At 52.5% G+C, this 139,837-nt stretch overlaps 6 protein-coding genes across 9 annotated transcripts in view; 2 read left to right on the plus strand and 4 right to left on the minus strand.

Moving 5' to 3' along the window:
* LOC102456182 (galectin-4-like) overlaps nucleotides 1-2,382 on the minus strand; it is a 51,918-nt gene extending 49,536 nt beyond the window's left edge. For both annotated transcript variants that reach the window (XM_075915400.1, XM_075915399.1), the window contains exon 1: nucleotides 2,362-2,382. In XM_075915400.1, coding sequence (XP_075771515.1) covers nucleotides 2,362-2,367 — 6 coding nt within the window. In that variant the 5' untranslated portion in view covers nucleotides 2,368-2,382. The remainder of the gene's footprint in view (nucleotides 1-2,361) is intronic.
* On the plus strand, nucleotides 1,404-7,271 carry NKPD1 (NTPase KAP family P-loop domain containing 1). Its single transcript, XM_075915393.1, has 3 exons — nucleotides 1,404-1,539; nucleotides 3,445-3,576; nucleotides 5,077-7,271. The coding sequence occupies exons 1-3, from the start codon at nucleotides 1,422-1,424 to the stop codon at nucleotides 6,783-6,785; spliced, it is 1,959 nt and encodes a 652-aa protein (XP_075771508.1). The 5' UTR covers nucleotides 1,404-1,421; the 3' UTR covers nucleotides 6,786-7,271.
* Nucleotides 7,272-12,143: 4,872 nt separating this feature from the next.
* LOC102454354 (uncharacterized) lies at nucleotides 12,144-21,090 on the plus strand. The gene is made up of 3 exons (XM_075915433.1): nucleotides 12,144-12,272; nucleotides 15,016-15,129; nucleotides 18,647-21,090. The coding sequence occupies exons 2-3, from the start codon at nucleotides 15,051-15,053 to the stop codon at nucleotides 19,513-19,515; spliced, it is 948 nt and encodes a 315-aa protein (XP_075771548.1). The 5' UTR covers nucleotides 12,144-12,272; nucleotides 15,016-15,050; the 3' UTR covers nucleotides 19,516-21,090.
* A 3,082-nt stretch (nucleotides 21,091-24,172) lies between these two features.
* On the minus strand, nucleotides 24,173-93,585 carry PPP1R37 (protein phosphatase 1 regulatory subunit 37). 2 transcript variants are annotated; one of them, XM_014569752.2, is made up of 13 exons: nucleotides 92,410-93,585; nucleotides 65,283-65,380; nucleotides 62,163-62,208; nucleotides 57,564-57,664; nucleotides 55,777-55,896; nucleotides 51,435-51,585; nucleotides 46,104-46,259; nucleotides 43,795-43,907; nucleotides 42,119-42,260; nucleotides 39,593-39,759; nucleotides 37,217-38,186; nucleotides 33,092-33,182; nucleotides 24,173-29,988 (listed from the first exon to the last, which is right to left on the minus strand). In XM_014569752.2, exons 1-12 carry the CDS (start codon nucleotides 92,969-92,971, stop codon nucleotides 33,100-33,102), a joined length of 2,709 nt encoding a protein of 902 aa, XP_014425238.2. In that variant the 5' UTR covers nucleotides 92,972-93,585; the 3' UTR covers nucleotides 24,173-29,988; nucleotides 33,092-33,099. The 2 variants fall into 2 exon arrangements, with proteins under 2 accessions (XP_014425238.2, XP_075771546.1); XM_075915431.1 differs by lacking the exon at nucleotides 24,173-29,988 and adding an exon at nucleotides 30,039-30,156.
* Nucleotides 93,586-99,021: 5,436 nt separating this feature from the next.
* Nucleotides 99,022-108,320, minus strand: LOC142823843 (peptidoglycan-recognition protein SC2-like). The gene is made up of 6 exons (XM_075915465.1): nucleotides 107,367-108,320; nucleotides 105,847-105,960; nucleotides 103,180-103,311; nucleotides 102,635-102,836; nucleotides 102,256-102,374; nucleotides 99,022-99,973 (listed from the first exon to the last, which is right to left on the minus strand). The coding sequence occupies exons 2-6, from the start codon at nucleotides 105,941-105,943 to the stop codon at nucleotides 99,795-99,797; spliced, it is 729 nt and encodes a 242-aa protein (XP_075771580.1). The 5' UTR covers nucleotides 105,944-105,960; nucleotides 107,367-108,320; the 3' UTR covers nucleotides 99,022-99,794.
* Nucleotides 108,321-121,208: 12,888 nt separating this feature from the next.
* Nucleotides 121,209-135,786, minus strand: EGLN2 (egl-9 family hypoxia inducible factor 2). Of its 2 annotated transcripts, none has more exons than XM_075915545.1 (6): nucleotides 135,749-135,786; nucleotides 134,403-135,142; nucleotides 128,990-129,109; nucleotides 122,228-122,368; nucleotides 121,895-121,958; nucleotides 121,209-121,778 (listed from the first exon to the last, which is right to left on the minus strand). In XM_075915545.1, exons 2-6 carry the CDS (start codon nucleotides 135,078-135,080, stop codon nucleotides 121,696-121,698), a joined length of 1,086 nt encoding a protein of 361 aa, XP_075771660.1. In that variant the 5' UTR covers nucleotides 135,081-135,142; nucleotides 135,749-135,786; the 3' UTR covers nucleotides 121,209-121,695. The 2 variants fall into 2 exon arrangements, with proteins under 2 accessions (XP_075771660.1, XP_075771659.1); XM_075915544.1 differs by lacking the exon at nucleotides 135,749-135,786 and adding an exon at nucleotides 135,574-135,731 and having other exon boundaries at nucleotides 121,211-121,778.
* Between the last annotated feature and the right edge of the window lie 4,051 nt (nucleotides 135,787-139,837).

Below are 139,837 nucleotides of genomic sequence, written 5' to 3' on the forward strand. Positions count from 1 at the left end.
ACTCCCAGCGCCGACGGAAGGAACAGGAAACGGAGGGCTGCAGGATGCTGATGCAATGGACACACCCCACAGGGCGTGGAGGCCTCCAGGAGCCATGTGTCATCACAGTCCCATGTGCGAAGCACCATAGGCCAGCTGCCCGGCTCTGGGATGGACAGGCCTGTCCCCGCACCGGCACTCAGAGCCGGGCGCGGTTATGACACACGCAGGAAGCCAGCGTGGGGAAGGCAGTGCTGCTCCCGCCGGCAGGGCCTTACGCCAATGGGGAGAGGAGATGGAGTCATGCCGGAGCAAGAGGCAGGCCACAGGGGATGCCCTGCAGTGTATGGATGCATCAGTGGACTCCCTCGATCCAGAGGGGTAACAACCCCGCACTGCCGGCCCTGTCTGTGTGTCCTCCAGCCCAGCTCCCCCCCCCCAGCACTGCCGGCCCTGTCCGTGTGTCCCCCAGCCCAGCTCCCCCCCCCCCAGCACTGCCGGCCCTGTCTGTGTGTCCCCCAGCCCAGCTCCCCCCCCCCCAGCACTGCCGGCCCTGTCCGTGTGTCCCCCAGCCCAGCTCCCCCCCCAGCACTGCTGGCCCTGTCTGTGTGTCCCCCAGCCTAGCTCCCTCCCCGCCCAGCACTGCCGGCCCTGTCCGTGTGTCCCCCAGCCCAGCTCCCCCCCCCAGCACTGCCAGCCCTGTCCGTGTGTCCCCCAGCCCAGCTCCCTCCCCCCCAGCACTGCCGGCCCTGTCCGTGTGTCCCCCAGCTCAGTTCCCACCCCTCCCCCCTGCCAGCACTGCCGGCCCTGTCCGTATGTCTGAACCTTTTCCAATGCCAACAGATCTTTTTTAAACGAGGTGACCACCTCTGTGCGCCGTATTCCAGCTGTGGGCGTCCCATGGATTTACACAGAGGTAGTAAGATGGTCCGTCTTGGGCTCTATCCCTTTTTTAATGATTCCCCACGTTCTGTTGGCTTTTGGGGGCTGTTTGCAGAGAACTCGCCACAGTGACTCCGAGATCTTTTCTCCAGGCTGCTGCCGAGGCAGCACCGAAAGCAGGTTGGCAAGTTCGGGATTCCCCCCCCCTCCCAATAACTCTGCCGTCCTCCCCCCCAGCTGCTACCATTCTGGGTCGTGACCCCCACGGTCACCACCCCGCTTTCAAATGCAAACCTCTGATCTGGTGAAACTGACCCATTTTAAAGCCCTGTGGATGTGAAATTGACCAGGAAGGAAGGTGAGTTTGGTAGGGCCCCGTCTCTCTCTTCCCTTGTAATGCTACTTACTGCTCCTCCAGCTCGCCGACGTCTCGTTCCCACACGTGCTCCCTTACGGATTAGGGATGGAGGCAGCTACTAAACTAACCCCCAGGATTGTTCTTTCCCCCAGTCCTCGGCCTCCTGGGAAGTCTGCTGGACAGGTCTCCTGCTCCAACTCCCATGTGCTCCAGTGACGAAGAAACGTCGTGCTTAGAAGATGTTGAGGGACCAGCTGGATTTGGGGGTAAAGGTTCAAAGGGGCAGAGTTACTCCCTGGACCAGGAAACCAGCCACAAAGGTAAATCGCCCGACGCAGAGACCCTGCCTCTTGGTGGTGGAGGGGTTATGCTGATGAGACGCACACGGGGTCTTTTTCACCTTGTGCGCCTACTGGAGGGCAGCAAAAATCTACTGCGGCCCCTGAGACTCAGTTCGAGATAAGCCACCAAGTCTATGTACGGCAACCTGGGCTCAGGGCAAAACATCACCCCCTTGCGTTCAGGGTCACATGGCGTAGCAGCTACAGGACTGATACACAGCACAGCACAGCACAACGGCCTCAGTCCATATGCACTCCTCCCGTATTCAGGGTAGTACGGCCCAGCGGCCTCAATCCATATACACTCCCCCTGTATTCAGGGTAGTACAGCCCAGCGGCCTCAGTCTGTATACACTCCCCCTTGTATTCAGGGCAGTACGGCCCAGTGACCTCAGTCTGTATACACTCCACCCTTATTCAGGGTAGTACGGCCCAGTGACCTCAGTCTATATATACACCCCCTGTATTCAGGGTAGTACGGCCCAGTGACCTCAGTCTGTATACACTCCCCCTGTATTCAGGGTAGTACGGCCCAGTGACCTCAGTCTGTATACACTCCCCCTGTATTCAGGGTAGTACGGCCCAGTGGCCTCAGTCCGTATGCACCCCCCACCCATATTCCAGGTAGTACAGCCCTGCGGCCACAGAGTCCATACACAATGAGCAAAGCTCCCGCACACGGGGGTATCCGTGGGGGGGATGGGGGCCCAAGGCCCTGTTGGCAGTGCTAGCTCAGGGGGGAATCCTACCACAACACGCCGAGCTCTCGGGGAGCAGTTCCCGCCCTGGGCGACTTCCTACCCGCATCCGATACGCAGCTCGCTCCGTCCCTCCGCTCCGCTCCGGGGGCTTCCCCTGCCGTCCCTCTCAGCCTGGCCATCGCTGTGTGGTCCATTGGTGCTCCCTCCCCAGGCGCTCCTGTGGCAGGTCCTTCCCCAGCGGCCGGGGGCCCTAACTGAGCAGCTCCAGAGGCTTTTATAGCCGGCCTCCAGCTGGAGCATGCCCAGTACGGCTGTGGGGGCGGGGCTTCCTCAGCCAGCTGAGCCAGGGTAACTCCATCAGGCCCAGTGCGGGGTTGATACACCCGGCGATACAGGGGGAGAGGCTCAGTGCCGTGGTTATTAAAAATACAGTCTGAAAAGGCAGCCGATGCATTTACACCCCCCCACACGCACACACACACCCCACCCCACCCCACCCCACACACACACAAAAGCCTGCAGATAATTTATAGTTACTGGTCTGTCGTGGCTCAAGTCAATCTTATTGGCCAAGTGCGACAGAGCAGGAGGGAGGAGCAATTCAAGGCTCCGGCGAGGCCTGCCTGGCAGGACCAAACCCAAAATGTCACGGCAAGATCTCCCCGTCTTGTACTTGTGGGAGCCCATTGGAGTCTGTGGGTTTCGAGGGTCGTGCTGCTGCCCGTGTGTGTTTGTTTGGGGGTCCCCCCCCCCAGTGATCCGTTGATGTTTATGATCAGGCTTCGTTATCTTTTGTTTGTGGTCTCCGTCTGTCTCCCGGGCTGGTCTACTCGCTAATTCATTCAGCCATTTATGCAGGACACCCCAACCTGGGGAGCTGCCAAGGAGACCCATTTTAGTGCCGCCCGATTGGCTGGGCCTCCTTAGGGGCCACGCCCCACGTAGGGATTGCCACGCCCCTTTGTGCTCCTGCCCCTCTCCCTGTCTGCCCCTCCGCTGCTGGCACGTCTCCAGCGCTGGAAGGGGGGAGGTTCCAGGGCGGGAGGGGTCGGAGCCAACTGTACCCGCTCTGCCACCTGGGGGTGTCGCCGGACATCTCTCCTCCCATTGCCCTACGTGCAGGCATTTTGGGGGGGCAGACGCGTTTATTCCTCTGTGCTCACGGATGTCTCCTCCTCCCCAGATTTTCTGACGGAAGATGACATTTACTGCAGCTGCCTCTCCAAGACCCTGCTGCACACCTCCACGCCCGTCACCATCGGCTTCTACTGCCCCTTCGGGAGCCGATTTCACTCGCTGCTGGACCGCATTACAGGTGGGCTCCCGGGGGAGGCTCTGGGGTGTCCCCTTGCAGGAGTACAGGTGCTGGCAGACAGGCCAGACCCCCCGGGGGGGACAGGCCACTGGGGCCTGCAGAGCGAGGGGGCTGGGCGAGTCACTGGAGGGACAGGATGGGGCGTGAGGAGGAGACTTAGGAAGAGAAGAGTTGAACTGAAGATCCTGACAGCCCCAGCAGCCCCACGAGGTCGGGAGTGATGGTCCCAGCAGTCCTGTGGGGCCGGGAGCCACTGGGAGCCCTGTGGGGCCGGGAGCCACTGGGAGCCCCACGGGTCCGGAAGCCACGGCAGCCATGGGAGCAGTTAACCGTGTAACCGATAAAAAGTTGCATTGGCTACACGGTTAATATTTGTTCCCCGTTTTTCCATCCCTAATGCACCTCCGTTAGATTTTGGCAGGGTGCCGGGGGGGCGGTGCACCTCCCGGGTGCTACCACGCGTTGCCTATGGGTGGAGCATGGCAGGCCGGCACCAGGCAGGCTGCCGGGGGAGTGAGAGGACCCCCTCACCTCCTACCAACCCAGCAGGGAGCCAGTCGCTGTGTGACTGGTACCCGAACCACTTCAGAGTCCAGCTCCGAGGCATCTGGTAGCGTGCTCAGAAGCAAGTGCCATGGGTATCCAAGCATGGAGCTTCGCAGGGTCCCGATCCTCAGCAAGTCTCCTGCTGGGAGTCGGAGGAGGAGTTCCCAAAGCGAAGGGCACTCACTTTATTTTCTTATTCTTATTACAAACGTCGGCACCGTAGAAACGAGAAACCCGAGACGTTTCTAATTCGCCTCCTGCACGTACGGCGGGGCGCTCGCTGTCCTGCGACGGCGCAATGTGCAAATGGCGAATTTAGTTTACATCGCCGCACGCAAAAAACCAAATCAGCACGACACTTTGCAGACAACGCTGCCTGCTTCTTATTTACAGTGCCTGCCGCCCAGTTCATTAGCAGAGCACCCACGGCCGGCAGCCTGTGTTTGGATAGGTGAGGTGTGGCCAACCCATTCTGGGCAAAGAGCCAAGATAGCAGTGGATCCAGCGCAAAGAGCGGGGGCAAAGTTGTCGAACAAAAACAAACAAACAAACAAAAACCCTTAAAAAAAAGGCTCTGCCCCTTTAAACTCGTTTTGAGGCTTTTTGGCCATAGCAGGTTCCTGCCTCCTGCCACCTGCCGTCATCCTTATTTCTGCAGCTTTCATGGCCGCGCAGGATGGCTCCCCTACCCAGGTCAGCACAGAGAGCCGGGAGGAGAGAGACGTTTTTGGGGACACGGGGACGGCTTTCGAGCCACGGGGAGGGCTTCGCGAGCTGCACCCAGGGGGGGTGGGGAGAGCCGCATGTGGCTTGCAAGCCTCGGATTGGCCACCCCTGCTATAGGTGGTGCACATCTGCACATGCTGTGGTGCACATAAAAATTATTCCGCACCGGGGTGGAAAAAAATTAGAGAGGACATTGGTAACCAGTTGGGGGTTTTTCTGTTTCTCTAGCCTACATGCTCGAAGAATCCCTTCGGCGGGAAGAAGAGGAGCGGAGAAAATCACACCAAAAGCCAAGGCGACCCAAAGGCTGGGGCTACGTCCTTCTCCTATGGTATCTGACCTTCTACCAGCCCGTCATCACCGAGGTCCACCTCCGGAGGGAGAACATTCAGTTCATCTTCATCCGCTTTAGCGCTTGGCAATACGCCGGCAGCGACAAACTGTGGGCAGGGCTGGTCACCACGCTCTGCCACAGCATCCGCACGCACTTCGGGGCCCTGCCGCTGAGCTTTTACCATGTGATGGGGAAAAGGCCCATATTCGCCTCCGGCTTTTGCCAGGAGGAATGGCTCCTCAACAAGCGGACCTGCCTGGTGTTAGGAGGCCTCATTTTCGTCCTGCTGGTCGGCCTCAGCCTGCTGTTAGTGGCGCTCCTCGTCCCGGGGGTCAAAGACAGCAGCGCGCTCACGGCCATCGGCAGCGCCACCACCACCCTGTCCGGCTCGGGAATCTTGATGACCGTTTTCTCGGTGGCGAAGAACATCGTGGTCAGCCAGAAGCAGAGGATCGAGAGGATGACGGACAGCCAGAAGTTCAGCAGCCACCTGGGCTTCATGAGCGAAGTGAAGAAGGAAATCGAGATGCTGACCAGCTTCGTGTATTACATGGAGATCTACCAGAGGCGGCGGCTACGCATCGTCCTGGAAATCACCAGCCTGGACATGTGCTACCCGGAGCGGGTGGTCGGGGTGCTGAACGCCATAAACACTTTGCTCTCCGACACGCACGCCCCCTTCATTTTCATCCTGGTGGTGGATCCCAGCATCATTGCCTCGTGCCTGGAGCAAACCAGCTGCATGAAAGGGATGGCCGACAACGGGTACCTCTTCCTGAACCGCACGGTCACCTTGCCTTTCTCCATCCCCGAGATGGGCACCAAGTCCAAGCTGCAGCAGCTGCAGGACGCCGTGCAGAGCCGGGAGGACCTGATGTATAAGATCATCACCCGAAACGTGGAACGGGGTGTCCGGAGCGTGAAGGGGAAAACGATACAGCTGGTCGAGATGGAGTCGCCTGGTGAGCTGGACCAAAGCCAAATCGACGCCCAAGCCGTGAGGTACATTCACGAAGCCTTTTATTCCCTCCACGACGCTGCCGATTGTCTCCACAAATACATCCCCGACAGCATTATCCAAATGAGGAGGATCGTCAACACAGTCCCCATCACCATCCGGCTCCTGCTGCAGCAGAACGTTATGAGACATACCATGTCTGCCAGGGCCGTGGCTGCATGGGTGGTCCTGGCGAACCAGTGGCCCTGCCGCTTGAGCTGGGTGTTGCAGTGTCTTGAGGACCGGCAGCAGATGCGGCCGTGGGAGGAGGAGTTCAGGAATCGACTCCTGTGGGGAATCTTTGTGGAAAACTGCAGAGAGCTATACTCCATGCACAAAGACCTCCAGAACATCCTTGCCTTGGACGGGGACTCGGAACTCTTCCAGATGTTCTTGGCTAAGGATTTCCCGTTCACGGTGCACGAGGCCAACGTCTTTCTAAAGGCCACCATCAACCTGGACCATTCCATCCGGCACAAGCTGGGACTGGTGCGAGGGCTGAATTCGCTGAACAAGGCCTACGAGACAGGCGGCGCTGCGTCACCCGCGCGGTCTGTCCCCGTGTGTAAGGGGGTGCAGTGTTCCCGCGTGGAGGAATGCAGTTAAACCGCAGGAAAAGACTTGGGTTATTGACCTTGGAACGGAGGAAAGGAAGACGTTACGGTCTATAAACCATGGGGTAGCTCGAGGAAAAGCCGCGTGGTGCTTCTGTGTCTACACCAGCTGGGGGTGAGGCACCGAGATCACTTCCCGAGAGAATAAGGAACCTGCTCTCCAGCCTTAATTAACAGCCAGCTGGCTTTTAGCTCATGACGGAGAGCAGGGCGGTTTGGGCGAGACCGTGGGTGGGATCCGTTGAACGTGGCCTCCCCTGAGAACACGCTCCATGCCGGCACGGCCTCTCCCAGGGAGCAGACGGGCTGGCTGGAACAGACGGGTCCAGGGGGTCAGCATTTCTAGCCCCCAGGGAGAAGGTGCCAGGAGCACCAAGGCATTGTGGGAAATGCATTGTATTTATGCCTGTCAGTGTGAAAGAAGCTATTTGCATATATTTGCACGAATATACAACCACATTTAAGTTGTGGCCCTCGGCATGTGCCTCGGTATCCTTGTGGCCCCCAGGGCTACATAGTTGAGCAACCCTCAGGTAGAGGCGCGTGCACTAAGCTCCAGAGGGCGCAGGTTCGAGTCCACCTGCATATTTGCGAATGTTACGTATTGACTACGTTTTCAGCCACGTAGTTAAGTCAAATCCTACTTAAATCAGGGGCGGGGAATCTTTTTTGGGCCGGGGGCTGCTAACCCACAGAAAAATCAGTCGGGGGCCGCACACAAGTGAAAAGAAAGAACCCCGCACTGACGTGGCCCGCGACTGAGGAGAAAGACGCTCCCCACATTCCCCACGCACCAGAGCTTGGGAGGGCCCAGGCTAGTAGATTTTGGGCACTTCAGCCCCACCGAGGGGCAACATGGGGACTGGAGCACCAGCACAGCCTCCCCAGTGCTGGGGGGCAGCCCTGAGCCTCAGGGGCCAGATCCAGGCAAGCCAGGAGCCGTTTCCCCAGCTCTGACGCAAGTGGTGCCAGCTCTTATGTTTGAGAGTACACAGTGCTCCTCTGAGCCCAAGTAGCAAACCAAGTCGCCATTTTTAAGCGAGATGGCCCAGATCATTGTGGGTTCAGCTTAGCCCCATAGTCCTACCCCCTGCTTGTCAGCCATAGCCACACAGCAAAAGCCGGCATTAATTCCGATGCTGTTTCAGGGGTTTTTAGCGGGGCACCCAAAACTTGAGGCAGCAAAAGTCAGGACCCGCTTTTGAAAACATCTCCCTCGCTATTTATGTGCGATAGTATTTTGCTCCCAATCCTTGTAGGGGATTGCACATGTGTGCTTGGAAGCAACTTTTCAAAATCAGGCTCTGGACAAACATCAAGTTCCTTATTGTATTGTAAACACTGGGCCAAAACCACTCCCTTGGCTGCCTCTCTACAGCCTGGCTCTCCTTGATCTTGAATTAAGTAGAACTTGACCGTGACCAGATGTGAGGTGTGCACATGGGCAGTAACTGATCCTAATTCTCATGTATACTCAGGCCAGTTTACAGGGCTCTGGCTGGTCAGGTCTTCACTAGACGGAAGATCGACAATGCCACGATCGATCTGCCAGAGTTTGATTTAGTGGGTCTAGTTAAGACCTGCTAAATCAAACTCAGAGGGCGGCCCCGCCGGCGGCCAATAGTCCTGCTTGTGTGAGGAGTAAGGGAAGCCGAAGGGTGCGATTGCTCCTGTCGGCCTCCCACAATGGGGACTGTGCCAAGCTCGGCTTAAGCCGACCTTCCAGGTCTAGTGTAGACCTGGCCGCAATGTACCAGGGCCTAAACTGGGAAACGCTGACCAGGCCCCCTTTATACTGCCAGAACTGTATGTCAATGAACAGGCAAGCCCCGCTCGCCAGCCACGCTGTCTGGCAATCTGCGCACGCGCAGATCGCCCGAACCCGGCTCTTCCAGGTTGCAATTTACTCGCCACGGGCGAGTAGATTGTATTATTTGTCGAGCCCTGTCAATGAAGACGCGTTGCATTGGCGACCATGTTGGGAGCCGGGAAGCAGTGATCCTGGTGTGCACAGGCAAGGAGAGCAGTGAGCCAGTCTGTGGCCACAAAGGCCGGTACGCTGGAAGAGATGCTGGTGTGCAGCGGCAGTATGAAGGCGCAAGGTGTTGTATTTCATAGTGTGTGTTGGCAGGGGAGACACACGCCACAATAAGGTACATAAGCAGACATCTGTGGTTTGCACAGCCTGTCGGCAGGAGGCGTTGTACTGACATTAGATGCACTCTACAGGTTTTCACATTACAGTCGTCTATTAGCTCCATCTCCACACCCCTCTCCCTTTGTGTTTAGACAAACGGAGGGGAACAAGTCCCAGGCAGGCACAAGAACACCTCCCACAGTGTCGCATTTCTTGCCATCACGTGGCCAGGTGATTCTGATTTCAAGCGACACAAAGCTTCATCCGCAAGTAAATGTCACGTTGGCAGCTATTTACATTGGAAATGGCACAGGTGTTGTAATTGGAGGGGTCCTGACCCAAAAGGGAGCTGTGGTGCGGCTGCAAGGGGAGTCTTGAATCTGTGCAGAAGGAAGGCTGACCTGGTAATGTATTGCCACCCTTATTTCTGTGCTGCTGCTTGCAAAGCTGGGTCCTCCGTCGGCAGCACCATTCTCGCCACCCAGCTCTGAAAGCAGCAGTATAGACGTAAGGACGATGTGGGTATGGCACTGCCACCGTTACTTCTGCCCTGCTGCTGGTGGGGAGCTGCCTTCAGAGCCGGGTGCCCGGCCAACATTCCAACCACCGCTCTCCGGATGCCCAGCTCTGAAGGCAGCAGCGCAGAAGTAAAGGTGGCAACACCGTGACTCTCGTAAAATAACCTTGTGATCAGTGTTCCCTGTAAGCTGAGTGCTTGGGCGGCTGCCCAGGAGAGATTCACATGCCACCCAGCTGATTAACAGAGTGCCCACCACTGCCCATTGCCAGCAGCATGTCATTCTACTGGTGGTGCACAGCTGCACACGCCTGGGATCCCCAATTTGAGAGATGCTGGTGTCCCTCCTGAAATCTGTACAGAAGAGAGTACAAGCACACACAAAAGGACAGATTTTATGGGAGGACACCAGATTTCACCGTCCGGAATGTGTTTTGCGTGGCTGTGAACTTGGTAGGGTCCTAGTTATCCAGGAGGCCAGAATAGATCACGGAACTGGGGAGGTGTCAGACTAGCATCGCAGCCGGGGAAAACGGACACTTTTTAAGATTTCCAAGTGTGCAGATTTGCGCACATGCCTTCCCGGCGCCATCCTGGGGCAAGAAAGCTCACACGCCTCTGGGCTGTGGTAGCAGGGTATTTGAAGCAGGAAGGGGGAGGTTTCTATGAAACCGGCGGGGAGAGCAGGCCTAGACGAGTTTGCCTAATTCTCACGCCCACGCTTGAGGCGAGGAGGGTGGAAAGGGAGGGAAGAGTCTCAATGGGATGCCAAAGGGATTCGCCCCGTGACCGCGGCCTGTGTGGGAGGAGAAGCTATGGAGCCCAGCAGGCAATCAGCACGTTGATAAATGCCTATGTGACTTAGGAGCCTGCAGGGGGTAGGAGGGGCTCCTAAGTCACCTGGGCGCTGCTGAAAATGTCCCTGTGATTTCATTGCAAGTGGGATGAGGGCTGCTAAGTGACACCCCCTATCGCACCCCCCCATCATGCCCCCTCCTTGGAACACCCTCCCCCTGGAATGTTCCCCCATCATGCCCCCCCTTGGAACGCCCCCCCCTTGGAACGCTCCCCCCGGAATGTCCCCCCATCAGGCCCCCCCCTTGGAACGCTCCCCCCTGGAATGTCCCCCCATCACACCCCCCCCCTTGGAACACTCCCCCCGGAATGTCCCCCCATCACGCCCCCCCCCTTGGAACACCCTCCCCCTGGAATGTCCCCCCATCACGCCCCCCCCCTTGGAACACCCTCCCCCCGGAATGTCCCCCCATCACGCCCCCCCCTTGGAACACCCTCCCCCCGGAATGTCCCCCCATCACGCCCCCCCCCTTGGAACACCCTCCCCCCGGAATGTCCCCCCATCACGCCCCCCCCCTTGGAACACCCTCCCCCCGGAATGTCCCCCCATCACGCCCCCCCCTTGGAACACCCTCCCCCCGGAATGTCCCCCCATCACGCCCCCCCCCTTGGAACACCCTCCCCCCGGAATGTCCCCCCATCACGCCCCCCCCCTTGGAACACCCTCCCCCTGGAATGTCCCCCCATCACGCCCCCCCCCCTTGGAACACCCTCCCCCCGGAATGTCCCCCCATCACGCCCCCCCCCTTGGAACACCCTCCCCCCGGAATGTCCCCCCATCACGCCCCCCCCCTTGGAACACCCTCCCCCCGGAATGTCCCCCCATCACGCCCCCCCCCTTGGAACACCCTCCCCCCGGAATGTCCCCCCATCACGCCCCCCCCCTTGGAACACCCTCCCCCCGGAATGTCCCCCCATCACGCCCCCCCCCTTGGAACACCCTCCCCCCGGAATGTCCCCCCATCACGCCCCCCCCTTGGAACACCCTCCCCCCGGAATGTCCCCCCATCACGCCCCCCCCCTTGGAACACCCTCCCCCCGGAATGTCCCCCCATCACGCCCCCCCCCTTGGAACACCCTCCCCCCGGAATGTCCCCCCATCACGCCCCCCCCCTTGGAACACCCTCCCCCTGGAATGTCCCCCCATCACGCCCCCCCCCTTGGAACACCCTCCCCCTGGAATGTCCCCCCATCACGCCCCCCCCTTGGAACACCCTCCCCCCGGAATGTCCCCCCATCACGCCCCCCCCCTTGGAACACCCTCCCCCTGGAATGTCCCCCCATCACGCCCCCCCCTTGGAACACCCTCCCCCTGGAATGTCCCCCCATCACGCCCCCCCCCTTGGAACACCCTCCCCCCGGAATGTCCCCCCATCACGCCCCCCCCCTTGGAACACCCTCCCCCCGGAATGTCCCCCCATCACGCCCCCCCCTTGGAACACCCTCCCCCCGGAATGTCCCCCCATCACGCCCCCCCCCTTGGAACACCCTCCCCCCGGAATGTCCCCCCATCACGCCCCCCCCCTTGGAACACCCTCCCCCTGGAATGTCCCCCCATCACGCCCCCCCCCTTGGAACACCCTCCCCCTGGAATGTCCCCCCATCACGCCCCCCCCCTTGGAACACCCTCCCCCCGGAATGTCCCCCCATCACGCCCCCCCCCTTGGAACACCCTCCCCCTGGAATGTCCCCCCATCACGCCCCCCCTTGGAACGCTCCCCCCTGGAATGTCCCCCCATCACGCCCCCCCTTGGAACGCTCCCCCTCCCGCCTAGCCCCGCCCCCTCCCAGCGCTGGGCGCGCGGCGCGGGAAGGGTTAACACCATCGAGCGCGGCCGGCGGCCACGTGCCAGAGCGGCCGTGGCGCGGGCCCCTGCCCCCTCCCCCGCTCGGGGCACTTCCGGCCTGCGCCGGAAGCCGCTGCGCCGGGCCGCTGCCGGGACCGTCCCCTCAGGCCGCCTGCCCGCGCGGTGAGTGGGGGCGGGGCTAGCGGCGCGGGGGGGGGGGCTGTGAGGGAGCGCGCGCTGGCGGCCTGCGGGGGGGGGGGAGAGAATGTCGCGGCCCTGCCCCTCCCCCCCCGCCACCCTCCCCCGCAGGGAGCCGTCCAGGGAGCGGGGGGGGGGGGGCCCGCGAGGGAAGAAACCCCCCGAGGCGGTGCTGGGGGGGGGCAGCCTCTAAGCCGCTTCCGGCCCCCCCATTGCAGCGGGGGGGGCTAGTCGGGTCCCCCCCCCCAGTGAGCGGGCCCAGTCGCTTACAGCCCGGGGGGATCCCGGGGGGGGGCTAGTCGGGTCCCGCCCCCCCCGCCCAGTGAGCGGGTCCAGCCTGGGGGGGTCCGGGGGGGGGGGGGCGAGGAGGCGGCGAACGCACTTGTATCCGGCCGGGAGGTGCGCGAGAACGAGCTGGACACATAAAAACGTGCGGGGGGGGCCAGAAGCCCCCCAAGGTCCAGCCAGCCCCGCGGGCACACGGAGAACAGCACCAGGTCCCGTCGCAGAGACGCCGCACTAACGAGATGCATCAAGAAGGCTGGGGGGGGGGGGGTTCGTTAAGGATGTTAAATAGCCAGTGACTAATCGACTAGTTGCTGCATTTCCTATCGACTATTCAATAGGGCAAAAGCACCACATGGAGCCCAGGACTCCAGCTGACACCGGGCTCCCTGCAGCGCTGCCGCTTTGAAACACCGCATGCAGCCTGACACCGGGCTCCCCGCGGCGCTTCAAAGGAGCAGCGCCACATGGAGCCGGCCTCCCAGCAATGCTTATCCAATAGTTGACTAGTCTGTCACATCCCTAACATTTGTTTTGCTTCATTCTTCACTCAGACCAGATTGTTAGTTTCAGGGTAAATGCACCTGGCTGCTCCCTCAAAGCACCCACTTAAAAGTTTCTGGTTCTGAAGACATCACTTCCCTTCCGTGGAGATGCATCTAATTCCATCTTGACCAGCACTTTAAGGCTGCACTGCTCCCCTGCAGACAAGTCTGCCTGTCTAGTTGTCCGTCTTGGAGAGCAAGACCTTGTGAACTTGAGACCTGGTCCTCCCTCTCCCAGGTGGGCTTTAGGAAGTAGGTGTGGTGTCCTTTATCCCTCCAGGTATCAGCTCAAGGAAGGGGTTGAAGTTCCTCATACCCACAGTTCTTTAGACAAGAGAGAAATAAAGCAAGAGCAGCTCTCAACCAGGCATTGCTGTATCAGCACAAGCAGCGGGCAAAATTGATTCTTAAACAGCCCCTGTAGGCGAATTCCTTTGGGCCATCTCCACAGCAGTTGGGGTGCAGGAATTCTGGTGGTTTTACCTAAAATTCAACGGGAAGAGCACTGAACCTCCACCACCACAGGGTAGCCCTTTTATCTCTGTATATTAAGTCAATGCGTGCAGTGTTTTTTTTCTCCACCAGGCTCAGGGTCCTTTACATTTTCCCAGTGCATCAAGCAATCCTTGGCTATGGGAAAAATTTCCCCTACTTTCCTGGCTGTAGTTACTGTTGTCCTCTCCGACACGTGGGCATTTTCCACTGTTGGGTGAGTGGCAGCTTGAGCAAGCGCACTGCAGGTCACTCAGCAGCCCTACTTTTGACTGGACTCTGTACCAGGCCTGTAAAATCCAGATTAAGTGGTTAAACGTAGTGCTTACACTTGCATAAGGAAATGGAGAATGTGCTTATAAAATTCAGGCAATACCAAGCTGGGAAAGGCTGCAAGCACATTGGAGGACAGGCTTAGAATTCAAAATGACCATGACAAATTGGAGTTGGAAATCAGTAAGATAGAATTCAATCAAGTGCAGAGTGTTACACTTAGGAAGGAGAATTCAAATGCACCAATACAAAAAGGGGAATATCTGGCTAGGTGGTAGTACTGCAGAAGAGGATCTGGAGATGGTAGCGGATCATAAACTGAACAAGAGCCACCCAGGTGATGCCGTGGCAAAAACCGCTAATCTCATTTTGGAGCGTAGTAGCAGGAGTGTTGTAAGACATTGGAGGTTGCTCTGCTCAGTTGAAATAGTGTGTCCCGTTCCGTGCACCATACTTGAATTGGAGATTATCTAAAGGAAAGCAACAGAATGTCTAAACCTTTAATCAGTCTGATCTATGAGGAAATGCTAACAAAGAGCTGGGCATTGTTTAGTCTTGGAAAACAGACAGTAGAAACACCAGAAATCAAATATAAAAGGGCTGATATAAAGAGGATGATGATCAATTGTTCTCCATGTCCTCTGAAAGTAGGATAAGACATAATTGGCTTAATCTGCATCAAGGAAGTTTTTGGTTGGCTATTAGGAAAAACTCTCCAACAACAAGGATGGTTAAGTATTGGTATTGGTTTTTAAGAAAAGGCTGGACAAACGCGCGTCAGGATGGTCTAGGTATACTTGGTCCTGCAGGGGAAAGGAGCTGGGCTGAACTAAATGAGCCCTTGAAATGCCTTCTAGCCCTACATTTCTAGGATTCTGTGAGGCCTGTTCAAAGGCTGGGGGCCTTTATCTGCTACTGTGGAGTTCTTACACTATCGTCTGAAATCTCTCCACTGGCTACTGTCATGGAAAGGGAACTGGTCTAGACACACCTTAGCTCTGATCCAGATTAGCAGTTCCTAGTTTCTGCATCCATTTCCCCATTCATGCAAATACATATCAACATCCACCTACATGGACCCCTGCAACTGAAATCTATTTGGGGAGCACTGAATGGGCCTCTTTGCTTTGCAGCGAGTGCAATTGCTGACTCTGCGGTGCGCATCCAAATGGCAAAATGGGAAGATCTGTGGGTCCCAAGTTTCAAGGACTTGAAGGAAAGGAAACTCTCAAGAGACAGCCACACAGGTGAGGAATAAGTTAAACCAACTGAAAAAGACATCTCCTTCTCAAGTATAGAGCTGGCATAGCATTCCAGCAGAGCCACTGCAGTCTCTCTCAGTTCTGTCTCATTTCACCGGATTCATAGACCCTAAGGTTAGAAGGGGTTAAAAATGAAATAAATAAATCCAGACAAAGAAGGGAAATGACACCAGCTGTAAAAAAGTAAAACAACAAAAGGAAAATGGGTAAATTGATGGCAACGAGTCAATTTCCAGATAGGAAATGCAGATAAGAGAAATTAAAGGGTTCAGTGGAAAAAATCTATAGCCAAGAGAATAGAAAAATGTGTCTGTAAAGGAACAAAATTCCACAAACAACATAGATCTGATAATAAAGAATCAGGATACAGAAAAGGCAGCCATATTCAATAAATATTTCTGTTCCGTATTTAGAAAGGAATACAAGGAGACATTCGCTTCTTACAGTGACAATGTTCTATCAGCTTCAGAGGGGTAGCAGAGTTAGTCTGTAACTGGAAAAACAAGTAGTCTTGCAGCACCTTAGAGACTTAACAAAACATGTCAATGGTAACACGGGCACAACCCACTTCTTCAAATGAATGGAGTCGTTAAAGGTCCGGTTTCTAAATAAAAAAGGGATGGGGGAAGGGGAGAGAGGAGACATAGTTAGTGTGTCCATGCCACATCAGCTTCATGTGGCATGGACACTAGCTATTTCTTCCCCCTTTTTCTGTTCGTGCCCCCTCTCCCTATCTCCTATTTATTTAGAAACTGGACCTTCGATAACTCCGTTCATCTGAGGAAGTGGGTTGTGCCCACGAAAGCTCACAGTACCATCAACATGTTTTGTTAATATTCTAGCAGTAACTAGGGAAGATATTGAACAGCAGCTGACAGACATGTTCACACCAGCAGGACCAACACTTTGTAATTCAGATAATTCAGTGACAAACTCGGTGATCTATTAATATTGACTGGAAAAAAGCGTATCTATTTTAGAGTACCTCTGTCTGAGTCCGTTTGTTCAAGAACTTAACAGTAAGAGAGAGGGGCACCAAATTTGGTATGCAGCTTTGAAGCAAGATCAGGCTTTGGTTGTGTCAGGACAATCAGAAGCCCCATGAAAGGGACTGTTTTCCGTAACATGCAAAGGGCGGGGCTGCTGTTCGGCAGGACACCCGACTGAGAGGGGCAATGGGAGCAGCAAGCCCACAGGGGAGAGCTATCCTGCAGTGTGTCCACTGGGGGAGTGTCCGCCATCTTGCCTGCCAGCACACTGGGTAAATAGCCACCCTGCCCGAAACCCTTTCCCCCCTCCTGGCCCTTGGCTGCAGTGCCAGGACAGGGGGAGAAAATAGAGGAGAAAATGCCCCAGCAGCCATGGATGGGGGCTGCGAGAGAAGAGAAAATGCCCCGGCAGCCACAGGGGGGTGACCAGAGGAGGGAAATGGCCCCTGGCAGCTGTGGAGGGAGAGGTGGGGGTAGAGATGCATGTTTCATATGGGACCCCCATCCAGAGTCCCTCCTCAACCCCCAACACCCACTCTTGCAACACTTCCCCCAGCATCCTGCACTGTCCCCCATCCCCGAGGCCCTGTCCTGACTCCTGCACCTCCCAGACCACCAGCCCCCTCCCCTGAAGGCTCCGGGGTAGGTCTGCTCATATAACAATATTTTCAAAGAACAGGATGACTTGGGTAAAATACGGTGGCTTTTAATATAGCTAAATGTAAGTGGACAGCTCGGAACGAAGACTGTAAAGCCACATTTACAGCATAGGGCACTCCCCCCCCAGGGAGCAGAGACTCCAGAGCAGATGATAATCAGCTGAACACACGCTCCCACTGCAATGCTGTGACTAAATGGGCCAACGTGATCTTGGGATGCACACACCAGGACATCTTGAGCAGCTGTCGGGAAGCTATTTTATCTGGGTATTTGGCGCAGGCGGGACCGAGGTTTGTTCCAGTGCCCACAGGTCAGGAAGCCTGTTAACTAGGAGAAAGTCTAGAGAAGAGCCAGAAGAATGAGCAAACCCGCCTCTCAGCGACACAATCGACCAAGAGCGCCTAGCACCGTGGCGTAGCCAAGAGGGTGAAGACAATCCTGGTATTGGGGGAATATCAGTGAGGGATAGGAAGGGTTTCCTGCCCGTGTGCGTGGCAGTGCTGAGACCATTCCTGGGTCTCCTGGAGCGGCAGCCACACTTCAGAGCGGATGTTGAAAAATTAGAAAAGGTTCAGTAACGAGCTACGTTCCCTCTGAGCTTTGCGGTGGCACAGCAGCCTATTAAGCACCACAAAGGCACTCCAGCCACAGTGGGGATTGGTGCCTCTCTCTGCTGGGCCCAGCACAGCCCCAGACCTGCCGTAGCTAGGGGAGAGGCGATCGTGGGTAAAACCACTTGGTTGCGTACATGCATCTGACCATGTCTTTCACTCATGAAAGCTTATGCCCAAATAAATCTGTTGGTCTTCAAGGCAGGGGTGGAAAATCTTTTGGGTCGGAGGCCACTGATCCACAAGGGGGGGGGGAGAACACACACACTGTCAGGGGTTATACAGAAGTGAGAAGCAAAACAAAAACCAGAAGAACCCTCATATGGATGTAGCCTCCCCTGAGAAGCAGAAAAAAAAACCCCTCTTCTCATTCCCTTCACACACCAGCTGCAGAGCCCTAGGGCGGCTGGGCTAGTAGATTTTGTGCACCCCAGGCTCTGAGGTAGGGCCCAAAATATGGGGTTCTGCTGGGAAGCGGGCATGGGATAGGGTCTGGGAGGGAAGATGCAGGAGTGAGCTGGGGACTAGGGGCATCGGGGCAGGAAGGGGGTGCCTGATCAGGCTGGGGGTGCCTGGCTAGTATGATCAGAGCTCCCACTTAATAGTTTGAAATAAGAGAGATTGACTAATTTTTAAGACTGTTGCTTGCTACTCTCAGGGACTAGTTGGGGGAAATGATTCAGCTCTGCGTTCTGGCAACAGCCTGGATGGGAGATGTGCAGGAGCGGGCTTGGGCATAGGGTCTAGGCAGGAGAGGGTGCAGGAGCAGGTTGGGAGGGGTCTGGCCAAGGGGGGAGCTTACCAGGTGCAGTTCCGCGGGGACACTCAGGGCCCCTTGTCCCCTGCTGCTCCCAGGCACAACCCCCCTGCTACTCTTATTGGCAGCAATTCCAGCCAATAGGGATCCAGGAATGCTGGGGGCCAGATCTGGTCTGCTGGCCTTATGTTGCCCACTCTTGCTTGAAGGTGCCACGGGGGACTCCTACTTCGTTACTATAATTAGCAGCTGTCATGCCCTCAGGGCAGACTGCTGCATTCCACCAACCTGCCCAATTCCTGCTAGGAGTCTGACTCCTCTCTCATCGCCTCCAGTCTCTGGGCTCTCAGACGAGCAGGCAGCTGAAGGCAGCCCCTCTCCCCTTCCCTCCACTGGGAAGGACCCTGATCAGCATGGGTTTATTTCCTTTTCCCTGGGTTGGTTTTTCCTGAGGGCAGTCGGTTACTCTCATTCTCTCCTAGCAGATGACGAGATTGCCAGCGAGAGTGAGGACGACGACCACAGTCCTCAGCCGGAAGAGCCCGAGAAAGTGGAGCCTCACGAGGCATCAAGAAAATCCAAATCAGCCATTTCCCAGAGTCAGCAGAGCTCGGAAAAGCAGCCGCCAAAGCCGGCGGGGAAGAGACGGGGCAAGTCGGCTCCCCCCGAGAGCGCTGCAGGGAAGCAGCAGAGAATCCGCAAAGGGGAGGTGCCCAACGCGTGTCTGGAGTGCGGGAAGGTCTTCGGCCGGAAGTCCCATCTCGTGAGACACCAGAGAACTCACCGGCGCGAGAAGCCAACCATTTGCAACGAGTGCGGGAAGAGCTTCAGCCGCAGCTCGACCCTCGTGGAGCACCAGCGAACCCACACGGGCGAGAAGCCCTACCGGTGCACCGAGTGCGGGAAGCACTTCAGCCAGAGTTCCCACCTCATCACGCACCAGCGGATCCACACGGGCGAGAAGCCCTACCAGTGCAGTGTGTGCGGGAAGCGCTTCCACCAGAACTCCCATCTCCTGACCCACCAGCGGACCCACACGGGGGAGAAGCCCTACCAGTGTACGCAGTGCTGGGAACGCTTCAGCCGCAGCTACACCCTGACCAGGCACCAGCGGAGCCACACGGGGGAGCGGCCCTACCCCTGCCCCGACTGTGGCAAATGCTTCAGCCTCAACTCCACCCTCCTCAGCCATCAGCGAACCCACACGGGCGAGAAGCCCTACAAATGCACCAAGTGCGGGAAGAGCTTCACGCGGAGCTCCACGCTCGTCCAGCACCAGAGAACGCACATCGGGGACAAGATCTATACCTGCCCCTGCTGCAACAAGGTGGCCTGCTCCAGCCTCCTCTTCTGAGCTGGGGGCCGGGCTCATTCCAGCTGGCCCTGAGCTCGGGCATGGGACCAATCCAGACAGCCGACAGATTCCCCTTTTCCTGTCTGAGTGGATCCTAAAGAGCAAGGACTGCCAAGGCCATTTGAGAGGCCTTTCCTATAGGAACTGCAGTGGGCTCAGCTTGTCAACAGGGGAAAACTCACTCGTCATTTTACCTTGGGTTCTAATTCAGACTCTCTTTTGTGCGCACACGCTGGGGAAACATCATGCCTCCCTTCCAACTCCTGCTGATTGGTGCTGCTCATTAAAGGACACACTACAGAATAGGTTTGAGAGGGGGAAGTGTAATCCTCCATTTTCAAAAAAAGGGAAAGGAAGTGAAATCAGACAAGCGGTGGTGTTCCCCAGCCAGAATCTCTCCCTTGCCCTGTAGTGCTGTCGTGTTTCCCATACCTGGTTCCCTGTGAGTGGATTAAAATCCCTGGGGATCTGCAAGCTCTGCCAAAAGGCATTCCTGGGGCTCTTCTGCCGATGAACCTCCCAGCTTTGAATGAGATGAATGTCCGTCTGTAGGACCTTTACACAGGGAAAGAGTTTCTCTTCCTTGGTGGAAGAGCAGTTACTCTGCCTTCACGAGCTATTGCCTGTGACTGGCTTAGAGGGCCCTCAACAAAGTAGACCAGACCAAAGCAGAACAGCCTTCCAGACTTGATACACGTGGGGTTTGTTCTAGGGATGCAGAAAACTTCTAAACCATTAACTGTGGCCACATTTTCACTTGCAGCGCTGGAGATTGATGTTCTGGCATTCGATTTAGCAGGTCTAGTTAAGACCCACCAAATTGAATGCTGAGGGCAGCTCCAGTCAGCACCGGTACTTCTCACAGGCGGAAGGGAAGCTCCCGTCGGCCTCTCTCTGTGAAGACGGTGCCGAGCTCGGTTTAAGATGTGTCGACTCCAGCTACATATTTTATGTAGCCAGAGTTGCATACTTTAAACAAAACCTTCCAGGTATAGTGTAGACAGCCTGAGTAACCGATTAAAATTTATAGTCGGTTACATGGTTAAATGAGCTCCGCCAACCACACCAGTCCCCACAGGTTGCTGACTTCTGACTGCGCCGGCCCCCATAGGCTGCCAAGTTCACTGGCTCCTGGCCCCACCAGCTCTGGTCCCTGAGGCCTACCAGCAGCCCACCAGTGTTTAACTGTTAACCAGAACCGATAAGCACCAGCTTATCAGTTAAACTTTTACATCCCTAGTTTGTTCCCTGTGGTCTTGGTAGCGGCGAGAAACCTTTTCCTTTTTGTACATTGTACCCCTTTCTATTGTTGATAAAGAAACCTGATAATTTTAGGAGAGATGCAGCTGTGTTCAGTTGTCTGAGAATGTCTTGTTTGACCTAATGTGCATCGAATAGGAATTGTCTGTTGTTTCTTTAAAGCCTAAATGAATTTTATGGCCCCATTATATCAGAGAAAAGGCCCAGAAAAGAACCCGCTTCACTCAGCCTGCAGGAATGAACCTGAGACTAAAAGTCTGAGCCAGTCTCCAACAAGGTCCTTGTAGAGCAAATAAATCCAATTCTTTCCTCTGATATGCAGCTTTTGGAGTCTTGTCTTTGCTGCAGAGGTAGCGCTTACCAGGTGTTACCCCTAGTCCTCCTCCCATCTCCCACACAGTCTTTTCACACAAGTTAATTGTGCTTTGTCCCAGCCAACAGCCTCTCACTTGGGCACACCCACTTTGCAATGAAGGTGCAGGCTCAATCACTCAAGTGCTAGCAGTCTTTCAGTGCCTTCCCATAATTCCACTGTGTGGCCAGGAGTTCTCCCACAATTCACCAGGAAAAAGTCAACATGGCTGAATTTACTGTAGCACAAGCCCATGAAGACATCCTAGTGACACATACAGGGGAGCAACCCACCAGTGAGGATACTCAACTTGAGCATGGATTTAGAGCATACACTGATGCCCAGCTACTGTTCACCCAAGCTAACTGCAGTGAAGACTTACTCTCAGGATTTATGAGCTGTGTGTTAATCCAGTGGCTCACAACCTTTCCCAGCTGTAGTACCCTTGAAGCAGAGACCTGCCACATGGGGCTGAAGCATGTAACTCAGCTTCTTGTGACTCAAGGCAATCGCCCTGCCTGCTGCCCCTTAGTGCTGGCTCTGCACTTGCAACGCTTTAAACCTATGCCATGGTCCCCCTAATTGAGGAACACTGATCTAGTTGAGTTGACGTTCACCCTGGAAGACTGCGTACTGCCCGACATGACTGACGAAGAGGGTCTTTGCCCACTGAAGCTTATGCTCCAATAACTGTTACGTTAGAAGGTGCCACTGGTCTTCTCGTTGAATCTGAAGATAGTTCATCAAGAAGATCAAGTCACTACAGAAACTAATGAAAAATGTAAGTATTTGTAGAAATGATTGTATAAAGGAGGTAAACACTTGCTTCAGAGTGAAGTGCGAGTTGCCTCATCTGCTTGGAGGAGATGAATATTAAACAGCTTTTCTGTGTATCTTCCATTGCAGTGTATATTGTATACAGTAAGACATTAAGGCTTTTTTTTTTTTAATAAAGGAAGAGATAGAAGACGACTCAGTGTTAACAAGCATAAGAATTTGGAGATGGTCCCTAAGAATTATTGATGAAAGGCAAAAATCTGCCCTGAATTCTACACCGTCCAATTCCTCTAACAGCACTGAACGGGGGTTGTCAGGACAGAAAATGATTGACTTGATGATGCAGCTACGGAATTCTAGCTGAATAATAAAGAGCTTATTCTCACTCACGACCTCAATATTTAGAGAATGAAATCTTGTCCCCCTCGTTTACAAACACTTCCACATCACAGCAGCCAGTCCAGAAATGACCTCTGCTTACACGCCCTCGTAGGCATGTGCCAGTCACCCTGCGATAACTGATCCTGTGTGTGCGTGCCTCCTCGCAATCTCACCTCTATCCCTGCAACAGCCTTCACCTCGAAACCTGCCCACTAGAACAGCCATTGTGTCTCCCTGAAAATCACGCCTGAAGAAACGTGTCTGATGTTATAGCTTGCTGCACAGGAATAACTATGAAGAAACCACACAGGCACAGCAGAGTTTCAAATCACTCGCTTTTCTCTATAGTGAAACACACTAAGTCTTGCTACGTACACAGAGTCAGATTTTCATAGATTCCAAGGCCAGATGGGACTATCGTGATCAGGTACAGCACAGGCCATTATGTACCACAAAAAAAAAAAAAATTCCTAGAGCAGATTTTAGAAAAGCATACCATCTTGATTGAAAAGTTGTCAGTGATGTAGAAATCCTTCATGACCCCTTGATAAATTGTCCCAATGATTAATTACATTCACCGTTTAAAACAGATGCCTTATTTTCAATGTGAATTTTAATAGCTTCACCTTCCAGGCATTGGATTGTATTACACCGGCCTCTGCTAGACTGAGGAACCCCAGGTATGTACTTCTAGACTGTCATCATTAATATTCACTAAGCTAAATTAGAAGAGGTCCCCTGAATCTCTCACTAGAAGGCAGGTTTCTAGTCCTTTCTCCAGTGGCTTTTCTCTGAATCCTTTCTAGCTTCTCAACACTCTCTGAATTGCGGGCACCAGAATTGGACACAGGATTCCAGCAGCGATCAGAGCAGGGACATATATAGAGGTGAAATAAATTCTCAAATAAGAGTCTTCTGTTCATGACTCCGAGGATCACATCAGCCTTTTTAGCCACAGTGTTGCACTAGCTGCTGTTCTGCTGATTATCTGCCTGAAGCCACAGTTCTTTATTCCGGGACGCAGTTACTCTGAAAGTCTCCCACCCAGCAAATATGGCCAGCAGTCTTTGTTCTTAGATGTGTACACTGACAAAGCATTTGGCCTCACCGTGCCCACACCACAAAGGTGGATGAGAGGCATACGTGTTTCCATTAAAGAACATATCCTACACACCTACCTTGCCAGCAGATCCAAACCGTGACCTGTCCTCTTGAACATCGACCAGTCGAGTCTGTGAATGATGATTGTGTTTTCTTCCAGAGCCAAGAGGAAAAAAAAAAAAACCTAAATAGCACAGGGCCAAGCACAAATCCCTGTGAAGTTGGAGAATGATTCCCTGGTTATACGTTACATTTTGAGACTGGTCCATTAGCCGATTTTAATCCATTAACGTGCGCACCAGGAAGGTGGGGGTGGAGCCACAGGGGAAGTGAACTGGTGGCTTTCTGGTTCTTGGCTTGAGTGGATGTGTGTCAGGGACGTTGTGGGTGCAGCAATGGTTTTTCAGAGTTCCTAGGGTCCCTCCCCAGGAGGCAGAAGGTGGGGCTGCCGGGGGATTTGTGCCTTTGGGAAGTGGTTGGAGCTCTGATGGGGACAGGCACAGCAGTTGTGCCAATGGCAGCATGTCAGTCCTCCCCCCGAAAGGGCCCTCGTCAGCCCATCTCCTGTGCTTTTAAAAGAATCAGCCTCTTTATAAATAACCTCAGAGTAGATGGATTTTCATCTCTATCTTTTTTCCCAGGGGCCGTGAGGCTCCCCCGCTGCCGCCACCATCGCTTTCGAGATGTGCGAAGAGGAAGGACGGAGAAAGTTAGTCTGGGCCAGGCAACCTGCAACGTCGTCCTTTTTTAACACGGGAAAGTAATTTACCATGGACAACCCCGGACTAAATTAGGAAACTCTTTATTTCAACCAAGAGTATTACAAGAAATCCATAAATGCGGTAAAACACACATCATAGTTCTCTAGGGTTGGATAACAAAGCAAGTACCGGCCTGATACCAGCCTAATAAAACAGAAATGAAATATATTAACTCTAATACCCAAGGGCTAGGTTACAGGAGATGTCAACATTCAGTTAAAGGCAGGATACATGGTCTTTCCGAGTCTTTTGGTACCTAAAAACCATCCACGAGGCAGTTGGTCAGTGAGAATGGAGGCTATCAAGAGCAAACCTCTTTGCTACCAGGCTCGGGGTAGAGGTGCACCACCGTTCAGCTGGCATTCTAAGCACAGAAGAAGCCTAACTGGTTAGTGGAAAGGATGCATCATGGATCCTCTCTATTTACTCAGTTATAAAAGATGAAAGAACCCCGAGTTCTTGCATTGGCAGGGCTGCTGCTACATGCTGTGTCCTCTCTCCCACGCTCTCTTTCTACCCTGGGCAGAAGATTCTACGTAACGATCTATTTGTCCACCACAGCCCCATGCAGTCTCAGACATGTCCCTTTACTTTCCTGATCTCACTGTCCAGGACTAAAGGTGGCAATCTAACAAATCTGAGTCACGGGCTCTGTTCCAACGGGACAGCTGTTGGTGCCTGCTTGCATTTGTTCTTTCGATGAAGTAGGCTCAGTTTAAAACCAAGGAGTCTTCAATCTCGACTTCCCACACTGCCAAGCAGCATGAGAGAAAGAATTTGATGAGGCATGGGAAGAGCCTGGATGGAGCTTGACTCACTCAACTCCAGAGGTCAAGGGGAGCTCTGGGATCCTGTGAACCTGGCAGGAGGCATTCCCTGCCTTCCAGACCTGCCCCATCCCCATTTGAAAATTGACTTTCTGAAGGAAGCATCACTAAGCTAGTGAGATCCCTGCTCACTCCTAAGTTTTAGTGAGGTGCAAAAGGAGGCGCGCAACAGCAGCTTAGACAATCAGGTTGCATCACACAAGGTCACATCTTCAGATCTAGGAAGGCATAAGGCAATTTTCCCACTGCCACAGACAGCTTTGCAATGCACGTCAGGGCTGGTTCAGAAATAGGACAACACACAGGAGGCTTTTGCCAGTTTAAGGCGGGGGGGGGGGGGGGGGAACGGGACGGGACACACTGAAAAACAGCAGCTGCACGCATCCCATAAGACACCTACCAAAGGTTTCTCCAGGATAGGACTGACACGTCCTGGCCTCATTTCAGTGCACATCAAGGGATGTTAACAGGAGAGGCACACGCTACTTCCACGAGCAGTTAGGCCTTCTTGAAAGCAATCTTGAGTGCCAGAGCGGGTTCTGCTCTGCTTCAAGAAACGTGGCAGGGACAAGCCCAGTTCAACTCAGACCCTTCCTCCAGGTGGAGGCTAGATTTCTGTGCTTGAGAATGTGCCGCCGATATTTCTGTGGAGTTACCACAGGTTAGTCGGCCAGAAAGTCTAGGCGAACATTTGACAGAAACCCAAGTGCAATCTTTCTAGTAGGTGTCTTGGAGAAGAGCATACAGGAGAGAAAGCAGGAAAAGGAACACGACAGCAAGTCTCAGGATTGGTCGGGGGGCGAGGGGGAGTTCCTAGTTTTAAGTCTCACAAATGATGCATATTATTCCTTTCAGAAGAACTAACAAAACAACTTCCGTCAGAGTTAGTAACAAGAGGAACTAGGCAAACGGGTCTCAGACTTGAGGGGTGCTGCACTTTTAGGGGCTGTCTTCCCCGTATGCAGACTGCTGAGCTAACTGGGTCAAACGCCAGAGGAGCATTTCTTTGGTAAAACAGCCTCATTCTTGTAGGTTTTCCAAGCACAGGGAAAATGCCCAGCAGCTGGTGGCTCTGTGAGCCCAGGAACAGCTTCAGAAATCTAAACCACGAAGGCTGCGGTGGGATACTCCCAATTAAGCACAGCTGGTTTGCATAGTCTTGTCTGCTGCTGCTTGTGTAACTCACCACCTACGGCTACAGCCAGCCACTGGGCTGCCCAGATCGGAATAACTCGCACTAACCTCCTCAAACCAGTCACCCGCGTCAGAAAGGCTCCGCTCCACATTCCTAACCGAGAACTCTGAAGGGTCCGTTGCTGCTTGTCAGCATGAAGCTTACCCACAGGGAAAAAGCCATGTCAGGGCAGCATACTGAGGAGGAAGAAATGAGGGATGTAAATATTTTAAAAGTTCACTGTAAACGATTAAAATGGTATGGTTTAACCCATTAACTGATGAAAGGAAGAGGAGAGGGAGCTATGCCAGCCAGTATGGCTGGGGCTATGCCAGCCAGTGTGGATTAAGAGTAAGGCTAACACTTACCACTTGGCCATGTCAATATTTTACTTCCCTAGAAGAAGTGGGGACCAGTGTTTTTGATATAGCTCAACTTCCTGTCACATGTACTTCTGGGAATTGCCTAGCACTTCACAGTGACCATCACCATGAGTTTAGGCTTCACTATCTGACAGTTGTTTCTGCTCATAAACAACAGATATTTATCAAGTCTCAGTTTTGTTACTTGTCCTATTTGAACATTTCTCCTCTCGCCCAAGTAATTCCTTAGCTCTGAGTAGCAAGAGAGCTCAGAAAGATCACAGACAACTTTCCCACAGACCACCATGGAATTCCCAAAGATGGGAAAGTTACCCAGAGCCTTCAGACCGTTTTCTTTATTCTGTTAGATATTTCCCACCCGGGCTGCTTGGAAGAGAAGTGAAACTAAGGACCTCAGCCCCAGTGAGACCTGTGCCCCTGAAAATCCTCCCATAGCACAGTAGGGGTTTGCCTGACAGGTACTTTGCACATCAAAGTGAAAAGCAAAAGGGCAAGAAGATTCTGAACAGAAATATCAGGGAGACACACACAAGCATTTCAGAGTTTGAGCCCCTGGGCAGAGCTGTCCCCATCATGCTCTCACACATTGGTCCCACCCAGAACTTCAAGCCACTGTCTGGTTTTCCTAACTGCTCTTCCTTGCTAGGGGGAGTGGATGGCAGAATTAGCTCTGCAAAGTTGCTTTGAGAGGGGTATTGCTTCAGTTCTATTGAAATCTCACATTCTCTTCCCTGCCATGGATAAAACCACTGACATTTATAGGTACCAAACAGACAGGAGGAGTCAGTGATGAATGCAGCTTTAATAGAAAACAGTGTTAACAAAAAAAAAAAAACGCAACAGAAAGAAATGACAAACATTAGCAAATAAATCACCATCTTTTGTATGTAGTGTTAATGCAGCAAATTCCTAATGTGATTCAGTTTCAGTGCATGAAGAGCTAAAATTTCTGCCTCTTCAGCCTTGATTCCCATGCAGCGAAGTGCCCTCACAGCTCCCTGATAGATTTATTGCACTTAAGAAAAAAATAAAATAAAAAGCTTGAATTCTACACAACAGCCTGCTCTCCAGGGCTGTTTCTCTGGTCAGTTTATAAGTTTTTGTTAAGTTACAGATTAGTACCATAGTTGCCTCCAAGATTTCTTTTCGCCACACAGCAGTAATCCTCATATACAGAAATCTCTCTTCCAACAGCAATTTTTGGGTGGGGGAAGGAAGGGGGGGGGGGAAGCATGCCTTTCTTCGTGGATTTGAACCAAAATGGTAGTTCAAGACTTAATTTACCCCACCAAGTCTTCCTTCCTCTCCAACTCAAGAGTAACGGTGGTTTGCTCTCTTAGGGCAACGTCTGAATGACGTGCGTCGTAACAGGCCTCGCTACAGGGTAAAAAAGGTTTACTGCATAACTGTTTCCCTTCCTTGATTGTTCCTCTTGCGCGTGCGACACGGACACCCGCTGCCCAACGCTTCCTTGCTGCTTTAGGGCTGCTGGCTCTTCCCCAAGAGAGGCCAGCTTCTCTCTCGCTGTTGATGTAGGGGGCAGGCGTTCCAGCCACATGGATGAGCAGTGAGGTGGCTTGTACTCTACTAAGTGTAGTTTCGACTGTCAGTGACTTCAGAACGAGGGCCTCTCTGGGGGGTCATGCCTTGTGCAGGGCATAGCGTGTTGTCGTGGGCCTGTGCAGACTAAACCAGTGATCTGTTCCATGCGCTCCATTATGCGGTGCTCAGCCAGCAGAACCTCACAAGCCCATGGACATTGAGAGAGGACCCTCCCTGAGAAAACTGACCATCCTTTCCAGAGCCACCGGATTCCTTCCCTTGGCAGGAAGAGTAAAGGAAAGGCACCTCTAATGGTATATTCATCCTAACAAAGGTGAGACAGCCTCTGGGATTCTTGGCCTTAAGCCCGATGTATAGAATGGAGCATGTTCCAATGCAGAATTGAAAATTCATCCTGAAAAAAACCTTTGGTAAAAAGGGGCAAATATTCCCTAATGCAAGATTTCACACTGAATCAAAAGTCCCACTGACCAGCTAAAGGAAAGCTATTACACAACGGTGAAGAGTCCAACTTCTGTTCACCTTTTAATGGTGTAACATGCCCCAGACTCTCCCTCGTCACATACAAAAGGAGTTGGAAAATCCCAAACAGAAGGAGGGCAGTAACTTGAAACAAACCAGGTGATATAACAGAATGTAGAGGATCCGGCTACTTCTACGGCAGTTGCCTCTGGCTCAGCATTAGACTGCTGAAGCCGACAGCCTCATTTCAGCCTCTCCCTCTCTCACACACCATCAGTTCCATACTATATGGCTTTGAGAAAACCTGGCAAAAAGGGGGAAATTTGTCCTTTGAAGCTTATAAAGTTAGGAAACTAGATAGACTCAGCCAGGAGAATTCCTCCCCCTTCCCCTGTCGCGAGACACACGCCAACGTAAAGAATTCCACCTGACCCTCAAATGGCATCAGCCAGGCCTCTTGACTGCATCACAGGCCAGGAGCCCTCTGAAATGTGGCTCTCACTAGGGCATGTCACAAGCACGCAGGCTAGCTGTGTTCACTGTGGTGTGCTGTGTAGGGTTTGCGTGGGAAGGGGTGTCTGATGGTGCTTTTTGGCAGAGTTCTGCAAACCAGGAGTAAAAGTTCCAAAAAGGTTGCAGGTGAGACTACAAGTAATTCTACGCTGGTTTCTAAGTTAAATCCTGGTCGGTATTTTGAAGCTCATGATAAATATATACCCAAAAAAGGGGGATTTAAAATAAATAACCATTGTGGCTGTGGACGCAGCTTGTCTGGTGAAAGAAGTTTCTCATGTCAGTGCCACTCTCTCCAGGGACACAATCATGTGCAACCATTCTGCTAGCAGATTTCCATGTTACAAAACAGTTATCAAACTAGCCTTCAGAGGCCCGACGCTTGTAGTGTGGGGCAAGCAAATCCAGGCCTGAACCATGCGACTCTGGGTTTTTAATCTCCCATCTGAATTGGAGAATATTCCTGCCCAATGCCTGTTCCCCAGGACCGACGGCATCTTCTCCTTACAAATTACTCAGCAACAGTGGTAATTCCAGAGAAATATAGAAAGAAAAATGCAAATGCATCAGCTAGTGTCTAGAGAAGGTCAGAAAATAGTGCCGTTTCCGTCAGGTGCCAGAGCTCACCTTGGAATCAGGTGGGGGGGAGAGGGGAATCGCTTTTGGTAAAGTTTTTTTTCCTTGGTTCTCCTTCCCTTCCTGATCATCTTGAAAATATCAGAGTCCTTCCTCATAGGACAGGGAAGTCAAGAATGCAGGGAAAAGTATCTAGGGCAGGAAATATCACATTGTTTTGAAAAAATAAAACCTCTGTCCTGCAGACCAAGGTTCTTCTGAATCATGAGGCGTGGGAAGGGAATAAAGCGACACACACCTTCCCCACGACAGTCTCAGCTCAATGTAGATCGACCCAGAGGGACTGTGAAAGAGAACACACACACACACACACAAGTTAGACACCGCAGGAATTGCCATACCAGATCAGCCAGTCTTGTGGCCTCTTTTGTACATTGGGTCAGTAGCAGACGCTCCTGAGGAAGTTCCAAAAATCTTCATTTTAATAGTCCACTGCTCCAGGCGAGCAAGCCTGCAGAGGCAGAGTGATGCTAATCCTAGTAGTCAGGCTTGTGCCCCGAGACAAGATTTATTTTCTTTATAAATATATTCCTTGTCTTACTTTATCCTAACGAATACAAAGCACAGACTGGAGCTGGATCAGCTTCTTTGCCTGAGGCTACTCCATCTCCCACTGGAATTTAATAAAACCTGCTCTCAGGATCTATTTTCAGTAATAATCCACATCCAGTTTGGAACCCCGCATTTCCCGTTTACACCAGATCCACACACTCACTTGGAGCACAGCCCCTTGCAAGAAAGCCTCATAAAACACATAGACCTAAAGGGACAATAGATAATCCAAATCTCAGTGTTTCCCCCACTTCATACAGGAAACCCCTACAGAGTACAGCAGTTACCCTAGCAATGGTATTTAGGAACTAAGCCCCTTGAAACATTTTTAAGAGCAACTGCCATTAAAATGCACCATTTCTGGGACCACCATGTCCAGCACGTGTGTAAAATCTGAAGCGACACCTCTGATGAGGTCTCGATCTACAAGACATAATAAATCATGCAGGAATTTCATAGGCTCCTAACGACCAGGGTTTAAACGACACTCTCTTTGTAAGAACACTTTTGAGGAAGATGTGTAGCGCATTGGATCGAGCCATGGGGGAGCCCAGCAAAAAAGTCCAGGACTGGGAGGATGGGCCCTTCCAGTGCCAACTGTGACAAAGTGGAAATCTTCTGTCACATGAGAAGGAACGGATATGCTGGGAAGTACATGGTGTACGTGTAGCCTGTTACTCCCAGGATGTGAGACACACAAGGTGGGTGAGGTAACACGTACCGGACCAGCTCCTGTTGTCTCTCACCAACAGAAGTTGGTCTAATAAAAGCTACGTCGTCACCCGCCTTGTTGCTCATGCTTGAAGTGACATACTTGACTAGGATTTAGGGATGTATGCAACTAGTTGACCACCCGATTAGCCGAGGCTTATCGAGTCGAGTCACTACTCAACTGGTCAATTCCCCCACTCTTGTTGCCTCTATCAGAGGCAGCAACGGGGGAGCGGGAGCCGGTGCTGGGAGGAGCCGGCTCAAAAGTCAGCTCCCCCCAGCACGGTCTCCACAGGGGGTGGGACAGGGAGGCAGAGGCATAGGGGAGGAAATGGCGCGAGCCAGGACTCAGAGGTCCTGGCTCGTGCTCCGTCCTCCGCTGCGCTTATGCCATTTAAATGTGGCAGGAGCCCTGCAGAAGAGCTGCAATCAAGACCGAGTACGAGCAGGGACTGCTTCAGTTCCGCTCGCTGCGGTTCCCGCTGCACCTGACCTTTAAATGCGGTAAGAGCTGCAGGCAGTTAAATTAATAGCTATTTTTAACACCAGGCTCACCTCCTGGCCCACTACCCACTCCCACCATGGCCGTGGGGTCCTACTTGGGGTCCTGCCATGGTCATAGAGGTTCCCACCCGCCCCTCTGTAACTCAGGCTTCCCCAGCCAGCCACACTGGGCTACCACTGGAGGGGAGCCGTATGCTCAATGGTTAACCATTTTAACATCTCTACTCAGAAGGTAGGAAATACCTCCACGAACACCTGTACAATTCTAACATTGCTGCCTCCTTAGGTGTAGCTGAAGCAAAATGCAGGACAATGTAGCACTTTAAAGACTAACAAGATGGTTTATTAGATGATGAGCTTTCGTGGGCCAGACCCACTTCCTCAGATCAAATAGTGGAAGAAAATAGTCACAACCATATATACCAAAGGATACAATTAAAAAAATGAACACACATGAAAAGGACAAATCACATTTCAGAACAGAAGGAGGATGCGGGGGGGGGGAGAGAGGAAGGTAAATGTCTGTGAGCTAATGATATTAGAGGTGATAATTGGGGAAGCTATATTTGTAATGGGTAAGGTAGTTGGTGTCTTTGTTCAACCCCCAACCCCGGAGAGTGTCGAATTTTAGCATGAATGACAGTTCAGAGGATTCCCTTTCAAGTGCAGATTTAAAAGGTCTTTGTAGCAGAATGCAGGTAGTTAAGTCGTTGAGACAGTGTCCTTTCTGGTTGAAATGGCAAGAAACTGTTTTTTCTTTGTGATCTTGTCTGATATCTGTTTTGTGGGCATTAATCCTTTGGCGAAGTGTCTGAGACATTTGTCCAATGTACATTGACGGACACTTTCGGCACATGATAGCATAAATTATATTTCTGGATGCCCACAAACAGATATCAGACAAGATCACAAAGAAAAAACATTTACCTTCCTTCTCCCCCCCCCCCCCCCTACACACATCCCCCTTCTGTTCTGAAATGTGATTTGTCCTTTTCATATGTGTTCATTTTTTTAAATTGTATCCTTTGGTATATATGGTTGTGACTATTTTCTTCCACTATTTGATCTGAGGAAGTGGGTCTGGCCCACGAAAGCTCATCATCTAATAAACCATCTTGTTAGTCTTTAAAGTGCGACATTGTCCTGCATTTTGCTTCAGCTACACCAGACTAACACGGCTACATTTCTTTTACTATCCTTAGGTGTATGCATTCTCAGGGCTCGCCGAACCGCAGCCCGGTGATCTGCGCATGCAGAGATCGCCTGAACCCAGCTCTCGTCGAGCCCTGTGCATTCTGACAGAATGACGCAAGCACATATTTTCCCTGTGCCCAAACAAAAACAGTATTTGGGGTGTGTGAAATCAGGTTGACCTAGGTCTAAGAAGTTGTGGAGGGATGTGTTTTTGTTACAGGCACTTTTGATTGTGTCGGAATGAAGACAGCACACATATTCCTGCTTGGCTCAGCCCCATAGCTCTTCTGGCAATCAGAACTTTGTAGATACAACGGTAGAACAAAAACCACAGTGGCAGCTGTCACACACATTCATCTCCTTCTGTCTGAATTCTGTCATGCCCCTGACCAGAAGAGTGTTCAAACCTAGCAGAGCTTCCTTACCTAAAGTGTCACAGTGGCTCCTGCCCTGTCTCTTGACTGGCTTCGAGGAGCAATTCCTCCAACTCCTTCTCATTCTTGGAACAGTTTAATTCTGAAAACAAACAAGGAAGAACCTCATTAATTAGCAGCCTGAAGGCCAATTCATCTCCATTATGCAACAAGCACTAGGTCCTTCTCCAAGCCTGGGATGAACGGGATAGGAAAGTCAGGAACCCCGGGATGGAGGGAGAGTAAGTGCTCAAACAAAACGCTCACTCTCTCTCCTATTGTATTAATTTGATAAGAGCGCCTGGTGTATAGCCACGAACCAATCAAAGGTTCTGAGTTTCCTAAAGTTTAGTGACAGAAGCAACATAATCTCAGCTATATAACACAAGCCCCACAACTTAGAATCCTAGAACTGAAAGGGACATCAAGGTCAGTCCCCTGCCTCACAGCAGGACCAAACAACATTTAGACCATCCTTGATGTCTGTCCAACCTGCTCTTAAATATCCCCAGTGATGGAGATACCACAAACTCCCTAGGCAATTTGTTCCAATGTTTAACCACCCTCACAGGTAGGAAGTTTTTCCTTATACAGGTGACCCCCAACTTACAATGCGATTGGTTGCGGGGAAGCGTCGCAACTCGAACCCTCATTGACGATAGGCGCCGTGGGCTTCGTAAATCCGGGCCAAGGACGTAAGTCGGGGGTGTTCAGCCCCTTCCGCACATACAACTATTTTTTAAAATAGTCGCAATTCAGGCAGTAGAAACTTGAGGGTTTCCTATATCCATCCAAAACCTCCCTTGCTGCAATTTAAGCCCATTGCTTCTTGTCCTCTCCTCAGAGGCCAAGGAGAACAATTTTTCTCCCTCCTCCTCGTAACACCTTTTTAGACACTTGAAAACTGCTGTCATGTCCCCCCCTCAGTCTTCTCGTCTCCAAACTGAATGAGACCAATTCTTTCAGTCTTCCTTCATAGCTCATGTTTTCTACATCTTGAATCACTCTTGTTGCTCTTCTCTGGACTTTCTCCAATTTCCCCATGTCTTTCCTGAAACGTGGTGCCCAGAACGGGACACAATATTCCAACTTCACTCCAAATACCCTATGTGGAGCCCACTTACTCTCACTCATTAAACAAACATACCAATCCCTTCCGTCTGACCTGAAGGGTCTGGTCTTTGAAAATGCTTAACAAACTTTAAAAAAATCTTGGTAATAACAAACCTACCCTGTTCTAGGCACTGTGCCAACATATTACACAAGCACAAGAGAACAAATTCACACCTGTGAACTGCAGTAGTCTGAGCACAGAAAAAAACAAAACAACTGAAGAAATCAAAATCAAGAGGAGGCAGCAGGGGGAGAGGGGGAAAGAAGAAAGCAAGAGAAAGTGTGTGGATCTATACCCTTGCTTTCACATCTAGGCCTCTTGCAAGCATCTTTAGTTGACCCACTTTAGAAAATGGCCCAAATAGACTCAAATTCCCCCATCCTTTGTACATGATCCTTTTTTTCCCCCCCACAGCCAGGTCTGCCAGTCCATTACAACAGACTTTGTGCCTAGGGAGAGGTATGGGGAGTACTTTCCAAGGTAGAAAAATTGGACAGTAAAGCTGTGTAGTTATTCCCTTTGGTATGTTGATAACCTCCAAATACCAGGCATGCGATTGAGGACACAGGTACCAGCTTTAAAATGAAGTCTCCACAATCACTTTGATTCTCGTTTCAATGCCACCCCAGAAATTAAAACAGGGCATGGCTAACATCTCTTTCACCTCCACATCTGCATTATCAAATCATTCAGGGTAGCTCGTGTTCTCTAGGAGGTCTGTTGAGATGCGGCTGTAAGGGTTGCTTCTATCATTAAACTCTAGGAAACTGACCCTTGGACGGCTTAGACTAAAGATGACTTTGGAGGAGCTAGAATCCAAGGTACACGGTTGCTCCCTTGTTCTGTTCTACTGCTGGTGGGCGGGAGTGGGGGAGAGATTTGACATTCTTGGTTGCATTTTTGCCTTTGTGTAAATGAAATTAATGGGTAGCAGGTTTAAAACTAATAAAAGGAAGTTCTTCTTCACACAGCATGTAGTCAACCTGTGGAACTCCTCGCCAGAGGAGGCTGTGAAGGCTAGGACTATAACAGAGTTTAAAGAGAAGCTGGATAATTTCATGGAGGTTAGGTCCATAAAAGGCTATTAGCCAGGGGATAAAATGGTGTCCTTGGCCTCTGTTTGTCAGAGGCTGGAGAGGGATGGCAGGAGACAAATTGCTTGATCATTGTCTTCGGTCCACCCTCTCTGGGGCACCTGGTGCTGGCCACTGTCGGCAGACAGGATACTGGGCTAGATGGACCTTTGGTCTGACCCAGTATGGCCGTTCTTATGTTCTTTGGTGAATCTCATAAAATGTAGCTTCCAGTCTGGGGAACCAGCACAGCTCTCGAGATCTGAGGAGTTCTGGTGCTTCGGCAGCACAAATACTTCCAGGCCAAATTCAGAGGTGGGCTTTATTGTCGTGGGAGAGAAGGAAAGAGTTTGATATATACAGCATTCAGTTTTCCCACAGTATGGTTTTCCTCCCCAGGTTTTTAGCACAGAAGACTGGGCCTTCTACAGGAGGGGAGATGGAACGTGCGCTGGCGTGCTGTGGTGGCCCATCTGTACAGCGCTCTAACACGGCAGAGGCAGCACATGGGGAGGGGAATGGGAGCCAGTGCCCGTGAGAAGCTGGCCCTCCCGCCTCTCCTCCCCACTGCCTCTGATAGAGGCAGCAGCGCAGAGGGTGAGGGCGGGCAGGGGGGAGTGGATATGCATGGGGAGCCGGCTTTCAGGCAGGCTCCCTGCATGTGTGACTCCACAGACCCACCTGCCTCCCACCCTTGCAGCAGGGAGGGAAGGAGGGGGAGAGTAGAGGCAGCGGTGGGGGGGGGGGGGGGGGGGGGGAAACAGCCTCTGGTCCACGGTGGCCCGGGCTCCCTGTGGACAGAGGCTGCTCCACAGCAGCAGCCCGTCTGTGGGGGGGGTCCAAGCTTACAGACAGGCTCCTGCCTGCCGCCCTTCGTGTTGGGTTGGAGCACACCAGCTGCCATCCCTGGGGACTATCGAATAGTCATGTAACTGCTGAAGTGTCATGCTATTGCATGACTGTTCAATTACACACTAACATCCCTAAGGAAAACTGTTTAAGAGGACACAATCGGTAACCACTGGAGCAACTTACTGAGGGAAGGGGTCATTTGGAGTCTTTAAATTACATGAAAGCTGTACAGCTTCCTAAATGAGGGCTCAACTCTCAGGGTGACTGAGCCAATCAAGGAGGGATGGGAACCCTTTGGGTTAGACGTGAGGGGATCCCAAAACTTGTGTCTCTTGTAGACAGAGAATGCTGCTGCGCTAATGGTGAAGAACCGCTGGCCTAGTTCCCAAAACACAACGTCCATGTCACGTTCTTGGGGTTGACAGCGTTCACTCGCACAGAACGGAAACATCATCTCCTGCGGGAATCTCTGGCCTGTATTATGCAGGTCAGACAAGATCACAGTTGTGACTTCTGGCCTTAAAAATACATTACATGAGTATAACTAGGAGTAACATGATGCAATTCAGGCTTAATTAGGAAAAATCTTTTGACCATGAGATCTACCAGTCTGCGGGGATAAACTCACAGAATAGTGGTAGATGAAACTTGGAATATTCAGAATTAGGCAAGCTACAACACTGCAGAAAATAGTACAGGGAAGAATCCTGCACTAGCCCCAAGAGACTGAGGGCATGTCCACACAGCTGGGCAAAAGTCAAATTAATGACATAACGTCAATTGTGTAGTCGAAATCGAAATAGCTTCATGTGGCTTTTGGCACGGTTCACAGCGCGGGAAGCTGAAGGAAGAACTTTCTTCCTCCGACTTCCCTTACACTCCTTGCGAAATGAGGGTTACAGGAGTCGGAGTAAGAAGTCCTCCCGCTTGACATTATTCCAAAATAACGCTGCTGTGTAGACACACTCAGCCTTTTGAAATGTTTTTTATTGGCTATCAAGAATATGAGCTGAGGAAACAGGGATCAGAAAACCACTTTGTTTTGGAGATCCAGCACAGCAAGGGAATAAACGCTAGAACGACATAAAGCATTCTTACCATGTTCGACAGCACAGCTCCCCATTTTCACATCACACCCTGAGGACGTGTCCGGTAGCACACGCACAAATTCTGCCTTTAGCCCGTTAGGGAGCGGAGCTCCATAGACTGCATTCTCACACGGCCCCGAGTTCATCTTTTCTGAAACAGATCCAGGGGGTCCTGCCGATGGCGCATTTTCCAAGATGGCTGTCAGCTTAGAAACAGTCCCATTTGCCTGCAAGTCTAAGAACTCAGTTTTTGTAGGTAGGGTTTGAGTGATCAGTTTGGACTGTTTCCCTGCGCTGCCTTGCAAATCACCAATGTTCTCCGTCGGCCACATCGTGTTTTCTGCTGTTTTCTCGGGTAGATTTTCTACTCGTGTCACTACGAAGATTTTATGGCCTCGCCCAGGACTGGAAACAGAAATTCTCCTCTCATTTCCTTGAGAGTTAGCACATGCCTGAGTGTCTGGTACAGTCCCCATGCTTTCCCCTCCCTTGGGCTCACCCTTTGTGTCTTCAGCAATGCTTGAAGGAGTGGTTCTGTCCTCTGAGCCAAGTGCATCCTTTGTCTTTTCAGCACAAAGAAATGTGACAGGCACATTAGCTGCATGAACAGAATCACACTGTTCTTGTGACTTACTGAGATCTTTAATCTCCAACCCAGTGTCTACCTCATCATCCGTGTCAGAGTCTGAATAGGTCACCCCACCTTTGTCAGTGTTTATTGTCTGGTCTGGATGCCTGCTCTCTTTGGACACCAAAGTCTCCTCCACTTCTCCTTCAGAAGTGGCCAACGGGTCATCCACTTGGCTGTTTTCCACAGGTCCTTCTTCAATTGGCTCAGTGATGGTGATTTCTGGCATAGAGGCAGATTGCTGCAATTTCTGTTCTTTCTCCTCCTTCTCTTTGGCCAGAATAAAATTGCGTTTGCAGCCGTTTTGGATTTCAGCTAAAAGAGCCTTCTGTGTTTCAATAAAGCTCTTCACCTGAAAGAGGGAGAGAAACACTGCTGACACTGCAGAAAGGCTATTCACAGCTCGCTAGACAGGACTCAATCTTACAGCACCACGATTTCTGCCTCAGTTTTACAGGCTTTCCAATTGCTTACGCAGAGAACATAGGAACAGCGATAAGCCTTAAACTCCACTTGGGTGGGTAAGTAACTCGTAAGTAAACTTAGGAATAACCTGTCCATTTATGGTAACTCGTAAGTAAACTTAGGAATAACCTGTCCATTTATGGTAACTCGTAAGTAAACTTAGGAATAACCTGTCCATTTATGGTATTTGAATGTAACTGATTTTTGTTAGCAAAGCCAATAGGTTCTGGCTCAAAAATAAAACTCTTCTGACCCATGGGAGGGGTGGGGGGGAAAAAATCAGTCACGTGCCACACACAAGCAAAATACGAAACGAAAACCATCACTATCACACTGCTCCCAAGTGAGCAGCAAAAAACCAAACCCTTCTCACCTGCTCCCTGGAAAGAAAAAACCCACCCTTCACTCAGACTTAACTTGGTGCCAATGTTCAGGGCTTCCATCCCATGGCAGATCAAGTTAAGTTGGGGGCTGGATCTGGCCCACAGGCCATACGGTCCCCAGTCCTGTAGTAAAACTCCCTCGTTAAGTGACAACCACCAATAGCCTGTTTTGTCTTCCTGCCTTGATGCAAAATGGAACGCGAAAATTATGCTTTTGTAATTGATTCTCTCTGAGAATGCAAGTCTGAGTCCTTTTGGAATTGTAACACTGAGGAAGGGATTGTCTCTTACTGTGTTCAAGACACAATGCAATGGGAGGACCCACTCTACGGAGTGACTGCTGAGAAAGTGATGTCATTGATACCCTTAGGAAGTAAGTAAGGCTTTCACTACACCGGCAATTGAGCGACAAAGCTTGTCTCGGCCCCCCGAAAAAGGACTAGGGTAAACAGTAGAGGCGACTGGTGACGGGCGACCCATGAAAGCTCGTTTACTGTGTGAGCAGAGTCAACACCACCAGGAAAAGACTGGAGCTGAAAGGCATCGAGTGACTCAAAGGAGCTTAGTTAGGGCTCCATTAACATGCGAGGACACTGGGCGCTTTCTAATGGGAAGTTTCAAAGCAACAAGCCCCTGGAGAACGTGGCAAAGGACTGATCTGCCTTCGACGTGTTGCTACAGCGGATGAGGTAGCCAGGCACAAAGGCCCTGGGAACGTCCAGAAGAGTCTGTCTCTGCTGGAACCAGCATTAGGACCCCGAGTTTGGCAGGTTCCTGCTTTGGTTGTCTATGGGAGCAGGCTTGATTGCGGTGGGTAGCTTTAGAGAAGCAATAAATATTCTCCGATACGTAATGTCAACCCTGAACTGCAGGGAAAGTTCAGCTGCCCAAAAACTGCACTGCAACTTACAGACTCCTTTTTTGGTTCCCGGTCTAAGTCCAGCCTGAGCAGAGAATGATTGACCTTCAGTGCCAAGGACAATGCCATCAGACCCCCCGTTTTAATCTCATTCTCTCGCAGGTCTAGTCGAAGGAGCCTCGGGCTCTCTGCGATGAATTCTGCCACCGCCACAGCACCTGGAGGGGAAGACAGACCTCCGATGAGCCACGACAATGGCAATGAGGAACAGTTAGGAAAGGGATAGAAAGCAAAGCAAAATATCATAATGCCGCTTGGCGATGCACCCCCCCCCCCGAACAGCGCATGCATATTTCCCGCCACCCCACCTCAAAGATATTGAACAGCTGAAAAAGGTGCAGAGACGGGCAACAAGAACTGGGGAGGGGCTTGGAGCAGCTTCCCCGTGATGAGAAATTAAAAAGGCTGGGGCTGTTCGGCTTACCAAAGAGAATGGAAGGTGGGCGGACATGACAAAACCCATGAATGCAGTGAGAAAGCCCACAGAGAAGTGTCGTTTACCGTAAGGATCGCCAATGAAATGAATAGGCAGCAGGTTTCAAACAAAGTATTACTTCACAGTACAGAGTCAGCCTGTGAACACTCTGCCAGAGATGTTGCGAAGGCCAAAACTATTAGTTCAGAAAAGAATGTGGTAAATCCATGGAGGGTAGGTCCATCAATGACTATTAGCCGAGGCGATCAGGGAAGTAACCCCTCATGCTCCAGGTGTGTCTAACCCTCCAATTGCCTGAAGTGGACGCTGGATGACTGGGGACAGATCACTTGAAATAGCCCTGTTCTGGTCATTTCTCCTGAAACGTCTGGTGCTGGCCATTACCAAGACAAGATACTGGGCTAGACAGACACTGCATCCGACAGCATGACTGTTTGCAGATTGACCCAAAGCGCTGCGCTTATGAAGGAAAATGTCAGGCACACAGCGACAAAGTGGGGAGCAACCTGCTTGGTGGCAGTACAGTCCAGAAGGATTTGGGGGTGAAAATGGACCATATGCTGAATGATCCAGCAATGGGATGCAGCAGTAAAAAAAGGCCAATATTCTAGGGCAGTGGTCTGCACGAGAGGCCCGCCATCTCAGCGGGCCACAAGACTGTCGTAACCAAGACGGTTTCCTGGGGTGGTTTTGCCAACTGCGTTTGCGAACCTAGCATTTGCGGGGGGCGCCAAAGGAACCCTAGCAGCGCTGTGATTGGCTGCACAGGCGTGTGGCTCTCTCAGTCAATATTGTATCCAATCAGCACACACCTCAATATGTGCCCTGGCTTTAGACAGGTGAATCCGGCAGCCCTGGGGCATGGGCAACAGTAAACAAAGCGCCTCGCGGAACCCTGATGACTCACAGGCTGCTGCCGGCTGTTCTAGGGCATAAACAGGCGTGTCAATGTAAGATACAGGAAATAACTGTTCTGCTCTACTTGGCACTGGCAAGGCCTCACCACGCGCCCTGTGCCACACTTTAGCAAGCGGAGAGTCCAGGGGAGGAGGACAACAAAGATTTTTAAAACGTCACCTAGGAAGAAAGATTCAACACACCTGGCTTGTTTACTCTTCAAAAAAACAGGACAAGGACACTGGCCTGCAGAAAGGCAGATTTCAACCAACTTAGCCAGGTGAACAACGTAGCTGGAGTCAACAAGCCTTACGCCGAGCGTGGCACCATCCGCACAGCAGATCAATGGGAGCAAACACCCGTGGGCTTCCCTTACTCCTCGTGAGGCTTGGGAGCACTGGCGCCGACCGGCACGCGCTCAGCATTCAACGTAGCAGGTCCTTAACGGGACGCGCTACAGCACACACTAGAAGATCGATCTCTGGTGTGGCAAGGAGAGACGTGGCCTCAGAAATAATAGGCGAGGCCCCACAGAAAGAGCAATTGGAACAAAAAGGAGTCACGGGGGGGAAGGCAGATTCTAAGTGATGTAAGACTGGAGGCTCCACATCAAACTGATACAGAGGGAAGAGACGAGCCACAGGAGGGCCAGTGTGACCGCCCAAAGGATACATACAGGAGTGGGCAGACACACGAATAGCACGAGTGTGTATGGACAACACCAGGAGAGCCAAGGCAAGGAATGAGTTATACCCGGCAAGGAACATTAGAAACAAGAAGGGGCTCTGCAAATATGCCACACAAACAAACAAACAAAAAAAAAAAAAAAAAAAAAAAAGATCAGGGACGTTATGAGCATCACTGCTCAGTGGAAGATGCTCAGAAGGCAGAACCGCTCACTGCCTACTTGGCTTCAGTCATCTCCCCAAAAACCAACACGTGACTGGAGGACTAGAGAAGTGACCGTAGGGACGGTCTAGTTTACTTGGCCTTGCCTCAGCACAGGGAGCTGGATTAGAGGGCTGCTCTCGGCCCCTTCCAGCCCTACATGTCCGATATCACAAGAACAAAATCACTCCTGTCATTGTCATTCGCATTCTCGGTAGCGACCAAAGGGCTGGGGACTTCCAGGACCGAGAACTCCGCGCGTAAGGGTCCCTCGTGCTACGGCCAGTCTCTCTTACCCTCGCAAGTGAGTTTAGTAGAAGCCAAGCCTAACCGGAGCACAGAGCGGTTTCCAATGAGTCCGTTCTTCAAGTTACGAACGCCTTCGTTCCCGATGGGATTGTGACCAAGGTTCAGGGTCTCCAAACTCTGCGTATGAGGCTGTGGACGCAAGCAGAGACATGAGGTGAAAGAGGCACATTACCATAGAGCGCCAGCACAAAAAAACACCAACACCTAGCAACCACCGCTCCAAGACAGACCCTCTCACGCCCCTTCTGAGTTCAAAACAGGCATTTCTCAGGGTGGCCCTGAGTTCCTGCTGATTTCTAGGGCTGCGGTGTCTGTAAAACCAACACTTCTCTCCATGGCTTTTTATTTTCAATCCGTGCAGAGCCAAGGAGTCCTGGGTCACGGAGCTGGAGAAACGGACATTGGCTTGGTAGAGTGAGCACGTGTGTGCCTCAGTGACCAGGCCATTCCTTCAGCCAGTCACAGGCGGACTCTGCCCTCCTGACATCCGCCACATTAGTGCTAGAGCCCGCTCTTCCGGCATCCACTGTCCCGGCTTGTGCTGCCGTTGGAAGTCTGCAAGTAACTTAAGCCACGCCACAACTATCCGCCGAGGCTGGTAGCCTTCGGTCTCGCCTTCCCTGTGTCCAAGGAGGGCACGGGATCTTTACGGCGAGGTGAGGGTAGAAAGGAGAGTCAGCGTGGGTGGCAGAGGAGTGAGGGGAGGAGACAGAAAGAAGACTTCAAATGCAGGAGGGCAGGGAAAGAGAAAGCAAAAAGGTGGGGCTGAGAGGAGGAAGAGCCAGGCCTGCTGCTACTAAGAACATACTGACAGGGCTGGGGTGAACAACACAGGACAACAGATAAATGGCTCTTTCATCCTGCCTTTTATTGTAACAGTCCCGGTTTTCCATCCTGCAGCTATTCCTGATCCCTTGCAAATGCTGCCCCTCCAGTCTAGGTGTCCTTTTCCTCTGAAAGGCTGCACGCCCTGACCCCCACCAATATGCAACAGGAATTCTTTTGATTTCTATGCAACAGAAATGCCCTTTAATGCAGTCGCATGAGAACACTGCATCCACCCACTCCGCAAGCACTCAACTGCCAGGGGTTTACTGGGCTACTGCAGAACAATTCCACCCAGCTCTCATATCGGAGAGATAAGAAAACGGGACAGTTGAGATCTTCCTCCCTTCTCCATAGGCTCACAGTTTGGGCCTCAAATTACTCTGAAGGTATGTCTACACTGCACACTTATTTTGGAATAAGCTATTCCAGAAGAAATACTCCAAAATAGCTTTTTTTGAAATACACTACAGGGAAGCCTCAAAATTAGCCCAAGGCAGGCTCCCCTAATGTGGACGTGCTACCTTGATTTAGAGCCCCAGGAAGCCCTGGGAAATCATTACTTTGAATGACCCTGGAGAGGTGCTATTTTGAAACAGCAGCAGTGGCACATCCACACGACCGCTATTCCGAAGGAGCTATTTTGGAAGAGGCGTTATTCCTCGTGGAATGAGGTTTACAGAGGTCAGATTAAGCTGCCCATTATTTCAAATTTACTTTGAAATAACAGAATGGGTGTGTAGATGCTCGTGTTGTGATTCCGAAATAACACTACTGTGTAGACGCACCCTACATGAGCCCCATTCAAAAGCCGCTTTTCCCCCTGAGAGCTACTCACCAGCGTCATCCCCATGTAAGCCATGCCAGTGTGAGTCAGCTGGTTATTCCACAAAACCAGAGTGACCAGCCCTTTGCGTTGCTCCTTTAGGCCCTCACAGATGTACGCCAAGCCTAAAAAACAGTATCAGAGAGGGGGGTTTTCAGCTGCTTGCAGCATTTCATAGGCCAGCGCTTCCAACAGTCGTGATGCCAGCACGGCCTGATGTGAACACACAGATACAGTCAGCTCTCACGGCATTTTTCTTATCTTATCCAGTCTTTTGTACAGGCTTTCATGTCGCCTTCAGTAAACGCCAAGCTGGATCCGAAAAACGTAACCAGCGATGGCATGAAGCCAGATCTCATTCGGTATAAGCAGCAAGGAAGATGCAATGAACATTGCTCTCAATACAGAGCCATTAAAAGTTAAAATCTTTATCCTCATGAAAGAAAGAACTTAAAAACAGAGCCAGACAAAAGCCAATTTGGGTATGTCTACACTACCCCGCTAGTTCGAACTAGTGGGGTAATGTAGGCATACCGCAATTGCAAATGAAGCCCGGGATTTGAATTTCCCGGGCTTCCTTTGCATAAGCGGGGCGCCGCCATTTTAAAATCCCCGCTGGTTCGAACCCCGTGCCGCGCGACTACACGCGGCACGAACTAGGTAGTTCGAACCAGCGGGGATTTAAAAATGGCGGCGCCCCGCTTATGCAAATGAAGCCTGGGAAATTCAAATCCTGGGCTTCATTTGCAATTGCGGTATGCCTACATTACCCCACTAGTTCGAACTAGCGGGGTAGTGTAGACATACCCTTTCTGATTAAAATCAGACCATGTAAATACATACATAATAAAGTAGGCTGGGATACTAGGACAGAGCAGAATCGAAGTACGATAGAGAACGTTTCTGCTACAGCTTTATAAAACATAGTCTCAATTTCTTCGTTAACCGTCATACCTATGGCAGGACCCAAATTCTTGTATCGGAACGGAGTACATGTTGAAATGGTGGCGTATCCTTCACCAACCAGCAAGAGCTGGATTACGCCCCGCACACACTCCCAATTCCTCTACTCCCAGGGTGGTGGGGGCACCAGGGGAAACCATAGGCACCCTAAAGTCAGCCCCATCTTAGAGAATCCTTGGGGGAGAAGGGGTAGCACTGAGGGCCCCCTGCCCCAACCCCAACCCCACACACATCAGGAGGCAAAAGCTCCAGACCCTGCCTGGCCCCACTCATTAGGGCCCTCCCACGACTGGTGACACAGTGAGGAAGTGTTTGGAGGCAGAAATGAGGACTGGGCCAAGGAGCGGTTGGAGAAAGGTTGGCAGGGTGATGCCTTATGGGAGCAAGTAACTGAGTGGGCTGTGCAAATGGGGGGGGGGGGCTTTGTTTGGGGGAAAATAGATTGGTGTGGTGGGGAGGAGCCTGTGGCGAGGGGGGGTTTTGGGGTTTATTGGGGGAAGGGTGCTGTCACTCATGGGTACGTATTTTCACACCCTCGAGCAGTATACGAGAGATGCGCTTTGCCGACATAAGGGGTAGCGTAGACATGGCCTTACTCTGCTATAATCCTTTACAAATGCTTACGCCACTTTAAAAAAAAGTTTTCATTTCAACTCCCAACTTGAGATCAGATTTGGAAATTGTTTAGTCACTCCCTCTTTGATGAGGTGGGGGGGGCTGCCTGCTGCTTCACTGGGCAGAGCTCCTCAGAAAAGCGCAAGAAGCGTGCCAACAAGCCAGCCTCAACTACCTTTCCAACAAGGCATTCCAGCCTCAAAATCACCTCGAGCTAGCTCCTGGCCTGGTGGAAAGAGGAGATGGCCCGTACAGAGACAGAACGGGGAGGATTTTTCCTTCCAGCCTGCCAGTACGGCTCAGTTCCTGAATGGGGCTTTTGTGGTATTACCAAGAAGTTGCGGTTCAGAGATGAGAGCAGCATCAGCTGTCTCAGCAGGAAGTAGAGGGCAGGGGACTCGAACTTGCAATACTCCACCTCAAGTTCAAGAGTTCAAATTAACATCTTCATTGCTTAAAGCCTGAGAATACACTAGCCATCCGCTGTCTTTATAAGACCGTACTTTTGTCCTCTGTCCCCTCCCCGGCCACTCTGTTTCGCTTGTCTTGCTTTTAAAGTCAGCATGAGAAGGGAGTGAAAGCTTATCTTCCTTATAAAGGGCAAGTTTTCCAGCCTGGGTTGGAGCGTGCTACGGGATCCAATATGATTTTATGCTTTCAGCGGAGAACCTTTAAAATGTCGGGGTCTCTCAGGCCGTTTCTCTCAGAGCAGCAAAGCGGGACGACAAAGGAGGCTTCCCCACCTGAATCTAGGATGTGGTTGTTCCTCAAGTCCAATATGTGGATGTAACAGTTAAACTTCAGCAAGTTGCCAAGCTGAGCGGAGTCCTGCAGCCCGTTCAATTTGTTATCAGCTAGATACAGTTCTCGCAGGGTCATGTTCATTTTCAGAGCCGTTGCTAAAAAGCAAAGGAGCAGAAAATTACACTTCAGCCAAAGTAACAGCTACCAAGCAAAAGACCACAGAGACCAGGGCGCCTGTCGGGAGGCCCACAAGACACCCTGGAACAGCATGTAACCCAAGGAGAGGTCACGTCAGGGTTAATTCATCATTCCTTTAAGGCTGTCTGTACATTTAGCCTGCTACTAACTGCTCACGCATGTCTCCTGTACGGCACGCAAAGCCACCTGTCATAGGCTTATTCCAGCCGCAGGTGAACATGTGCCACCAACCTCTTCTATTCGGCAATTCTTACTCACAGATGACACCCGCCAGCTGTAGAAAAAATCTCAATATCAGCACAAATGAACAAGGCAAAAAAAAAAAGTCACCAGCAGGACAGGAGCGTGGTTGTGGAAATGCTTTATCTCCAGGGTAGGAAGAGGCCACTGACCCACAGAAAAAAATAAGTTGGGGGCTGCGCACAAGTGCGAAGTGAAAACCAAACCCTTACTGATGTTCTCTCCCGTCAGGAGCCACACTTAACTCCATCCTTCCCTTGCACCCCAGAACCTCGGGGGCCCAGGCTAGTAGATTTTGTGGGCTTTAGTCCCACAGTGGGGTAGGGAGAGGGGGGCTGGAGCACCAGCACGGGCTCCTCAATGCTGAGGGTGCACCCTGAGCCTCAGGGGCCGTATCCAAGCAAGCTGGGGGCTGCAGCCAGCCCCCTGGCCTGAGGTTCCCCACCCTCTGGAGCTTGGCACTACCGTGCCTCAGCAGAAGCTGCCGGGGACAGAGGCCCAGCAGCTCCAGGGATGCATGTTGGGGGGAGCATCCGCTACCATGTCCTTTGGAGAGAGCAACCCTAGCAGCACACGAGTCCTGAGCAGTCCTCGCTCTACTCAGCTCCAAGGGCTCCTACCGCACAACGAGAGGCACAGCGAGGCAGCCCCTCGCGTGCGCCCACAACCACCGTCGGCAACCACCTCGCTCTTAATCAGCAACGGCGCTTCCGCCAGCGGCAGCAAAGCAGATCAGGAGATAAAACTTCAATCGTTCCATCACGTTCTGCCTTTCGCACCAAGATCACGACAACCTTGTAAAACACAAGTCCTGGAGTAACCACCTCAGCAGAGGAACCTGCAGCACTTGTGAAAATCTCTCAAGACTCCCCGACAGATGGAAGAATATGGTTCAAGTGTAGCACATAGCAGAGAAGTTACACCAATGGCCTATTGCCGGCCAAGCCATCTGTCGGCAACATGCCTGCACCTGAGGTCTGATGTGACCACAGATGCCTATCAGGGATTCACTAGCAAAGAGCTGCCGGCGCTGCCTTATCCCCTTCCAGAGCACTGACGGGGGCTGAACTGAAAACTTCTGAGACCCAGGCAATGGCTCCCGCAGCGCTCCCAACTAACCTTAACTCTGCCCTCCTTCCTGTGTTCTTCCCAGGGAGAGCTCAGCGCTGTACCCGCCAAAGACATGGGGCCAGCAGAAAGGGGGGGAGGGGAGTTCAGGTTGCCGCGTACTCTTCCCAAGTGTTTCACTGAGTTTCCCTGGTTTCCAAAACACTCACAGAACGCCCACGGGTCAGAGCCCAGCTCCCTCACCACATGGGCCTGGTCTTCCTTGCTATAGTTACTCCAGCTATGGAAGGCACCAGCTACTTATTAATCTCTCCCCTGCATCACCTGCCCAGCTCCTCCTGCCCAGGAAGGGGTCAGCAATAGTGGGGGGAGGCGGCCCGTAGCTTGAGGAGCTGAGAAGAGGCTTCGGGGACTAACACAGACAAACGGGCACGGCTGCGAGAGGCTGCAGCACCCCCCCACATCCCTCCCCCACTCCACTGCTTTGACCTCCTCTTTCCCCAGAGAGCAGCATCACAGGGAAGGGTAAGGCAGGAGCGAGAATTCAGGGGTCCCATTCCTCTACTGCTCCCTAAGGAAGGGAAGGAGAACCTCCATGCCCCTCCCTGAGGAAGGATTTTGGGCAGATCAGAGTAGTTGGAAAGGAGCAGGCACACAGCCTCAATTCTTGGCCCCACCCTCAATTCTGCCCCATGGCATCAGATCTAAACCCCCACGCAACGATCCCTTATTCACCCGGAAAACCCAGCTCTCCTCCCCTCCGCAGTACCTCCTAGGAAAAGGAGGCTCCTGCAGAGAAGGTCCCATGCCACATGTGGCAGGACTTTCCCATATCGAGAACCCCTCCCACCAAGGGCGGGGCTTCGTTAGCCCCAGCCTATAAAGGCCCAGGCTGGCATGAGCCAGTGTGCACAAGCCTAGACCCCACCATGAGGTGGGAGGACAGAAGCTCTGTCCCTGAAGACATCCCCTTGAACTGGGCGGAGGGGAATCAGGGGCCCTCTCTGGTGACCTCCCCCTGTGAAAAGCAAGATGGGGATGAGCCGGTGGGGTGCACCCATAAGCCAAAGGAAGCATGAGGATGCGCCTCAAGGACCCAGCCAGCCCAGAACTCCAGGGTGAGTCGCATGGGGGGGCTGGAAGGGCAGGGGAGAGAACAGGGACACACAAGGAGGGGGCAGGGGGGAAGCACTGAGGCTGGAGTGTTGGGACGGGAGGGCTGCCCCTGCCTTCCCGCCTGACTCTGCTGCCATGGGGTGCAAGAGCGTCCGTTGACAAGGGCCCCCCCGACTCTGAGCCCTAAACCACAAGACTGCAAGTCAGAGCTCCCCCATGAAATCTAGCTCTGCGGCTGGACTAGCTTCACAGCTGCAGACCCAGCAACAAAGACTGGTGCTCCATCGTGTGAGCGGCCAGCCAAACAGCATGGAACGGACTGCTGGGGGATGCCAGTGCCCTCCAGCGGCTGAACAGTGCCTTGGAACCAGGCGGCATCAGCTTGCATCAAGTTCTCAAGTGGGGGCACCAAGCAAAGCGCCTACAGAACTGGGGGACGGCGCCACAGCTCCCCAGGGCACAGGATCGTCCTGGAGCGAGGCAACAACCGTCCGATCTCATTGTTGTCAGTCCCCAGACAGGGCTTGGTGAGTGTTCTTCTTGGGGGGAGGCAGCACCTCCTTCAGAGGCCGGACAGTCAACAGCGGACCCTGTTCTGAGCCTCTGGCTTCAAGAGCAGGACAGAATTTCACCCCTGGCTTCACAGGGCGGGTATTCGCGCCAGCGTTCGAACGGGTCACCAGGTCAGCACTTTGGCTTGCTGTGGAAGAAGTCGGAGCTCTGCATGTTCTGTGGCTGTACCGCAAGAGCGCGCAGCGGTTCACGGCTTGCGTCACGTTGCTACACAACATCAGGTGTGCGGCAGCGATCCACTCAGCATCCCAGCACTAGTGTGTCGAGCTGCTGTCTGGATCTCAGCGCTTGCCACTGCACGTGGCACAATCAAGGAGCAGGACAAAGCGCTTGCTGAGCAAGGCGGCTCTAACAACCCTCCCTTGTTTGGTGAGGAGGCAGGGAGTTTCAGCCCTGCCCACAGACATCTCCGAGACACCCTCCACACTGTGCTGCTGAATGTCTCGTGGCAGAAAACCCAGAACTGGGCCACCAGAAGCCTCCAGTGCAGTGAGCACTGGAGCGAATGCTGAGGAGTTTCGCGGTAGGGGCAAGCAGAGTTCAAACAGCCGCAGCAAACTCCTCATTCTTCAATGGCTGGAACTTGCTGCCTCCCACACCAAGTGCAGGTGCAAGAATGCGTGTGCGTTGACACAAAGTTCAGGGTCGAGCAAACCTGCGTGTGTTGCTACAGGCGCGGAAACCCGGATCCTCCTGCAGGCAGATTTGGAGCAGCGGGAGGCATTCCATAGATCGGGGTAGGCAATCATTTTAGATGCGGGGCCACCACTCATTTTTGAAGTGACCCTGGGCTGCCCCAGAAGGGGCGGGGCCTCTGGTGGAAGGGGTGGGGCTGGGACACTTCCAAGCTCCCCTCCCACAGACCCTGACTGGCCTAGGGGTGGGGGAGCACTGCAGTCTTTGCCCCCTTCCTCCCCCTCCTAGAGAGAGCTGTCAGCTGTTCAGAACAGCTGGCAGTTCCCTCTAGGCACCCGTCCCAATGCATGGCAGGAGACAACTTCTCAAGCTGCCCCACCCCCAGGACAATCCGGACCTGGGGGCGGGAGCACGTGAAGTCTCTCGCTCCCTGCCTCCACCCTGCAAGGGGTGCACAGTGCTTGCAGGGTGGAGGCAGGGAGCAAGAGACTTTGCGCGCTCCTCCCACCCCCAGGCCCCGTTTGGTCTGGGGGCGGGGGAGGGTGGCAGGGTGTCCTCGGGCCGGATCCACCCGCTTGGCAGTCTGGATCCGGCCTGCGAGACCCCTTTGCCCACCCCTGCCATAGATGCTGTCAATGCCCAACCCTGAGCCTCTCCTCAGAGACCTAACCTCCCTTCAATCCGCACCACATGCTTTTTAGCCATTTCACCACGATGGACACACACACAAACACGCTGAGCTCAAGTCCTCCAGCAACACGCCAAACGGATGCTTATTACGATGCCACCTGGCACCCCCTACAGGGCCCACTGCAAAGATTCATAAAATCAGGTGTGGGAACTTCCCTACCAAATGCCCGTGTGCGCCACTGGGTGGCACAACTGACCTCAGCAGGCTGGCTGCTGGCTGAGGACAGCTACTGCTCACCTAGTGAAAATCCTTGCTGCTGTAAGAGACAAAAAGGCAGATTTCTGTCTCGGCACTAGGATGCTCCTGACACCCGTGTCTTATCCACGCACTGAGACCGTACACTTCTGCCTGTCGAATTGCCACGGAGCAGAAATCACATCTGAGCACACTACCACAGAGGTCTTGTACAGCTTAAATATTCTGCATGCGGCTAAGTAACATCACAGTCTGTGCCCAACAGACACGGAAGGGATTTCATCTCACTGCTATGGGAGGTAAGTAGTGACCGAGGGAAAGTTGGGGCCACTCTTCCCTTTAGACCCTTGGGTGGGAGGGGTGACCACAGAGCCAGTGGACCCGGCTGACAAAGAACGGATTCTCGAATGCCTGGGGCACACGTACACCAACCGTGGAACACGTCGGCACAAACACTCAGAGTAGAATAGTTCGTCCTCTGTTTTCAAGGCATTACAAACGGACAAGTGACCCAAGGAAATAAAAGGGTTTGGAAGCACAGCAGAGACAGCCCCTTGGGATGACTCCAGGAAACAGACCCTGCCCCGGGAACATATCTCCCCAGGTTATTCACCTAGCAGCATGAGCGGGCGTCCAGAGAGGCCAGCGTTCTCCAAGTGTAACACGGCCAGTGTGCTGCTGATGCGTAGGGCCCGAGCAACGAAGGGCGCCGAGTGATCCAGCAGCGGCGTGTTCCGCGCTTCCAGGTACTGCAGACAGTTCGTCTGGAAAAGGAAGACAGAGGGGGGTGAGAGGGCAAACAAGCAAACCAAAACCCGGAGCCATGGCACATGCCCCATGCATGGGTACGGTCTCCTCAAGCCAGCTGAGCGCTGACTCTGCCTCTGCTTTGCCTGATCTGCCCTTCCCTCTGAGTCTCTCGCAGAGTCTCTTGCAAACATTCACCTCCTTAGGAAAAACAGTTAGGAAACAGATCATGGGTGTGAAGGCAAGAAAAAGCGAAGGCACAGAGGAGCAATATCTTATTCAAGGTCATATCACTAACCTGGGACAGAGAGGGGGGTAGCAAACCACCCTCCCTGCCTTAACACCTGTGTCTTAACCCTAAGGGGCTGTAATGGGGTGGTGGACCAAGCCCAGAAAGGCCACAGAGAAGTCCTCCAAGAGGCTAGAGTGGGGACAGATGAAACCAGCCAATCAAGGGGCCAGGGAGGCCTACAAAGGGGGCTGCAAAGCTCCACAGCAGCTCAGTGTTCAACCATTCAACCAGCTGTAGAGAACACACACTGTTCAAAACATACAGGAAACCTCCGCGTTACGACGGCCTGAGTTGCGACCCCCTGCACTTACAAAAATGGTTGTAAGTGCGGAAAGGGCCGAAAACCCCCAACTTACGTCCTCGGCCCACATTTATGACAGCACACAGTGCCTATCGTAAATGCGGGTTCGACTTGCAAGTTGGGGGCCGCCTGTTCAGCATTCCAGAATTCAGCCTGCCAAGAACAGGTACAAAAGATAGGAATGACAAGTGTCTTCTCTACTGAGGAATACCTAGTGCCTTGGACAACAGCGGATTGCCAACAAATGCCACGTTATGCAATTCAGCCGATTGGAGGCAGGGCCGTTTCACTGCTTGAGAGGAAATGCCTTGGACACAGACAGGAAGTGATGGAGTTTGCTGGAGTGAAGAGGTCAGAATGGTTCTCCAGATTTTCCAAGTCAGTCAGATAACGGATTTCAGACAACTCTGCTCCTTTTGCTAAATCCCCATATAACTACTAAGATGCAACTTCTAGAGTTTCTCCTTTTAGGCTAAGTTTGTATTGGAGCGGCCACCTGCTCTTCTTCCAGCAGCTAGCTGGCCGGGGAAAGCGTCTGTAAGATCTCAATGGTTTGGGACCCAGTTACTCAAGAAACGTTTTCCATCCACCCATGTTCCATCACAGCAGCTGACACTAACGTGGACTCCTAGGATAAAAAGAATAATCTAGTGCTGGTAGCAGGACATTTTCAGCTAATGGCTCATGAAATCAGTGCCCTCAAGGGCCTTCTGCACACATTCTAAGCTGCCAGTTAGGCAAGTTTTGAGGAGAGGCACACACAGTAATGAGCCATGTGCAATCCTGATTTTAATCGCCTGTCTTAAAATACTGAGCAACCAGATCATCATGGGAAGAGCTTGCACAGAAAGGCCTTTATAAATAAGTAGACAGGAAATTCTCAGGCAAGGAACAAAACGATGCCCATCTTGGAACATTCATCTCCTGCCGTCATACCGCATCCCGGCCGGGTGGGGGCAAAGAACGAACCTTTCCAGGTTGGGTAGATTTGCCTAGAACATCTCAAGTGGGAAACGTCAGAGTATCCTGAGGAGATGCTGCCGTACCTACTGCCAATAGCTGAGCCTGAACTGAGCCAGCGTCCTTGCGTGCCAGCTCCCCCTTCCTCTAACAATGCAGAGTCACAGCGGGGTTGATGCTGTGACCAGTGGCCCCTGTAAGCTGTGTGTTTGGGCTGCCACTCAGGAGAAATTTAGGTGCCGTCCAGCTGATTAGCAGAGCGCCCACAGCTGGCAGCATGTGTTTCTATTGGTGGTGCACATGTCTTGGTGCACATGCATGTTAATCCGCACATGTAAGAAAAACATGAGCGGGAACACTGGCTGTGACCTAGAGCGAGCCAGGACCGAGTGCTTTCAACTGCTTTCCCTTAACGATTAATTGTGTATCGACTATATGATTAAGAAAATTAGCCACTTAACACCGCTATCGAAAAGTTCCGCTGCTTAGGTGCTGACGTGACCACCAGCCTCCGTAGATGAAGAGCTAAGCGTTTGCATTGGAGTCTGTCGCCATCTTTGCCAGACTCACCAACAGAGCATGGAACACTTCAAAGCTCACAGTCACGATCATGTAACTAATTCTACTCGCTGGTCTGTGCACATCATGACAATCTAATTACATGATCATATTTTTTCCCCTCAAAATCCTTGCCTCACTCAGGGAACAGGTTGGATGCAGGCGGGGGCAGAAGTAAAGCTGCCTGGCAACTCTAAGAATAGTATTTCTTAACTTGAAAGCCTGATTTTGCAACCTAATTAACTTTTTTTTTTTAAGTCAGAAATACAAGCTTTAGAAGGTGTGAAAGGGCAGAACAATGAGAGATTACCACGGCACTTTTCATCGATGCCACGTCAGTTATTTTGTCTCACTAAAGCGTACAGCGTGTAACTGGGGAAATATTGAAAAAAATATCCGCTATAAAAATAGATACATCTGTAAAATCATGAGACTTCCACTGAATAACTGAGGGACCAAAAAAAAGCCATAAATAGGCTACTGCTTTCTGCTAAGATTTGGCTTTTCAGCGTCCTGGTGTCTACTGCAGGCACCAAAAATGCAGATACCAAAACAAAAAGAAACTGGATTATTATATCATGAGAGAATGTGCTGTGCTTACAACAAGGAGACTGAAAACCACTGCAAAGCTGTTTCCCTCCCTTACTCTGTAAACACGTCTACTTCCCCATAATACACTATTTTAAAGGGAGACAACTTAAACAGTACAAATAACTAATGTCTGTATGGTGTTTTGAAACTGCAAAGTTCTCAGTGCTATGTATTAAGTAATATCAGGGTGGAATGTGATTTCTTATGCAACGAAGTAGAAAGAGCAATGAGCATTTTTGCAAGGCTTGTTTACACCCAATTAACTGAAGACTGCTATAATGGAGAAGATGCATGTTAGTTCTGTGAACCTGAATACTTACACTATTGAGCATGGTAGGTCCCTTCTATGGTCTAATCTCTGCTATCCATCCAAGCAAGGTTGGTGCAGGAGAGGTTTCATGAATCACACTAGATCATCATCTCTGATTTCCAAAAAGTAAGGGTAGCCGCATTGCAAGCCCCCCTACAATAATCTTTGCCACTCCCCACCACTCTCTCTCAGGCCAGGACCCCTACATTTACAGCACCCTGAAATTTCAGATTTCAGTGAAATCAAGACATTTATAATTTTTAAAATCCTATGACAGCAAAATTAATCAAACTAGACCGTGATTTTGATAGGGCTCTAGCAACGAACACACAGGCACTAAAGCAACTCCAGGTACGCACAGCAGATCAGCCTCCCTATTAAACATAGATTTAAAGGAAGAACTTCACTCTGGCTTAACATTGATGGAGACTCAAGGACTTGGCAGCCTAACATAGGTACTCCGGTAAAGCTGGCGACAGAACCTACATATCCTAATCACCAGGGCTCAACAATTTAGGTAATCTACTCACCACGGGCAAGTAGATTATAGCCCGGCACGGTGCCGCAGCATGATCAGCACATGCGCAGCGTGGTCTGCGCATGCACAGCGTGCTGAACCACGCAGCTGGTGAGTGGGGCTCGCCACAGCTTGGCGAGCCCTGCTAATCACAGTCCAGATCCACAAACACAGGACAGTCCTTCCTCCTTCCCAGCAGCCCAGCAAAGCTACTAGCTGAAGTTTCCCACTAGCTGGAAAAGCTGCCTGTGACTTCTTCTATGCACACCCCTCCTTTCCCATCACACACAGTAGTCAGATGAAGGGCATCTCCTCACTGAGCACCAGATCAATGGGCAGCGATCGATCCAGCGGAAAGGGGGGGGGAGGAAGAGTTGATTCATCGCATCTAGAATAGACATGATAAATCGACCTCTGAGCACTCTCCCATTGACTCTGGCACTCCACCAGAATGAGACGAGAAAGGAGAGTAGACAGGAAAACGTCAGCTGTTGACTTACCACGTTAAGTAGATCTATGTATATCAACTTCAACTATGACCGCCCACGGTAGTGTAGACTAGGCCTGACAGAGCTCCAATCTAACCCTGCGCTAACTTAAGATCATTTGAGTATTACTGGGTATTTACAAGCAGAGAATTAAAAACAGATGATCAAAATATTTAGGAACTAACACAAACCTTTCTCATCATGTGTGCAGCTGCCTGCCAGCCTCGGGTACCGATGTGTTTATTGGATGAGATGTTGAGGTGCGTGGCTGACTCATAATACTCAATCATGTCAAATAATGCTGAGGCACCCTGGGAAACCGAGAGAAAGGAAAAGACAAACTGTAAAGTTGACATAACATTGTGGAGCATTCGGCAACGGCTCTGAGAAACAGACATCCGCCTCTCCTGTCCTGTAAGTGACCAGTACAGAAACAATGGAGGTTTTTTGCCTTCCTCTGTAGCATGGGGCACAGATCACAGCTGGAGGATTCTCTGCATCTTGGGGTCTTCAAGCTATTTGAAGGCTTCAATATCTGAGATCTAGGTGAGAGGATTATTCCAGGAGTAGGTGGGTGAGATTCTGTGGCCTGCATTCTGCAGGGGGTCAGACTAGATGATCATAATGGTCCCTTCTGACCTTAAAGTCTATGAGTCTAAAGTCTCATCCATGAAGCTAGTAGCTTGCTAATAAATAGAGGGGACCTGGAGAGCGGAGGGGAAAAGACGGTTACTAACCTTCCGTAACTCCCGTTCTTTGAGATGGGTTGCTCATGTCCATCCCACTTGCACTTCCAGGGTGCAATTACTAAGTTCAAAGAGTCAATTCCATGGGCATCTAGGGCTGAGGGGCCATAAAAGCATGGCTGCAAGCACCATGAGCTGTGGTGAGCGCTCCTGCAGGAAGCGCATCCTTGGCTGTAGTCATGAGGAGGTGCTCATGGCTCCAGGCCTCCCATGTGAAGTGCAGCTGATTACTCGGGGCCTTCCTTTCAAGGGCAAGCCTCTTTTCTTAGCAGATGGACACTAAGTCATAGAGCACGAAGGACTCGAGGGCTCCTCAAATTAAACACACCGGCCCCACTGAGAAAGCACTTGAAGCCCCAACCATTGCCCTGTTCCTACCAGTCTCAGTCGAGGCAGGGTTACAATAGGAGACGGGCTCTAAGCAAGCCTTTTGAGAGCGCACCTGAGGACAGCGTCTGCATCCACTCCCCACATTTTATGAGCCAGCTATCGCACTACTATTTGAGCAGTCACCTCAGACCGCCAGGGGCTACTCTCAATAAAATTGGGATAAACCCTCATATTCCGTTCTTCCTCTCCTTGCTATCCTCACCTCTGTCCCTCTCCAGAGACTCCTCTCATGAGGATGACATCTCGTGTCTTGCTCACAACTCTCCTGTTCATGCAGCCCAGAATCACGTTTGCTTTTTTTGCAACAGCGTCACACTTTTGATGCATATTTAGCTTGTGGTCCACTATGACCCCCAAATCCCTTAGCCAGTGGCATTGCTAAGACACCATAAAGAATGCACTGTGCAGAGGAAGTTGAGAACATAAAACCTGAACTGAGGTCCCAACAGGTGAAAAAGCCATCCAGTTAACATTGCATAGAACCTTAGAAAGGTTGCTGTCTACACCAACGGATTTTTAAACCTGTTTGTTTAAAAGACTTCTGGGTCTCTTTGAATTATGGCCATTTGGCACTAGGATATCAAGGGTTCATTCATTTTTGAAATAGCAAAAATGCAAACAAAGACCTAAAGCAAAAAACGCACTCATGAATAGAGAGGGGACCAGCCAGTGTAGGTCAGAAACGGAGCATGTCTTACTAATTGCTGGCTAACCTGAGTGCATGAAGAGAAAGTTCAGGAGAGAAGGCAAAACCATACAAGGCAGAGAAAATAAGCACTTTTGTTAATCTTGAGGGAAAAAAAGTCATGTTAAAAATCACATAACATGAAAATGAAACTTACATCTTCATCCAGGTTTGTTTGCTCCAAATCTACTATTTTAAATTGGACCCTTTTGAAAATCTCTTCCAGTGCCTCACAGGCCTTGTAGTCTAGTTTTTCTCCTGGGGGGGTGGGGAAAAAAAAAGTGAATTCAGAAGACCCAGTGTTAAGTATTTTAGTGGCACATAAATATGCACAGCATAAGAGAAATACATTTCTGTGAGTTCTAGAAACCTAAGTACAGGCGAGGGAAGGAGGCTAAACTAAAAAAATACAGCCAAGATTTTCAAAACTCAGAGCCTAAAGCCAGCCCCCCAAATCCATATTTACACTTAAAAATAAATGGCCTGATTTTCAAAACTGTGATCACCCAATTGCTTGTGCCAATTAATTTTAGGCTGTAGTGTTTCCAGTGGGGTGCCACAGGGATTGGGTCTTGGCTCTATGAGGCTTAAGATTTTTATCTATGACCTGTAAGAAAAACAAAAATAACTTCTTAAAGTTTGCTGCTGACACAAAGATTTATGGAGTAGTAAATAATTAAGAGAGCAGGTCACCAACACAGATTAATCTTGATTGCTTGGTAAAATGGGCACAAGCAAGCAATCTGTGTTTTAATGGCCAAAGGTAACGTTATAGAACTTTATCCAGTAGGGATGTGAACGACTAGTCGACTATCCGATAAGCAAATGCTTATTGGATAGATGACACACCAAAATGATTAGGGGGCTGGAGCACATGACTTATGAGGAGAGGCTGAGGGAGTTGGGTCTTTTTAGTCTGCAGAAGAGAAGAGTGAGGGGGGATTTGAGAGCAGCCTTCAACTTCCTGAAGGGAGGTTCCAAAGAGGCTGGAGAGAGGCTGGTCACAGTGGTGACAGATGGCAGAACAAGGAGCAATGGGCTCAAGTGGGAGAGATCCAGGTTGGATATTAGGAACAACTATTTGCCTAGGAGGGTGGGGAAGCATTGGAATGGGTTCCCTAGGGAAGTGGTGGAGTCTCCGTCCCTAGAGGTGTTTAAGTCTCGGCTCGACAAAGCCCTGGCCGGGTTGATTTAGTTGGGATTGGTCCTGCCTAGAGCAGGGGGCTGGACTTGATGACCTTCTGAGGTCTCTTCCAGCTCTATGGTTCTATGAGTCTAGGTCACTTCCCCCCTCCCCCAGCCCCGCCGCCTCTATCAGAAAGAGGCAGCAAGGGGGACGGAGAAGGGGGTGAGTAGCAGGGCTGTGTGAAGCCCAGGGTCTGCCACTTTGAAACACCACGTGCAGCCAGGGATCAATCCCCAGCTGGTCCCTTTGAAATGCCACGGGGAGCACGGGCCAGTGGGGGACTGCTTGAGTCTCCCACTGGCCCCCTGCTCCCTTCAGTGCTTTCACCTTAGCCCTATTCAATTAGCCAGTTCATCTAAATGTAACATCCCTAATATCCAGGGACAAGGAATGCAGCCCGTTTTAACAGGATGAATCCATCTACGACATCCCTACACTTTTTCAGAGTCACCGCTTCCCAGGATCGTCAGCTCCCAGTGCGATGCTGAGGCCAAAAGGGCTTAACGGGCTCCTGGGATTCAGACACAGGGTAATACTGAGCAGGAGTGGAGAGAGAACATAGGATCTCGGTCGGGCGCCTAAGAGACCACTTCTGCAATAACGTGCCCACAATTCCAGCAGACTCTCAGTAACAGGACTACTCAATATGGGGCCCACGGCCCATTTGTCTGCGGCCCACGGAGCGGTTTGGGTTTACGCGGGGCTCAACATGTGCCCACGGGTGGGATCGGTTGAACGTGGCCTTCACTGGGAACATGCTCCACGATGGCGAGGAGTCTCCCAGGCGGGGTGAGCAGCGAAAGATGCAAGCGGACGGGCTGGCTGGAACAGACGGGTACAGGGTGTCGGCGTTTCTACCCCCCAGGGAGGAGATGCCAGGGGTGCAGGAACATTGTGAGAAGTGCTTTGTATTCATGCCAGTCAGTGTGAAAGAAACTATTTGCATGTCTATACAACCACACTTAAGCTGTGGCCCTGGGCATGTGCTGTGAGTTTCATTGTGGCCCCCAGGGCTTCCAAAGTTAAGTAGCCCTGCTCTAAACTGGAGAGGGTTCAAAGAACAGACACAAGAATGATTCACGGACGGGAAAACCTATTTAGCTTAAAGAGAAGGTGAGGGTGTGACTTGATTACGATCTACAAGTACCTGAAAAGTGAACACCTATTTGATAATGGACTGTTCAGTCTAGCAAAGGAAGGTAGAAGAAGATGCAATGGCTGGAAATTCAGACTAGAGATAAGGCACAAGTTTGGTTGTTTTTTTTAAAAGGGTGAAAGTAATTCAATGGTTGAACCATTTAGTAGGGATTGTGATGGACTTTCCATTACTGGCAATTTTCAAATCAAGATTGGAGTTTTTCTAAAAGATACACTCTAGCAATTCTTTTGGTGACATTCTATGGCCTGTTAAAGGAGGCTAGATGTCATTAAGAAAAATGTTAACTGGAGAAGGGGTTGCAGGAAGTACCTCAAATAGAGAGGGTGGGACGGTGGAATGTGGGGGGAACAAAGGAATGCAAGAAGCCCTCAGGGGCATGCAATTAGTTGGCCTAAAGTAGCAATAAAGTGCAACTCTGAGTAATACCACACGTAGAACAGTGATCACCAACCAGGACATCGGGATCTACTGGTAGATCTTGGAACCTCTGACAGTCTCCTGGCCAAACCTCTCAGGATCACCTATCAAGTGCCAGCACTTCATCTGCTTCTTGCAGCACTGCTGTGCTGCTCCTGCCCTCTGCCTTGGAAGTGCCCCTCACACCTGGGAGCCTTCTGCTTGCTGGGCAGGGCACAGGAAGACGACGATGGGGTGCTGATGGCAGGATGCCCCTCCCTTGACCCTGTACCCCAACGCCACAGAGCAGAGGGGGGCAGGGATGGAGAGAGTTTGCTGGATGCTTTGGGAGCGGTGCAGGGCCAGGGTAGGAGTGAGCCTGCCTTAGCCACCTGCACCACCACCCAGAAGCCACCTGTGGTAAGCAGTGCCCAGCTGGAGCTCGCATGCCAAACCCAGGCCCCAGTCCTGAACCCTAAACCCCTGCCCCCAACCTGATGAAAGCGAGTGAGATGAGGGAGGGAGGATGGAGTGAGCAGGGGTGGGACCTCAGAGAAGGGGCAGGAAGGAGGTGGGGCAAGCATGTTTGGGTTTGAGGTAGATCCTGGATGGCACTTACATTCAAAAAGTGATCTTGTGCTTAAAAAGGTTGGAGACCCCTGTTGTAGAAAGTCCCTTTAGAAGGAGCCTGAGCTCACTCAGAAAGAACTGCTCAACATGCTTATTTAACCAGATTTTTTCTTAAGGGCAGGTCTACATTACGGGCAAAATGATCTACACACAATTTGATTTAGTAGAGTAACTCAAGTCAACGTAGCATAGATCTACTTACTCCAGGGTCCACGCCATGCTGAATCAATGGGAGAAACTCTCCCATTCCCCCCTTACTCATCTCGTATCAGTGGAGTACCAGAATACATATCCAAGTGCTCAACGGTCAACTGGATCCTTCCAATAGTGGAGGCAAGCCCTATGTGAGGACTCTGCCTCCTCTGTGCATCTCCCTCTTCTTCATAACTTTGGACTCTTTGAACCAACATCCAAGAATCTTCCAAGGCTTGGTCTACACTGAAGAATTAGATGGAACTAGCTGCCTCACTCGGTTGTGGAAAGCATCAAGCCCCGAGTGCCACAGTTAGAGCAAACTAACCCCAGTGCAGATGTAGCAAAATAGTAGGAAGCATTCTTCTGTCGACTTAATTACCACCTTCCAGACAGACCAATTAGTTACATCGATGGAAAAACCTCTTCCATCACTAGGAAGCAGCTATACTATGGCACTGCAGCACCACAGTACTGTAGCCTGAGCGAGCTCTAAACTACAACAGGAAATCGACATAAGATCCGCAACTCCAACTACGTGAATAATTTAGCTGGAGTCAATATATCTGAAGTCAGGGTATACAGAGTCTACACTGCAGGGATGGATACAGGAGACATTCTCCTATCAAACTTCCCTTACTCTTCTCATCTGCGGTTGATTTGGCAGGTTGTCATTAGACCCGCTAAATCAACCACTGATAGATCAATCTCAGAGCACGGATCCAGGCTGTAGTGTAGATGTAGCGATAGACATATCCTGAAAGATGCACTGTAGTTCTGCATTAACCTCAATATAGTGGGAGAAGTGCCATGCCCTGAATTATGCAGCTGGTCAGCCTACTGCAAGGGTTCCTACTGGCCACATCAGAAAAATACGATAAACCAGGAGAGAGTGACAAAAGTCAGCTAAGTCCTGTCTATACCCACGGCCTGATGACTACCATAGCAGCCATTCTGTCGGCATTCCTGGACCATGGGTACAAATATTTCTCAAGCAAGATCAGCTACAGAATGTACTTTTCCTGTTTCCGCAGTATTGGCACTACATGTACAGCATTAGCACAGCAAAGGCCCCGTTCGGAATCAGGATACCACCGAGGTAGGAGCTAGCTATACAAACAGTACAACAGGGTTTGTTCAAAGAAATTTCTTTTAAAAAGCTAAGTCATGAGTGTGATGAGAGAGGCGCTTACCTTTTAGATCCAAACACTCTATCCTGGGGGAGAGATCTTTAAATTCCTGCAAGAGAAATAGCAGCATGTTATTACACTCAAAAGACAATCCCTCCTCCAGGATAATATAGAAGTGGAGGATATTTCAACTAGGGATGTAATAGTGTAGTCAATTAACCAATAGGCAACAGCTCATAGGTTAATGCTATAGACTACATGCATTCCCCTCTCCCCCTTGCCATTAAAGATTTTAGCAGGCTGGCCAGTAGCCAGGCTCAGACCTGGCTCACGCCGGATCCAGGATCTACCCGCACTGCAGCTCTGCATTTAAAGTGTATTAGGAGCTAAGTGGACAGGCAGCCCGGTTCAATTCCAGCTTGTGCCAGGTCCAGGAGCTCAGCCCCTGCCCTGGACAGAGGCTGCTGCCACCCATACATCAGAGGCAGCAGCGCAGGGTGACAGGCAGCCAGTACATGAGGGGAGCTGGTTTTTAAACCGGCTCCCCTCATGAACCAGCTCCTTCCTGGCGCTCCATGCAGCTGCCTTTGATACAGAAACAGCAGCACGGAGTGGCCAGGGGCTCTTCAGGAGTGGGGCCAGACTGCACTGGCTGCCAGCCCATCCCCCAGGATTAATCGACTAACCTCATGAATTCTTATTGGTTAGTCGATTATTCAATTAACCAATATTTAACATCCCTAATTTCAACCCTAACCCCCATACATACAAGGGAAAAGCATTCTCCCCAGAACCCTTCCACAAGCTCACTAGAAACCTGCACATACCCACTGCGTTTCCCAGGGCTCGTCTAACTGCGGGGATTTAATCGCAGCTTTTTGCTGTTTGTGTGCATCAGGTAATGCCCATTATACAAGCTACAGGAATAGGATGCACGCAGAACGGTGTGCCAACAGACAAAGCACATCACATGTACCCATAGCAGCAGCTTGCAGCATTCTCAAAGCCTATCCTATCCCAATGTTCCCTATAAACGGTGCATTTGAGCAGCCACCCAAGAGAGATTCAGGTGCCGCCCGCTGATTAGTAAAGCGCCCACAGCTGTCCAGTCAGCTGCATGTGTTTCTATTGATGGTACACATATGCATATGCCTCAGTGCACATGAAGTTCATCTTGCACATGGATGGAAAAAAATAGAGGGAACTTTGTCCTATGCTCTAGCCTCATTGCTGAATGAAATGCATTCTGGGATTTTTCTTGCTGTGCACTGTTGGATGCATAGCAGCATGGCTAGTTCAAGGTGTTTAAAAATCCCATGATTCATCTGTATACCACACTTCAAACTTGTCTCCGCTTATCAGGAGATTGATGCTGCAGAAACACTGTTTGATTTAGTGGGTCTAGCAAGGACCGGCTAACTCGTCCACTGATCCCTGGATTGTGAGGAGTAAGGGAAGTCGATGACAGAGCTTCTCCTACGGTATGCTGACTTCAGCTACGCTATTCATGTAGCTGGAGTTGCGGATCTTAGTTCAAATTGTTCCTGTAGCGCAGACCTCTTTATGGGCAAACCAATGCCATTTTCAAATTGCTGCAAGCTAGCCTAGGGGCAGCCTGTGACCCTAGGCAAACTAGGCAGTTGTCTAGGGCGCTGCCGGCCCGGGCGCCCCGTGATTATGTCACAGCCATTGATGGCCGTGCAGGTGGGGGCCCCAATCGCGCCTTCTGCCTAGGGTGCCTGCTGCCGCAGCCGGCTTCAGGCCACTCCTGGCCGCACCACTATGCTGGCAGCATCAAGTACACAAAGGCTCCTTGGACGCTATTTCAGCATCCAAAGTTAGGAGACTTTGGCTTGGGACTTGGAGACTGCCGCACCATCAAGTAGATGATGTGGCGGTGGCAGCAGCAGCTCCAGCAGCAGAAGGTACTTCAGCAGAGGGGAGATGGGACATTGGATGAGGAAGAGGAGGAACTGGCAGAAACTGAGGGCCAGTTTCTGGAGCTGTTTCACAGCACCCAGTGCTGTTTCTAGGCTCAGGAAAGCAGCACAGGTTCATGGGAAAGGACTGATCTTCAGACTGGGGAGGACCAGCAGTGACAAGAGGATTCAAGATGGGGAAGGCAACTTTTTTGGAGATGCATGCTTAACTAGACCTGGTAGTACAACTGCAGGCCACCAACATGCAGGCACCATGGCTGTGGGCAGGCACAAGCTGACCCACCCCTGAAAGCTGGTCCATAGCCAACCAATTCAGAGGTGAGAGAATGACCACGAGGGTCACTGCCATGCAGGTATGGGAGGCTGTGGAGGGGCACTGGAGCACTGAGTTATAAGTTTGGGGTTGCTCAGGGAGCTACTGGTGGTTTGGCACACATGGGAGTCCCAGACCACGGTGGGGCCACTAAGGGGATTCCTGCTTACTCTGTCCGAAAGGAAGATTGCGCTATATTTGCACGACTTTGGAAACAAAAAGGAAAAAAACCATCCCAAAAGCAACAGCTGTATGATGTGTGTGTGAGCGTTAGGGAGAAAGATTTGACACAAGGCGGACGGCTGATGAGCAGAGACTGGCTCTCAGGTCTGTGTAGCCACCTAGACATCCCATACAAAACACAAGCAGAGCAACAGTGTCCAGGATGAAATTGTGCAGCTGTGAATCCTGCTATTAAACCCTAACCCAAGCCAATGTATGGTTAACACACACACTTCTAAGTATTCCCACACTTAAGACAAAAAGGGAACGCAGTGTAAAATGGAGAGCAATACATAAGCAGCATTGGAAGTCTAATCAATCTTAGTTAAACTGAGTATAAGAGAGTCCATCTGTACACTCTGTACAGGAAAATAACCATTTAAGAACGAAAGGCAGGAAGCCAGACAGCTGTAATTCTTTATTAAGTTATTTATGCATAGTATTTTGGGAACAAATACTTTAGATCTGAGCATCCTGCAACACTTTTCCATTTGCTAAGAAAAACATTAGGAATTAATGCTATTCTTTTTCCATGTTTGACTGGTACTAAAAGTATTTTAAGCCTCCACATAAGGGAATGTTTTCAGATTTGTATTTTCAGTTCTGATATGGCAGCAGCTGACTTTTCTAGTGTTACCCTCTCAGTCATATTCCAGGAGCTAAACAGGTTTAATTTTTGTGCTGCATATGTAAGAACATCCACAATACCTGTATCTGCTTCAGTAGTTTGGGTATCTGCTTGCAGTTTAATTTCTGACAGGCTTGTTTGTAGGCAATGATAATTTCTTCAACAGTCACATTCTGGGCTGAAAATGTAAAGGGCAGAGATTAAGATTCCATTTACATTCATAAAAATCAAATTATTCAAACTCATCTGTGTCAGGCACTTAAATTAACAAAAGTGTGAGAGCTGTGTATAATTAACTAAGGCTGTTCCCACCCAGAATTAATTTTAAATGGCCAGAATATCAAATAGGCAGATTATGTTCAAAGCAGGATGAGAGTCTAATTTGATATTTTACTGTAGGAGTTGAATAACTGCATTACCATAATGCGTACATTGATCCTACCGATTTGGTCTGTGCACTATAGCATGTTTATGAACCCTGTTTTCTGTTTAACCATTTTATCCCTTTAAACACATCAGAACATAAGGCTATATACAGTTCTAGTTCACACTGCCACCAACTGATATATATTTAGCAGAAATCTTGAGGTAACAACAACAAAAATAAAGAGGAAATTTTCAAGTCAGTCACACACTCCCTCTCCCTATATATAAACAAATAATGCACTGAACTAGAGTGCAGGAAAGAGTTTAGAAACCCCGTCCAACCAAGATATGTAACTATTTCATAAAATAAAACTAAGAGTAAGGACTTCATAGATTTCATTTCTCACAGTTATCTGGCATGTGTAATGCAGGGGTCATTCTAAAGAACTGCAGCAACTGATTTTGTCTTACAAACAGACTTAATGTCAGAAGTTAGGTTTAGAATAGACCATCATGACCATCTAGTAGTTTAACCTCCTGTAGGCCAGAGTACCCCCTTTCCCCCCACACTACTCTTGTAAGGGAAACCAGTAACTTTGCCTGAGGCTAGAAGTCCTCAAATTATAAATTAAAAACTTCAATCATGTTTTGAAGTTTACACCTGCAAGTGCCCTGTGCCCCGTGCCCCATGCCACAGAGAAAAGCATGAAACCTTATTGTTAAATTAGAGTTTATTTTAGAAAAATCTAATCATTAAAGCTTTCTAGTGATGAGGAATCAAAAACATCCTTAGATAATATTTCCAGTGACTAGTTACCCTTACTATTTAAAAATGTGCTTTTGAATTTTGCTGACCTCAACTCCTATGGATCAGATCTAGTTACAGCTTTGTTGGCTCGGTTAAAGAGCCCTCGGCTATCAAAAGTACCTTCACAAGGACAAGATTTCTAAGTGACCTCTTAACCTACATAGACTAACTCCTTAAATCTCAGTGTGAAGAATGATTTCTAGACTACACCAAAAAACAAAATCTGTAGTTCTTCTCTTTCCAATCCTTTCCAACTTTCAACAGCCTTTTAAATAGACACAGTACTCTGCCCAGGGTTTCATCCATTTCACGTGTAGAGGCAACACAAGCATGTTATCTCTGGAGAAAGTTTGAGAACCACAGAACTAAGCATCTCTGATGGTATCTTCTAGACTGAGCACTGAATCCCACTGGGTCGATAGAAAGATTAACCTAAATCTATACAGGAGCCTCTGGAATCCTGTAAGATTGGTCCCTAATTCATCACCTTTTGGAACTCGTTTACAAAACTTTTCTTAAACATTACGTGAACATATTGTCTCGTAATATAGAATTAATAATCCCTATTCCAGGAGGAGATATTTTTGAACTATAATGTAGCTCTAATTAACACCATCTTTAGGTATGTTTTTCCCCTCAAAAAGCATCAAAAAAATCAATTTTTTTTTGAATAATTGATTTTTATCCGTCCTGCCATTCAGGAGTCTGTTTCAGGTCTGTCACAGAAATCTCTTTCAGGTTGTGCCCTGATATGATCAAGCCACTGATGCTGCCTTCCTGCCCTGTGGGGCTCCCCATCGCTCTGTCCTGCTAGGCCAGAAGCTCTGGGCTCCCTGGGCCAAGGCATGGAGTTGAAATAACCTCCACCCTGCAGAGCAACAGATGCTGAACCAGCTCTGCTCTGGGATGATTCAGCTATAAGGCCTTTGACAACACCAGGAAACTGAACCCCCCCCCCCCCCCAAATCAGTCTTACCCTGCATAAAAGGATTACACACAGAGAAATCTCCTAAAGATGTCCTTCCCACTTCATCAATGGAAGAGAGATATGCACAGTGGTTGCTCCCTCCCAGGTAACAATTATTTACACTGGGCTTGATAATAAACAAAAGGGTTTCTATTAAGTATCAAAAGCGGGATACAAGTGGTTGCAAGTGAAAGTCACTAAGCCAAAACCAAACAAAACATGTCAGCTAACTCTAATCCACTAAGAAAACTGTTACATGCAAATTATTATCCTAAACAGTTGCTCTTATCTCAGGCCACAGTGGATCTTTTTCTGACCCGGACCCTGCAGCCTTATCTTCACCTTGTTCCCACGTTTCGTTTCTCCGTGTCTATTCTCTTAGGGTGGTTGAGGCAGTTTCAAAGGTCAGTTGAAGACAAAGACCTGATTGTTTTCCACTCCTTAAATAGACTTTCCCACAGAGCAGGAACCCTTTCTTCCATCTCCCCATTCCCATGGAAAAATACTAGCTTCAAGGTGGTTACCCATACCAGGTGGCATGGTCACAAGACTTTCTAGACCCAACAACAGTTGGCGCTTACAAGACAATTACAGCCATTCACCGGTCAGTGGTTTGGGTACTGAGTCATTAAGTATCACTAATGGCCCTCATTAGCACATTTAAACCAGATTCACACTTCATATTTCCAACTTCAAATACAGGAATGATACATGCACAAAACCTGAATATACAGATTGAACAGATTGTGACTTTAAATTTAAAATGATATATTACATGACCTGTTTTGCATAAAGCATCGTCAAGTTATGCATATTCATAAGCCAATTTGCGGAAAGCACAAGAGGGCGTAACACTGTCAATAACTCGTCACATAAACCATTATTTGTTTATAAGTGCTACCACAATCTGCCCTTCTTAAAATCAGTAGTGCAATCTATTGAGCATTGAAACCTCCTCCCAAGTTGCAGAAGCATTTCCAATTCCTTTTTATTATTAGTCAAATACTACCAAACTGTATACCGGCAAAATAAAAAGCATATTACCCTTGTCTCTTGAGGGCACCATCAAATAAGGCAAACTAAATGAAGAGTTTATTCTTCTACATTGAACATGTTAATCGACAGAAGCTCCTTCGTAAACATACTCCATACGATTTTGTGATTCTATATCCTATTAACATTTGTCTTCACGATATATTTTACAATAAAAATCCTGTTGAATTTGTCACTACATGTAGGATAGATTTTAAGCTACTCTGTTTGATAACAAACATTTACAAAGTTTGATCTACAGCTTTAGGAAAGGCACAACCTATATAAAGCAGAGTGTGGAATCTGATGTGTGCGTAAACATAGTAGGGATGTAAGCAACTAGTTTCCCCTGCTTATCAACTAATTGATGGAAATTAGTCAACTAATTGACTAGTTGATAGAAACGCAATTTAACATCTCTAACACACAGATGAGCCTTTCTGTGGTATAGAAGTGTCCTAGTGCTACATACCAGACGGCGCTTTCAAAGATTCATCGCCTGGGGGAACCACATGTGATCTAGGGATGTTAAATTTTGATTAATCAGCTAATTGAGTAGTCAATGGAATTGCCATCAACTATTCGATAGTCAATGGGGGAAGAGGGGGGCGCTTGCTATACCACTTCACCTCTCCCTTTGAAATATACAAGAGCTGCGGGTACCCGCGCCAGGAGCAAAGCAGTCCCCACTGGCATGGGTTCCCCTCTGTGCCTCTTCCTTTGATATGTACGCGAGTCGCAGGTGGCTCTTGCGCATTCCAAAGGGACAGGAGCAGCTGTGGGACCGGCACAAGCAGGACTGTTTCAATCACTGCTCACGCCATTTCCCTGGTGCACCCTGCCAAGATGGTGCTGGGGGGGGGGCGGGAAAAAGAGAACCGGCTTTTAAGCTGGCTCCCCCCAGCACCAGCTCATGCTCCCCCCCACTTGCTGCCTCTCTTGCTCCCCTTGCATTTGCTTATTGGGTAGCTGACTAGTTGCTTTTCATCCCTAATGTGAACTTGCCATTCTTGTCCCAAACCATCCCTTCCTTATGTGCAACATCTTGACCACAATTCATACTGGTGCCAATGCCGTGTCTACAGAGGAAGTATGCGCTACTGGAACTGTACTGCGGTAAAGCTCTCGCCCAGGAGTCCGCAGCCTTTCAGAAGTGGCGTGCCAGGATTTAACATTCATTTTACTTAAGGATCTGCATGCCCCCAGATCGAGTCCCCATGCATGCAAAGCCCTGAAGGACCCCGAATCCCCACCTGCATCCTGCATGTGCAGGGTCCTCAGCCCCAGCACCATCGGGCACAGCACAGCCTAACCTGCTGCTGGGGAAAGAGGGAGGGCGCCGGCCGCTTGCGCACCACAAGAGCCCATCCCGCCTGGCCAGGCCCCATACAGCCCAATCTGAAGCCTGCCCCATGGGAGCAACCAAGGCGGATGCAGCGCCATCTCTGCAGGGGGGTAGGGAAGGCAGAGGCATAGGAGGGGACCGGGTGCAAGCCGGGACAGCTGAATCCCAACTCGCACACAATCCCCCCCACTACGCTTCAGCCTTTTAAATGTATGAAAAGGCTGGCGGCTCTTAATACATTTAAAAGGCAGAGCCGCAGGGGTGTTAGCTCTCAGCCCGGGAACTAACCTCACTGTGGCTCTGCATTTCCCCCCACTTTTTCAACTAATCGATTAGCTGATTAAATGCCATTTAACATCCTTAACAGGGAACACTGGCCACACACGCTAGTCGAGTTGAAGAATACTGAGCCTGTTCACTCGGTAAGCCTACGTACTGTCAAATGTCTTGGCCGCAAATATAGTCAGCACCAGTTTGAAGTTCTCACCTGCGGATGAAACACTTGTGGCTCTAATGCAGCGGATCCCAACCTTTTCGGCATTACGCCCCCTTTTTGATTTTTGAGAAACCCTCATCCCCATCCCCCCACTCCCCCCCCCCCCCCCCCCCCAATAGCATCAAAACTTGTTGAGCAAAAAAAAATAAAGGAACTGACCGGGCCCGAAAAACAAAAATAGCAGTAAAACTTAGGGGAGGGGAAGAATCGCTCGCCTCATGCAGCCCCTCCCCCCCGAAATTTCTTCACGCCCCCCAGTTTGGGAACCCATGCGCTAATGGTACCTCTCTATGTTTCACGTGCGTGAATAAGTCTGAGCTTTCTCTCTTCACAAACACTAGTGCAGAAGTGCAATTTAAAGAAGCACCCCAGCAGTTTCTGGGAAGATTCTTGTTAAAGAAAGACCCTCCTCCACTTTCACCCTACTGTTGGAGGAAGCATTGCTAAAATAGCCAAGAATGGTTTTGATTTTAAATTTGTTTAAACACATTCATCTGACAGAGAGCAGGTGTTTGTTTTAAAGACCAATTCTTTTTAGCATGATTTGTTTTCTGGGCGTAGGCTGCTTTAAAAAAAAAAAACCTTGCTCATCACCAAGTGTTTTGTTCCGATTGTAAAAACAAGCCGTGCTTTTGCCTTAAGAAGGGTGTCTCATCGCTATATACGGAAATGGTTACAGACTCCCAAAGGAAAAGCCAGCACAGCAGAACCCAGCTGGGCCTGCTGGATAACAACAGCTGATATGCCAAGCTCTGTAGCCTAGAGTTTGGTCGAATAGTCGAAGAACTACATAATTCCATCTCTGGATAGGAAAAGGCACATGGCCCAACAGGAGGGGTCCAGAAGGGGAGACAGAAGATCACTGCTTGTCCTGTAACTTTACCATTCACAACAGACTCATTTGGAGAGTCAAGTTTCAGAGCAGGACAATGACCCATGAATGCTTGTGCTTTTGATTTGTAAGTCCAGATACAGGAACCCTTCTGCAAACCAGACAGGGTTTTAGTGCACTGCAAGACACTCTCCCCTCCCCCCCCGCCCCACCCGCCCATTCTGTTGCAGCAATTATTAGTAGCTGAAAAGGTTTACAGATGGACATTTGGCAAAATGTTATTCAATATGGTCTGTTTACTCAAACCTTGCAGGCTTCTGCAAGTGTTTGGTAAATCTTCCATGGATATGCCAGTGACATCTCAGCAGATGAGAAACAAACCTCTCCCCCACAAAAAACAAAGCCACACAATCCCATACAGACAATGCACCAGAGGATCAGTCCGAGTGCTACAGAACTGCTGTGGTTTTAACTCAACTTTTCATCCCAAGTAAACAAGTCTAGGTGAGACCAGAAGGAAGCTTTGGGAGAGTTTTTTTCCTGAAAAGTTAAGAATTCACACAAAGGCCAAGCCATTCCCCTCAGGAGGCCCTAGGCAGGCCACAACACTACTGAAGAAAACAAAAACACATTTGCTTGAACAAATCTACTACTGTCAAACCCACTTGGAGAGTTTATACAAAGCACATGAAGATTTTTTCTTGTATTTAAGGCTAAGCTATTTGAACAAAATAAATATTACAGATGACTCAGAGGGTCCCCTCTCCTCCACAGATTTTTGTTACTTTTAAGGGCTTCTGTTTACATGTAAAGCTACCTGTGAATGAATACATTTTCTATCTCCAACAATTCAGTCTGAGGTACCAATACAGGAAGAAGTATTTCCTGGTTCAATTCCATCTCGTGGCTCAATGGCAAATATTTGCCATGCCTATGTCATCAGTATTCAAGAACTTTAAAGTTCCAAAGAACAATTATATTAAAACGCATGTCCTTGTAGGACTTAAACTGAGCTACAATTAATCTTTTTGCCTGCTATAAAGCATTCATGGAATGACTGTATTGTATTTCCTGTCTTAACAGCAAATAGATTAAAAAAAACCCACATGAACAACTGGTTAAGAAGCAACTTGAACAAAGTCGATAAATATCTACGTCAGAAGATTTCTGATCTCAGAGGGTACTTTAATCTAGCAGATAAAGACCTAAAATGTAATGGCTAGAAACTGAATATAGACAAATACACTCTGGAAATACGGTGCAGATGTTTAGCAATAACAATTAATCATTCATGCAACAACTGCCAGACTACATGGTCATAATGATCCCTAGATTAAAACTAAAAGAGAAGCCTGAAACCATAAGCAGAATGTAATTCAATAAACTCTTGAACAGACTTAACTTGCAAATATATAGCTGTATAAAAAGTGAAGTTGAAAGGTATTTTTATTCCAGAGATCAACATTTAGTATTTCCTGAAGTAAAATGGCACCACTGTATACTCTTTTGGGGCTGGAACACTCCTAGGTCAGTGAAAGCCAGGATATGAACTAAAAGCAGCACGTCTCAGACTTACTACTTTCCTGAACGGTGTCAGGTCTCAGGGAATGGCATGCTGGAACATGGGCCAGTCACCAAGAAACAACAAACTAGAGCATGGGGAATGGAGAATGAGACCTTTTTAAAAAAGGAATCAATATGAATTTGTTTTGGCCTGATGTCATGCCCTCAAAATGCAATGGAATAAAGACATTTCAGAGGACTGCTGCAAACAGAGGTATTAGACCTCAAAAAGATTTCTTAAGCAATTGTGGAAAGCATTAGGAAGCAAATGGAAAGGATGCTGTCCCACTCCCCCCAGCTGTTCGTAACATTCAGAAGAGTCTCACTATTACACGCTTCGTTGTTGATTGACTAGTAAACCTGAGAGGGTCCTAATTTGCGTCACAGGCATTTGCAGCGGATGGTAGCCTTGTGGAGGGAGAGGAACTTACGGTAATTGCATCTGGCCATCTGCCTAGAGTAGCTCAGCCACAAAGCTTACTTGGAGGATCAATGCAAAAATGGGTTTGAGGGCTTAAAGCAATGCAGGATTTCCTTGTAAGTCTCAAATGGTTCTCTTTGGTGGGCTTTATTAGGGGGGACGGATACGGACACACAAAGTTACAAGAGCTTGTTTGGCAAGCTTTAAAAATATGCCGGGAGAGGAGGGGGGGGGGCGAGCTTTCATTCAATGAACGAGGCATGTATTTCTAACTTCACATTCCCGCTTCTCCAAAATCACCACGGCCAGTGTCATGGACAGGCCCTTCCTCTGGATCATTCTGCCCCCTCCCCCCGTTATCTGACTGATGCCTCCTTCAGTGTCCTCCCCCATCCTGTCCTCCATTCCCTCACCTCCTCTTTATTGAGGAGACTGCTTGCTACCTTTACCCCGTGCAAGGCATATGCCTGCGTTAGGCAGGAATTTTGGCAGATGTACCTAAATCTCTGCTCTGGTTTCCTCCTGCTCTTATACTTTATCATTCACTTTGGCTCTCACTCCTGTGTTAGACTCTCTCACGCTGTCCCCACCACTGAATGCCTCATATCCTCCTTCTTTTCTGATGCTGTGCTCACGCTACATCCTGTGCCTCCATAAATTGGAAAACAAAGCAGCACCATGAAGGTTGGAGGAGGTGGGGGGAAGTTAATCAGCACAATGCTAAGCAAAATCTCAGCACATTTTCTGTTTGGATTACCCCTCCCCCAAGCCCTTTAATTCAGACCATAGTTAAAAGGATGTTAAAAATTAGAGGAAGTATAGAGAAGAATCACAAAAGTGATGAAAAATACCTAATAGCGAAACACATACTGTCGCAATTTGTTTCCATGTTCTTCTGGTAAGCAAGAGGTGATGGATTACAATGTTTAAGTACCCTCGAGGGGAGGAAATATCCTCTACTGAACCGCTCCTTAATCGAGTGCAGACATGCGGAACAAGACCCAGAAATACTCAAAATTAGAAAATAAAGATACGTGCATTAAGAGCGGGGTGATTAACTACGGACACAGACTATCAAGGTAAATAATGGTTTCTTCATCTCTAAGTCTTCAGACCAAGTGTACCTAAAATGTAGTATTTGTATAAGAATGTAAGTGTAAGATGACAGTAAGTCCTAGATAAGGATTTGCTTATAAATTCTGCACACTGTCTGCCAGCCACCCTCCATAATCAGACGTTTGCTACAAATTAAGTGGTATCTCTTGTCTGAATTGCAAACTAAGTTGTCCTTTATTAACGATATAATCCTTTCTAAAATGTAATCCCATCTGAAATGCTCTGCAAAATTGTTCAGTAGGAAACTCTGTGATTTGTTTGGTGCATGGAAGGGGGGGGGGGGGAACACGTGCGCGTTGTTAAGGATAAAAGCGTGAAAGTCATCCCAAATATCCAGATGGTCAAGCAGCAGTGAGAACCCGGACGACAACCAGGAAGCATCCCTTGTGCTCAATGCTAGAATTAATTTAGCAGAACTGACAAACCTTTGGGACAGGCAGACATCCCCAAGAGTGAGACACAATGAAAAGCCCGACAATAGCCATCGAAGATAATGATGGAAAACTCTGAGGATTAACCCCATTTAAGGATGAATGACGGCAGCATGACACTGCAAAACCCATAGGCTCAAATAGGAACTAACCAATATAAAATGGGCTTTTGCCATGGAGCTCTGGGTTCAGATCCAGCTTGAGATCATTCATGACACACAGAACCCAGACCCTCACTCAGGTTCAAGCCAACCAGCCATTGGATTGACTGGAGCCGTGACAGACCGGCAACTATAAGAAAATCGGCAGGACGTGTCTGTGTGAGCACACACATGCAGGGGTTGTGTTGTATTTTCCATCAACGCAGCCTATTGCCTTTTCCCCTGAAAAGGATCCCGGGTGTTTCTTATAAGCATAACAGAAGGCTGATTGCCTTTCTGGAAGCTAGGATTTAGTCACACACAAATGTGTGGGTAAAGTGAGTGCAGTGCTATTCTAAAGGTGGAGGAGGAGGTGGTCTGGCTAGATCACGATCTAATGTTTACTTCTAGTCTTAGAAAGTCCACAAAATCACTTTCTACAGTACCCAAAAATGGAGCATGTACCATACTGGTGATGCTACAGACCCCGATTAGAGCAACCTATAGGAACGGGGGGAGGGATAGCTCGGTGGTTTGAGCATTGGCCTGCTAAACTCAGGGTTGTGAGTTCAATCCTTGAGGAGGCCACTTAGGGATTTGGGGCAAAAATTTGTCAGGGATGGTACTTGGTCCTGCTGTGAAGGCAGGGGACTGGACTTTCTGACCTTTCAAGATCCCTTCCAGTTCTAGGAGAAAGGCAATCTCCATTAATTATTATTTATATTGTTATAACAGGCTTTGCTGTTATAACATGTTGAGTGATTATACACATCAGCAACCCTAGAAAATCCACCACCCACTGATTACTGGCAAAGTCTGACATCAACATAGACACTACATCTAAAGGCAGGCTAGCTGACTAAGGCCTTGTCTCCATTGACCGGGAGATCTATACTGTGGAGATCGATCTCCCAGGATTTGATTTAGGAGGTCTAGTAAGGACCCACTAAATCAATCACTGATCACACCTCTGTTGACTCTGTACTTCAGCAGGTCGTGAGGAAGAAAGGAAGTTGATGGGAGAGTTTTTCCAGTCAGCCTCCCACAGTGGGGATGCTGAGGAAATTCAAACCAAGGTACGTTGACTTCAGCTACGCTAGTCACATAACTGGAGTTGCATATCTTCATTCGACTTTGTCCCCCTGTGTAGCCCTGAACACAGACACTCTACATTGGGTGCATGGCTTCTTTTTCTGGCAAAGACAACAAGACCTCTGTGGACACAGGGTAGGCTCTGCAGTGAAAAACTCATTAATACCCAGGGCTCGCCAAGCAGCAGCAAGCTCTGCTCACCAGCCGCGTGCTACGAAAGCGCAAACCGTGCTGCACAGCCGCACTGGGCTAAAATCTACTCGCCACAGGTGAGTCGATTACATTAATTGTCGAGCCCTGTTAATACTCCTTGTGAAATGTCCTCCTCCAACATCAGAACATGTACCACCAAGAGTATTTACCTCAAGTGGCTTTGCCAACATCCACAGTACATATGCCTCGATCCTTTTCTCCATCCCCACAGAGAAGGATTTGTTGTAGAAGCAATTTGCCAGCGTCACCAGTAAGCTACCACCAGCCAAGCAAGACTCTCCTGGGACATTTCAATCAGCTCAGCTCTCAAGCTGTGATACTAGGCACAACCACCATAAGGGAGAAAAGCAAACAACAACGTCCAACGCAAACCCACTACAGACTGTGAATTACCAACACGCGCCTCCAGAGATCACTGCCAGAAGTTCTCATGTACTGTACACTCCTGGAGCCAGACACTGGCACCAACTTGATTTAATGGTCAGCCACAGAAACCATGTACGACATTCTCCACACTTGCACTTTTCACAGTACAGACCATGCACTTGTTGACTGCAAAATAAGATTTCATTACAAAAAGTCTACCGTAGCAAACAGAGCTGTTGTCCACACATTCACAGTGAATTGTTTAATTGAGGTTAATCTCCAGGAAGTGGTCATCAACTACATCTCTTTGAATGCTGCATGGAACACTCCAACGGAATATCCTAGCAATAGCTGGTTTTGGTTTTTTTAAAAACCCTGTATGAGATAAAGATTGAAATGTAGCATATTCTGAATAAATGCTTCCAGTGATTAAAGCAAAGCACACAGCATGTCCATCACAAATGAACCCCTCTTCGGAGAGACGTTCTAGTTTCAGGCGACTAAGAACACATTACCAAGAACAGCAAGACAATGAGTTCATATCATGCTGGCTTGATCTGAGATAAAATACAAACATCCTTTGAGAATGGAGATCTAGGAGGTATATATGAGACACGCAAGAAAGCAATAGGTTTTTCAGCCAAAAAGACAGCCCCTCATCTCTTAATGGAGACCAGAGAAGATTAAAAAGAGGCATCAGCTGATTTTTTTTTTTAAAAGAGTACTGTTCTGTAAAAAATGAACTTAAAACCAGAAGCATAAAATACATCAACTTGCACAATAAGCAGATATTTCCCTTTATTCTGTAATAGTACAGAGCTGAAAAACAGGTTTGAGTCAGGAAATACTTCCCAGTTGTGCTGGAAGGTGCTCAGACTAGGGATGTTAAATATCGCTTAATTGACTAGTCAAGTAACCTCAGAAATTCTTATCGGTTATTAGTTGACTATCCTATAGTCCCCTGCGGGCGGGGCCAGCAGCCAGTGCACTCCGGCCTCACTTCCAAGGATCACCCAGCCACACAGTACTGCTGCCTCTATATCAGAGGCAGCATCGCGGGGTGCCAGGCGGAGATAGTCTGCAAGGGGAGCCAGTTTAAAAACCAGCTCCCCTTACGGACCGGCTGCCTGTCACCCCAAGCTGCTGCCTCCCACATTCCCACTCAGGCTTCACATGATCCTTCAGTGTTTTGCTCCAGGAACTTCTTCTCCAACTTCGTCCTCAGCGTCTCCTCTTCTCCATCTGCCTCGGCAAATTCATCCAGAGACAACCTCCACTATTCTCTCTAGCCTAACGTGTCACAGACCTAGCCTTCAGTTCTGGACCCATTGCCTTCGGGGCAAAATAAAATCTTGACCTACCTTTCTAGCACCTCAGGCACATCTAGCCAGGCTGTTTCCGACAACTCCTCGGACACCCTGCTCTCAGAGCTTGACCAAACCAGAGCTCTTGACCTTCGCTCCCCTGAAGCTCCCTTTCCTTTCTCAGCCACCATGGACAAGCCATCAGCTTCCCCCGCACTTAGCCCATAGTCTGGATATGGTCTCTGAGTGTTCTCTTTCTAGACACACACTCTACATCTTGCCTTTCCTCCCGAACAAAGTCAAAGATCCAGCCTGATTTCTCTATCCACACATCCAAAAGTCTCATCTGGATTAGGGATGTAAGCAACTAGTTGACTACCCAATAAGCAAATGCAACTCGACTAGTTGCTGTCCCCCCCAACTTTCTGCCTCTATCAGAGAGAGGTGGGGGGAAGAAGAGCCAGTGCTGGGGAAAACCAGCGTACAAGCCAGTTCCCCCCAGCACCATCTCCACAGGGCCCCCCCCGGGACACAAAGCTGTAGCAAGGGGAGGGGACCGGGCACCAGTCAGGAATCAGGTGTCCCAGATCGCCCTGGTCCCAGGAGGCCAGGAGCTAATCCCACTATGGCTTTGCAGTTTCCCCCCTTATCAACTAATCAAGAAGTCAACTCAAATTCCATCGACTACTCAATTATCTGATTAAATGCGATTTAACATCCCTAATCCAGATTACCATCATTGTGACACCCCAACACCAATGCTCCCTCTAATGGTGTCCATCCACTCGTGAAATAAATGGTCATGTGCACGGAGTCAGGTACAAATGTGCATCACCAGTAAATACACATGCTGGCAGCTGCCAGTGCTCTGCTAATCAGCTGAGTGGCACCTGAATCTCTACAGGGGGTCGCCCAAGCACACAGCTTACAGGGAAACACCTCCTGACACCCCAATATTCACCACTATCCTGTAATTAGGGTATATTTTGTATCAAGTACATCTTCTGAGGTATTCTAAAAGACTTCATCTGAAAAATATTAAGATCTCAGAGTGTATGCAGTATCATTTTATGTAGTTTGGCCACGTATGTGTTACTGAAACATATTCTGAGGTTCAAAACACCCACAAGCAGCCTTTGAGATATAGCAGTAAAAAGGCCAAACAATGTTAGTGGCTTATTGAGGAAATGCACACAAACACCAGGATTATCCCAGGATAGTGTGCAATAGGGATGTTAAATTTCGATTCATCGACTAATCGAGTAGTGATGGAATTTCCATTGGCTAGTCGATAAAGGAGGCGCTCACTATCCCGCTGTGCCCCCTCCGTGGCTCTCGTACATTTCGAAGGGAGTAGGAATGCCTCTGCCTCCCCTGCCCCCTTCAGAGACAGTGCTGGAGGGAACTGGCTTTTAAGCCGGCTCCCCCCGGCACCAGCTCCTGCAAAAGAGGAAAGTAGGTATAAAAGGGAGGGGAGCAGGACCACACTATGCTCTGTAACACCACCTGGAAACACCTGACGGGCAAGGACAGAACTGTGGGAAGAGACAGACCCAGGCTGGAAGGATTTTTAGCCCATGTGTGAAAACTTAGGAAACCCAAGGCAACTTGTGCCTTCATCTGCCAGCATGTTTATCAACTCACAGTGAGAATTTGCTAAATGGCTGTCCTATCTCGAATGTTGAGCTCAGTTTGCAGGTTTTGTTTATTTATTCAAGGAATCTGCTCTGATTTGTTTGTGATCACGTCAAATCCTTATTTCCTGTTTATACCATAAGCCAGTTTGTGCCACTGTTAACTGGAGGGGGAGCCAAACAGGGATGCAGATCTCCTTTCATATTGAGGAATGGGGAGAATTTCATGGGCTTACATGACATGACCCAAAATATAATCCTGGGCTTACACCTGGTGTGCATGCACAGGAGAGGGCTGGATAATTCCCCGAGCTGATCACAACCAGCAGTTCTACAGCTGGATGTGTGTCTACGCACATAGGTGTGCATGCAGGTGTATCCTGGGGGGGCGGGGCTGAGAGCTTGCCACAGAAGCACAGAGTAAGGGAGACCCAGGATGGTAAGACACGAGGGGTTAGTGGGACCCCAACACTGCTGGTGGCACCCCAAAAGGGGATCCAACCTGCCACAACCATCTCACCCCATCTCCTGCAACATCCTTTTCCTAGCTGGCTTTGACAAATGCCATGTTGCCTCCTTGCAGCCATACAAAAAAATTCTGCTACATTGAATATTTTCCTGCTTCAACCACATCATCCCCTTTCTTGCATCCCTCCAGAGGCTCCTCCCTCACCACAAACAGAAGACCCTTTTCTTCGCTTTATCTGACTCTCCCTGGCCCTGTCACATCAAGGCCCCATTCACCAATTATGACCGTTTTGACTATTCATTTGATTGTCAGGTGTGTTAAATTTTCAACCGTTCCCATTCCAAGTCAAAGTAATAAGTCAAATATCCAGAAGATCTACCAAATTGCCATCCATAAAACTCTTCTCTGCCCTGATGCTTAATGTAGTAGTTGGTGTGTGAAGGCTCCTTCCTCACTATGGCACGATAAATGCAGAAGTGGGGACCTGAAAAAGTACCCCAAAACCTTCTCTTTCCAGGCTTTGGTATTAAGCTTCCCCCCAAAATCTTAAAAACCTAGATTTTGGGGATAAAATCCACTGCCACCACCCAAGTCATGATAAGAAAATCAGGGGAGAAATCATTTGGGAAATCTCACCCCCAAAGTACAAACCAGGACACACAAATTAACCAATACCAGATTAAGAAAAAAAAAAGAAAGACTTTTTTATTATCACCACAATATTCCTGTTGCAAGCATAATGACTAGATGGTAGAGTCACAAAGCAATATACTCATGGGGAATTCCACCATGGCCCCAAACTTAGTTGCAAAAGAGAGAAAAAACCCATTTTAAAGGCACAGACATCCGATCCCAGTTCCCAAACCATAAAACCTAACTGATTTATCTAAACTTTACCCTACTTACAGGAGAGTGAAGAGTCTATTTTTGGAGAGAGACATTCTGCCTGTCGCCCTCAGCAGCTGGAGAGAAACTGCTCCAGAGACAAAGGTGGGAGAACCCAAAAATTCCTTTGTCCCAGTTTGAAATTCCTACCTTCATTCCTATTGGCCAACTCCACCTGGCTTAGGTGTAGTTAACCCCTTAGTCCCCAGGCTGCTAGCTGACACTCATGAGCATGACAGTGTGTTTTGCCCATAACTTGTTCACAACTGTGTCTCACTGTTACCTTGTGCTTCCCTCGGCCACCCATCTCTTTATTGTATCCATTAGTTACATTTTGTCATATTTTATTGTGCATCTCTGCAGCATCTAGCACAATCAGGGCCCGAGCAATTGGTACATGCCACACAATACAAATAAACAAAACCACATCTTTCAGGGAAAGATGAATTGGAGTGGAAGTAACAGAAACCAAGATACATATAACAGCAGAAGTACCTGTCAATTGTAGGTCCCATGTTAATGAGGTTAATTAAGGGGGGTGGATGCATCCCATACATGGCTAATCTCCCCCTGCCTTTCCACATCAAATGCTATGTAAATGCTATGTAATTCAACCACCTGTTAATCCCATTGGATCAGGAGCTGCTCCAGCCCGTTAGCCACTGACATCCTTAGTCCACACTCGAAGTAAAGTTTACTTTTGAACTAGAGTCCTTTCTGTTCAAGCTAGAAATTACAAGTTTAAAACATATATGCCAAAGTGAAATACTACATCAAACTGCTGCCTCTAGAAAACTGTAAATTAACAACTAGGAATCAGAAGCGGAAAAAATGTAAAGCAACAGCTCTGAACACAGACCAAAAAAGCCACAGGTCGAGTCAGGAAGTTTCGCTTTTCATTTTGTTACAGAAACATATCACTTTCATTCACAAGTATAAATGTGTCTTTCAGAGCTTGAGTATAGGAAATAAACATGCCTCTTGATATGTAATGATGGTTTTCATAAAACCCAAACTATGAAAACAGGAAGCACAAACCACTAGTCAAACTAGCAGAAGCATGCAAATTGTACATGCACAGCCATTAAATACCTAGATTAAGCTGTGAGGTCATAACAGGTACCCAAAACTACCCAGCACCAATCTGCCACAAGCAAGCAAGCTATTTTGGGCTTAGTATTTGCAAATTAATTCAACTGTACCAGATGGTTTCTTCTACTTAGATTTTGTTTGCCTGTAGAATTATACTCAGGAATGTGATTGATTTTTAGTTTTTAAATAAAAGCTGTCAAGGAAGCAGACACTTACACGTGAAATGGACAAGCTATATTTTGGAAGGCTGGCCATTTTGATTTACAGGGGCAGGAAACAAACATCTCCTTGTGTTGCCATTCAAATAGTGCCAAAAAACATTCCTCAGCCACTAAATTAAATTAAATACATAAATGGGGAAAAAAAACCATTCTCAAATGCAACTTCATAGGGAGAGATTTGTAACAGATTATTCACACAAGTGCTGGGTGCCAAACTAAAGTTACTGAAATCGAGTGTCCACATGGGGAGTTATTCTGCAAGAGCTTATTCCAAGCCATTTCCCTGTGCAGACATGACCCAAGTCACTGATTTCCTCAAGACAGAGAAACAGGAACTGCCCTGGGGAGAAGAAAATAATTTTACTCTCTGGGAAAGAGGCAAAACTGATAAAGACGCTGTTGGCTGTGGCACTGGCACTATTCCTTTGCAATAAACAGAGAGTCAGTCTTCATAAGTGAAGTCTCAGAATATGTACAATGTTAGTGATCTACTTAGGGCACGGATGGGCAAGAGGGCCTCCGCAGGCCAGATCCAGCCCACCAAGCGGGTAGATCCAGCCCACGAAGGCTCTGCTGCTGCCCCGCCCCCAGGCCAATTAGGGTCTGGGGGTGAGGGAGCAATCAAAGCCTTCTCCGCTGTGCCCCCACCCTGCGAGCATCCTTGCGTCTGCCGGCGTCCTGCCCTCTGGCTCGCGCCCTGCCTCCTCGCACCAGAGCTGCACGCAGGCAGCCCAGTGGCGAGAATGGCCACACTTCCCCTCCCCGGCGGCGCTCCACTCCTCCACCTGGCCGGTGGATTGGATAGGGCCGCACCACTCATTTTGCGGCCCGTGACGACTACGAGCCCCTGCAGGCCGCATGCAGCTCGTGGGCCGTATGTTGTGCAGGTCTGAGTTAAGCCACTCAAAACACATTTTTTTGATTTTTTTTTTTTTGATTTTTTTTTTTTTAAAAGAAGAAGCTTGAAGAGGAGAATCATTCTGACCATTCATACAGAATTAGTGCTAGGAAAGTTGAGACCTCTCTCTCCAACTCAAATATAAGGTAGGCAGCGAGCGGCCTTTCAGCTTCACACTTCCAGGCGGGACATGTAACATGTAAAAGCATAATTCTTAGGTTAGAACAGTGAGCAGATGGAATGGGGGAGTACTCCTCTGGGGGAAAAAAAACATGCAATGTGTGGAGAAAGACAGGAACCTGAACCATTAAGCCAAGTTAGTGATTATGATGAAGGACTTTTAAAAGCCTATCCCAGATAGGGCATGAATCAAGCCGTACATCCTGGTCTACAAAAGAACACCCGGGTACAGCCTGAATCAGAGAGCAAAATAAACAAACATGAAAAGTTTGCAATGGCTACTAAGTGAGAAAGGGTGAAATCAGACACCTCAGACTGGCAGTTCTGTTCTGGACATGCTGCCCGTCAAGATGATCAGAGAAGAACGAGACACGCTGAATCTGAGATGATAGCGTCTTCTTAAGGAGTCTCTTAAATTTTTTATATCCCTCCAATAACAGGAATGATACCTAGAAGAGCTGTGGCTTGTACATAACACTTGTTTTCCTTGAATCGGGTTATTTTTGTTCCCCAAAAGCCTAATTTTACTGCAACCAGAGTGATTTTAGGCAAACAGAAATTTTGGAATCTGTACGTAAACTGTATATAAGCTCAGAGTGCTGCATCGACACAGACACAATTTCCATGGAGAAAAGCAACGCATTCTGTTGCATTGGTTCATTTCTGCAAAACAAGGTGTGCTACATACCTTTGGAAATCGCAAATAGGTCTCTGTTTACGGATTCTGGATTTACCTACAAAGCCACCACATTATCAGTACACAATGAAATACTGACGGATACATCAGTAAGAAAGAATTCAAAAGAAAAGGAATTCTAGCCTAGTCACATGCCTAAAAAGAAAGTCTCGTTCATATCATGGGAAATAGGCGCCATGCTTCAGAATAAGGTTTTACCAAGGAATTCAGAAATTAATCTAGAGAATTGAACTGTTACCCTTATGGTTACAAAGAATCATCTGGGCATGACCTTGGTGCTGTATTATTTCTTTGCAGACTTTACTCCTGGGGGAATTCTGCACCACTTCACATGTGCATAATTAATGTGCTGTGCACATTTTTAGGTTACACAGACAGAGAGAGAAATAGCTCTTGTCGGAGTGTGCTATGGTACTTGAACAGAGCAGCTGCTCCTGGACAGCTAAGAAAGGGAAAGAGCCTGCGGTGCCTTCTTCTTAGCACCTGTTGGGCCAGGTCAGGAGACAGGGGCTATAAGGAGACAGACAGCAGGGGACTGCTGAGAGGTCAGACGGGCTCACAAGGGCCAGTAGGACAGGACAGGCTGGGACGGGGCTGAATGGGAAGATGGAGCAAGGCCACAGGGAAGGGAATGCAGGGTCACATGGAAGGCTGTGGGGGAGGGAGAAGAATGTCTAAGTGAGGACACAGGCATACATGGGAAGTGTGCGTGTGAGTGCAAGTGGATGGGCACCAGGACAGGGGGCTCAAGGACACATGCCTAACTCAACGGGAAAAGCTGGGGTCAGCCATGGTCTTCCCAGGGGAAGGTCCCTTCTCACTCCCCAAAATATCCAGTTCCATACTTATCCCACCCATATACTTAGTAATTACTCAAAAAAAATAAAAGTTAGGGTTAGGGATGTAATAATATAGTCGATTAACCAATAACCTATAAGTTTTAGCTTAATGCTATACATGTATTTCCCTCCCCCACCTTGCCAGTAAAGTTTTTAGCAGGCTGGCCAGCAGCCCAGCTCAGTTCTGGCTCACACCAGGTCCAGAACCTACCCCTGCTGTGGATCTGCATTTAAAGTGTATTAGGAGCCAGGCAGGCAGGCAGCCGGGCTCAGTTCTGGCTTGTGCCGGGTCCGGGAGCTCAGACCCACCTTAGACAGGGGCTGCTGCCACTCCCACCCTGCTACCTCTTTATCAGAGGCAGTAGCACTGGGCAACAGGCAGCCAGTCCACAAGGGGAGCTGGTTTTTAAACTGGCTCCCCTTGTGGACCAGCTCCTGTCTAACACCCCACACTGGTGCCTCAGATACAGCGGCTGCCAGCCCAGCCCCCAGGGTCTGTAGAATAGTTGACTAACCGATAAGAATTCATGAGCTTACTTGACTCTTCAATTAACCGATACTTAACATCCCTAGTTAGGGTGTCCATATACTGTTAGAGCAAATTCTCTTAAAAAAAAAAACCCTCACCCCACATTGTCCCATCAGTTTTCCTGCAATTACCATAGATTTACAAGGTCAAAAAGTAGTTGAAAAAGGGAAGCTAACAAACAATGTACATAAAAAGTTTTCCATAAGAAACTGTCTCAGATCTTCATCCCATTCCTTTGGTTTGGTTTATGATCTAGCTTTAGGGATAGTGTTTATGCAACTTGCTGCCAAAAAAAACCTTAATTAATGCAGAGTTAAGACTGATTCACCCTGATGAGGCATAGTCATTTTCAAAACAATTCAAGCAGGCATGTCAGTTTTAGAGCACTTACAAAAAAAATAGCTTTTCAAAATAAAAGCTCAGCTCATGGGGCAAAATTTCTATAAACTTCCTTTAAAGTATTTTCACCACAAATACAGAATGCATACCAGAGAGTAGTCATGCGCACAGCATTCTTGGAAACCTGACAAGGAAAGGACTGTCTATCAAAAAAAAAAAAATTCCCTGCCTGGATACATGCAGCCCATAGACTCATGTGTGCACCAATTCAAACAGCCAGACAGAACTTCTAATAAATCAGCTTGGTGCATATGAGTCTCATAGTTCAAGCTTCAGTTTTGGTCAGGGCAGTGTTTCTCAAACGGTGTTCCATGGAACCGCAGGGTTCCACAGAGTGAAAATAAGGGTTCTGCAAGGAAATTCCATTACAATAACATTTTAATTAAAAAAAATAATATTTAAGCATTCGTGAATTTTATTGAAAACAATTTAAATTTGTGTTTGCCACAATAAGTGTCCCTGTGTAATGCCAGCTTAGTGGGGAGGATGATGTCACTGCTCAGCACTGCACGCACAGTCAATGATCACCTGTTATATACCACTGTAAATGCCCGTACTTGTTCTCAGGGAGCGTGGATCACGGGAGTGACTGTTATTGGGGGTTCCGCAAAATTCTTTCAAGTTTAAAAGGGTTCCGTGGCCAAATAAAACTGGGAAACACTGGGTCAGGGGAGTGTCTGTTTATAGAATCTCTGAACCAAACAAGACCACTAACCCTACCCTCAGGCCCTCAAGAGGTGCAGCAGTTTAAGATAATTTGAATATGCATGTTGCAGGGCTCGCCAAGGGGCGGCGAGCCCTGCTCACCAGCCGCGCATGCACAGATAGCGCTGCGCAGCTGTGCCGGCTTGTGATCTACTCGCCCGTGGTGAGTCGATTACACTAATTGCCGAGTCCTGTGCCCGTGGTTTTAGATAACTGGTTACACTGTAACACTCCCAATAGTTAAACCAATAAGCTGGCAGCCGGGAGGCTTCGCTGCAGGCTCTGCAGCATAAAGCTAAGCTTTATACTGCAGGCTCTGCAGCACTTGTAACCACTGAGATTTTAAGCAGCTACACGGTTACCATATTAAACGACTTTCAACATCCATTTTAGTATCATTTGAAGCAGTGATCGTTAAGACAGAACTAAATCCAACTGCCTTAAATCAAGCTTCCCAGTAAGAAACCACAGAATGAATAGCCCACATGACTATAACTCATGCACATCTATAACCTACTATGTATTTGAGAGTTTGTCTGTCTGAGCAAGTGAGCCTTTCCGTCCATCTGTCCTAGGACCACCAAACTTGGTATGCAGCTTCCTCTTACCATAAAGCAAGGCAAGTTTGATGGGGGGGGGGGGGGAAGACTGAAGCCCTCCCTCCCCCCAAATGCATACAGGGATGCATAAAATCATACCACAAAGAGACACTCATGGGGCAGGTGAAAGGGACTGGCTGGGACCACCCCAGCCCCAAGCCTCCCACCCCCAATGCACCATTTAGGAAGGACGGGGGGCTGCGGCTTTGCAGCTCTCCCCTGCATTCGTACGGGAACATTGCAGGCTGTTCATCAGAGAGCGAGGAGAAAGTGCAGTTTGCTCCATTCCTCCATCTGGCTGAGGAGCACAAGGGAGAGAAGGACTTAGACCTGCCCCAGCCAGGGGACATGCCTCTCTCCCCTCTCCCCCAGCTCCCCTCCCCCCCCCCCCCCCCAGCAGCGCCCAATGGAGCTACAGTGGCATGGAGAGGTGCTTCTCACCTGGCTGCAAGCTGCTGCAGTGACACAGGGCTGGGGTTGTCCCCTCTTCCCATGGCAGCCCACATACTGAACCCTCATCCCCAGGCCCACCCCAGAGCACTGATTAAATGAACAAAAACAAAAATTAACCAAGTTAAGAACCCAAGCAATGCCAGGTAAATCGTCTAGCATATATATAAATTAGACGTACTCAAGGCTCATTCGCACTTGTAAGTCATTTCTCTGGAGTGAAGCAACTCAGTTGTACAAAGGTACCAGCATATTCCTTGTGTGCTCTGTCTTCAAGAGGGCTCAATCAAATACTTAATGAATTTCCTAAGTTCAGTTTTACTCAGCATGGTAAGTCAACTACAGAAGTTAGTAGAACCAAAGCCTTAGGAGAACAAAATGTCTCAACAATCCCACATGATAAAACGATTAAAAAGAGTAATTTTAAAAAATATATATATTTAACTTACTGGTAAAATTCTGTTAATAAAATACAGCCAGACCCCGAGTTACGGTCGCAAGTAACTCAATGGGGTCCAACTTATGAACAAACCGAATTATGACCAATTGCTTGGTCCGCAACCGATTCATAAGTTGGAAACAGGCTGTAAGTGTATTAACAAGACTGCTGTATGGCCTCAATATTACAAATATAAATTAAATATTTTTAAAATACACATGTAAGCCTGTTATTACAAAACAAACTGACTCATTTACATTCCAAAAATCTTAACAGATTTACAAAAGCGTTTCAGATTTTGTCACCACCATTCTTGCCAAAGGTTCGGACTCAATTTTCAAATGATGAATTATACTAAACCTTTAGCTACATAAGCAGAAAGAATTCTGACGTCTTAAAAATTCCTTCCATACACACACAAAAAGTTGTATATTCAGTAACTATTTCTCCAGTAAGTTTACAATGACCAAGTTCAGAAATTTCAGTACCACCTCACCCTGTCAAGGCCTCACCACCCACACAACCTCTCTAAAATGTCCAATATGTTCATTAATATGCACAGTAAATGAACTTCTAAGCAGTACACGGATTAGTACAGGCAGTCCCTGGGTTACGTACAAGATAGGGACTGGACTGTAGGTTTGTTCTTAAGTTGAATCTGTATATAAGTCGGAACTGGCGTCAGCCGCTGCTGAAACTGATCAGTTTCAACCGCGGCTGAATCTGGATGCCAGTTCTGACTTACATACAGATTCAACTTAAGAAACCCAGGCATCCCCAAGTCAGCTGCTGCTGAAACTGATCAGCGGCTGATTCCAGGAAGCCTGGGGCAGAGCAACTCTGCCTGGGGCTTCCTGTAGTCAGCCGCTGGTCAGTTTCAGCAGCAGCAGCTGACTAGGGGATGCCTGGGGCAGAGCAGCTGGAGTGCTGCTGGGTTGCTCCAGTAGCACGGCTCCTCAGCTCTACTGGAGCAACCCAGCAGCACCCCAGCTGCTCTGCCCCAGGCGTCCTGATTCAGCCGCTGCTGAAACTGACCAGCAGCAGCTGAACCAGGACGCCTGGGGCAGAGCAGCTGGGGTGCTGCCGGGTTGGTCCGGAGCGGCGCTGCGGGACCAACCCAGCAGCCCCCAACTGCTCTACCCCAGGGGTAGGCAAGAAAAGCCTGGTCTGCTGTGGGGAGAAGGGGGGGCACTAGCTGTACCCCCCCCCCCAGCAGACCAGGGGGACAGGAGCAAAGCCGTGGAGCACGCCCGCAGCGGGACAGCCCAAGCGCGCCCGGGCTGTCCTGCTGCGGGCATGCTCCGCGGCTTTGCTCCTGTCCCCCTGGTCTGCTGGGGGGATCCAGCAAAGCCGCTGGACCCCCCCAGCAAACCAGGGACACCAGAGCAAAGCCACCTCCTGGGCGGCTTTGCTCGTTTGCCCGGGAGCAAAGCCGCCCAGGCGGCAGCTTTGCTCGGGTGTCCCTGGTCTGCTGGGGGGGGTCCAGCGGCTTTGCTGGACCTCCCCAGCAGACCAGGGAGACCGGGAGAAGCTTTTCTCGCCCCGGAGGACACGGATGGCGATCTGCCGCCCGTGAGCTCCGGGGCGAGAAAAGCCCCGTTCGTAAGTCAGATCCGCGTAAGTCGGGGACTGCCTGTATAAGATTCCAACTATTTCATTAGTTACCAATGCTCACAGAATTCATCTTTGTTGCACTTGTCACTTTGAGCACAATAGGTAGAGGCCCTCAGTAGACAATGAGACACCTCTCAGATACCACATTAAAAACAAATGAGCCTTATTTCCATTGAGAGAAAGTTACTTTATGTCATGAGCTTCAGGAGTAGCTAGCAGAGGTCAGGTTTAATGAAGAAGAATAGAATGTAATATCCTTTGTGTTGATTTGAAAGGTCAGTTCTAAGATTCTGAATACAAATCCATATGATAGAGGCATTAAAAATAGTAATTTAAAAAAATGTATTTAGCTTACTAGTAAAATTATATTAATAAAATAATTTTTTATCATTTAACACATGGTTCTTTAGTTCAGCAACTAGATGCTAGAATCCTGTTGAAAGCTGAACCCCTGCTTCATAAAGCTACACCAAAAAATGCGTATTAGACTGGATGCAGAAAGCAATTGAAGTAGGTTAACTCATTTATAATACATACAGCTTTTTTTCAGATGTTAGAGTGGAATAGTGTACATGTTTAAATGGTTAACTGATGAGCCTAGGCTCATCAGTTAATCTTCACCGTTACACACACAACAACCACAGACGGGTGACAGTGTTCATGGGGCAGCAGTGCAGGGAGCGGAAGCAGCTCAGCCAGAGCCGGTACACAAGGAAGATGGCTTAAAAGCCGCCCGTCCTCCCTCCCCACCCCCATCCACATGAAAACATGTAACCACTGAAAACAGCAGTTACACATTTATTTTAAAAAAAACAACAGCATTTGTAAATCCATAATGTGTGCGTGTACACACACACACCCCTACCTACCTATATATAAATAAAAGTCTGATTGATAAATGACAAATGCACAGAAAATATAAAATTGTATACAGTACGAGATGGACTTCAGTTTTGCATTACTAACCGTCTAAACTACCATGAGTTTTCATGGGCAAAACCCACTTCTTCAGATGAGCTGGACGCTGGAATGGAAGTGACAGAAATCCAGAATGTATACATTTTTGTTAGTCTCAACGGTGCCAAAGAACTACTCATTGTTTTTAAAGTTACAGACTAACTGAACTACCACTTTGAGTCTAAACTACAGAAGTATTCAGTTTAGAAGTGACAGTAAAATACATATATTTGCATTAAACAACAATAGCAATCTCTCTTGGTAATGCTATGATAAAACATTACGAAGTGGAGAGATCATTATTTCTTTACATTTCCAGGAGACCAAGTTTGCTTGTTTCCTAAGTCAGTCATGCAAAAATCAGAAGAAAAAAAAACAACAACAACATGAGGACTGCTAAACAAGGGTATTATTTTCAACAACTACAAAGTGTGAAAAAGTTGTGCTACTGACAAAGTTACATTTTTTCAAATCTTCAGTCCTACAGACACCTGGATCAGGAAAGTGCTTAAAACAGTGCAGAATGGCCATTTACATTAAAAGGCCGGCATATTATAACTAATAAATATCACAGAGGAGTAGCCATGTTGGCCTGAAATTAAAAAAAACTTCAACAACAAAGGTCCTGCAGCACCTTAGAGACTAATAATAATATATAAATATTATCATGAGCTTTCGTGGGCACAACACACCTCTTCAGACAACAAATATGGATCTGAAGACGTGAGCTGTGCCCACAAAAGCTCCGGACACTACTCATATATTTTGTTAGTCTCTAAGGTGCTACAGGACCATCATTGTATTTTAAGTTTTAATAAATATCAGTTTAGCTTTCAGTTCTTGTCACTGGATTCTAATTATTGATTGGGTAGCCTTGTTAGTCTTTATCTGCAAAAACAACGAGTCCTGTGGCACCTTAAAGACTAACTGATTTATTTGGACATAAGTTTTCATGGGTAAAGAACCACAAAGTCAAAGTAGGTCTTTGCCCACGAAAACTTATGGCCAAATAAATCTGTTAGTCTTTAATGTTAGTCAAAACTCCTCTTAACTATTGACTAATTTTTATAAAGATCCTGTGTACACTCAAAGGACCAAATGGGTAGTACAGCTGTATAAATCTGAAACAAACTGCTTAGTTCTGTTTAAAGCATATTTAAACATTTTATAGAAAAGTCATCTCCGAGTTTCCTGTTATACCACAAACATAAGCAATTTAGTGTTCTGCTTCATTTGGGAACAATTCCCTTTAACACGCGGACAGATCCTCACTGAAGTTAACAGGACTATTCAGAAGCTTCAGAGGGGTAGCCAAGTTAGTCTGTAACAGGAAAAACTTAAAAAAACAACAAGTAGACTAGTAGCACCTTAAAGACTAACAAAACATGTTGGTATCATGAGCGGTCATGGGCATAACCCACTTCTTTCTCCGGTCATCTGAAGAAGTGGGTTGCACCCAGGACAGCTCACGATCTCATCGACGTGTTTTGTTAGTCTTTAAGGTGCTTAGTGATAGAAATGTAGCCGTGTTAGTCTGGTGTAGCTGAAACAAAATACAGGACTATGTAGCACTTTAAAAACTAACAAGATGGTTTATTAACCATCTTGTTAGTCTTCAAAGTGCTACATAAAGTGCTACATAGTCCTGTATTTTGTTTAAGGTGCTTGTCTCTGTGTTGTGTTTTAAGGACGATTCGGGCAATATACCATTTGCACAAACCAGCCTGAGAAGAAGAGCGCGAGTGAATTGAAGACTAACAAGATGGTTAATAAACCATCTTGTTAGTCTTCAAAGTGCTACATAAAGTGCTACATAGCCCTGTATTTTGTTTAAGGTGCTTGTCTCTGTGTTGTGTTTTAAGGACGATTCGGGCAATATACCATTTGCACAAACCAGCCTGAGAAGAAGAGCGCGAGTGAATTGAAGACTAACAAGATGGTTAATAAACCATCTTGTTAGTCTTCAAAGTGCTACATAAAGTGCTACATAGCCCTGTATTTTGTTTAAGGTGCTTGTCTCTGTGTTGTGTTTTAAGGACGATTCAGGCAATATACCATTTGCACAAACCAGCCTGAGAAGAAGAGCGCGAGTGAATTGCAAAGTTTACCATGTCGCCAGGGATCCTTCGGTTCCACAGACCCAGACACGATGTCCTCGTCGGAAGGGAACGTGACCCGCTTTGCTCCATTCTTCAGCTTGCCCTCTTCACACGGCGGCTCCACGCGCGGGTCGCCCTGCGGGCTGGGGGCGTCGGAGTCCAAAGCACCGCGGCGGGACGGCGGCGAGGCCGGCTTCCCCTGCGGCAGGGAGGTCTCCTCCTCCTCCTCCTCCGGGCATCCTCTGTCGGCGGCCGCGCTGCTCCGCTCCGCAGGCGGGCACGAGGCGGCTTCCTGCAGCGGGTGGCTCCCGGCCAGAGTCTCTCCCCGCTCCGACGGCTCCGCTCCCCGCTCCGAGCCCCCCCGGGCGGCAGGGGCGGCCCCTCCCCCCGCCGCCTGCGAGCTGGGCGGCGGCGGGGGGGGGCGCCCGGCCTCCTCCAGGCGAGCCAAGCCCGCCCCCCCCGGGGGCTGCAGCCCCGCTCGGCCGCCCCCCGCCTCCTCCGCGCCCGCGCAGGGCTCCGCGTCCGGCTGCCGGGGGGGGCGCGGCGCGCGCTCCATGGCTCCCCGCCTCATGGGGGCCCGGGCGGCATCACTCCGCGGGCGCCCCCGCCCCGCCCGCGCAGGCCCGGCTGAGGGCTGGGCCGCGAGGGGAGGCCGCGCGCCGGGGAACCGCCGCCGAGCGCAGCCGCGGTCTGGCGCGGCGGACCCGAGAGAAGCCGCCGCCCGCGGAGTGCGCCAGCGGCCTGCCCATCCGCGGCCCGCACTTTCGCCACGGGCGGCGGCCGCCCGCCCGGCGCGGGGCCCCGCCCGCCGCCGCGGCACCGAGGAGGGGAAGATCCCGCCGCCTGGCCTCGCGGGCAGGGCCGGCCGGCCGCCGCGGGACGCTCCGGTAAAGGGTCGTCTCCGTAGCGAATCAGCCGCTGCGAGTCGTCGCACGCACCCGGCGGCGGCCAGCCCGCCAGCACCGGGCGAAGGCGGCTGAGGCTTCGGCGCGGCACTTTCGGCGCGGCACTGGGGGCGCGTTCCGGGGGGGGAGGGGAAGCTGAGGATGCGCCCCCCTGAGGCGGCTGCCTACTCCCTAGGCGCCGGACGCGCGCTGGGGCTCGAAAACAAGGCGCGAATCTGCTGCTACTAATGAAAGAGGCCGCGGACAAATAGTCAGCTTCACGTGATGCGCCCCAAACAGCCTGGCCCGCCCCCGCCGGGCTGCTGGCCCTTTAAGTCCGCGGCGGGGGCGGGGCCGAGCGCAGGCTGCGTCGCCCTGGGACCCGCCACATGTCACGAGGCCCCGCCCCGGCGTCCCTAAGTGGGGGGCGTGTCCATGTGCGCGTGCGCGTCCCTGCTGCGCGTGTCTGGTGTGTGCAACCTGTGTGAGTGTGTGTCCATGTGTGCTGTGTGTAGCTAGTGTGTGTGTGTCTGTGTGTGTCCATGTGTGTTGTGTGTAGCCAGTGTGTGTGTGTCTGGTGTGGGTGTGTGTATCCATGTGTGTTGTGTGCATCTCTGGTGTGGGTGTGTGTATCCATGTGTGTTGTGTGCATCTCTGGTGTGGGTGTGGGTGTCCATGTGTGTTGTGTGTAGCCAGTGTGTGTGTGTCTGGTGTGGGTGTGTGTATCCATGTGTGTTGTGTGTAGCCAGTGTGTGTGTGTCTGGTGTGGGTGTGTGTGTCCATGTGTGTTGTGTGTAGCCAGTGTGTGTGTGTCTGGTGTGGGTGTGTGTATCCATGTGTGTTGTGTGCATCTCTGGTGTGGGTGTGTGTATCCATGTGTGTTGTGTGTAGCCGGTGTGTGGGTGTGTGGGTGTGTATCCATGTGTGTGGTGTGTAGCCAGTGTGTGGGTGTGGGTGTGTATCCATGTGTGTGGTGTGCATCTCTGGTGTGGGTGTGGTGTGTGTATCCATGTGTGTGGTGTGCATCTCTGGTGTGGGTGTGGTGTGTGTATCCATGTGTATTGTGTGTAGCCAGTGTGTGTCTGTGGTGTGGGTGTGTATATCCATGTGTGTTGTGTGTGTCTCTGGTGTGGGTGTGTGTATCCATGTGTGTGGTGTGTGTCTCTGGTGTGGGTGTGTGTATCCATGTGTGTGGTGTGCATCTCTGGTGTGGGTGGGTGTATATCCATGTGTGTTGTGTGCGTCTCTGGTGTGGGTGGGTGTATCCATGTGTGTTGTGTGTAGCCAGTGTGTGTGTGTCTGGTGTGTACAGCCTGTGTGTGTATCCGTGTGTGTTGTGTGCATCTCTGCTGTGTGTGGCCAGTGTGTGTGTCTCTGCTGCTGTGTGTGTCCACTTTACATTTCTATTGTGTATAGCCTCTGTGTGTGTGGCCAGTGTATGTCAATCTGTACATGGGGAGTAATTATTTTGAATGCCTTGGGGAGGAGCTATTTTGAAATAGTAGCAGTGGAACAAAATAGCTGTTTCGAAACAGGCGTTATTCCTCATGAAATGAGGTTTACAAAGGCCAAAATAAGCTGCCCATTATTTCGAATTTTTTTTTTGAAAGAACAGGTTAGCTGTGTAGACGCTCACATAGTTATTTCGGGATAACGGATGTTATTCCAAAATAATGCTGCTGTGTAGACGTAACTTTAGAGCAGAGGTTCTCAAACTTTCTGATACTGGACCCTCCTCTAAGTTGCTCGTGACCCACAGTTTGAGAAACGAGGTCTTAGAGCCTAAAAAAAACCCTCTATATAATGAGCAGTCAGGACAAGGCTACCCCCTTAGTCTTTAAACTCCAACACAATTAATATAAGAAAAGAGGCACCTACTGATGTCTATTTAGCTCTGCTCTTTGAACAGTGGGAGGAATTAGGTCAAACCAGTCCAGGCAGGGGAAACCACATCACCTCCTGACCAGGATAACCTTCTCTTACCCTCAGAGCTCTGACACTCAAGCCCCTACATTTGCAAGAATCTTTCTGCTGTGAGCTCTTTCATGTGGAACAATTTAGCACAGCCCTGCTTTTCTGGAGTCCTCCAAAACTAAAAACATCAGTAACCATATTTCAGCTCCCCCTGCATTTCGTATAAACATAGAATCATAGAATACTAGGACTGGAAGGGACCTCGAAAGGTCATTGAGTCCAGTCCCCTGCCCTCATGGCAGGACCCAGCACTGTCTAGACCATCCTTGATAGACATTTATCTAACCTACTCTTCAATATCTCCAGAGATGGAGATTCCACATCCTCCCTGGGCAATTTATTCCAGTGTTTGACCACCCTGACAGGTAGGAACTTTTTCCTAATGTCCAATCTAAACCTCCCTTCCTGCAGTTTAAGCCCATTGCTTCTTGTTCTATCCTCAGAGGCCAAGATGAACAAGTTTTCTCCCTCCTCCTTATGACACCCTTATGATACCTGGAAAACATAATGGCTGTGTTTAGACTAGCAAGACTAAACTTGCCAGCTATCTACACTGGCCGCTTGAATTTCCACAAGAACACTGACTTCCTACTGTCTGAAATCAGTGCTTCTTGCGGAAATACTATGCTGCTCCCGTTCGGGCAAAAGTCCTTTTGTGCAAAGCTTTTGACAGCTCAGATTTGCTTTGCGCAAAAAAGCCCCGATCGCGAAAATGGCAATCGGGGTTTTTTTGCAGAAAAGCATCCGTGCCGATCTAGATGCTCTTTTCCACAAATGTTTTTAACGGAAAACTTTTCCGTTAAAAGCATTTGCGGAAAATCATGCCAGTCTAGACGTAGCCAATGGGTGTTGGGCTACAAATGACGTGGATTACAATGAGCGCAATACCACTCCATCTGCTGACTAGCAAATCTAAGCAAAGCAGGAGCAAGCGGTGTTTACGTAATAAACACACCCAGGGTTTCTCTCCCATTCCAACTAGCTATAAGGGACACATTCCTTCAGATCCTGCTCACACTTGGTATTTTGCAATTTGAAAAATGCAGATCTCAATGCACCCCACAGAAAACCACCTATTTAGCACCTACACAGCCAGCTGGATCTTACCCATTCTTGGTCACAAGCCATCAATCAATAAACCATCAATAAAGAAAATAAACTTTCTAATCCAGCTGACCAGAAAAAAAAAAAACAGGCTTCTAGAGCAGCAGATGGAAAATATACGTTTGGCACAAGGATCCGGCTAGACCCAGCACGTTTTTGGCCTCAAATCACAACTTCATTCTGCTAAAGAGAAAGCAAGCTGCCATGACAAGCACCATCCAGAGCCAGTGAACCCTGGCCCCACGGCATTGCAGGACTCAGGCCAGGTCTACACTGGAGCCAGAAGGTCAGCTGCAGGTACGCGACTTCAGCTACATAAAATACGTGGCTGGAGTCGGCGTACCTTAATCCGAGCTTGGCTTCTTTTTCACAGTGGGAAGCCAATGGGACCAGATGCTCCCGTCGGCGTCCCTTCCTCCTCCAGACTGTGCGGAGCACCGGCGCCAACTGGAGCTGCCTTCAGCATTCGATTTTGCAGGCCTTAACGTGGGCGTGTGCATTGTGGGACAAACTGGAACATTTTTATAGCGGGTCTCCTGAAAGCCAGTGGGGCCCACCCCAGACTTTTTACCTCACCCCACCCCCTTACTCCTGTCTGTGTCCTCCACCTCCCAGAGTTGGGGCCAGGAGCAGGCCTGTAGCTCTTGGGGGGTGGGGGATGCAGAGGGGTAAAGGGACCATGTCTTGGGCCATATGTGCGAGGCCAGGAACAGAGCCTCAGTGCAGGGCCAGGAGCAGCCAGGACCCCACAGACAGAGTCCAGGAGCTGTGAACAGAGCTGTGGGTGCAAGTCCAGTTGCAGCCAGGGTCCACATGTGGGGCTGGGAACAGTGCTCCAGGAAGGAGAGTCCTGCAGCCAGGCTCCCAGGTGCACCAGGGACTCTGAGCACAGCCTGGTGGCCAGGACCCTGCACAAAAACTGGGGGAGCTGCAGCACCCCCATCAGTACCCACAATTCCCACACCTAGGGGACAGACTTGGTCTGACACAGGAGTTAAATCACATCCCTTCTCTCACACTTTCCTCCTTGTAAATTCAATACAGGGAGTTGCAAAAGAGGGAAGGAGTATTAAAAGCCACCCTCTTCTGGGGGTTTCCGGTACTACGGCCCTAAAAAATGGGGTTATTTACCTAAAGAATGGGGTTATGTACCCTACTGTGCAGCCTGTTTTGTCTTTCCTCCCCAGCGTCTCTTCCTATATGCTCAGCACAACCCAGGTTTGCACTTAGCCTGTCATAAAGTGACGTGACGTGACAGCCCTATACTACTGTTCCTGGAATCGCTCTTTGCTGAATGCTGCTCCCAGGCGGCCCTTGTGTCTCCCAACAGGCCACACGCCTAGTCGCATGCTCCCTGTATCCCTCTTTCCTTTCACCTGGGACCGCAGCTAAACCTGTCACCGCTGAGCCTCCACTGTCATAAAGGGCCAGCGTGGTCACCAGCTGCCAACCCACCGGGGTTTGCGCCCATGTACGGGGCCCGTCCAGCCCTGAGGCACAGGGGCACTGGGTTCCCAGCCCCACGTTGGAGGCTGCTCCGCAGCAAATCACAGAACAGGCAGCTGCCCCATCAGTGCTGCCGATCCCTCCCCACACTGGGCAGCCCTGCGCACCATAGGGCTGGGACATGGCCGCCAGTACGGCTGTTCCCCTCGCTTTGCTCCCACCGTTCTCCACTCATCCGGGGAGGGAGGCCCAGCCTCAGCTCCAGTCATCAGGAGCCAACCCCAACCCCCATCTCGTTCCATCTTGAGAAGCACGAGCGGGGCCAACTGTGCGTAACCCATGTGACGTCAGTGCCCCCTAGGTTTGTCTTCCTTTCCTCCCTTTGGGTTGAGAAGCAGCACAGCCTAGTGGGTAGAGCTCTGGACTGCAGCCCTGGGGTGTGTTCCCTGCCCTGCCACTCACTGGACTGTGAATTTGGCAAAACCTTTCCCCTCCCCTTGCCTCAGTCTCCCTCCCTCATCTGGATAGATAGTGAGCTCTTCCGGGCGGGGGCTGTCTGTTGCACGTTCTGTGCGCACAGAGCCTAGCACATTAAGGCCTGTGAATGAAATCAGACAGATCAGTGGACCCCAACCTTTTGGGGCTGCCGGGCACCCGGGGGCGGGGCCACCCATACGCTGTGTGCCTGGAGCTGGCGCCACAACTGCGCTGCATGCCCAGGGATGGGGCCGCCCATACGCCGTGCGCCCGGGACCGGAACAGCCCATGTCCCATGCTCCCAGTGGCAGGACCGCCACTGCCCATGCGCTGCATGCCCGGAGCTGGCGCCTGTGCTACGCGCCCAGGAGCCGACAGTGCCCATGGGCCACGCGCCCGGTGATGGGGCCACTCATGTACTGCACGCCCAGGGCCAGCGCCGCCCATACACTGCAAGCCCAGGGCCGGCACAGACCTCGCGCCGCGCATCCGGGGGCGGGGCTAGCCCTGATCACTCGGTGGGCGCACAGAAATGGCCTGGCGGGCACCATGGCGCCCATGGCCACCGCATTGGGGACCACTGAGACAGACCATAATCGCACCCTCCGAGATGGCCCGCCCACCCCAACGCCTGGGGGTGAGGTTGTACGGGAACAGCCGGTGAAATGATTCACAGCACTTCAGGTTTTCCTTGACTAGAAGCTGGTTTATTGTCCCTGCTCAGTAGCTCCCAGGCAAAGCAAGCGCCAGGCTGCAGGGGTGCTGGGTAAAAAGCAAATTGCGCGTGAATTAAACCCCCGTGTGGGACTCTGTGAATTCCCTCCCCCCCCACCCGGGACCTTCCCAGGCAAGTGCCCTGTGAAGATCCAAACATGTTGCCCTTCCCTTCGTGGGGGCTGTCAGGCGATGGGGGCTGGGCTGAACTTGGAGACCCAGAACCAGCAGCGGGCAGGCCAGGGCTGGGGGTCAGGGTTTGGGGACACATGGCTCCGCATGGGGGTGGGTTCAACAGGGACCCATTTCTGGGGCTCCCAGGAGGAATTGTGGCTGCAGATTTCAGGGGAGGCTGGGGGCCAGGACGGTTCCACGCTGGGATTGGTCACTGCCCGGGGGTGTAAAACGGGCAAGGAAACGACATTCCCAAAGCTGCGCAGGGATTGGCAGGGCCGTTGCCACGGAGCTGGGCTGCGGATTGGCCCCGCCCCCGCTGGAGGCTGTAAGGCCCTGGGCTGGGCTGGGTGTGGAGCCGGGCTGAGCCGGGGCCCGGCCTGGCGCCGGGTGGAGGGAACAGGCTGGGGAGGCAGGTGGCTGGAAATCTGATCCCTGGGGAGGGCAGCAGAGCCCAGGGGAGACGGGAGCACGGCCCCAACTCTCAGCTCCCTGCTCTCCGGACCCCAGGGGGCAGCAGGTGGGCGAGAAGCGCGAGGCTGCCCCCTGCTGGGGGGCTGAAGTGCTGCAGGGGCAGGCAGAAGCGGCAGGCGATGAGGCTGCCCAGTGACTGCAAGGGACTCAGGCTTTGAACCCGGGCCACTGGGTAATGACCCTGTAGAGGGCGTTCCCGGGGCAGCTGGTGGGGGTCACGTTGCGATGCCCCTTCAGGGTGTAGCTGCGGCTCAGGTAGCCCCGGGAGACGGCGCATTGGACCAGGCTCCGGGCGGCGTTCAGAGCGGCGGCGCTGGGGGCTGTTTCTGCAAGACAAAGCAGCCCCTAGTGACTCTCGGCCTGGCCCCATCTGTGCCCAGGGGATGTGACCTCGATAAATCCCCTTCCTCCACCCACGCTCTGGATTGGCCACATCAATATCCCTCCCCCGCCCAGGCTCCGGGCAGAATCCAGGGGTCCCAATGGACAAGCAAACCCCCTGTTCCCGGGGCCTTGTGGGGACATGGGGCTAGTGGGAGCCTGGGATGGACAGACAGGGAAGTGGGGGGCAGGAGGGGATTTTCCCTGGGTCCAGCTGGTGGGCACACAAGCCGGATCCTGCACCCGGCTCATGGGCCCGTGTGTTAAAAGGGGCGTGGAGAAATAGTGCAGGAAGCAGGAAAGTGTCATGTTCTTGGACTTTAAAGGTCATTGTCGCACCCATGAGGGGGGGGGTGCCCCAAAAGTTGGTACAAAGGGGGCCATGTGAGGTGTCAAAGGAAAGCTGATGTTCTACTGATTCTGGGCGTGCTACTCATGTACTTTTGTAATCTCTGTATGTGGAGTTATAACTATGGACTCTGTTGATGCTGGAAAATTCTCTGTCTGAGGCAGAGCCATGGGCTGGGAATGTTCGTTCAGCGTCTGCGCTAATTAGCACAGCTCCCGGGACAATGAATCTCTAGGTGCCAATACACCTGAGGAATGTGTCTAGAACCTGCAGACCAGCCAGAATAGTGATTGCTGACTTGGAACACAAGGATAGATCACTGGGCCACATGACCTGCCCCAGCTTGGAAGAGACCAGGGATGGATATAAAATGCCATGCGGCAATCTCCAGCTGGTCTTTCAGTTCACCTACTGATTCTAGATGCAAGCTGGCGAGGAACAGCGCGCTGGGAAGAACCGTAGACCCGTCCTGACATAGGGGCTGCGTCTAGACTGGCGTGATTTTCCGGAAATGCTTTTAACGGAAAAGTTTTCCGTTAAAAGCATTTGCAGAAAAGAGCGTCTAGATTGGCACGGATGCTTTTCCGCAAAAGCACGTTTTGCGGAAAAGCGTCCGTGCCAATCCAGATGCGCTTTTCTGCAAAAAAGCCCCGATGGCCATTTTCACGATCGGGGCTTTTTTGCGCAAAACAAATCTGAGCTGTCTACACTGGCCCTTTTGCACAAAAGGGACTTTTGCCCGAACGGGAGCAGCATGGTATTTCCGCAAGAAGCACTGATTTCAGACAGTAGGAAGTCAGCGTTCTTGTGGAAATTCAAGCGGCCAGCGTAGAGAGCTGGCAAGTTTTTCCCACTTGCGGAAAAACTTGCCAGTCTAGACGCAGCCAGGATGTACCCCAGAGACTTTTAAAATAGCATTTTGTAACATCTCTGCTAAGAGCCTGTGTCGAGAACTGGCTGATCCGATGCACGTCATGTATTATCTTTCACCTTACTCTCCACCTTTTCTTTCTTTTATTACTAACCCTTTAGATGCTACAGGCTTGGCCCAGCGTGGGCTTGTGGGTGAGATCCAGTGTGAATTGACTGGGAACTGTGGCTGGTCTTTTGGGAGCGGGAGAACCTGTTCAGGGTCGGTGAGATTGGGTTCTAGAACCCCTCACCTGTGTGCTGGCCTGGGGCTGATGGGGGCACAGGAAGAGCTGGAGTGTTGGAGGGGTTTTGCTCGTCGCCCTGAGAGGACGCCCTCAGCTGTGCCCGACCCGGCCCGGTCCGCCACAGAAAGCCAGTTCCAGGGCCGGCACCAGGCTGCAAGGGCAGGTCGGCCAAGCTCTGCCGGCTCAGCGGGCCCCACAGAAGCCCGGGAGGGGATGTTCCCCTCAGCCCAGCTCCTTCCCGGGGAGGAGGAAATACAGCGCCGGCTGGGAGCGTGAGCAGCGCGGAGCCAGGCTGAACAGGAGCCAGGGAGCGAGAGCTGAACCTGGCGGGTTCCTGGGGGAAATTAGGCCCAGATATCTAACAGGGAGGGCGATCGGCCAGGGGAGCAAAGAGCCATGGGTCCCCAGAGCCAGCCAGGGGATCGCTGGACAGGCCCAGGGAGGCCGCACACAGGTGCCCCCCACTCCAGGGTCCTCGGGCCCAGCCCTGCCCTTGGGCGTGGCGGATAAACCCCCCCAGCTCTTTGCTTGCAGCCGGCCAGGTCGCTCTGCACAAGTGACCCATCGCCAGAGACCGTCCCTGGGTCGCCTGGTGAGGGCCCCTGCAGCAAAGCCGCCTGCCTGGTCCTCAAGCAGCCGGGGCAGCAGCTGTGGGCGGGAGCCTGCAGGGGGGTTCCCAGCCCCCCCTCGGGGCCTCGCTGGCGGGGAGGGACCCTCGTACCGGAGAAGCTGCCCAGGAAGCTGAGTCCCAGCGACGTAGGGTTATATTCTCTGGCGTGGGACCCCCTCGTGCTCCAGCCACTGCCCTCGTAGACTCCGCCATCCTCGCCGATCAGGAAGCTGCAGGCCAAGCGCCACGTGAGACCCGCACGTCGGCCCCCCCCCCCCCCGCATCGTTCCCCCAGGCCAGCGGTGCTCTGTGCCCCCCCTCCCATCCCCCACAGCTGGGGGGGCTGGGGCACCCCTCCTCCTCTCCCTCAAAGATATTAAATTCCCACCCACCCCAGCTCTGCCCCACGTGCGTTCTCTGCCGCCCCCCTGTGGCTGCCTGGGGCGGTGGCCCCGGCCCTGCCCCTCTGCCGTGGGGAGGCCCCACTCACTTGTAACCGATATCTGCCCAGCCCTTCTTGTCCATGTGGTCGTCCTGGATTCGTCTGACCTCCTGGCTGCAGGCGGCCTGCGAGGCGCAGGGATTCCCGTCCGTGTGGTGGATGATGACGTGGGGCACCGGGGGCACCAGCGAGACCTTGTTGTTCGGGGGCCGGGCCCCCCACTGGGCGCGGGAAATGATGGCGGGGCAGCCTGCGCCGAGCGGGGGAGGGCAGAAAGGGCTGGATTAATGTGGGTGCCTCCCACCTGACCTGGCCACGCAGCAGGATCAGGCCCCGGGCTGATGCTCGAAGTGGGGCTGGAGCTGTTGCAATGGGGCCGGCCGGCCAGCAAAGGCCGTGGGCTGGTGGTCCAAGGTCACCCTGGGCCGGGGAAGCTCCTACCCAGCGTGTGCGGCTCAGCAGCCGCCTGTCTCCTCTGCTCCCTGCGGCCATTTGCACCCCTGCGGCCTGTCCCCTCCCCTCTGCAGCCTCTTCCCCCCCCCAGCCCCTGAGCCTTCGGCTCTCCCACTGCAGACGCCCCTGCCCCCACCTACCAGAACCTTCCAGGGGGGAATCCACGGCCCCAGGAAACAGAAACGGCTTCTCCCGCGCCTCCCGCCGGTGGGACTCCCTGCCACTGGCTGTCACTGCGCCAGCAGGGGGATCCAGTGACGGATCCGTAGCTTCTATGGAGAGCGAGAACAGGCAGCGTCACGGGGCTGGCAGTGCCGGGCTCCCGCCTTGACAGATGATGCTTAGGTACCAGTTACCCGATCCCTAGGAGCAGCTCCCTGCCCGTGGCCCATCGCAGGCGGGGTGACGCTGCAGCCCCGGGCGGAGCGAGAAGCAGCCAGGCTGGAGCAGCGCAGCCCTGTTTAATCCAGCTGCCAGGCTAACCTTTTCGGAAAAGGCGACCCACAGACACCGGTTGGAGAAGACGTTAACTGCCCGGGCACTCACTCCTGGATCTCCCAGTCACCGTGTTATGTCAGGCCAATTCCACCAGGCAAATACACAGGGAAGGGCGGGAACTTAACTTCATTTACAAGTTTAATTCTTATGCAAATGCAACGAACAGAGATGCCAGCTGGCTCATCCACCACCTTCCACATCCTAATGAGCCAACCGACCAACCAATGGAGGCGCTAACTGCTCTTATCAGCTTCTTGTGACTACTTGAACAATCTAGAACAGTGACAGAGATGCGGCCGTGTTCCTCTGGTGTAGCTGAAACAAAAGCCAGAACTATGTAGCACTTTAAAGACTAACAAGATGGTTTCTTAGGTGATGCTCGGGAGTAATAAACCATCTTGTTAGTCTTTAAAGTGCTGCATAGTCCGTCTTTTGAACAATCTAGTCTCTGTCTTTTTTCTCCTTTTTTTCCTCCTTCTCTTCCCCCTTCCCCCACCTCTGCTCCCCCGTCCCCCTCCTGCTTCCCTTATTTATTCTTGGATCTGGACTTTTAATACTCCAGTCATCTGAAGAAGTGGGCTGTACCCAGGAAAGCTCACGATCCCAGCTACATGTGTGGTGAGTCTCTAAGGCTGCTAGACTATTCGTTGTTTTTTTAAGTTTTCCTCCCAGAAAGGAAATTCCCTCTGTGGCTGGGTGATCCCACCACGGGCCACTAGGGTCGTGGTCACCAACCAGTCGATCGCGATCTACCGGTAGATCTCAGGGGCTCTAAGAGTAGCCCTTGAGCCCTCTCTGAACTGCGCGCCTGTGCAGTGCATTTACATTAGATTTCCTCATTTGAGGAGCAGCTATTCACCGAGCAACAGCACAGGGGAGTAGCTGCGAGGAATGGTGGGAACTGGGAGGTCGGGAGGCTGAAACACCCCAGCCAGCTGACTGTGGCTTTCAGCTGAAAGGGGCTGCCCCATGCTCCAGGTGATCGGCGGCTTCTCCTCTGCGCCTGCCCATGTGGAGCTTGGTGCACCCTGCTGAGCGTCATGGCCAGCTGGCCGGGCAGCCGCTTCTCTTCCCTCCAGCCCGGCTGCCCTGCGCTCAGCCCAGGGAGGCTGCGTTTAGCTCCAGCTGTGCTGGAGCAAGCTTCCCAGGCTGAGCGCAGGATCACAGATGCCCATCTGCTGGACTGTATACGACTAGCAATCTCAGACTACAACCCAGACTTCAAGACACTGGCAGATACTGTTCAGTCCCAGGTGTCACACTGAGACTTTTAATTGTATCCTTTGGTATATATGGTTGTGACTATTTTCTTCCACTATTTGATCTGAGGAAGTGGGTCTGGCCCACGAAAGCTCATCATCTAATAAACCATCTTGTTAGTCTTTAAAGTGCTACATTGTCCTGCATTTTGCTTCAGCTACCCCAGACTAACACGGCTACATTTCTATTACTGAGACTTTGTTATTGGAAGAAAAAATATGTAATTCTCAATTCTTGATTTTAGATTTACAAAATAGCAGAGAACAAACTGTAGAATTGTAAATGCTTCATTTGCCATTTAAATAGCATGAATTAAAAACAGACCATTTATTTCATAACTATAAACGTGTGATTTTAATTTTATATTTTGCATAATTTAAAAATAAACTGTTTAACAGAGTGTATAAGGGCTGGGGATAGCAAGTGATGGACAGGAGGATAGAGAGGGCGGGGCTTCAAGGAAGGGGCGGGGCGGTAGATCTTCGCCTGTTCTGAGACTTAAAAAGTGATCTTGAGTGTAAAAAGGTTGGAGACCACTGCGTAGGGGGTGCCTCAGACCTCCCCCGTGGAGCACCTGGCCCTGTTGGCTGCTAGAGACCTGACACCGGGGTAGATGGGCCCTTCTCCGATCCAGGGGGCGATTTCTAGGCTACAGGGACAGTCCCAGCATGAATCCTGCTAAGGGCCCCCCACCCCAACCCTGTGCCCCTGCTCTTCCCTCTCCCTGTACCCCCTTCTCCCTGCCCCCAACCCCAGCTCACTGCCCTGCTGACCTCTGGCAGCTAGGACTTCCTGGCTCTTGGTTGCCCCTGGGATGGAGCTGGGCAGGCAGGGGACACGGCCTGGGCGCAAGTGGGTCATTGGGGATGAGCTCCCCATCGGCAGGGGCAGGGGCCTTGTGAACACCAAGGCTCTGGGAATAGGCTGCAGGGGCCCTGCCTTGCAGAGGGGAGCCGAGGGGCAGCCCCGGATGTGAGCCCAGAGGGTGGGCTGGACGGGCGCCTCCATCGTTAACTTCCCCCTCCTGCGTCTGTGCCCCTAAGTCTCACCTGCATCAGGTACGTCTTTGCTGTCCGTAAAAATCCAGCAGGATCCGAAGTCACTGAGCCCCACGGCGCAGAGCAGGGAGAGCCACACGACCCGCATCGTCCTCTCGCTGGGTGCTGTGGGACACGCACCTGTCACAGCGGCCTGCCCCCAGGAGGGGGCACTGCTGGGTGGGAGCCGAACCCCCCCAGGCCTCTGGGTAGCAGGTCCCCCTGCGCTTAACCTGCCCCTGGCTCCCAGCATCCCAGCCCTGCCCAGTTCAACCCCCTCCGAGCTGCCTGGGCCCACGTGGCACCCCTGGAGCCGTGCAGGGGGCAGAGCTGGATCCCTGCAGCTGGGAGCACAGTGAGTCCCGGGCACTGGCACCTGCCCTCAGTAAGCAGCTGGCAGGGCGATCGGGGCGGGGGCAGGTAGTTGGTCAATAAGCCATCCTGCTGATGCTGGCGGGTGCCCAGCCACCGAGGAGGAAGGCCTGGGGGGGGGGGCGGGATTTCACCAGAGGGCTGAGGCTTGTTGAGCGCAACAGAGCCAGCAGGCTGGGCGGCGAGTGGAAGGAAGCGATTCCGGCCGGGTAGCGCCATGCCAGGGGCAGAACCGTCATCCCACCTGCGCCGGGCTGGGCACAGAGACACCCCGGCTGGGAAAGCTGGGGAACGGTGCGCTGGGGGCAGCTTGTCAGCCACGGTCTGTGCCACTTTTCCTGCTGTGACCGACCTAGACACGGTGCCTCCCCCAGCTCCTCTGAACCCCAACGGCAGGGCACTAAGGCAGCTCTGGCAGATCCCAACCGAGATCAGGGCCCGTCGGGCCGGGCGCCGCCCAGACACACAGTGACCGAGATCAGGGCCCGTCGGGCCGGGTGCCGCCCAGACACACAGTGACCGAGATCAGGGCCCCGTCGGGCCGGGCGCCGCCCAGACACACAGTGACCGAGATCAGGGCCCGTCGGGCCGGGTGCCGCCCAGACACACAGTGACCGAGATCAGGGCCCCGTCGGGCCGGGCGCCGCCCAGACACACAGTGACCGAGATCAGGGCCCCGTCGGGCCGGGCGCCGCCCAGACACACAGTGACCGAGATCAGGGCCCGTCGGGCCGGGCGCCGCCCAGACACACAGTGACCGAGATCAGGGCCCGTCGGGCCGGGCGCTGCCCAGACACATAGTGACCGAGATCAGGGCCCGTCGGGCCGGGCGCTGCCCAGACACACAGTGACCGAGATCAGGGCCCGTCGGGCCGGGCGCCGCCCAGACACACAGTGACCGAGATCAGGGCCCCGTCGGGCCGGGCGCCACCCAGACACACAGTGACCGAGATCAGGGCCCCGTCGGGCCGGGCGCCGCCCAGACACACAGTGACCGAGATCAGGGCCCCGTCGGGCCGGGCGCCACCCAGACACACAGTGACCGAGATCAGGGCCCCGTCGGGCCGGGCGCCGCCCAGACACACAGTGACCGAGATCAGGGCCCCGTCGGGCCGGGCGCCGCCCAGACACACAGCGACCGAGATCAGGGCCCGTCTTACCAGGTGGTGTTAAGTGCAGGAGGCTGGAAGGCCGTTTCCCCAGTGATGCTCTTTTGTCTGCCTGCTGCTTCTGTGCTTGGAGCGCTGATGTTACTAGCAGCCGACCAGGCAGCCTGGGAATTCAGCAGCCCTCGGTGCTGTCTACAAAGTACGACCGCAGACAGGGACTGGTGACACCGGCCCTGGGTTAGGTTTAGTGCCCCGAAGACACAGTCCCGACACCCCGGCTCCATGGTTACATGGTCACTCACATTCAAGTGCCCCGGAGCCGGGAGAGGACCAGTCAGCCGCAGGAGGCTGTGCTGTCCCCCAGGCCACACACAGAGTTACAGTGCGGAGCCCCGGCAGCAACGAACAACCTACCTGCCACATGATGTGTGTGAGCATGTGTTTGTCACACACACACACACCCCTTGTTCCTGAGATCTTGGACAAAACCTCCCTCCTCGTTTTTGTCAGCCATGGGCTGGTGGGAAGCAGGGCTGGGGGGGAGCAGGGGGCTGACCAGATGGAAGGGGGGGGCAGGAAGCAGAGCTGGGGGGCGGTGCAGCGTGCAGGGGGGCTGGCTGGAGTGGGATTGACCCCGGCACTTGCAGATCCCGGGGCACTGCAGATACGGGGGCTTTGCCTCCTCCTCACTCTCTTTCGGTGGAGCTATTCTTATGCAGGTTGGGATTACATATATATGTCCCTATGAGCGTATCTGGATCTTTAAGTGGTAATTTCAGGGGGAGGAGGGGAGTGGAGAGGGGGAAAGGTTACAAAATAAAAGAAAAATGTGCATGTTTTATTTATACGATAGAATTTTTCAAAAATGAAGGGGGAAAGCCTAAAAGGAAGTTTGTATTAATATCAGAAGGAAAGTGATTAGAACATCTGTGGCGTAGTGGGGGGGCTGTCTGCTCTGTGACCCAGACCTAGCTCCCTGCCACCCACCATAGCACCCAGCACCACCCTGTCCCTGTACCCAGCACCCTACCACCCACCATGGCACCCAGCACCACCCTGTCCCCGGACCTAGCTCCCTGCCACCCACCATAGCACCCAGCACCACCCTGTCCCTGTACCCAGCACCCTACCACCCACCATGGCACCCAGCACCACCCTGTCCCCGGACCTAGCTCCCTACCACCCACCATGGCACCCAGCACCACCCTGTCCCCGGACCTAGCTCCCTGCCACCCACCATAGCACCCAGCACCACCCTGTCCCTGGCTCCAGCACCCTGCCAGCTGTGCCAGCTTGGGACTGCATTAGTGAGGCTTGGGGTTTTTTGGTATTTTTTTTGGCATCTCACTTGTGTGGCCCCAACTGACTTTTCTGTGGGTCAGTGGCCCCTGACTCAAAACAGGTTCCCTGCCCCTCTCATATATAAAGACAATGTTAAAACCTTTTGGCTGCATCTAGACTGGAGTGATTTTGCAGAAATACTTTTAACGGAAAAGATTTTCCGTTAAAAGTATTTCCGCAAAAGCGCATCTAGATTGGCACGGATGCTTTAGCACAAAAAGTGCTTTTGCACAAACGCATCCGTGGCCAGTCTAGACGCGATTTTGCGCAAGAAAGCCCCGATCACCATTTTAGCCATCGGGGCTTTTTTGCACAAAACAGTTCTTCCCTGTCTACACTTGCCCTCTTGTGCAAGTATTCTTGCCCAAGAGGGCTTTTTCCCGAGCGGGCGTGTGAAAGTATTTGCGTAAGAAGCGCTGATTTTGTACATTACACAGTCAGTGCTCTTGCACAAATTCAAGCGGCCAGTGTAGACAGCTGGCAAGTTTTTGTGCAAAAGCAACTGCAAAAGAAACTCAAAATCTTGCCAGTCTAGATGCAGCCTTTGAGTTTGACATAATATTTTATTTAAAAATGAAGCCTGGCCAATATACCCCCAATTGGGGCCAAGCCCCCATCTCTCTGCAGCATCATAACACTCTTGCACCATCAGACCCCAAATCTGAGCCTATCATACACTGGAACCTCCTGTCCTGAGCTTCTTCCATCCCCAAACTCCTGCATCCACATCCTCAGCCTTCTGCCATAACATTCCCGCACCATCCACACATGGCAAATCCCACATCATACTCCCACCCTCCCTGCCCGAGCCCCTCATGCACCCCACCCAAACTCCTGCACCCTCACATCCACAAGCCTGTGGCTTGCTCTCAGCATCCCAACCTTCCAGCCTGGAGCCCCGTCCCCGAGCCAGCCTCCCCTTCTGCATCCAACTATCCTCCCAGAGCTTGCACTTCTTGCCTTCCTATGCCCAAATCCCTCGTTCCCACCCCAGAACCCGCACCTCCTGTCTCACCCCAGTGAGAGGGTTCAATGGCTGGGGATAGCAAGTGAGGAGAGGAGGGGAGCAGAGAGGATGGGGAAGGAACGTGATTTTAATGTATTGGTGGGTCTTTTTTTTTTTTTTTTTTGCCTGACAAACCTAGGCATACGGACACCAGTTTAATAATCCCACGTAGGGCACCATAAACCCTAAGGACGGCCCTGGCTACCCCGGTCACTACACAGGCACCCCGAGACGGAGATCAGGGTCAGTGACTTGGTCTGTGCCCCCAGCCCCATCTAGCGATCGGACGCGGTGTGACGGGCGCTCTCTGTCCTGGTGCCCCTGTGGGTACCTGCTCCCACCCTGCGGCTGCCTGCCCCTGGAACCGCCACCTTTGAACCTGGGACCGCTGGAGCTTTGTATAGAAGCCTCTACTGTTCGAGCTAAAAGCCAGCTGGCTCTCAGCCCACGCGGAGGTCCCTTGCTATTAGCTGTGACTGTGCTCTAGGTGCCACTGCATGGGGCAGCGAACCACGCCTCTGACTCGCCCGCTGGCTGGTAACAGGCCGGGTGTGAAGAGTCCAACTCGCTGTTCAGCACTGGGCTTCGGGCACCTCCCGCCAGAGCCGGGCTCACTGGGATGGGGGGGTCCCCTAGTCCTGAGTCGCCAGTGTCAGGGACAGGCCAGGGGTCAGGGAGCCCAGCATCTCCCCTCGCCAGGAGCGTGGCCCCCAGGCAGGCAGCTGAGACCCACCCCGGAGGGATCTGCGTCCCCCTCCCGCCTGCTCCCTTCCCGCGGCCGCCCCAAGGCAGAGAAGAGCGAAGCCGCCAGCAAACCCGAGCAGACGTCTCCCACCTGCCGAATGCCCGGAGTCCTGTCCCCTCAGCGGCTCAGGTCGAGCATCCGTTGGGCTGGACGCAGGCTCCTGCTGCAGAGCTGCCGATTGTGGCTGCGCTCCCCTCCGCAGGCGCCTTTCAAGGGAGCTGCGTCCAGCCCCCCGCCAAGCTCCTCCTCCTGCGCTGTCTCCCCCAAGTAAGGGGGGGTTTATCATCCCCCCCCCCCGAGACAAGCAGGATGCACCCGCGCTCACCATGCTGCTTCTGCAGCCCTCAGCAACTCCCGATCCTGATGTGCAGAGATGGAACGATAAGGGTAATCCCTCGTAAGAACTGATTTTTGGCAACCCTATTACCAGCGCCCGGGGAAATTCACTACCCCCCCTTTCCTGGGATAGTTGGTGCCCTTTACCTGGGATGCATAGCGCCAGGTGCTGCCCAGACACACAGTGACCGAGATCAGGGCCTGTCGGGCCAGGCGCCCAGACACACGGTGACCGAGATCAGGGCCCGTCAGGCCGGGCGCCCAGACACACAGTGACCGAGATCAGGGCCCGTCGGGCCGGGCGCCGCCCAGACACACAGTGACCGAGATCAGGGCCCGTCGGGCCGGGCGCCGCCCAGACACACAGTGACCGAGATCAGGGCCCGTCGGGCCGGGCGCCGCCCAGACACACAGTGACCGAGATCAGGGCCCGTCGGGCCGGGCGCCGCCCAGACACACAGTGACCGAGATCAGGGCCCGTCGGGCCGGGCGCCGCCCAGACACACAGTGACCGAGATCAGACACACAGTGACTGGCATGATTTTCTGGAAATGCTTTTAACGGAAAAGTTTTCCGTTAAAAGCATTTGCGGAAAAGAGCGTCTAGATTGGCACGGATGCTTTTCCGCAAAAAAGCCCCGATCGTCATTTTCGCCATCGGGCCTTTTTTGTGGAAAACAAATCTGAGCTGTCTACACTGGCCCTTTTGCGCAAAAGTTTTGCGCAAAAGGACTTTTGCCCGAACCGGAGCAGCATAGTATTTCCGCAACAAGAACACTGACAATCTTACATGAGATCGTCAGTGCTTTTGCGGAAATTCAAGCGGCCAGTGTAGACAGCTGGCAAGTTTTCCAGAAAAGTGGCTGATTTTCTGGAAAAACTGGCCAGTCTAGACACAGCCCTTGTGTGTGGACGAGCCTGTGAGGTGACCTTGTCCATGTGATATAAATAAATGTGGAGGCCCCAGCTTGGCTGGGCAAGTATCGGCCCCTGGCTGCATGGAGGTGGGAGCCCACCCGGCAGCCTTCCCCTGTCAGGGGATGTAGCAGCGAGACACCGCTGTGCGCACGGCACAGGCCACCGGGAAGGGTTTTCCAGGAAGGCTGGGATGTCAGCCAGGACCCCAGATCCACAGGAAGGGCAGAGAAGCAACAGCTGATACCAGTGGCTGAGTCCAGCCTCATCCAGGCCCTCGCCTGCCACCGCTCTAGGCCATCCTCTCCACAAGGGTCTTTGTGTTTCCCTCTAAGGCCTGGTCTACTCTAGGCGTTTAAGGTGAATTTAGCCATGTAAGGTTGATTGTCTAACAGTGAGGTCATGTTATCATGCCCATTCCGTCACCTTTAAGGGCCGCTGCAGTCCATTTCGGTGCTTCTGCGTTTCAGGAGGAGTAAAGCAAAACTGGCCCCTACATGGTCACATTCACGGTCGTGTAGAACCAGCGCTGAGAAAGTCGATGTTCTTGGCCTCCGGGAGGCATCCCACAGTGCCCTGCTGCGACCGCTCTGCCCAGAACTCGCCCCTCTACTGCTCTCCAGGTGAGCTGCAAAATCCCTGGGAAAGTTTGAATGTCCTTTCCCGCGTGGCCAACCTTGCGACCGCACCTCAGAGCAGGCCGCACATGGGGCCATGACTTCCCTGAGGTCAAGTCCCATGAGCGCCAGGGGCACAGAAGAGCGCCAGCATGGAGTGTGTAGAAGATCTCGGACCTCATGGAGGTGTAGGGAGAGGAATCCATGCTCCTGGAGCCTGGAAAGTGCAAAAAAACCACCAATGTGACAATTGCAAAGAGCCCAGTGGAGAAAGGATGCTCCGGGGACCTCCGGCAGGGCCGGGTGAAAATTAAGGAGCTGTGACAGTAGTACTGCAAACATGTCACTTGTGTGACTGACTGTACGTGATCCTGGGAGGGACCCAACCAGCTTCCCAACCCAGACGGTGGAATCTGCCCAGGACACTCAGGAGAGCCGCGTGGAGGACTGTGCAGTGCTGGGGAAGGAGGACGAGGAGAATGGCCACCGGGCAAACAGCGAGAGCCAAGAACTTTTCATCGCTTTGGAGACAATCCCCTCTTCACAGGACGTCTCGCGGTTGGCCCTGGTCCCGGGGAGGGGCCCTTCTGCTGAGCTCACAACTTTTCACTCCAAGACGCTCCAAGAGGGGTACGATAATTAGGTGAGGTGCAGAACATTCTGTGCCCACCGAGCGCGGGGGCAGAGAGGGGTAGAACAGCTTGTTCCCGTGTCGGGAGATGGAGCAGGGATCCTCCCTCCATATCTCCCTATGTCCCAGATAGGAGGGCTTTCATCCTGCTCCCAAGGGTTCTACCTTGTTGCGTCCTCCACGGTAGGACACCGTCCCACGCCAAGCCGGCGGTAAGCGCTCTGGTGTCATGGCCGCACAAAACACTGCAGCCCTCGACCCAGGTTTCCAGCTGTGTTCTCAGCATCAGCTCCCCACCGCTCTGGGCGATTTGGAGAAGACTCGCATCTCGTGTGGCAACCTGGATGAAGGAGGAGGGGAAGTTTTTAGCTGCTGCCTCTGCTGCTGGCATGGCTTCAGCCGCTGGCATCCCCTCGCTCCTGCCGTGCTGCCCGCGAGCGCCTGCGGGGTGGGAAAGTAGCACTTTCCACAGAAGTGGGGTGTGGTGACCCAGCCAAGGGAAGCTATGTGAGCCACCACCCTGCCCCCCTGGCATGCCCAGGTCTTGGCCTCCTTCCTGCCCGCTGGATCGTGCCCTGGCAGGTCTCTTTCCATGCCTGCCTCCAAACGGCAGAGTCCAGCTGTTCCCTTGAGAGCTCCGCTGCAGCAGCGCTGCTGTACAGAGGCTGCTCTAAAGCAGGGCTGCAGCCTTGCACAGAACACCTCTCCACTGGCTTCAGGGGCACCTTTGCTGAACGTTCACCGCTGAGCTTTCAGGCTCCACCGATGAGGCTGCATCTCCCGTCATGTGCGCCCTTGTAACGTCTCGTCACAGCAGGGACCGCAGGCTGCTCCCTGCAGGCTCCACCGGCCCCAGCAGCCCCTGGATCGCACGCCCGGGGGTGGGGCCACCCATGTGCCGCATACCCGGGGCCGGCGCCGCCCCTCTGTTGTGTACCCGGGGCCAGCGCCATGCCTGTGACGCACACCCAGGGCCCGGCACCGCCCTTATGCCGTCTGCCCGGTGCCGGCACAGCCCTTGCGCTGTGCACCCGAGGGCGGGGCCACCCATACGCTGCACACCCAGGGGCCAGGGCCTCCCATACACCGCGTGCCCAGTGCTGGCACCACCCATGCGCCACACTCCTGGGGCCGGCGCCGCTCCTGTGCCATGTGCTCAGGGACCCTGCAAACAGCAATTAACCCACACACTTGATCTGGGAAACTACTAAGCAGTAAACAAGTCTGACCTCGGTTTCAGCTCGTAAGTGATAAGAATGGCATCGAGCCAGTACACGCACACCCGGTACACAACTGTGGTATAACTAGTGTAGGGAGTCCCGTGCCCGGTGAGTCTCACCAGGGACCTTTACCTTGGAGGGTGCCCTGGATTCCCCCAGCTGGACCCACATCCACTGTGGCCCTGGTGCAAGGTGACAGGAACGGGACTCCCCGCAGACTGAAGAGATGTAAGCTTTTCTAAGTGCATGTCACTCTTTTATGAATTGCTCTGCCTGTGCTTATTGATGTGTCACTTTGCAGTAGCAGTGTAACCATTTGGCAGTAATAATAGTGACGTGAGAAACTAATAAAAGCAACTATCCCTAATTGACTTCGTGCTGAAGCAAATCCATAATCCTGTTTGCTCACGGTCCTGTGAGTTGACACCTAGGAAACACAAGGCCTAGGTGTTTGCTCTGAAGCAGCCACACACAAGGCTGCTCCCTATTCTACTGATTTTACTCTATAGGTTCTTATACATAGGAGCTGTGTGTTGAGCCAGTCCCTGAGTTGCGGCACCAGGAGTAGAGATGAACGTAGGAGATAGCTGTGTAGAGAGTCTCTGGGTTAAGCTAAAAGGGGTAAAAAACGAGGGTGATATCATGCTAAGAGTTTACTACAGGCCACCTAGCCAGGTGGAAGAGGTGGATGAGGCCTTTTTTAAACAATTAACAAAACTATCCAAAGCCCAAGATTTGGTGGTGATGGGGGACTTCAACTATCCAGACATATGTCGGGAAACTAACACAGCGAGGCACAGGCTATCCAATAAGTTTCTGGACTGCATTGGAGACAACTTTCTGTTTCAGAAGGTTGAAAAAGCTACCAGAGGAGAAGCTGTTCTGGATTTGATTTTAACAAATAGGGAGGAACTAGTTGAGAACTTGAAAGTGGAAGACAGTATAGGGGGCAGTGATCATGAAATAATAGAGTTCATGATCTTAAGGAAAGGTAGAAGGGAGACCAGCACAATTGAGGTAATGGATTTCAGGAAGGCAGATTTTGATAAGCTCAGAGAACTTGTAGGTAAGGTCCCATGGGAAGCAAGACTGAAGGGAAAAACAACTGAGGAGAGTTGGAAGTATTTCAAAGGGACGTTGTTAAGGGCCCAAAAGCAAACAATTCCACTGTGTGGGAAAGATAGAAAATATGGCAAAAGACCAGCTTGGCTTAACAAGGAGATCTTGCACGATCTCAAAATAAAAAAGGAGTCATATAAAAAATGGAAACTAGGACAACTAACAAAGGATGAATATAGGCAAGCAACACGGGAATGCAGGGGCAAGATTAGAAAGGCAAAGGCACAAAATGAGATCAAACTAGCTACAGGCATAAAGGGAAACAAGAAGACCTTTTATAAATACATTAAAAGCAAGAGGAAGACCAAGGACAGGGTAGGCCCACTGCTTAGTGAGGAGGGAGAAGCAGTAACAGGAAACCTGGAAATGGCGGAGATGCTCAATGACTTCTTTGTTTCGGTCTTCACCGAGAAGTCTGGAAGAGTGCCTAACATAGTGAATACAAGCAGAGAGAGGGTAAGTTTAGAAGATAGGATACACAAAGAACAAGTTAAAAATCACTTAGGAAAGTTAGATGTCAGCAAGTCACCAGGTCCTGATGAAATGCATCCCAGGATACTCAAGGAGCTGATAGAGGAGGTATCTGAGCCTTTAGCTATGATCTTTGAAAAATCATGGCAGACAGGGGAGATTCCAGAAGACTGGAAAAGGGCAAATATTGTGCCCATCTATAAAAAGGGGAATAAGAACAACCCAGGAAACTACAGACCGGTCAGTTTAACGTCTGTCCCAGGGAAGATAATGGAGCAGGTAATTAAGGAAATCATATGCAAACACTTGGAAGGTAATAAAGTGTTAGGGAATAGCCAGCATGGGTTTGTGAAGAACAAGTCATGCCAAACTAATCTGATAGCTTTCTTTGATAGGATAACGAGCCTTGTGGATAAAGGAGAAGCGGTGGATGTCATATGCCTAGACTTTAGTAAGGCATTTGATATGGTCTCGCATGATATTCTTATTGATAAACTAGGCAAATATAACTTAGATAGGGCCACGATAAGGTGGGTGAATAATTGGCTGGATAACTGTAGTCAGAGAGTTGTTGTTAACAGTTCTAAATCCTGCTGGAAAGGGATAACAAGTGGAGTTCCGCAAGGGTCTGTTTTGGGACCCGTACTGTTCAATATCTTCATCAATTATGTAGATATTGGGATAGAGAGTACGCTTATTAAGTTTGCAGATGATACCAAACTGGGTGGGGTTGCAACTTCTTTGGAGGATAGGGACATAATTCAAAATGACCTTAGCAAGTTAGAGAAATGGTCGGAGGTAAACAGGATGAGGTTTAATAAAGAGAAATGCAAAGTGCTCCACTTAGGAAGGAACAATCAGTTCCATACATACAAGATGGGAAGCGACTGTCTAGGAAGGAGCATGGCGGAAAGGGATCTAGGGGTCATAGTGGACCACAAGTTGAATATGAGTCAACAGTGTGATGCTGTTGCAAAAAAGCAAATATGATTCTAGGTTGTATCAACAGGTACAACCTGCAGGTGTGTTGTAAGCAAAACTCGTGAAGTCATTCTGCCGCTCTACTCTGCACTAGTTAGGCCTCAGCTGGAGTACTGTGTCCAGTTCTGGGCGCCACATTTCAAGAAAGATGTGGAGAAATTGGAAAGGGTACAGAGAAGAGCGACAAGAATGATTAAAGGTTTAGAGAACATGACCTATAAAGCCAAGCTTCACGAACTGGGCTTGTTTAGTTTGGAAAAAAAAGATTAAGGGGGGACATGATAGCGGTTTTCAAATATCTAAAAGGGTGTCACAAGGAGGAAGGAGAAAATTTGTTCCTCTTGGTTTCTGAGGACAGGACAAGGAGTAATGGGCTTAAAGTGCAGCAGGGGAGGTTTAGATTGGACATTAGGAAAAAATTCCTAACTGTCAGGATGGTCAAATATTGGAATAAATTGCCAAGGGAGGTGGTGGAATCTCCCTCTCTGGAGATATTTAAGAACAGGTTAGATAGACATCTGTCAGGGATGGTGTAGACGGAGCTTGGTCCTGCCTTGAGGGCGGGGGGCTGGACTCGATGACCTCTCGAGGTCCCTTCCAGTCCTATGATTCTATGATGCCCGACTGAGAGCTGCTCTCTCGGTTGAGAAACGGGTTGCAATTGCTGTGTGGGATCTGGCAGTTCCCGATTGCCACTGTTCATCCCCGCATTATCTGAGCATCTTCGGTGCTGCATTACACAACTTGGATTCCCATCGATCACGCGCTGTTTGTTCTGTCTGGCTTCACTCACCAGGCCAAATCCCCAAGGCGGAGAAGCGATTCATTTCTCCCTTACTGCCAGGTCTGGCCTGAAGCGGGACGTGGCTTGGAGCAACACCTGCTTGTGTGGAAAAGTCTTGGTCAGTTTCCAGAGCCATCAGCTGGGGGCCTTTCCCCAGCGCTAAGCACAGACAAGCAGCTGCCCAAAGGGGATTGTGTAGAAATATTTCCTTTAAGTTTTCTTCTTCAAATGGAGCAAATAGCAAACCGCAGAACACTGTGCACGAGAAGATGTACCCAGCCTGGCTCGGGTCCTTATGCCGATTCATTTGTGTTTTTCTTCGTTTAAATCGTTGCTCCGGGGTGGGGCTGGGGATGAGGGGTTCAGGTTGTGGCTGACCCAGGGTGAGAGGACAGCCCCAGCCCTCTCACTGCAGCAGCTCGGGGCCGGGTGAGAAGTTAGTTAGTTAGTTAGTTAGTTAGTTAGTTAGTTAGTTAGTTAGTTAGTTAGTTAGCCCCTCCAGCTCAAAATGTTTCACAGAGCAAAATCTCCGGCCAGGTTTTCGTTCGGGGCATCAGGCCGGCCCCAGCGAAACGCATCGGTAGTGCCGGCAGGGAAAGGTGTCACGTACCTGCTGGGCACAGGCTGCGCGGCATCTGTTGGCCGAGCTCGTGGGACAACTAGGGGACTCCTGTGCCCCTCCATCCCCCCACCAGCTCCATCACTGCCCCCTTCCCATGCCCCCTGCCTCAGAGACTCATTCAGTCCCTCCAAGAGCCACTGCCGGGGGCTCTGTGCCCCCCAGGTCCCTTCATGGGAAGCAGAGTTGGAAGAACCGGGAGGGATGGGGCCGGAAACACAGCTCCGCATCCCCGCAATCCCCTGCCCCCAGTCTCATGGGGGTGAGACCAGAGTTTTAGGGAGGGGCACACCATGTCTTCCAGCCTCCCCTCCCCTTGCGGGCCCTGGCCTAGGGGAAGGGCAGGCGCACATGTGGCAGCTACTGGGGTGGAGACGGGATGGGACAGAGCTGTTGGGCAGGGTACAGGGGGACACATGGGTGCCAGCTGCCAAGGAACTGCCTGGACTCCAGCTGTAGGGGCTACTGGGCTGGCTCCGCCCAGCCTGGACCCGGCTCCCCTCCCACAAATCTCAGGAACTCCCTTGGCTCCCTTCGCGCTCCCCCACCCGCGCCATTCACTGGGGGGCTTCCCCCCGGGGGAAGGGGCTCTGTATAACCCCTGCTTCTTGCCCCCAGAACCAGCAAGCCGTTGGCAGCCGGATCTGGCGTCTGCAGCTCCTCGGCTCCTTCCCAGGGGAATGCAACGTGCAGCAGCCTCCAGGGCCCCCTCCCAGGAACCGTCACTTCCGCTGCAGCCATTCAGCGCGTGGGGTGGGGGGGGGCCAAGCCGACAGCCCCTCTCACATGGGGTCTGCAAAGCAACGCCCTGGAGCTGCGCTCACCGATCCAGCCGCTGCTCCGCGACCTGCCCCCTGGCCTTGTGGGCCCCCCCTTCCCTGTGTCCCTGCCCCCCCCCCAGGTTACCAGCAGGGATTTCATATTGGCCTCCAGGACATTGCTAACAGTATTGTCCAAGAATTCATCCTCGAGAGCCTCTTCCGATCCCCAGCGGCCAGGCCCTGCTCCCCGGAGCTCAGCGAGAACCGACCGACCAGCCCCGCGGTGACCCAGGGGCTAAGCCCAGAATAGACACACACGGAGGAGCTGTGTGTCCGACGGCTCTGAGCACCAGGGGAGTCGGCCGCTCGCCAAGGTGACCCCAGCAGGCAGGCCTGAGCTGGGTCTCCGTCGCCCACCCTGGAAAATGGGACTAGTCCAGGAAGCCGCGATTAGCTCTCTTTGTTAGTTGGGGAAACTGAGGCACGCAGCCGCAAAGAGGTCAGCTCTGGTCCAAAAGGCAGGAATCGAAACGGGCAGGGCAGTTGCCCTGGTTCTCTCCACTCCAACTTCACTCCTAGCCCGAGCCAGGGCGGGGGACGTGTTTCTTCTTCCCGGCCTCCTTTAGCGCCGAGTGCCTGCAGAGGGGCTGTTCTGTCGGCCGGCCGGCTCTAGCGCACGTGGGCGTCTGTCCCAGAGAGGAGCGCAGCGCCGCCCCCGCCCCGGGCTGGCTGGAGGAACCGCAGCGTGACCCTGCTGTGCAGCTGGGAAGAGAACTCGGGGCTGATTTTGCCCCAGTCCCCGCCCCTGGGAACCGCTTCAGTCCTGCCCTTGTGTCTCCAGGCCCTGTCCCAGCAAACGGCCCGGGCTCCAGCTGCGACCTGTCCCAGGGCCAGGGCCCGTTGGAGGGAGCTTGATGGGCCCAGCCTGAGTTAGGCAGCTCCCCAGGGGTGCAAGGGGCAGCGTGTGACCGGGGACCAGGCTGCTGGGAGGTCTCAGGACAGCCCTGAGACCCTGAGGGGCAGGCCCGGGCGGGGGAGCCAGGCAGTGAAAGCTCCGAGCCAGGCTGAGCACACAGCTCCAGGCCCACGGACGGGGTCCCTGTAGGCTGAGCGCTTGGGGGACCGCCCGGGAGAGCCGCCAGTGCCGCCCAGCTGATTCGCAGCGGGCCCAGCGCCAGGGCTGGGTTTCTCCTGGTGGTGCACATCCGCCCAGGCCTCGGCGCACAGAACAAAATGTCTTCCGCCCACGGAAGGGAACGCTGGCGCGGGGGCTAGGGAGGCAAGCGTGGAGGAGCAAACACCTTCCGAAGGGCGGTGGGGGTGATGCCCACTTCCGAGAGGGGGATGGGAGGGGCCAGGTGGGAGGGGGCCCTGGCCGGGCGTGCCCATACTCGCGGCAGGGGAAGCTCGGAAGTGTCAGAGGAACATTCCCCGGGGATCTGGCGAGTCCGGGAGTGGCCAGGAAACGTGTCCTAGGCACAAACCAGCCCCCTCCCTGCCCTCGGAGACAGGGCCCGTCTCCTGCCCGGGGGGGGGAGGCTCCTGCTCTCAGCCACGTGCCAGTCAGGCGTTTGGAGCACAAGCCCCGCCAGGCACCCGGCTCCCTGGCGCTGCCACAAACTGCCCCTCCGAGGCAGGGCCAGGAGCTGGGACGGGCGCCGGATACCCCGGCCTGCCACCCCCAGCAATGGGCCGTGTCCCTCTCTTCCGTGGCTGGTGCTTTCTGCTCCCAGCTCCGAGCACCCGCAGGGTCTTTCTCCTCCTGGCCCCTGGTCGCCCCCGACGTGGCAGGCCGCCGGCGTGTCCAGCAGTGGGGGTGGCTGCCAGTGGGAGCCCGGAGCTGTATTCACTGTGCTGCCGGGGCAGGCGAGGGGAGAAAGAGCCCCCCCCCACTGTGCTTTGGGGGTGTCCACAAGGCCATGACGGGCGACGCTCTGGGATGCTTCTCATAAATTCTCGGGTACACTCCATCTCCAGGGTCCGGGCCGCCAGCCCCACGCCTGGGGGCCCAGCTGCCAGGCCCACCTGTGGCGCCCCACCTGGACCCAGCTCCTGGGGGCAGTGAGGGGCATGGACAGGGTAAGGGGGGTAGCAAACCCAGTCGCACAAGGGTGGCCAGGGGCCTTTACCACCGACTGGCCACCGGGAGGCAGCACAGAACCACAACTGCAGTGCCCAGGAGTCCTGGCTCCACCCCCCCCACCCCAGCCCAAGCCAGCTCTAACCACTAGTCCCTACTCCCCTCCCAGAGCCAGGATAGAACGCAGATGTCCTGGTGCCCAGCCCCACAGGCTGTGCTGAGCGGGGTCCCCAGGAGCCCTGGGGAGGGGACGGATGAGGCAGAGGGGGGCTGCAATGAGGTAACATTTATTTCAGTTTGGGGGGGTCCCTCTCTGCCCACCCCCCTCTGTCTCTCTCACCGGGTGAAACGAGCAGGAATCTGGCCGTCCCTCCACCCTCCGTTCGCTCTGGAGGGCCAGCCCCTCCCCCCATCCTTGGCAGAGTCCGAGCCCCCCAGCTGGGTCCTGTGTGGCCCCAAAACACGGGGTCCCCCCGCCAACCATCCGCCCCACATATCTAGAACCCCAGCACCCCCCATATCCCCAGTCTGGTGACCCTCCCGACACACAACCCCGTCCCCCCATCATCCCTAGTGCAAGGCGCCGGCTCCAGCACCCGGTCTGGACTGTGGGGTGCTGGGGGGCTCCCTGGGCAGCACCCGAGTCCGCCAGCAGCGCCAGGAACCGTCGTGGGCGGCGGCAGCAGCAGCAGCAGCAACGGGCTTGAAACGGGCAAACCCAAGGCAGGCGAATAGCAGCAGGAAGTAGCTCCGGGCTAGGACCCCCGGCCGGCTCCGTGTCCATCTGGGCCCCGGCTCGCCTGGCGCATGGGCACCTGAACCCCCTTGTGCCCCGAGGCTGAAAGAGAGGGGGGGGCTCAGGGGATGGGGCAAGGAATAGGCACAGAGCCTGCCCCGCTGGGGGGCGCCGGCTCCCACCCCGGGCAAGGGGCTGGCTGGGGGGGACCCACTTACCCAGCTGGTATTTGTCTTTGGCTTCCGCTCGTTCCTTGGCGTCGAAATACCAGACGGTGATGGCGTACCTGGGCGGACAGACAGACCTAAGGGGGGGACGTGGCCTGGCAGGCACCACGACCCAGGCCCCCGTAGGAGGGGCTCCCAGGGGTAGGACCTGGCTCCGGCTCACCCCGCAACCTGACCCCCAAACCCAAGAGTCCCGGCTCCCAGCCTGCCCCACCCCCAACATCCAGAGGCCAATCAGACGCAGGGACTGGACCAGCGACGTGTGGTGTATGCAAATTGAATGCAAATGAGCCCTCCCCTCCCCCCCGTTCCCGCGGGATCCAGGTACCTCGTGGCGTAGGCCGGCTTCACCTCGTGGGGGTTGCGTCGGTCCGACCAGAAAATCAGCAGCCGGTCGAAGAGAGGCTCGATATTAGCCACCATGCGGCGCCCTTCAGGGTAGATCTGCAGAGCCCCCCCGTGGACCTAGGGGGCAGCCAGAAGGACACCTTAACTACCAGCCCCCCCTCCACCTGGTGTGTGCCCCACTGGCACCCAAGGGGCTAAACGCAGCAGGCCCCATGGAGTGAGGGGCTTCAGGGGGCTCACTGGCCACATGACCCCTCCTTGCCCCACCCCCAGGTGCTTAGAGAAACCGAGGGCTCCGTTCTCAGCCCACTCAGGTCCCTGGGGGGTAGGAGCCTCCCCAGCGGGTGTGGGGCTGGCATAAAGGGCTCTGTAGCCAGACACAAAACCCCATCTTGTTTTTCCACGAGCCCCATCTTGTTCCCCCCCCCCCCCCCAGAGAGCAAGAGAAAGGCAGTCAGCCTTTGATGCCCTGGGAACACAGGTTTGCTGCCTGTCCCTGACTCTACCATAAACAGAAACCAGACAGTAAATGGGCTAGCTGACGACCCGGGGCCTCCCGTCGCCCTGATGGCTAGTACCAGTAATTGACACGCCTGCACTGTCCCAGAGAGGAATCTTCGCCCATCACATACCAGAGGTGCCCATTGTCTGCATTTTCCCAGGTGTGAATTATGCTTTGCACCCTTCGTGGGAAACTTGGCATTCAAAGCCATTTTTCCTAATTGGCCACTTGAGCCCAGGAAGAAGCCTACATGACCCAAGGGGTATAAAAGAGGTTCAGCAGCCCACCCCATTTGAGCTCCAATCATCTATACCTGCTGGCAGGTATTGATTGTCTCCCGAGGTCTGTGGGACGCCCAACCTCGCCCTACTTCTTCCCGAGGGATTGAGAGAAAGACGCTGGCCACGCCAAGTCTGGAACGCAGGGGTGAGAATATATACCTGCTATGTGTCTATTTTGCATGCATTTAATAAGAGCTCAGAGAACCAAAGGGTTTCATGGTACCTGTAAGTGACTTATTAGTGTAATTTCTGTCCTGTCCTTTGTAGTGTCTGTGTTATCTGTAACACAGTAGTAGCATTTAACAACTAAGTTTACCCTGTAACAATAAAATAGTAACTGTTTAAGCTTTAACCTGACTCCTTCAGTTGCTGTAACAGAACCAAGCACAATTTAAAAGAACTTCAGCCGGTCATAAGGGACTCACTGCCCTGACCGTCGGCTGACAGAATTGGCGTAGTCGGCAGGATTGTGCTACTGGTTCACATACAGCAACATGAAGCCTGTCATGATAGACATGGATTTTAGTGGTATAGAGAAAGGGTTTGCCCAGGAAGGTTGGGGCAACCCAAAATTGGATAGAGAAATGTTAGAAGAGGATTGGGGAAATCCTGAGGAGTTGTGGGTGCAGTTCTGTAAGTATAGAACTGCCTGCAAGCTAAAGAATGGGACAAAGCCTGAGTCTGTGGAAAGGAGCCACTTTCCATTTAGCAAGAAAAACAGGATCAGGCCCAGGCAAGCAGGCAGAAAAGGAAAACAGGATCAGGCCCAGACAAGCAGGCAGGTAACAGATAAGATTGAAAGCCTTGTGGTAGAATTGAGAAAAAGGCTGTAAGTACTGGATATCTAAATCCTTAAGCATACTTACAAGAGTAATATCTGAAACAAGGCCAGTTTTTATTTTAGAGATAAGAAAGTGTTTTAAGAAAAGAGAAACAGAGAATTTAAACTCTGAAGAGAATGGAGAGAATTGAGCAGTTGTGCAAATGCTAAAATGGTGTAGATAGAAAATTGTGGTTTCTTTGCAGCCATTCTGAAGGAAAAATGGGCCCTTTTTCCAAAGGAATGTCTGTAAATAATCCAGGCAAATTTGACTCAAATTCGTACATTTGATTAGAGAGACTGCTAAAAGAACTCTAAAGGGAGGGGGTTCTATTGGAACTGAACTACCCCATTGAATAAAAGGGAATGTAATTGTTGTACAGCTATGTAGAAATAGTGTAAGAAAGGTTCAGAGAGAATGTATGTGTACCTGTGTAGATGTGTGTATATATATATATATATATATATATATATAGTGTAAATAAATGAAGTTTTAAGGTCCAGTAATCTTGTTTGTTTGTAGGTTTAAAACAGATTGGTTTGGTTTACTTTCAGTAAGACCATTTCAGTCCAAGTTGTTTAATGAAGGTACAGGATAACTGTGAGCATAAAGAGAGAGTTATAACCTATGCAAAGTTTAATGTGGCTAAGTAATGTTGTAAACAAAGATTGCACATTTCCCTGTAAACTATAGAATGAGTAAAACCTGCAAACAGACTAAAATGCTGTGAAAGCTCCAGGAGCCACACCAGGTTGTGATTTCTTTTGTGGTGCAAATGCCCTAGCTGGCAGCACAAAGAAGCTTTGCAGGTAATAGCTAAGTTTGATTAGCAAACTACCTGAGACCAGAAAGTTCAAATTGTAGCCCTCCAGAAAGAAAGAAAAATGAGGTATTGGTATTGCTATTTTAGTCCCAATAGCAGGTTGGGTATACTAGAAAAGTTTAAATGTAAGCAGTCTTTTAAGAAGGCAGAGAGAAGACTGAAAAATTGGCATTTGTAAAAGATGTTACCCCTTTTGAACAAAATCTTGCAAAGGTTCGGGCATAGCCCTTGATCTGATCAAGTGTTAACTGCTTGTCCATACAATTTCAGACCTAAAAGACAAAGTGGCTAACTACCTGTAAATATGTAAATCCTTGGCTCCAATGGAGAGGGAAACAGCTGCAGCTTTTGTCTTCTATGGAAACCCTGTAATGAGGTGTTCTTCAAAATTGTCTGAATATAAGAATACAAATATGAAACTGGAAAAATGTAAAAGCCTCTGCTGCAAAAGTGGAGAGGTAGAAATGCATGTCCCTCAATACCCAGACAGAGCTAGATTCCCTTAAGGATGGGTGCTGAGAGTTAAAGCACATCTCAGATTTATTTTTTTTTTCTTCCCTCAGGAATATGTTTAAGAAAAGGACCAGGAGGTATGAGGCTTAATGAACAAGCTCACCCTCCTTACCAAATTAATAGTAGACAAACATGTGTCATTGTAAAAAGTCATTTAGCAGGAATTAGGATGGACCAAAAGAAGGGGAAGGCAGAAAGTTTGGAGCCCTATGGGCATAGTTGAAGGAATAAGGAAAGTAAAGCAGACATTGGAAAGTTACTAGGAATGAGACATTTTCTTTGAAAGGACAAAGCAAGTGATTTGAGGGAATGTGAAGATAAAAGGTGGACTCCATGGGAGTGTGGAAGGAATTAAGCAATGGTAGTAATATGTGAAGGGAAATCTTGTTTTAAAATGACACCTTGTTTCTTTGCAGCCTCTTCCTTAAGCACTGTGCAAATCATGTAGGCAAAGAAACAATCAAATGTAAACATTTTGTCTATGGACACCTTTGTTAAATCTGCAAAGGAAAATTAAGGATTCTACTGAAACTTAATTGGTTAACTGCATAAAGAATGAGCTCTATATATTGTAACCCTATTTTGTGGGTTTCAAATGAACTAGTTTTATTTTGTTTTGGATAATGTCCTCTTGCTTAAAATTGCAAACAGACAAGGCACAAATTGGTTAGTGCTTCTGTTGGGCATTCAACTCTTAAGGACATTTAACTTTCTAGAAACCAAATTATTAGTTTAAAAACTCAAGCTTTGAAACTTAACTGTCTCTTTCAAGGCTGAGTTTATAACACTTTTGGCTTGCTTTTAAATTCAACATTATATGTAAATACAGGCTGCCTGGTTATTTCAAAGGAAAGTGGACAGGGAAGGCTGTTGCTGTTTCAGCAGACACATCCACTGCACCCCTGACCACAAACATAGAAGGAACAGCTCAGCTCGCAGAGCTGGCAGCAATCAATTAGCTTGTGAGGCAGGGGCCAGTACCATCTACACTAACTCCTATGCTGTATGGGCTGGAGCCACCCAGTGGATAAATAACTGGGAAATAGGAAAGCCTGTTTGGAGATTGGAATATTGGAAATGGATATACCAGCATGCAACCCCACATGCCTTAAGCATAATTCATGTGTCCAAAAGAATAATACTCTAGCTGCATAGCTAAATAACCTAGCAAATGCAGCAGTACAAATTTTTGCTGCCCAGGTGGATTGGGAACGCCTGTACATTTGGCTACATAAAACCTTGGGACACACAGAGAGCTGGTGCGGCAGGCACATGCCAGGGGGTGGCCTATCACCCACAAACAAGCCAGAGCTCTGGTACAAGCTTGCACCCTATGTGCTGAACTCAGGAAACATATAACAAAAGAACAATGGTTTGCCAGGCTAAGAAATGGAAAAATACTATGGGCAACCTGGCAAGTAAATTATATTGGTACACTACCCACCAGTAAGCAAGGGTGGAAGTATGTTTTAACTGGAATGGAAATTGTTTCAGGAATTGGTTTTTGCTTACTCAACCCCAGTGGCAACAAGGTTGTTTACAGTCATGGGACTAAACCACTTAATAGCCCTGGTCCCAACACCCCAGTTTGGGAACACAAACCCATGTACTGCACTCCTACAAGGGAAAAGGAGTCTGGACCACTGCAGATGCTGGGCTAACACCAATAACCATTACTGAGGCTTGGCTTGTATCCAAGACCGGCAAACCTTATGTTTTCTTACAGGAAACTGAGGCAATAGCCCTGAACAGCGCTCCAGTGGGATGGATCCCTCCCAATGCTGGTGTGGATCCGGGACAGCACCATGAACTTTTTGTATATATATACACCGCTTGCTGTTGTAGCGCTTGCAACCACTGTTGTTAGTTACAGACTATTGAAATAAGACATGGTACTCCAACTCGCCATGGTCTTCTTCCTCATCCCAACTGCTACTGCTGTACCAGAACACCTTACTTGACTCCTCTACTGGACTGGGAATCGAGTTTGTCCCTCTCAGCCCAAATGACTGGTGAAACAAAGTGACATCTTCCGATGGGGACCGGTATGGTTCGATGACAGCGACTACCGCAATCCTCTAAATAACTCTGGGGGGAGGTCAAGGGGGGAGGCAAGGGAAGTGGCAACAAACGGTATGGGATAAGACATGCTGTAACTAAAAATGTAAAGCCTCATGGCTAGATTGTCTAGCCCAACACCTAGGACTTTCGTTAACTCCCTTCCTTCACTCTATTGTAAATACTATATTAACCATTTTACTTGTTGTAATTGCTTGCTGCATGCTTCTATGTATTGTTAGGCATTTTGTGTACACTGCTACCTCCTCTGCACAAATCTGGTATATGGCATTGGGAAGCGATCCTAATCAATCCCTTGATCCAAATTATCTGATCAGACCCTGCTGATAGGGCGATTTTAGCTTCCTCCAAGGAGGGCAAAGGGTGCTGGCATCACCGCCATCTTGCGTTCTGGGACATAGTGAGGCGTGTCAAGGGGGTGGAATGTAGCCAGACACAAAACCCCATCTTGTTTTTCCACGAGCCCCATCTTGTTCCCCCCCCCCCCCCCAGAGAGCAAGAGAAAGGCAGTCAGCCTTTGATGCCCTGGGAACACAGGTTTGCTGCCTGTCCCTGACTCTACCATAAACAGAAACCAGACAGTAAATGGGCTAGCTGACGACCCGGGGCCTCCCGTCGCCCTGATGGCTAGTACCAGTAATTGACACGCCTGCACTGTCCCAGAGAGGAATCTTCGCCCATCACATACCAGAGGTGCCCATTGTCTGCATTTTCCCAGGTGTGAATTATGCTTTGCACCCTTCGTGGGAAACTTGGCATTCAAAGCCATTTTTCCTAATTGGCCACTTGAGCCCAGGAAGAAGCCTACATGACCCAAGGGGTATAAAAGAGGTTCAGCAGCCCACCCCATTTGAGCTCCAATCATCTATACCTGCTGGCAGGTATTGATTGTCTCCCGAGGTCTGTGGGACGCCCAACCTCGCCCTACTTCTTCCCGAGGGATTGAGAGAAAGACGCTGGCCACGCCAAGTCTGGAACGCAGGGGTGAGAATATATACCTGCTATGTGTCTATTTTGCATGCATTTAATAAGAGCTCAGAGAACCAAAGGGTTTCATGGTACCTGTAAGTGACTTATTAGTGTAATTTCTGTCCTGTCCTTTGTAGTGTCTGTGTTATCTGTAACACAGTAGTAGCATTTAACAACTAAGTTTACCCTGTAACAATAAAATAGTAACTGTTTAAGCTTTAACCTGACTCCTTCAGTTGCTGTAACAGAACCAAGCACAATTTAAAAGAACTTCAGCCGGTCATAAGGGACTCACTGCCCTGACCGTCGGCTGACAGGCTCCCAGCCCCAAAGCAGGGGGGCAGATGGGGCTGTGTCAATTCCTCGGTGCCCAGGCCTACGACAGCTGGGCTGACTCAAGAGGCAGGTACCACAGGGAAACTGAGGCACAGAGCAAGTCCATGGATTGGCATGCAGGCCTCCCCCCCGCCTAGACCCCACTCCCCTCCCTCAGCTGGGGAGAGAACCCAGGAGTCCTGGCTCCCACCCCCCTGCTCTAACCACTAGCCCCCACTGCCCTCCCAGAGCTGGGATCCCGGCTCCCCCTAGTGGCGGGACACCACTAGACATCTAGTGTCTCTAACCACTAGACATCCCTCCATCCAGCTTCTAACCCGGATGCCCCCAAAGGCCCAGGGCCCGTCCCATCGTGCCCCGGGCCTGTCTCCTGCCAGGTAACTGCGGTGGGCCGGGGGGGGGGGGGGCACGTACCTGGCTGTCCCAGCCCCGGTTGAGGTAATAGATGCAGGTCAGGCAGCGCCCGTCACCATTCGGGTTGTCCACGTGCCGCACGTACCCCCGCCCGTTGCCAGGGTAACAGGCCACCATGGCCTGAGGAGAGGACAAGGAGGGGGTCACGGCAGGGGCCCAGAGACACTACAGCTCCCCGGTCTGCTGACCCCCCTCCCCCGGCTGAGAGAGGGAGTCCCGGCTCCCAGCCCCTCCCCCCCGCGCTAACCACTAGCCCCCACTGCCCTCCCAGAGCCAGGGAGAGAACCCACGCATCCTAGTGCCGGGGTTGGAGGAGGGGGGGGACAGTCGAAGCTCTCGGGTCCCCCCGGAGCTTGTCAAACATGCCCCCCCCCAATTCCACTGGGGTCTGGGGCAGAGACGGCAGCAGGGGGGGAGGGTCAGCACCCCCAGGGCAGGACCCTGCCCACCCCCTTTCTCTTTTCTCTCTGTTGGGACAGCCAAGACCCCCCCCCAAAGGGGAGAGCTCAGCCCCAGTGGGACAGCCAAGACCCCCCCCCAAAGGGGAGAGCTCAGCCCCAGTGGGACAGCCAAGACCCCCCCCCAAAGGGGAGAGCTCAGCCCCAGTGGGACAGCCAAGACCCCCCCCCAAAGGGGAGAGCTCAGCCCCAGTGGGACAGTCAAGACCCCCCCCCATCCTGCTGCTGAGTCCAGAGGCCACAAAGAAATCCCACCCCCGAGCAAGTGGGGGGCTGCCAGAAGCAGACCCACCGGCCCCCCCTCCCCGGGGCAGGGCGGCAGCAGATGCCCATCACCTGGGACTCTGGGCTGCCCCAGCATGTGACACAGCCCAGAAGTTAGGAGGAAGTTGGGGGGCTGAATTCCCCACCCCCCACAGCCCAGGGTCCCAGCCCCACACCAGCTGCTGTCCCCCAAGAGATGTGAGACAGGCCTCCCAACCCAGCCCCCTGCAAGCCTAGGCTCAAGGTGACCCCCCCCCCCGGCCAGGCTGGCTGGGGGGGGGGAGGTGGTGCCAAGGGAAAGCTGCTTTCCTGGCCTCAAGTGACCCCAGCTGGGGGGGGCGTCCTGGACCGGCCCCTCCCCCCTGGGCCAGGCGTCAGGGAGACACGGTGTCCTCAGGCCGGGAACAGGACAAGCAGGCACGGGGCAGGCGGGGGGGGGGCTGCACAGAGCGGGCGCCAGTGAGGCTTTGGGAGGGGCTGCCCCCCCATCTCTAGAAACAGCCACCAGGAGCTGGCTCGACAGCTGGTATCCCCCCACAGCTCCTCACTCCCGACCCACAGCCCGGATCCCCCCCCGATTCCTCCCCCCACTGCCCCTCACTCCCGACCCACAGCCCAGATCCCCCCCCGATTCCTCCCCCCACTGCCCCTCACTCCCGACTCGCAGCCCAGATCCCCCCCCGATTCCTCCCCCCACTGCTCCTCACTCCCGACTCGCAGCCCGGATCCCCCCCGATTCCTCCCCCCACTGCCCCTCACTCCCGACCCACAGCCCGGATCCCCCCCCGATTCCTCCCCCCACTGCCCCTCACTCCCGACCCACAGCCCGGATCCCCCCCCGATTCCTCCCCCCACTGCCCCTCACTCCCGACCCACAGCCCGGATCCCCCCCAATTCCTCCCCCCACTCTGCCAGTGCTCCTCACTCCCGACCCACAGCCCGGATCCCCCCCCGATTCCTCCCCCCACTGCTCCTCACTCCCGACCCGCAGCCCAGATCCCCCCCCGATTCCTCCCCCCACTGCTCCTCACTCCCGACCCACAGCCCGGATCCCCCCCCAATTCCTCCCCCCGCTGCCCCTCACTCCCGACCCGCAGCCCGGATCCCCCCCCAATTCCTCCCCCCACTCTGCCAGTGCCCCTCACTCCCGACCCACAGCCCGGATCCCCCCCCGATTCCTCCCCCCACTCTGCCAGTGCCCCTCACTCCCGACCCACAGCCCGGATCCCCCCCCGATTCCTCCCCCAACTCTGCCAGTGCCCCTCACTCCCGACCCGCAGCCCGGATCCCCCCCCGATTCTTCCCCCCACTCTGCCAGTGCCCCTCACTCCCGACCCGCAGCCCGGATCCCCCCCCGATTCCTCCCCCCACTCTGCCAGTGCCCCTCACTCCCGACTCACAGCCTGGGTCCCCCAGCCATGACCATGCCAAGTTCTGGGGTGGTCTGAGGCTCACACAAGCCCCTTTGGCTTTGAGGCCATGGGGCAGGTGTCCCTCCCCCTCTGCCCTTCAAGGAGCCCTGGAGGGCAGAAGATGGGGGGGCGGCTTAATTCTGCTCTTCCTCCCTGCATACAGGATCCAGCCTCAGCAACTGCTCAGCCACCCCCTCCACTCCCTGCCCCCACACCCAGGGTCCATGCCCTCCAGGCCAGCCCCACCCCACCCCACACCGCCCAGCCTGGCAGCACCACACAGCTCCACGGGGCACGGTGCCAGGCCTGCCTGGGGCCTCTCGCCTCCACCAGGCACCGGCAGGGAGGGACAGGGCCTGGGAATGGGGAAGCGATGGGGGAGAAGGGTTCAGTGACCCCAGAGAAACATTTTCCAGCTGGGCGGCGAATGGGGCTTGGGGCCTGTCCCTTCTGGGGGGCGCCGGCTCCCATCCGGCTGGCTGGGTTGGGGGGCAGGGAATGGGGTTTGGGTCCTGTCCCCTCTGGGGGGTGCCGGCTCCCATCCGGCTGGCTGGGTTGGGGGGCAAGGAATGGGGTTCGGGGCCTGCCCCCTCTGGGGGGCGCCGGCTCCCATCCGGCTGGATGGATGGTGGGTGAGCTGGGTTGTCAGGTCTCAGCCCCATCCTGACCTGCACTAGCTGCCCCCTCCCTCCTGCAGTGAGCACTGCCCCCCCCCCCCCCAGCCTCCAGAAGGACTCATCCCATAGCAGGTCACTGGAATCGGGTGAGGGGGGGTGCCAAACTATTAAAAGGGCCAGGGCAGCCAGGGTGGTGTGGGCTGGACTTTGTCCAGGCAGAAACTGAGGCATGGGGAAGAGAAGGCCTGTCCCTAACGTCACCCAGTGAGTCAGCGACAGGGCCAGGACCCAGGTGTCCGGCCCCCAGACTCCCCTCCCCTCCCCTCCCGTAACATGGCAGCATTGGGTGACGCATCCCTGTAGAACCAGCCTCCCCCCTGTACCCCACCCCAGAAGTGGCCGCATCTGAGCAGTGCTGCTGGGCCTAAGATCCCCCACGGGCTCCCAGCCAGTGCTTGGGGTGCCCCATGGACGGACACACACACACACGTTCCAGGAAGGCGCAGGGCTGGTGGGGGAGCTGGCAGCGTTCCTGGTAAACAGGCCTCAGATGGCAGGCCGGGCAGGGAGCCAGCCCCAGGCTCGGGGGCGGTCACGGGGCAGGGGATCCCTCACCCACCGATTCCCCTCCCCCGAGGGGATTTTCCTGGAAGGCCAAACAGACCAGAGACCGGGGTAAACAGCCCCCCGGCCTCCCCCCCAGCACAGGCTCACCCCATGGCAGATGGAATTTCCCAAATTCAGCACCACCCCAATGAGGCGCTAGGGGGTGCCAAGCTGAAGGGGCTGGTTGGGGGGCTCAGTGGGGGGTGCCAGGCTGCAGGGAGCAGGTTGGGGGTTCATTGGGGGATACTGGGCAGAAGGGGGCCAGTTGGGGGGCTCAGCGGGAGGCGCTGACAGCCCCATGCCCCAGCGCAGCGCTACAGGGAGAGAGCCCAGCTGGGCAGGGTCTTCCAAGACCCTTCCCCATGAGTGGGGGGCACCCCTCCAGGTGGGGGCCCACCCCCACGCAGACTGATCCTGCTAGAACCCCTCTCTGGCACTGACCCAGGAGGCCAGAAACCCCACCCCACGCCCCACAGCCAGGGACGGGCCCCACTTGGGGGTTGTTACATGTACACTTGGATGTTGCCCTTTTAAGGACACCCCCTCCCCCCCACTTCCCAGGGTCAGCAGTTTGCGATTTGCTGTCTCACTGGGGGAGGGAGGGAGGGCTCCACCATTGAGGAATCCCAGGGCAGCATGTCCTGCAGGGGAGCCCCCCCCCCCCCCCCCCCCCAGCCAGCCCAGGGGTAAGCTAAGGCCAAGGCCCCAGGCCAAAGCACAGGCGGCCGGCAAGCACAGATGTCCTTGAGCAGCTACCTTGGCCCTGGCTCCCAGCCCTGTCTGCTCTAACCACTAGCCCCCGCTTCCCTCCCAGAGAACCCAGGAGTCCTGAACCCCAGCCCCACCCTGGTTCTCAGCTCCGCTACTGACTCAAGCTGTGACCTTGGCCACATCCTTTTCCCTTCTGGTGCCGTCAGTTCCCGCCCCGCACCGGGAAGTGGGGCCCCCGGATCAGGGCGGTAATTCATGCCATGTGCCCTGCTGGAAGGTTCCTGCTTCAGGGACCTTTGTCCCCACCAGCGTGCCCAGCTGCAGCCCAGAAATGCAGCCTACTGCCCCCCCCCCCCCCAAAGCCTCCAGCACCCACACAGATGTCTGGCCTGGCTGCAAAGGGCAGGAGTTTGCCGGTTCCATGGGGGACGGGGACACAGGAGGGACCTTTAGAAAGGTTCATGCACAAACCCTGGGGGAGATGGATTCATCTGGGGGGGTTGGCTCTGCCCCCAACATGAGTCCCACCCACATACGGACCCCCATCACTGAGGGGGGGCTGGGGGTCCTACTGGGACACTCTCGCTCCAAATCCAAACTGCCTTCCTTCCATTCCGCGGCCTTCCCTCTGGCCACTTTAATTTGGAACGAGAGTGTCCACATGGAAGAAAGGAAGTGGTTTCACTCCACTTTACGAGTCACCGTGGACGAACCCTCCTGAGCCGGCTGGTTCCGCGAGGGGTCCAGGCGCCAGGGCAAACCCTGGGTAGTAACCGAGTCCAGATCCAGACTCCCCCAAAGCCTTCCCACAATTCCCTGTCCTGGTAGAAGACTCTCCCCCAATGCCCCAGGAGAGACGTCAGAGGGCAGCGTGGCCGAGGCTCGCAAAGGAGCGTGGGATACTCCCCAGAAGCCCCAGGGCACTGCTTGGCTCCGGGCTGGGGCTAACCCTGCCGTGTGTACCGGGCTCAAGCCAACGCTGGTTCTCCCCCCCCCCCCGCCTCCCCATGTGGCCTCCCTGCTCCTAGACTGGTACCCAGCGCCCCGCGATGCAGCCACTTCTGGGGTGAGGCCAGAGAAGGAGCCAGGATGACAGCTCTGGCAGGGCAGTGGGGGCTAGCGGTGAGAGCCAAGGAGGGCTGGGAGCCGGCTAAGTCCCACTGGGGGCATTACTCATTCTACCCCCCAGCTTCTCCCCACCTTCCTCCCCTCCCGCCACCCATGCAGACTGCTAGCTCCCAGCCACGATGGGGAAACTGAGGCAGCCCCCAGCCGAGACTTGCAATGGGTCTGTGGCGACGCTGCGGAGAGAACCCAGGAGTCCGCGAGGACGGAGGGGGCTCACCTTGGTCCTGCCGTTAATGAGGGATGTGCCCAGGTGGGGGGCGCACTGCAGGACCAGCTGGTCGACGTGGGCCATGAGGGACCCGATGGCCTGGCAGCCGGGCTCGCGCCCCTCCACCCAGGCGATCTGGTCCCCGCGGATGCTGCGGGAGGGGAGGCCGCGCTGGCTCACCAGCTGCCCGTCCCGGAACTTGCCGCTGCGGCCCAGGCCCTGCACCTCGGCCAGCACCCGCGCACCCAGCGCCTCGCCCAGGAACGCGTCCTTGACACAGATCCCATAGTAGCGCATGCAGGGCACCACGAAGTCCAGTGCCAGCCGCCCGGCCGGTGCCCCTTCCTCCCGGTGCCGCCCGGCCGGCTCACCCGCCTCCGAGTCCCTGCTCTCCAGCCGCCTCCGCTTGGGCCCCGGGGGCGCCCCATGCCCGCCCAGCGCCACCAGCAGCACGCGCCCGTCGTCAAGCACAGCGGCCCCTTCGCTCTGCAGCGGGCACAGCCTCCCACGCTGGAGCAGGCTGGCGGGGGCCAAGCCGCCAGGGAGCCCAGAGCACGTCAAGGGTCCCAGGAAGTCCTGCTGGCAGTGCCCAGTGGGGTGCCTGGTGCAGCTCTCGCCCCCCATGGTGGCCCGACCCAGCGCTGGGCACCCTGGCTCTACGGGGTGCAGGTGACTCGGTTTCTCCATGGCGCTTGGGTCACGTCCATGGTGCTGCAGGGCTGGAGATCGCAGGGTGCCGGGGGTGTTTCCTGGAAAGACAGAGGGGGGTCAGGTGGGGCGCACGGGGGGTGAGGCAGGGAAAGGGGGGCGCGGAGGATCCAAAGAGAATTCACCGCCCAATTTCCTCTCCAACCCTTCCGCAGGCGGGCAGGGGGTGGGGGGACCCCAACCTCGGGGGGTATCGCCCAGCCCCTCCCAACAAGAGCCTGACCCCCGCCGCTCACACATCCCCGAGAGACCCCCAGACACCCATTTAATAGCAGCAGCCCCCCCGTGGCATCTCTGACCCCCCCCAGCCCCTTCCCGGGCAGAGAGAAGCTGCGCCCCCCTCCCCGCAAGTCCCCCGGGGCAGCCTGGGGGGGGGGGGCTGAAAACATTACAGCCTCGTGGCGGGGGAGCCCGGCCTCAAAGCGGGGGGGGGGCAAAGCGAGGGGGGGTCCCCGGGGTCCCCGCCCATCACCTCGCGCAGTTCCCGTGCGCCGCGCCGACAGCTGCGCCCCTCTCCGCTGCGCGCCGCGCTCGTCCCTCTGCTGCGCCCGGCGCGGGGCCGTGGGGGGAGCCCCGGCGGGGCCCCTCGCTCCTTAGCCGCGGGGGGGGGGGGGGGGACGGAGCTCTGCTCTCCCCCAAGCACGCACCGGGACGAAGGGGTCCGTCCGCGCGCCCGCCGCCCCCGCCCCCCCGTCTTGCTCCGCCCCCCCGCGCCAGCTGCGCCTCCGCCCCCCGCGCATCGCCCGCCCCTGGAGAGGGGCTGGGGCACTGCCCGCAGGGCGTCCACCTCCCCGCCCCACCCCCCCCCCCGGGCCTCACTCGGGGGGGGGCTCTGGGCCTGGCCCCCCAGCGCCACGTAATGGAAACCCTCCCGCTGCAAGCGACCCCTTAGGGACTTCGGCCCCCCCACCCCCACGGGTCCGTGCCAACCCCTCGGCCCTCTGACCTCCTGCCCCCGAGGCTGGCAAAGGGCCCCATAGGCGTGGGGGAGGGGCACTGGGCCTGTGGGGCCCCCAGCCCCAGAGCGAGAGGCTGAAGCAATGACCCTAGGGCCGGGGGTTGTTCTCAAATCCCCCTAGCGAGGCAGCGGGCACCCCCCTGGCAGGGCTGCAGGAGGGGGGCTCTGCCCATCCCCAGCGGCTGGCCCCGGCCCTGACACCTGGGGATCCCCCAGCTCTGCAGCAGCCCTGGGAAGCGGGTGCAGAGCAGCTGCGCCCCCCCCCCCCCCACTCCCGGCTGGTCCCTTGTGAACCCACGGGGCCCTGGGTGCTCTGGAGCCAGGCCCCCCACCCACCCCGGGAAGCAGAGCCCTGGTCCCCTAGAAATCCCTGAGGCTCCTCCCTGGGGGAGGGGGGAGGAGGTGGGGCAGAACAGGAGAACAGCTTGGGGGAAGGGGGGCAGGGTTTGGGGGAAGGGTATTCACACGCACCCCTGGGCCACCGGGACTCACACCCGAGGGGAGCTGGTTTAAGACAGCAGCACCCGCCACCCCACTACACACCCCCCTCCACCCTCAGCAAAAGTACAGCAGGGGCCAGCTCGGGGGTGAAGGGCACAGACAGGGCTGGGGGAGCAGGAGCTGCGTGGGGAGGGACACTGACAGGGCTGGGGGGAGCAGGAGATGCGTGGGGAGGGACACTGGCAGAGCTGGGAGGCAAGGGCTGGAGTGACAGGGACTGGGGGTGGGAGTGAGGGGCACAGGCAGGGTTGGGGGGAGCCCAGGGCTGGGGAGACAGGGGCTGCGGGTGGGGAGTGAGGGGCAGTGGCAGGGCTGGGGGGGGCGGGGGGGGAAGGTACAAGCTCAGCAGCTCCCAGCCCTGGCGTGAGAAGAGGCTGTGCAGGGAAGCAGCCGCTGGAGCCGACGTTCCCTGGGGTGGGGCGAGGGAGCAGCGCCGTGGGGCCAAAGCTCAGAGATGGGGCCTGGCCGGAGCCGGAGCGACGGCTGCGCCCAGCGTTGGGTAACCGCCCCGGCGGTGCCAGTCCCCCCCCCCCCCAGCCCGGTGGAGCCACCCCAGCCCATTGCTAGGCAGGGTCAGCTGTGCGGAGCCAGACCCACAAGCCCCTGTATGGAGCCAGCCGCACCCAAAGGCTCCGGCCCTGGGGGCGGCTGCGACAGCAACTTCCACTTGCCCGGAGGCCCAGTTAGGAGGGGAGGGAAATGTGCAGGGCCAGCTCCACCCAGCATTATAAATAGCCCAGGGCCTCAGGCACCGCCTGCTTCCTGGAAAACGGGGGGGGGGGGGGGGGAGACAGCCACAGCCCCTTGGGTGCGCACCACCCGCCCACCCCAGGAGGGCCTAGTCAGAGCAGAGCCACCCCCCTCCCCAGAGCAACTGCAGCCACTGCTGGGGGGGGGGGGTTGTTGTGCTGAGTAGAACAGGGCCGCTCTATCCCACCCCACAGCGCTGCAGGGACACAGAGCCTGCACCAGTAGCCAGGGTGACCCTCTGCTCTGATGGCCCGAGGCAGGGCGGGGGCTGATTGCGTGAGGACTGGGGCCAACTGCAGGGGCTGGGCGGTGCCCCATAGATCCAAGGTAACCCCGCTGCAGCAGGTGAGATCCTGGGTCAGGGAGTTCCCCCGGCTCGCCCTTCCCTCCACTCCGGCTTAGCTGTTTCCTCTTCTGCCACAGACCCTGGGCACCCGGTTTGGGAGCCAGGGTGACTGACATTTGCAGCCAGGACAACAGGCCAGGGGGGACTTTTACTAGGTTACCCCAACCAGCCAGGCCTTGCACTGGCAGCCAGCCCCCCCCCCCCCCCCAGCCCCTGCCACCACTCAGCAGCAGGCTGGGGAGGAGTGAACACGCGCTGGCCTCACTGCAGGGGTGACATGGATAAAGTGGGACTAAAATAAGGCACAAGCCCCCTCCCCCCCCACCAGGACGCACCCTGGCCCCCTCAGAGCTCACTTGGGTGTGACAGGGTTTCAGCTCCAGGGTGGGGGGCATCCGCCACTGGGGGAGGGGGGAGCACAAGGAAGCCTGGGGCGAGTTCTGCTTCCCCCACAGCCCCTGTACAGGTCAGGCCCCCCCCAGCCTTGGCTTAATGACACGCTCAGGAAAAGGATCAGGGCAGGGCTGGCTGTGCTGTTGGTTCCATCCTCCACCCCTACCCCCATGCTCCCATTCATGGGGGGGGGGGGGGCGCTGATCTGAAGCCAGCAGACACGGGACTGGCACGGGCCAGGGACTTGGCCACTCCCTGACAAGAGGCAAGCAGCAGCACAGCGCCAATGGCCAGGCTCACGTGCCGCCGGCTCCCTGCAGCGCAGCACCCAGGGGCCCAGGGCCAGCCTCCTGTGCCCAGCAATAAGACGCACAGGAGCCAGGGCTGGAAAACAAATACTTTATGGACAGTCACGTGTTCACAGCCTGAAGGCGGAGGGAGTTTCTCTCAGAGAGGAAATGGCCCAGGGCCAGACAGACACACCGGGTGGAATCCCACCGTGACCCCCTCCGCCCCCGGATTCAGGACGACTCAGGGGGAACCGAGCGTGGGTCCTCCCCCCCACCCAGGCCACGCCAGCAGCAGGCGGGACAGCCCAGGCAAGAGGCGATCAGGAGGAAAGCCACAAACGCAGCCCACGGGCTTCCCTCCCCACCCCGCCTCACACACAGCAGCTTCAGCAGCAGAACACACCGGAAAACGGGAGCCGGGTCGGACAGAGCGCTTGCCCACACCCCGCCGGGCTGCAGCCGTTAACCTCCCTCCCCGCCCACCCTAGAGCCTCAGTCACAGCCTGAGTTAGGGACTGGGGAGCCCCAGGAAGGGGCCAGTAGCTGACCGGATTGAGACAGATGTACTGAGCTCTCCCACCACCGCACGCTGATGGAGGATGACAGGGCCCCGCTGGGTGGGGGTGGGGGTGTGTGTGTGTGTGTGGGGGGGGGGGGTACTGCCTGTGGGGGACCCCCCCACACATGACGCTGGAATGGATCCGCCGGTGATACTCAATTAGCTGTGCCCACGGGCCGATGGGAGAATTTTAGGACACGAGGCAGCTGCCTGTAAAGGACGTTGATCTGCAAGGGAAGCAGTAGCCCTCTGTCTAAGCAAGCCTACGTCAGCCTCCCTCCGCGGCGTGGGAGAGGGGACGCCGGCGCTCTCCAGCAAGCGGTGCAGAGCGCGGGTGGCGGGGGGGGTCAGGGCAAGGCAGACGGCCCAGCGAAGATGCTCGTCCGTGAAGCGACGGGGGAACTGGGTTGTTCACAGTGTTCGTGGGGGGACACCCAGATTCGCAGAGGGAGGACTCTCCCCTGGATGGCTAGATCTACTGAAACCACATGGCACCTGGAGCCCAGAAATCACCACGGCCAACTTCTCTGAGTTTTGCCGAGACAGCCGAGTGCGGGAGCCTTCCCGTGGCTACTTGGAAAACTCCCTCCCTCTGTTGACTGTTCAGGGCATGAACAAAACAAATCTGCTGCAATGTGAACTCTCTCAAAGCACAGTGGAAAATTTGTGGCCAGGCGGTTTAGGAATTCTGGCGTTGTCGTCGTCAAACTTCCACCTGGAGCAACACCACACAAGGTGGAAACACGCAACGGCTCGCCAAGCTGCCCTGAAAGCCACCTGCTCTTTCCCCAAACAGATCCCCAACACGGCAGGCAGGGCCTTGGAGCAGAGAAAGCAGCCAGTAACGGGAGGGGACATCCTACAGAAAATTCCACAACACACAATCCACGTGGGGCGTGTGGGCTGGGAGAAAGTCTATTAGTCCTTTCCGAAGCACGT

Source organism: Pelodiscus sinensis, unplaced genomic scaffold, assembly GCF_049634645.1.
Source record: "Pelodiscus sinensis isolate JC-2024 unplaced genomic scaffold, ASM4963464v1 ctg34, whole genome shotgun sequence".
Classification (NCBI taxonomy): domain Eukaryota; kingdom Metazoa; phylum Chordata; order Testudines; family Trionychidae; genus Pelodiscus; species Pelodiscus sinensis.

Bases quoted from the DNA above. Each gene is read 5' to 3' on its own strand.
- NKPD1 (XM_075915393.1), top strand. From the start codon at position 1,422: ATGTGCTCCAGTGACGAAGAAACGTCGTGCTTAGAAGATGTTGAGGGA. The intron at 1,540-3,444 runs GTAAATCGCCCG...CCTCCTCCCCAG, and splicing joins CCAGGAAACCAGCCACAAAG to ATTTTCTGACGGAAGATGAC. The intron at 3,577-5,076 runs GTGGGCTCCCGG...CTGTTTCTCTAG, and splicing joins GCTGCTGGACCGCATTACAG to CCTACATGCTCGAAGAATCC.
- LOC102454354 (XM_075915433.1), top strand. From the start codon at position 15,051: ATGGCAAAATGGGAAGATCTGTGGGTCCCAAGTTTCAAGGACTTGAAG. The intron at 15,130-18,646 runs GTGAGGAATAAG...CTCTCCTAGCAG, and splicing joins CTCAAGAGACAGCCACACAG to ATGACGAGATTGCCAGCGAG.
- PPP1R37 (XM_014569752.2), bottom strand. From the start codon at position 92,971: ATGAGGCGGGGAGCCATGGAGCGCGCGCCGCGCCCCCCCCGGCAGCCG. The intron at 62,209-65,282 runs GTATTGTGGATG...TTTCTCTTGCAG, and splicing joins AACTACTGAAGCAGATACAG to GAATTTAAAGATCTCTCCCC. The intron at 46,260-51,434 runs GTGAATAACCTG...TTTGCTTTTTAG, and splicing joins ACGCCCGCTCATGCTGCTAG to CAACGGCTCTGAAAATGAAC.
- LOC142823843 (XM_075915465.1), bottom strand. From the start codon at position 105,943: ATGCGGGTCGTGTGGCTCTCCCTGCTCTGCGCCGTGGGGCTCAGTGAC. The intron at 102,837-103,179 runs GTAGGTGGGGGC...CGCTCGGCGCAG, and splicing joins TTCCCCCCTGGAAGGTTCTG to GCTGCCCCGCCATCATTTCC. The intron at 102,375-102,634 runs GTGAGTGGGGCC...CTTGGCCTGCAG, and splicing joins TGGGCAGATATCGGTTACAA to CTTCCTGATCGGCGAGGATG.
- EGLN2 (XM_075915545.1), bottom strand. From the start codon at position 135,080: ATGGAGAAACCGAGTCACCTGCACCCCGTAGAGCCAGGGTGCCCAGCG. The intron at 121,959-122,227 runs CTGGATCCCGCG...CCGCCCAGGTAC, and splicing joins CGGCCTACGCCACGAGGTAC to GCCATCACCGTCTGGTATTT. The intron at 121,779-121,894 runs GTAAGTGGGTCC...CCTCTCTTTCAG, and splicing joins CAAAGACAAATACCAGCTGG to CCTCGGGGCACAAGGGGGTT.